General features: G+C 38.7%; 2 protein-coding genes and 1 long non-coding RNA gene across 9 annotated transcripts; all 3 read left to right on the top strand.

Moving 5' to 3' along the window:
- Positions 1-22773: 22773 nt before the first annotated feature.
- Positions 22774-35014, top strand: LOC124292789. Of its 2 annotated transcripts, XR_006902712.1 has the most exons (4): positions 22774-22784; positions 33910-34258; positions 34503-34704; positions 34784-35014. It is a non-coding gene; the product is annotated as an uncharacterized LOC124292789 (long non-coding RNA). The 2 variants fall into 2 exon arrangements; XR_006902711.1 differs by lacking the exons at positions 22774-22784; positions 33910-34258 and having other exon boundaries at positions 34407-34704.
- An 11000-nt stretch (positions 35015-46014) lies between these two features.
- LOC124292781 lies at positions 46015-47780 on the top strand. Its single transcript, XM_046730666.1, has 2 exons — positions 46015-47361; positions 47481-47780. Exon 1 carries the CDS (start codon positions 46016-46018, stop codon positions 47255-47257), a length of 1242 nt encoding a protein of 413 aa, XP_046586622.1. The 5' UTR covers position 46015; the 3' UTR covers positions 47258-47361; positions 47481-47780.
- A 25754-nt stretch (positions 47781-73534) lies between these two features.
- Positions 73535-142371, top strand: LOC107216566 (carbohydrate sulfotransferase 11). 6 transcript variants are annotated; one of them, XR_006902700.1, is made up of 8 exons: positions 73542-73728; positions 75970-76111; positions 76185-76333; positions 76522-76693; positions 76782-76941; positions 77577-77776; positions 126923-127107; positions 128616-128684. XR_006902700.1 is itself a non-coding variant. In XM_046730695.1 (8 exons), the coding sequence occupies exons 1-7, from the start codon at positions 73706-73708 to the stop codon at positions 84108-84110; spliced, it is 894 nt and encodes a 297-aa protein (XP_046586651.1). In that variant the 5' UTR covers positions 73542-73705; the 3' UTR covers positions 84111-84158; positions 84684-85303. The 6 variants fall into 6 exon arrangements, 5 of the variants coding, with proteins under 5 accessions (XP_046586640.1, XP_046586636.1, XP_046586651.1 ...); XM_046730695.1 differs by lacking the exons at positions 126923-127107; positions 128616-128684 and adding exons at positions 84063-84158; positions 84684-85303; XM_046730684.1 differs by lacking the exons at positions 126923-127107; positions 128616-128684 and adding an exon at positions 142088-142371 and having other exon boundaries at positions 73535-73634; positions 76509-76693.
- Positions 142372-144179: the final 1808 nt, after the last annotated feature.

Here is a 144179-nt window from a genome sequence, read left to right as displayed (position 1 = left end):
ACCGAGTCAGCGGCGTTCGTCGGGGTGAAACGAAATTTTGTGATAAAATTGTTCTGGACTTGGAGGACTCTTTTACGATTTTTCAACCGAACCGACTGACCAAGGCCCTCCAAGAAGATGAAGATTTGTTCTAGAAGGTGACGACAGCCAGTAAGGAGATACGGTTGCATCTACGCTATCTTGGTGGACCGTACGGTAAACTTGAATTTGCATACGTATAATCTGAGTATCACATGCAAATATCCAGTGTCTTGTGGAAGTCTTACGTTCAATAAACAAAAAAAGATTGATATTATGAATATTTTTTCATTTATCGTTAAACCATCCTGTATACCTTTAATTCTACATACGTTTTGTACCTTGTAATTATAACTAGAATTAAGTCTAAAAATCTAAGAAAATGTTACTTTAAACACCACTAAGCAACAATAAAGGGTTTCAAGATGCGTTTGCGTCTTGTAACTGTAATGTTACTATGTGCTCAATGTGACGGTCTATCGCGAATAACTCTGATGGCTGGCGTGGTGGTTAGTTTAGGACAGGATTAGAGAGGAGAGGGAAGGGGGGATGAGCGGACGGAAGAAGGGGGGGGGGGGAGTTGAGGAAACCCCGCTAGGTGTGGGGCCTCGGAGGTGCTGGGAGAAGGATGGCACGACGGGGTGAAGGAACGAAAGAGGTGGTGCGGGGAAGGCCAGGAAGGGATTGAGAAGGGGGAATGGCAGGCGGTGGGCGTTGGCGGTGTCCCACGATTTCCGACGGAGGTCGCGGGAGTCCCGCGCAGAGGCTACGCGAGATGGGCTTCCGGACCACGCAAGCCTCTATAAGACTGCGTTTGTTTGGACTTCGGGCGCGTGGGCCCGGAGCAGGGGTGACGAGAAAGGGGGGGGGGGGGGGGGGGGTTGGTGGCGGTGAGGCGAAAAAAAAAGAACAGCGGCAGGGGGGGTAAAGAGAGCCGGGTTAGAGAGGGGCGGCGAGCCTAGAAGAGAGGAAGGTGGATAGAGAGAGGCAGAAGTGAGAGGAATGAAAAAGAAACAAAAAGGACTGTTGGTTTGTTTTCTTGCTTCTCTTTATTCTTGGCTGGAGTTGAAGGCGTGGCGCAGTCGGTGTGGTTGCCGAAGCGTGCTAGAGAGTTGTGATCATCTCCCGGCCGTCAACCTTAGGCTTATAGATCGGCGCGGAACATGAAGAGAGGCTGGCCGGCCAAATGGCTGCGCGGAGCGGCCGCGCGGGCATTTGTACCGTGTATACGGCTGTGCATGTTTTACATAAGAATATTTTTAAATTGGCCCGCGCCGGGTCCGTTCGCGCTTTTCGGGCCGGCTATGGCACGTGAGCGTCGGGCTGTGGGTTGCGGGTAACAATGTAAACTTGACGATGAATTGTGAACGGGTTCAGTCAAGACCAGAGTGCAAGGTCGACCGATAGCTGCAGTAGTATACATTCAGAGCCAAGAATCTGCGGTGTTGGGTTACTATCGCTCTGGGAATGCAAAACATAACTCGGTTTGAGTACAGCTCGGTCGAGGATGGAGAGCAAGGTTGAATGTTGCATAACCTGTGTATTGGAAAAACTTCTCTCTTGAGAGCTGAGGTGAAGGTGTAAAATTATTTCATGAATATTCTTCAAAAAACAGTTTTATTGAGTGCAATTTTTAGGTTACAGTTGAAAATTACTTCACAACGTTAGTACAATAATTTTATTCAACAGTATCGTAACCAGGATGATATATTCGCCAGGAATGCGGGACCGTTCTTGTAGACGCTTCTGCGCCGTAAGAAAAATCGTACAGCCTCGCCATCCGAACAGTATGATGATTTTGTAGCCAATTTTGGAGTAACAAAACGTTTTGTGCTGTACAGATTGCGTTGGGTATTGTATGCACATCACATCTTAGAGACACAGCTGAAGTTTTTTACAACGTTTGAAGCGACGGACAGTCAAAGTCCAGCATATCGATGATTTGAACTTTGGGGACAATTTTAAGCAACGAATCTCATTTTTCTTTCCCTTTCACTTACACGGTTTCAGCTTTGCACAGCCTGTCTTTTATGGTCCATTCAACTTCCTCCAACGGTATGGTTCTATCAGAGATGAGTAGGGAGATCTCCAACGCTCGGCTTTTCGTGATATCAGCTAGATTGGAGCGTCGACGTGACACCTAGACGGCCACGCACCGAAGGTGGCCCATTTCCGACCTGACACCTAGGCGGCCATGCACCGAAGGTGGCCCACAATCGTGTATATATAGATATACTCGGTCGCTCGAGCAAGTGGTTGCCAATCGCGTCCTTGTCCCCGCTCGCACAGATGTTTCCAGGAATGCATGAATTGGGATTTTTCTTGTTTCAATTATGAATGTCAGTGAATAAAAGTATCTCCAGATTTGATAAATTTTGGATTCAATTAGCGGACGCTAAACCAAAATAATTAACCATTCCCAGCCCGAATACTTATTTTTTTTTTTTTTTAATAAATATTATTTTTTTAGTGATATGAAAATATGTGACGCCTGGTGTTCTCGAATGTTTGTACACGCCGTCTATGTAAAAATATACGAAGCCAGCTCGATAACATTTATGCAAAATGTGCAATGGGCAAGTGGTTGGGGGAAATTATTTTTTTTTCGAACTGAATCTTCCAAAGAATCATCAGCGAATTCCGAGCAAGCTCCGTAAACATATCAAGCAAACGCGCGTACACGGACGTAGCTGTAGCGCAGCTGAGTGAATACCACATGAGGATGGAGTATTGCGGGACACGGGTTCGATCCCGGGTCGCTTTTTATTTTTTTATTTTGCTTTCTATTTATTTATTTATTTCTTTTAGAAGAGAACAAATAATTGAAACAATAAAATACCGAGAGTGAATCGATTTGTTCCTCGTTTTTGGCGCCTCTTTTTCTTACTTAATCCCCGCCCCTTTTTTATTACGGGTAACTCAGAAGAGAGAAAATAAATGAAAGTGAGAGTGGACCGACTTTTTTTTTCCTTACATTTTTTTTTATTTCATATTCTTACTTAATCCCGTTTTCTTTTTTGTGTTTTTGATAACCGAGAAGAGAAAAAAAGAATAAAAAAAAAACAATTCCGAGTGTGTAGATTTTTTTCCATTTTTTTTTTTCCGTTTCGTTATTTGGTAACCCGGATGAGAAAAAATCTGAATGTATCGTGCCTACACGGCAGAGTTACTTGTATTGGGATACGCTTATGTGATCACGTGTGACACACACCTTCAAATCTGTTCAGAACTCGAAAACAATGGCTACCTGACATGCGCAGTACGGTAAGTCGGAGAAACGCCGGGTCAACACGTGCTGGCACAACCAGTTGCTTGATACGCGTGAGCCAGACAGCACTCAGGCTCCTCTCCAATTTGGTGAGCCTATAATTCGAATCTCTGATTTGAACTGACGCTAAGTCGTATTCGTCACGATGGTTGTGTTGATACATAACTGAGACAACGCCACTGCGGCATAAGAGGGTCGACACTCGTCGTCACTCCATGACATAGCGCCTCTCGGCCATTCAAATAGCGCCTCTCGGCCATTAAAATAGCGCCTCTCGACCGTTCCATCTCTCTCTTGTATTCCCACTGCGGAATTGATTATCGCCTTGATAATTATCGTATAACTAGCTTCCACGCTAGCACCTTGTAAGGCGGTTGAGCTCACCCCTATTGTGTCTTCACTCGAAGCGTCACAATTCTCTCTCCAGATACATCCAGTGCACACATCCACTCATAAATCTAACATTCATTCACATACACTGTACACGATTTCGAGAAGGTTTTTACTCAGTTCCTGCTGAGGTTTTCCTCCTCTGGGGTAATAAATCATCCTTGATTGACTCCCAAACCGAGTGGATTTATTTAAAATACCTAACCTTGCCCATATCAATAATTGTTATAAGTATTAATTTCAAGATGAAAGGGAAGTACGGGAATTAATCCTGGTGGTCAATTTCCGACAAAACACTGAAGAAAAAAAATGGAGACCGGGTCGATTGTATAAAAACTCTCTTTCAGCTGTTTAATAATATCACCCCTATTCAGCCGTTTCCCCACCGAAAATCTTGAATCCAATCATTGTTTAATGAGATCATGCACAGTATTTCAAAACCTGTAGAAAAATCTGATTTTTGGAGAAATATTCAAAAATGACTGTACAAAAAGATCAGGCGGGTTCCCGAACATTTAAACAAGAAAATAATTATTCAAAATTAGACTTTTTCATGGCAGCAAATGGACCGTGACTTTCGAAAACAATTGAAGAGGTCGTAAATGCTGGGAAAAAAGTGAAATCACCTACGCATCCGATGAACATTATTCTTGTTATGAGTCTTATAAAAATGTTAGCTAGCCGCAACTTCTAGGACAACATCATGAATTAATTACCGTTACGACTCATGAATTCCAGTCTCGAGGTGAGGTTATGCACTTGATAGCTGGCAAATTGACGTTGCCAAATTAACAAGTAAACTAGTCAAATTTATACTAATAACAATATTTTTTTTCATGCAACAACTAATTACAATAAACTAATTTATCATCTATATTAATTTTTCAATCCAGACATTTTGAGGGGATTATCACATCAATCCGCGACGATAAAAATATACTACAGTTGTTCAATACACGCGTGGTCAGCATGATCTCATTAATGAAGGCGTAATGGGATTTGGGGAGGAAACAAAGTGAAGGTATGTGGAATTGTCGGATGAATGTCCGTAAGAGTTTGTTCTTTCCAAATATTGAAGCACTCATGAACAAATACTATTCAAATTTTTGTGACTGAATAACGTCTGGATTTCACAGAACGTCAATAAGAAAAGTGTTGAAAGAATTCTGTGAATCATACTTTTGTTGATTGTTTAGCCGAGTGCACTATAATTGGAATGAAATTAATAATATTCCAAACTATTCTTGAAACAGGATAATAAGCATGAACATTTAACTTGGTATTCAGCAAGAAAAATTGATGTACTCGTTTTCGGGGGGCACCACAAGAAGGCAATCAACACTACCCCCCGTTCCCGTATTTAAATTTTTGGGTTCAATATAGAAACATTATATATGTATAGAGCCAGTGATTCGCCAATTAAATCATTATAGCATGTAAACTAGCTAGCTATTAGGGCTATATGCCATTTTCCGATATTCAACCAAAAAATTTATATACGGGTTGAAGCGCAGCTCGCAGAGCCTCTGTTAATTGCCAGGTACGACTTCAAAAAAAGGAAATATATGAAGCGCAGCTCATAGAGCAACTGGCAATCGCCAGGTAAGACTTCAATAAGAGAATACATAAGCGCAACTCACTGAGCCTCCCCGGGTACGTCTTCACAACAGAAAGTGTCGTGAAGCGCAGCTATGGAGCCTCCGGTTGACGTCAGGGTACATCTTCGCATTAAGAGCTTTCGATTCAATTTAAATACCTTTAATTTTTTGTAACTTACTGTTCGGCTTGTGTATAGTACGAGCTGATCCGGACTGTCGTACTGCCCGATTGTTGAATGTAGTCTGAGCGAAAACCTTCACTTTGACCATAAAGCGTAGAAGCTCTATGCGATGCTGAAGGCATTCATCACCTTCGTGAAACCAGTCAGGATACAATCTGGCAGTATCTGTAATAATATCATCTATAAGATTGATCAAAAGGCCTTCGCAAGCCCAGTGCGTCTTCCACAATCGATAAAAAGCTTCGAGTTGCGATCTGACGATGCTTTCGAACTTGTCTGTGGGCCGGCTCAGATATGACACCGATGGCGCATCAGCGTCAGCATGTTCATATTCCCGAAGTTCAGTATACACCTCATTCGAGCGATGACGCTTCCATCGGAGTTTTAACGGTTTCAAAACGACATCTATCGCACGGAAATTTGCGCAGGTTGCGCTGAGCTACGTAACCAGCAAAATAATTGATTGCACAAAGTTCGTAGCTCGGTAACTTCGTTTCTTTCGACGTCTCCGCGTTCGCCATTTCTGTTTCCTGCTTTTGCCTCAGAGCTTCCACAGCATTTTCAACTTCTGCCGTATCCTCGTCGAATTCGTGTTCGCTGGGATCCGCAGGCATACTCTCTGGCGTATCGAAAGCCCGAGCTACCATCGTGCAGGGTTCTATTAAACATTGTACATTTCCTCTGCTGCCGCTGCCGATGTATCCGGTAGAAAGGATGTGTCTGAGAGACAAGCGAACCATCCGAGCCGTGGGATTTGGGTTGTGACCACCTCGCTGGCGAAATTTCGAGAAGAGGTGTTCGACGGAATCTTGGTTGCACAGTCCGGCTGCCAACTCGAATCCGGGATATTTCTCTTTTATCGTCGTATACGTAAGTAGAATAGCTCTTACTGTCAGAGGCAGACCTCTCAGACAAGGCACCTTTTTCATTACCGGTGGTTGCGAAGTATTTTCAGCCGTCCCCTTTCTCCTTGGGTCAGCAATCGTCCATTCCGAAGAAAACTTCACGAACTCTGTCAGCGTTTCCTCGATCTCGGGTTTCTTGTCGGCAAGCGGACGCTTATCAGGATTTTGGCACAAAAGCTCATAGGCATTGCACGAATCGATGACTTTATTCATACGCTCAGCAATAGCTGCGCTAGCCTGCCACGTTTCCGTGTTGAGCCCGTGCGGATCCTTGCCTGCAGTTGTTATTGCCGCTGCAAAACGGCGGCTCAAAATTTGAGAAGCACGCTTAACGTTCATCGCCTGAAAGGACGATGGAAACAAGTGCGCCTCGGAGATGTGAGAGAGTAGATTCGAGGTAGTACTGCAGTTATCGTATCTCCAAGTTTTTACAAAATCTTCGTACGAAGCGATAATCTGACCCCTCCAGTACAGTATTTTGTGTGTTCGCAACGTGCTCAAAAGACGTTTTATCAAATGAGGAAAGTCGAATGAAGCAAAGTAATTTCGGCCACCGCTCATTAAGCACGGACTCTCCTCTGACACTTTCAAACAAGAATTGAACAATTTTTGGTTCGAGAGACCCGGATCATATGTCACGAGGTGAACTACGACTCCAGCTTCATGCAATCGACGGAGGCATTCATCGACTAAGGTATGAATCTCCTCGGCCTTCATGCCAGTCCCGGGAAGAAAATACGCGAGTTGTTGCTGCCATGATTGATTTGCGTTCAAACTGTCGAGGCAAAAAACGAAGACGTAGCGCGCGCGTTCATCCCTTCGACCGAGTGGGCCGTGATCAACCAGACCTTCGATGCAATCGAATTTCTTCGAATATTCTTTAAATTGTTTGATTGTCATCTCGTCCCATTTTAGAGCGCATACCCTATTTTCGATAGGCAACTCTTCAATTTTGACTTTCAACTTCTGGAATATGAAATCGCAGAAGCCGGGTCTTATGTCAACCTCCGAGATCCAATTGCGCACGGTACTTTCCGCCGGAAACATGCATCCTGCATCTCTCAAACGCGTATACGCAGACGCTGAGTAGTAAAAAAGCTGCTTTGCAAGATCTTTTTCTTCCTCCGAGTAAGGAGCATTTTTCCGGTGCAATTGGAGCTTCATCATCGTTCTTGCTGCCGGCCATAAACTCTTTTGCTGATCAAGAAAACTATCGAGGGACAATTTTTTTCTCTCCACACGTGCACCTGTCCTCAAAGCTCGTTTCAGCTTCTGACGGAGTTGACGAATCGTTTTCGTCTTCGATGCATTTTCCCGTATCAAAGCGGAATTTTGTTTACGCAGATGACGCAACACTTTTGCATGAAGTGACAGATCACCCACACATGACATGTGTCCCTCAGGCGTCTGACATGCAGGGTTACTGTCATCGGGTTGCGGTTCTACGCTCATCCACGTGCAATTTTCGTCATCCGAATCAGCAAAGCTCACCACTGTCTTCCTATACTTACGCGCATGCTCCGAAACGTGCAAATCTTCTTCACCTACGCCCGTGGCACACACGCCGATGCCGACGAGTGAACCGTATCAAAGGCGGACTCACCTGTGCTTTGTACCTCTACAGATTCACAAGGAATAACAAGCACCGTTTCCGTCAAACCCGAGGAAACGGTACCCGCCGATATGACAGAGTGTTCCGCCGCAAACGCGGAAATGAACGGCACCGGTTCATCGGCAGAATCGTTGAGAATCAACGACTCGAACTCGACCGGGTGCGGCGTTGCGAGAGAAATTGCATTACTTACCACTGTACGGACTGCGCAATCATCCACTGGACCTTCCACATATGTGGATGAAGTTCGGACTTCCGGGTGGGCCTTCGAATCGTTAACACTCTCGAGAAACATAAGAGGAATCGCCTGTTGCGAAAGTCTGTTGCCAATGAAGTACATCGGGCTGAAATGCTTCCGGCATAACCCCCACGTCCGTAATGTTTCCGGTGATAAAGTCAGCAAGTACTTATTGCCTGCGATTTCGGAAAAAATGTACCTGCATTAACAAGTGACTCATCTGCGCCAAACCGCGCCGTGTGAATATATTGACTTTGAAACTCGAGAGAAGAATTTTTTTTTCCTACCAAAAGTGAGTTTTGGTGATAATTTTGAGTACTTTGCGATAAGGTGAAAATCAGTAAAAAAAAAAACATTCTGCAGATGCGAAGAACATTTTTTGTTGTCATCATAAAGTGAAAAAGTTTGAAATCAATCGTTTAAAAAAATGTTGTTCAGAAAACCTCCAGAAAACTTTATTTTTTCTACTATGAAATTAATGTAAATATATTTGGAAGCAAGTGCAATGATTTTTTTTTAATTGTATCTTTTCGAAAATTTCTGTTTTCGAGAACTCATATAGGTTCAATTTCTCATCGTTTAATACCCCGCATACTTCTTAGATGCAACACGGAATATTTCTGCGAACATATATCAAAAATTCACCCTTCACAATTTTACCAAAATTATAAAAATTGAATTTAAAATGGAGTGAAAATTCTGAACAATTTCATACATGTTCAGAGAAACGAACGAATTCATTCTATAATATAAGAAAGGAACATGAACGGAAATTTGTTCAACAATTTTTTCCCACCATAATTTTTTTACAAGTTTTTTGCATTATCAAGAGACACGGCAGACGTTTCTCGGCAGACGTCTGCCACAGGGCAGACGTTTCTCATGATGCATGAAAGCACTCATTTTTCATTTAGGAAATGAAATTTAAAAAAAAAAAATTTGTATGCTGGATAGAATCGAAAAAAAATAAAAAAAAATTTAAAAAAAAATTAAGAAATAAATATACCAAGCATTCTTCAGTACATCCTTTTTCGCATAGCGTTAGTTATTTTGGATTTCACTGTTCTCCGAGATTCTTGCACTTTCCAATTCGAGAAAAAATGCAAATAATTACAATGCAACACTTACCGGTATTTTTTACCCACGCATCAAGGCGGCAATCTCCTGCCACAGGAAACCTGTATAGTTTTGTTCCCGTCAATTTCGAATTCTTACAACCACGGTAAGCGCAGAGATCGCGCGCACGTTGCGGTTTGTTTTTATCCATTTTTGTATGTTTTTCGACGCAGCAAAGCACATACAGAAGCCACTCCCTTATTACGAGATTACGATGTTGAGTATTCGTAACACGAGTTGCGACTGACGATCGAAAAATTGGTAGCTAGATTTGGGGGAAGCCGTGATCGCATACAAAGTAATACATTGTAAACTTAGTCGTTTCGGGATATATTTCGAGATATACATGCAAATTTTCTCACAAATAATTGAATCGAGAGTTGATCGGCGAAGTCGAAGTATAATGCAAAAAACAATAAACCGAGTCGATTGCGATAAAAAAAAAATCAATGAGCTTTCAATTTTTGGATCCAACATTTTCGGTGGGTAAACGACCAAAGGGGGGTATATTAGGGTGCTTTTTTTTCGACTATTTTTTTTTCGGTCCCATCAGGAAATTTTTTTGGAAAGACAAAAAAAATATTCCCTGAAAGTTTGAGCCCTTAATATTAATATTAAGTCCTAGACCAAGGCGTGTAAAGATTTCCCATTGAAAATACACGGAAACTCGGATTTTTTATCTTTAAATTTCTATAGCTCAGCGGCATTTCATGGCATTGCTTTGACCATAGACAAGTATTTCTCAGAGTTAAACGCTCTACAAAAGTGCCCATTGCGGAAAAGTCGTAACTCACACCAGCGAGGTAGTACGGGCCACTAAACCTGATTTTTCCATGAAATTCGCGTTTTATCGCATTTATCTCGTAAACGACAAGAGATACAGAAAATTATTATTAAAAAACAATACATGTGTTTTTAGTAATCTCTATTTTCCATTACTGTCAAAACTTTTCCTTATTAAAAAAACATACGCCCATTTTATATCAGTCTTGACGAGCATTTCTTAAGAATCTTGAGAGATGCGAGATCGGAACGACAAAATTATTTCAGTAGCAACAATGTATGGACCCCTCTCCTTTTCTGATGTAGGCAGCCAGTTAAGAGGCTTCACAGTGTTCAGTTTAGTGCCAGCTCTCGAGGTATCAAGATGGTAAGTGAATTAGATAATTATTTTACATGTATTGAAAAACCGGCAGGTTTGACGCTCGTCTATTTACTTAGATTAAGAAGAGAAAAAAAGGGAAGGACTAGGGATAGTAAAATCGATTCCGATTCTACCCGAGAATCGATTCTGTGGTCAAAAAACTCGATTCTTTAGATTCGATTCCCAGTTATCAGAATCGATCTAGAATCGATTCTTAGCGATCGATTCTATAATTTATTTTAAAACCGGAGTAATGACACTATAACATCAATATTGAATGAAAAATGGTCCAAAGTATATATCATTATGAAAATATTTTAAATTTAGCGCTCTCTGTGCGCTCGCATCGTTTTCTGACCCTCCTTATTTTTTTTCTTTTTTTTTTTTTGAACCAATCATCTTACAAATATGTATGTTTTTATGACATATATAGTTCATTTTCTTTTTATTTTCACATGGAGATAGCGCCTTTTATATTAAGATAGATATATGCAAATTAGTTGTAATATGTAAAATGTCGCCTAGTCCGGTATGGATTTATTTTACAAAAATTGATAAGGGGAATAACGTAAAGTGCAATGAATATAATAAAAATTTAACTTATAAAAATAGTACGTCGGCTCTAATTAAACATTTAAAAAAAGTTCATAACATTGAACTACCTAATTCGTCGAATGAATCAAAAAAAAGAAAAATCTTACTCAGAATCGATTCTTTAAAAGAATCGATTCTTGAAATTGATTAATCGATTCTGAGAATCGAAATCTCGGAAAAAAGAATCGGAATCGAGAATCGATTCTTCAGCTCATGTTTCCATCCCTAGGAAGGACCTGTAGTTGTATTTTATACTTTATTTCATTTTCCTTGAATTGGCAAACGTTTTTATTCTTGATTATATAGGAAGAAGATGTGTGGGGAATTCCCTTCTAATGCCCAAGAATATAGTACACATTTTCGATTATTTTTTCTTTTTTTTCTTTTGGGAAAACATTTTCCTCAATTTCCAAATATCCTTAATTTTTTCGTATTCAAATCGATTCTTAACAATTTTGCGCACAGGTGGGATTTTTTAAATATTTTTTTCCGTAATCCTGAAGATATTTCCTATCTGAGACCACTGTCAATAGGCAAGATTCCGGAAATCATAAAATTCCCTTTTTTTCTGATTAAGAAGAAAATCACTGACCAATAAGGCCACTAACAGCTCGAAATGAAAATCTGAAAAAATTAGAGACGGTTTTTTATATTCGAAGCCATTAACGTAAAAAATCCGTTTAACGACCATCCTAATAGATATATATTGTACATGGGGCATTCCACGTCAAATTTACAACCCATGTACCTCACCCTCTTCGATTTTGATCATTGTATGATGTTGCAACCACGATTTCAACCGACTTAAAACAGTGTTGGAACTTTTTGCAGATTTCTTTAGCCACCACTGAAATAGAAAAAAATTGAAAAACCAATTCTGAAAACGCTTCTTTTAAAATTCTGAAAAAATTTACACTGATTTTATCATTAAAAATATGATTTATAAGCACGACACGATAATGGGATCGTATTTTAAATCATAAAATCAGTGTGAATTTGTTCAGATTTTTAAAAATGTCGTTCTCGAAATTGGTTTTCTGTTTTTTTTTAAATTTCACCAGTGGCTGAAAAAATCTGAAAAAAATTCCGAGACCCTTGTGGGTCGATTGCAAGATCCTACTAACAAATTATCAAAATGAGAGGAGGTGAGGTACACTGGTTGCAATTTGATGTGGAATGCCCCATAGATATTAGATTGGTCGTTAAATTGCTTTTTTGCAATTTCAATGTTAGATTGTCGTAGATCGGCTTTAAATATATAAAAAAAAAATTTTAATCTCTTTCAGATTTTTATTTTAAGCGAAGAGAATCACGGGCCAGCAGGGTCACTGAGGGCTCAGAATAAAAATTTTTAAAAATTAGAGATTTAAAAAAAATATATTTCAAGCTGATCTACGACCATCCAACATTGAAATTCCAAAAAAGCCATCTAACGACCACCCTCGTGTACCTAGTAAAACGAAAGTAATTTTCAGACGAACGGTAAAATCGCTAACCCGCGTACGCAAAATCGTAAGAGTTGAGAAAGAATATCCTGTATCAACATTTCAATATGCGTTGTCGATTAGCATTTTAATCGTTCATAAGACGAAACAATGGCAGTCGTAATAAACTGAATGCTGCAAACAGAATTATCTCATATTCCTTGTCTTATGTACAGACGAATCCTGTTGACAACTTGGCGACTGAGATAGAGGCGTTAACCCGGATCGTCAACCAGGACGAAATGTGAGTACGCGCACAAATCGCTTTGGAAATCCCAAATCAGCGTTTGTTGGTAACCGTTCAACAATCATGTCATCAAATATTCACATCGGAATCTAATAAATTGTAGGAGATGCAATTTTTAAAAAAAAAAAAAAAACATTTCCTAAACAACACTTTCGACAATTTGTTACATACCAATTTCAATTTTTCTAACACGCCGATTGAAGCATTTCGAACAATCCATCGTTTCGGATTGTAGATACGACTTTTGTTTCCATAAATAAAAAAATGTTAAGGCCTCTATGCAGAGTCCCCCTTCCTCAATAACAATTGACCCGACATGTTCGCATCCCGACTTATTCCGGTCTTATTCCCTACACCCCATCTGTACAAAGAATATTTTATTCATTGCAGGATGGATGAAAGTACAACGCGTCAACTTGGTGTTGCCTCGGACAGCGCGGAGATCCCAAAAACTCCGAATCGTAAGTACTTGTGTGATGCATGCGGTGCGCTTTTTTATTCACCATTTCAATATCGGCGTTTCAAACATACAGTGGAGCCTTACACATAGCTTACACAGAGAATGCTGGGGAAGGTTGTAAGTTTTCCATTCGGTATTGCGAAAGAGTAAGGGGTATAGCAAGCCCTACTCGCGGATGGGTACTTTATGCAATTTGCATATTTAGATTGTTTTCTTAATAAAAAGAATACACTTATTTTGTTACCAACTTTAGTAAATCTTCGGCCAAATGTGTAGATTCAGTAAAAGAATCGTCAGAATGCAGTCGTATAGGGTTGTGGACTCTAAAAAAAACATTGTACAGTCGCATGATTTGATTTAGAATTTACTTTCCAAGTCCAGAACTCTAGGCGGGCCCGATCTGGTGATTTTTTATGGACTTTTACGGAAAAGTGGTCTGTCTGGAGAAAACAATTTTAAAAAAATTGTTTCGTGGAAAATAGAGTTTACAGGGCCGTCAAAATTATGATGCAAATGTTATTAAAAAGAAGATCGAAATCTACAACTTTTACTTTCAATTTTTTTTTTTACAAATACTTCAAAGAAAGTTAAAAAGAAATCGGGTGAAGTCGTATACGACCTTAAATGGTTTTTTTTTTTAATTTTCCACGCGGACCAGCGTAGATGATTGTAGTGGACTGCAATAGGTTACTCTCAATTGTGTTGTTCTGCTTTTGCAGCTACCCCGAACGAGAATAAGAAGAGAAAAAAAAATTTGCGATGGTGGGATAAAAAAAAGTCCAAGAAACAAAAAGAAAAAAAGTCCGCACCTGCGTCGGATACTGCGCAGCTCCACAAAGTGGCCAGATCCACCCCGAACCAGCGGGACAAGCGAGTCTCTCGGAATCCGCGGTTCCGAAAGACTCGCACTGACGGTCCGCCGAAGCAGACGTCTTCGGACCCGCGGACGACGGAGGAACGCGCATTAACGGTAGTCGTGAACACCATACTCAATCGAATGTAATGAAAATTTGATGCGGTAAAAATAAAAACAATACAAAAAAGACTAATAATAATAATGATGATATTCCTGATAATAATAAGAATAATAATAATATTGTGTAATGACAACATTTATTCTATTTTCTGACGTACGTTCGTTGATTGTTTGGCCAAGTGCACTAACGTCTTCCTAGTGATTGTTCTGTTTGAAATGACAGCACAAGGAGTGGACATGGTGCATTCGACTCCATGTTGACCATTATCCCAGCACAACCAGCTTTCGTGCGACATTCTTTACATTGGTCACCCTTTCGAATAGAGCATACGCATTTTATTCGTGGTGCCTACTAAAGAATCCATAAAAAATTCAAGGATATTTTCAGAACATTTTCAGGGTATTCAATGATATTTAGGAAAAGTAGAAATCAACTGCAATGACAATTAATGATACGTGGGTGATTCTACTGATTCCAGACACAAGTCAGGGTCCTCGATATTTGATTCAAACTTTTATGGTAATACATTATAAACTTCGTCATTTCGGGATATATTTCGAGATATACATGCAAAATTTCTCATAAATATTTGAATCGAGAGTCGACCGGCGAAGTCGAAGTATACTGCAAAAAACAATAAACCGGGAATATATATATATATATATATATATATATATATATATATATATATATATATATATATTAGGGTGCTTTTTTTTTGGACTATTTTTTTTTTTTCGGTCCCATCGTGAAATTTTGTTGGAAATACAACAAAAAAAATTCCCTGAAAGATTGAGCCCTTAATATTAATATTAAGTGCTCGCCCAAGGCATGTAAAGATTTCCCGCTTAAAATACACGTAAACTTTAATTTTTTTCTTTAAAACATCTACAGTTCAGAGGCATTCTATGGTGTAGTCTAGGACGTCAGTAGGTTTTCTTCGGAATGAAATGCTCTACAAAAGTGCTCATTGCGGTGAAGTCGTAACTCACACCGGCGAAGTCGTACGGGCCACCCAAACCCAATTTTTCCATGAAATTCTTGTCTTTTTGCCCGTATCTTGTAAATAACAAGAGCTACAAAAAAAAAATATTCAACAAATTTGTAGGAAATTTAATTTCCTACAAAAAAGTTCCAGAAAACCAAATTGCTAACATCGATATTTATTGAGATATTGGGCTTTTAAGGTGAGGAAGTATGGAATTTTCATGAATTATTGAGTTAAATTGTCGAATTATTGATTGTCGAATATTTTTTTGTTTTGTAGCTCTTGTCATTACAAGTCGTATAAGTCTTGTCATTACAAGAGCTACAAAACAAAAAAATATTCGACAATCAATAATTCGACAATTTAACTCAATAATTCATGAAAATTCCATACTTCCTCACCTTAAAAGCCCAATATCTCAATAAATATCGATGTTAGCAATTTGGTTTTCTGGAACTTTTTTGTAGGAAATTAAATTTCCTACAAATTTGTTGAATATTTTTTTTTGTAGCTCTTGTTATTTACGAGATACGGGCAAAAAGACAAGAATTTCATGAAAAAATTGGGTTCGGGTGGCCCGTACGACTTCGCCGGTGTGAGTTACGACTTCACCGCAATGAGCACTTTTGTAGAGCATTTCATTCCGAAGAAAACCTACTGACGTCCTAGACTACACCATAGAATGCCTCTGAACTGTAGATGTTTTAAAGAAAAAAATTAAAGTTTACGTGTATTTTAAGCGGGAAATCTTTACATGCCTTGGGCGAGCACTTAATATTAATATTAAGGGCTCAATCTTTCAGGGAATTTTTTTTGTTGTATTTCCAACAAAATTTCACGATGGGACCGAAAAAAAAAAAATAGTCCAAAAAAAAAGCACCCTAATATATATATATATATATATATATATATATATACATATATATATTGTAACGCTAAATTCTGTTACCCTCGGATGAGGACTTACCGTTGACACTTGGCGCGATTCTCTACTTATCCGCAATATCAAACTACAACAAAATAATTACGTTGGGCGCCAGACGCGTTAGCGTCCATTTTCAAATAATAATGCAAATCAATGAAATTAACACAAAACCGTACAAAAGGGATAAATAGAGAACCCGTTGTATGGCTGGCTACGCACAGGTACGATCGCGTACATCCCGGTAGAGTGGCGGAATTCAAGGCAGCTAACAGTAATTCCAGAATTGAAGAAAATAACAAAATAAAGAATAAACTCCAGTCAAAAGGGAAAATGAACAGGTCAATCGATCATATATTGTCGAGAAGGTTACATGAGTGAGACAGGCAAATAAGATGGTATCGATAGCGGTAGTTAATAAAATAAATAATCGTTGTTCACAAAAAGTTCGGTATAATAGCAGTAAACGGTAGCTTTAGAACGAGAGACGGTAGTTAACAGAGAAAAATGCACGTAGGTCGAGAGATGTGATATAATGCAAGAGTTAACTTAAAACTACACGTCACTGGGCGACGTGATCTTACCCAAGTTGCAAATGACGCTACGAGAATTATTATTCTGTCAATTAGAACGAGAGGACTTTACTGCGATCGGTAGAATACAACGTAACGATAGTCGGTAGATGATACGACAAATTTACCATAAATTATAACCAGTATGAGAGATTGACATTCAGTAACAATTTACCAAGTCGGCAAACGATCGACTAGGTAGCCTTCGGTAGGATTATTCATAAACGGTAGATTCGATAATTTATAATTATTACGTACTCGAGGAATTAAATAATGAATTCCTAAACATAACTTTTGATAGAATACCAAAATACAAAATTATGAGAGAGTGAGAATTTCGGAGAGTTTACAAAATAGAGAAATATACTAAAATACACCGCAATACAAAAGAATGATTCACAGAACTTAATTTAACAAAATAAAGAGAAATAAATAACAGGCAAAAATAATATGAAATTGCCAATAGCAATAAAGAAAAAGTACGGTAATATCTAGGGCTGATTCTACGCTCGCTTGTACTCCAAGGAACTCGATATACGATACAATAGGCACAAAAATAAATAAAAATATAATAGGCGATAACAGAAATAAAATATAAAGCACACTACTATTACAAAAAGAGTATGGAATAAAATATGAAGCCAATAGGGCTCAAAATACGGTAGAAAATGTAGAAGCAGGCTAATAGAGATTTACAAATGACCAGAAAAATCATAAATACAGAAGAAATAATTATTTGGCAGTTACGAGGTCGCTCAGATACGAAAATAATAAATTACTGAAATCATGCAGTCACACGGCGGCTTACTGCAACTTTAAGTCGTGGACCATGATTCACACAAAACGGCATCACACGATGCAACCAAGAAACAATAAATATAATATTAATGACCGAAATCATGCAGCCACACGGCGGCTTACTGCAATTTGAAACCGTGGACCATGATTCACACAAAGTCGGTAAATACTATACGAAAGAATAGAAATTATGAGCAACTTCGTAACGGTACAACTCAAAGGCAGAAGCCTTACCTTGGCGGTTGACTTCAGGCACACAAACTGACTCTAATTTAAATTATACTTTGTATCAGCAAAACTGAGAAGGAAGGGAAAAAGAATGAAAAGAGTTTAGAAGGATAAAGGTTTTCGGTAGAATAAACGATAGGACGGTAGCGGTAGAATAAACGATAGAACGGTAGCGGTAGAAGGAAAGGTATCGGTAGCTTAAATCGGTAGAATGATCGGGAGAATAATCGGAAAAACGAAGCTGTCCCTCAGCAGGTCAAGCGTAGAATAGCAGGTCGTAGTTCAGCTCGCCGATTTCGCGGTTGTCGTGAGATGATTCTTCTTCTTTGATTGGTGGGTTGACCCCCACCGCAAATAGACCATCCCCCTGTGGCGAATATTGGTTACTGCGTGATCATACGTTTTCCAAAATTACCGCTAGATGTGGCGTAATGTGCTGCTCGCGATTTCGTCGTTGACACCAACTCGTACGATTTTGTAGCTGCTTCGGTTTACGGTCCAGGCTGCCTATCATCGGGGACTTCTTTGGCAGAGGCATACACAGAGTGCCTCTCGGCCAAAGTTACCGGGTGGAGAGTGACGCCTCATTGTTCACCTCCACCGGCTTTTGTACAGGCAGTAGCTAGCTGCCTGTACCTGAGGTCGTGCAGTCAGACGGTTGGCCAAACCGTGGACCACGACCCACACAATTAGTCCCTGCCGATAGGAAAGCAGCGTCGATCCTCAGAATGATGGCTTTATCAACCTGGACGTAGTGGTTTGGGGTCGGTCCGGCACCAGGCCGGTAAGTCGGAGGATGGCAGGCTACGGTCTGCCCTTCACGCCATCCTTACGGCATCCGATAGAGCTGGCAGCTGGTTCCTCTTCGAGAAACGGTGCCCTCGGCCGCTGGGAGGATTTTTATCTCCCTGTTCACCGGTAGTCGAGGCGATACGGAAGGTTCGGGTGGATGCTACCCCAGGTGTATATAAAGGTGCACCAAGGTAGCCAGTGTAGTCTGATGAGACCGTCAGTAGGCGAAGTCGTCGAGAGCTGCAAACGGTAGCTAGTGGTCCCTTGTTGATCGGGATCGTTGTCGTCCAAGTACCTTATTAGCTTGCGCCGAAGCGCGAAATAAAGAATTTACATAAAAAAAGAATTAGTTAAAAGTAGTTATTGCCTATTTTGTATCGAGTTCGGTTAGAGTACCCTGCTGAGGACGCGTAAACTAAAAATAATAGCAGTTGTGTGCCCTTGTGACGGGCGACTCTGAAACGCCACGTTACAATATATATATATATATATATATATATATATATATATATATATATATATATATATATTGTAACGTGGCAGTTCGGTTAGGCCTGCCCGTTACAAGAGACTCCCTGAACCCTGGGCGAGATCCCGGAATCAGGGTTTAGAAAATCGAGTCGCGGAATAATCTTAGAGAGCGCCAGAACTGGAGTCACGCACCCGAGCTTCGACAAGGACGAAATAGAGCATTGCGACCAAGATATTTCAGGCTTTTGTTTTTCTTATTTTTTTTTGAGTGCACCGGCTACCCTACAGCGACCGACTCCGACGCTGAACATCTTTCGAGGCAAGGCGAAACCACGGAGATCTCGCGGGAAGGACACCGAGGTTGCGGAGGGGGAGGCAACGCAGATCCCTGCAGCGCGGGAATCCAAGGCGGACGCGATTCCCGCTGGCGGCCGGCGCGCCGCAGCCTCCCCGCTCACCCCGCTTACGCCCAACCAAGGCAACCGCGAGGTACCAGCTAGCGACGAGGGAGCACCACCCCGCCCAACCCCAGGACTACGTAGAGCTGCGCGGGAGACAACATCGCGATCTAGCCTTAAGTTCTGCGCCGCGTAGAGACGACAGGTGCGCGGCAAGTTGCGCAATCCCCTAAATCGATGACCGATCGATTGTTGCGCATTCTTAGGGTGATGACGTCACGAAAAATTAGCGCGACGAGATCGGCGTTGCGACCATCCGAGATCACTCGAGTTCTGGCGTTCATAGCGAGTGGGCGAGGTAATAGAGTGCGCATCAGTGCCTTTTTTTTGTTTATTGCGACGGATTTGCGAGGGATGACAGCCCGGAATCACGAGGGAGTGGGCCCGTTCGTCCATTGGATGTGGAGCGGTAAGCGCTGCTGATATTCTTGCGATCGAATTTCGAGAGTAATTGAGTAAAGGCTTATCAGATAAAGGATAGCCGTTTTGGAATTTGCGTGTCGAAAAATACTCGAAGTTCGTTTGCCGATTCTTTTGCTTGGTGACTGTAGCCTGAGTTGCGCGCAAGGGAGTAGCGTTAATTTCGGGGGATCCAGGAAATCGAGTCGAGCCACGGGTTGAGCCGAGACGTTATTGTCTCGAGTTTGAGTGTAACCGAAGTCCGTTACACGGGGTCATTTTACTTCGTCCGGTACACCCTCCATTCTCGTGTAGGTCGCGAGCCGTCTCACGGGGAGCATTCGAATTCGCGACTGCGTCCCGCCGTCGCAGAGAAAGTGAAGCTCGGGTGCGCGCTGATAAAAATATGCATTCTTAGAGGAGGGTCGTGGGTGTCGCAACGAGCCTCGCCTCAGTTTAGTTTTTTTTTGTTTTGCATAATCAGTTAGTATTAAGTTGGCGATCAGCGCCATTTTGTAAAGGACGTTCGCGAGCAGCGCATCGAGTCCGATTTTGTTTTGGTTTTTATGAAGTAGGGTATTGTTAAGACGGCGACTAGCGCACGTAGGCCGTAGAGGTCTCCTAGATTTATTCACCTTTTTTTTTAACTTGGTTTGTTTCTCCCTTTCTTATTGCGTTTGGATTAAATTTAAAATTGCATTTGGAATCGCGAAGGACGACTTGCGCAGTCGTATTATTATTATTTTTGATGTTTATTTTTATTTTTTTTTTTTTGTAGTATCGCTGACGAGAAATATACCATTGTAATTTTATAGTAATTTGGCCACATCACGCGTTGGCTTAATTGTGTTGCAATTCTCTCTACCCAAAAATTACCCCTCCCCTCTCCGCGGTACTGAGCTACCGAGCATATGGTCGCGGTATATCGTATTACTGATTTCGAGGCGTGTTAATCACGCCAGGCGCCCAACAAAAATTTCGCGATATTGTTTTAGATCCAGGGTACATCGTGGACGCCAAATTATTGTGCACGCGGTAAGTTCTCGGTCATTTTCTCCGAGTGACCGAGGAGCGGGAAAAATCCACGTCACAATATATATATATTGATATATATATACAATATATATGTATCTGACATATATATTGATATATATATATATGATATATATGATATATATATATCTGATATATATATATATATGTCAGAAACACACGAATAATGTGTGTTAAAAATAAAATAGAGAGAGCAAGAGTGTGCTCTCAAGACACAATAAATATCTCACTGATGGCCGCAGTGACACAGCGTACAGAATTTATTGGATGACTTGATATATAGATTAAAAGATGCAGAATAAACGTTATAAAGAGATCTCTCGATAGTGGTGCTAGCGGAGTGTATCGCGCAGAGCCTTTTCAAAATATGTTCCTTCTGACTCGATGACCCAAGAGAGAGTGCCAGGAATGCATTCCCCAAAAGCTTGAGACCTCTTCGCACTTCTTTATTCTTTATGTCCTAGGCCTCTACGCGATACAACCCACTCGTGGTATCTGCACCACGCACCCCCAACGGGCTAAGTATTTCTTAAACATCCTGACGACATCTGGTCACTCGATGTTCGACATTCGACCCTCCATAAACGTCATAAAAAAAGGTCGAGTGCGTCGTCCGGACTTCGTCTTCGACTGCGATGCGACATATATATATTCTCTTCTAAGAGCACGCGAGGATTGATCAGCCGACACACGATTGCGAGAGAGATGGCTGAAATTTTTCTCATCCGGGTTACCAAATAACGAAACGGAAAAAAAAAATGGAAAAAAATCTACACACTCTCGGAATTGTTTTTTTTTTATTCTTTTTTTCTCTTCTCGGTTATCAAAAACACAAAAAAGAAAACGGGATTAAGTAAGAATATGAAATAAAAAAAAATGTAAGGAAAAAAAAAAGTCGGTCCACTCTCACTTTCATTTATTTTCTCTCTTCTGAGTTACCCGTAATAAAAAAGGGGCGGGGATTAAGTAAGAAAAAGAGGCGCCAAAAACGGGGAACAAATCGATTCACTCTCGGTATTTTATTGTTTTAATTATTTGTTCTCTTCTAAAAGAAATAAATAAATAAATAAAAAACAAAATAAAAAAATAAAAAGCGACCCGGGATCGAACCCGTGTCCCGCAATACTCCATCCTCATGTGGTATTCACTCAGCTGCGCTACAGCTACGTCCGTGTACGCGCGTTTGCTTGATATGTTTACGGAGCTTGCTCGGAATACGCTGATGATTCTTTGGAAGATTCAGTTCGAGAAAAAAATAATTTCCCCCAACCACTTGCCCATTGCACATTTTGCATAAATGTTATCGAGCTGGCTTCGTATATTTTTACATAGACGGCGTGTACAAATATTCGAGAACACCAGGCGTCACATATTTTCATATCAATAAAAAAATAATATTTATTAAAGAAAAAAAAATAAGTATTCGGGCTGGGAATGGTTAATTATTTTGGTTTAGCGTCCGCTAATTGAATCCAAAATTTATCAAATCTGGAGATACTTTTATTCACTGACATTCATAATTGAAACAAGAAAAATCCCAATTCATGCATTCCTGGAAACATCTGTGCGAGCGGGGACAAGGACGCGATTGGCAACCACTTGCTCGAGCGACCGAGTATATCTATATATACACGATTGTGGGCCACCTTCGGTGCATGGCCGCCTAGGTGTCAGGTCGGAAATGGGCCACCTTCGGTGCGTGGCCGTCTAGGTGTCACGTCGACGCTCCAATCTAGCTGGTATCACGAAAAGCCGAGCGTTGGAGATCTCCCTACTCATCTCTGGTTCCATAGCTCCAAGATAAACCGTGAACATCGCGTTTTAACCAAGAATTTTGGCTTTTGTATTTGACGTCCAGGCAATCCCATTCGTAAGGTGGCTTGAAGATAAACATTGATGGAGATGCTTCCGAGGGGATTGAAATTATAACCAATTCTTTTAATGTCAAGATATTGTTGAAAGGTCTACGAAGGCCTTGTATGTCAACGATAAGCTCCATCTTAGAACTGTGCCAGATGATTTGAATGGGTCAGCTTTTATATCAACGTTTTGACCCCACCACTGAGCGGGTTGTATTCGACAATACGATCGTGAACAATCAAGCAGTACGCCGATGTTTCAGCGGGAAAGTTGGCTTCAGCTCCAAATTCAAGACGGATGTGGACGGGTCCGTACTTCAAATATTCATTTTGTCTTGAACAGTCGATAGCGAATAAAGAGACGTCTCGAAGGAATTCACTCTTTGTCAACAACGGCTCGGGGTTCTTGTCGTAGTAGGTAGTTCGGAAGTTTGCGTACATCTAGTACAGGAGCGCGTACCGATTATGACTCATGTTGAGGTTCAGGTTACCGTACGGATAAGATTAAGAGTTTAGAAATAGCTTGACGTCCGTGATATTGCAATGATCGAAATGACTTGCGTTCTTGCCGATCTTGTTCTTTCTACTTGTTTCGAAACCCAAAATGACGTAACTTGGTTTTTCAAGCTGAGTGGAAGTTTTCACAGTCCAAACGTGTTTTGATGTTGTGGGAAGTAAGATATATTCGTACAATTTCCAACTGCGGAAGCTCATCGAAATAGGCAGATCTTTCTGAATGAAATTCAGTAGGTCGACTTTTTTCAGATCCGCGAGTTTCGAATACGGTAATAACCATTCCACTGCATTGATCGTGATTTTGAATTCCTGCTCCTGAGTCCGCATGATTGCTTTGACGTCAGTTTTAGGTCTCGTTAAATCAACTCATGTTTAGCGTTGACAACGATCTTGCGGTAGTCTTCGGCGAAACCTAATATCATGCTGAGCGGTATCAGTACGTCAAAATTGCCCTCGGCATCAGTTGATTTTTTCTTCTCTTCTACATCAAGCCATCTAGCGTTCTCCATCAGCCAGGTCTAACCAGGGTGCAGGAAAGCGTAACCCTTCATGAGACTTTTCAAGCCAACGTGCTTGCTTCTATCAATCTCAACTGCAATAATTTCGTGGCGAATTTCTTCAAACAGATGACAGATCGCGTTGTTTATGAGCTGTGTGTTCACAGTAGCTGTATCATCAAGTTTGAGGAGTCGTCCATAGATATGTACCAAACTTTTGTGGGTAATATGCATGAATCCTGATGCTGAACGGTGATTCGAATTTCATCGCTGTTGTTCAAAGTTGACGAGGCGTAAGCTTTCTGAGCGTGAATCTCGTAATGCGCAACGGATTCGTCAAAGACGACTGGTGTTTGAATGTTGAAGATTTCTTCCTCCGTGGTACGTAGCAGACGATAAAACAGCAAAATCGGATTTTAAGTTGTCGGGAATTCTTCTTCCAAAAGGTGTCAGTTTCAGACCCAGAGCTATCAGGAACTCCACGTTTTGAGGTGTTCACCGTTCGAGAATCGATCGACGACTGACTTGATTGGGGCATGCCGACTTACTGATATATCTACTCTTTGACAGTCTGTTATATACAATTCCCATCGTTTAATGCGATTTGATATGCAGTCTCACAGTAATAACTTCTCCACGAATATTAACCAGGTCTTCCTCTTGATCCACTAACCGCAGATGAACGTGACCTATGGTCCGTAGCTGCCGGTAGGTATGGTGATTCTTTCATGAGCTACGTAAATTTCATTGTGACCAACAACAACGTTGGGAATTGAATTAAAGGTTAACAATTCTACCAAGCCAAGAGCATAACTTTTATCGCGAGCAAGTTCGATGGGAAATATTGTGCCTCTAGAATCGAAGAGGTTCCCGAAATCGTTAACGTTAACGGATTATCCATGACTGCAAGTGAAAGACTGACTTTGATGAATCATGCTTCATATTTATATAGCTCACCACTCCGAAATTTCAGCCACAAGTGTCCGCATTCAAATGTATCATAATCCTGGTTCCTTTCATGATTCCATTTAACACTAACAACGCCGAGGTAATCCATGAGGTCCCAGAGTGATTGAAGGTTGCCGAAACTGTCAAAGTAATCGATATTATTGTCGCGTTTCTTGTATGCAACCCAGTATATCACCGGACCGTCTTTGCCGTCAAGGTTAATTATAGCTGACTCGTTTTTCCGTGGACCGTTTTTGAGCATTTCGTTTCGCATGAAAACACCGCGGACATGCGGAACCTTGAAGATTTTTGCATATTTCAACAAGTCCCAGTCAACGCTTGACGTGGTAGCATCGCATCTAGTTTTTTGAAAGATAGAGACCAAGACCTGTTTTGTACAGTGTCATATGAAGCCCTTTACCCAACGCGAGAGCTTCCATAGTTTTGTTGTGTCGTTTGCTCTCTTCCAGTTCTCGTTCAGCAGCACTTGCATCGTTCACAGTTTTTGCTATACTGGCCGCACCCCCAGCTAATGCGCCTGTAGCACTGAGTCGAGCAAAAATAGGAATCAGAAACGGTAAAACACCACCGACTTTTGAAGGTACCGGTAGGACGCGAGGTGTTCGTACTTTACATTTACCACCCGCTTTTATAACGGCGTTCTCAGCTTCCTTCAGTGCAGGTTCGATAGGTACTCATGCATCGTTGCTTGGAACCATAGAACGTTTTGCAGCATTTATAATTTTACCCAAGGTCACATTTTGTTATTTTTGAATTCCAATTCCAAGTTTTGATTTTACTTTCATTGTATTAGCTATTGCCCAAGCCGCTAGTTTTTCACCCAAATTGGCGTCCCTTGCAAAAACCCGTTTCCAAGCTTTCTCAGCCAACACCCTATCAGCCTCGTTTCTCACCTCAAGATTTTCACGATTCTGCAAGTAAGCAATGTCGTGGTCCTTGCAAGCTGCGTCCAGAAGATTGATTCCCGCATAACCCTGCGCGAGTCTCTTTGTTAATTTTGTACCAGGCCCACAGTACTGATAACCAGGTACATGCAATTCGACTGGAAAGCTGTTGATGATTTTATACACCAGACCCTTGCCACAATTTTGTCGCCTGCTGCCTCAATTATCTCTGTACGCGATTATATTCGTGCGCTGACTGAAGAAAAGTGCTTCAAAACGTGATATTTGTGGCACATCCGATCAGTCATGTCCGAAATGCGGTTTGAGAAACAACCTACTGAGCTTCCCGTAATGAATTTTGACAAACTTTCGGAGCAAAATGTCAAAAGGCATAAACGGCACGGTGAATTAATCCCGAATAGTATAGGTGCAGTATTCTGTGGACCGTCGAATTGTGGTCAAACTAATGCGTTGTTCACACTCATAACCAATCCCAACAAACGCAGATTTGGAAATATCAACATCTACTCAAAATCTTTCAACCAACCGAAACACCAATTGTTAAAGCAATTGTTGGTCACTGTTGAGAATACGGAATATTTTGCGTTTACCGAGCGTGAACAAGTAATTACACAGGAAGAAGCACAGCCCAACTCAAGAATCATATTTGACGATGTAGCGTGCGAGAAGCAGGATAATATTAGAGCCTACTTTTGCATGGGTAGACATCACGACGTTGACTGTTTCTATCTCTGTCAGACGTACGCGCGGATTCCCAAACATCTCGTGCGCGACAACGTAAACTTACTCTTCTTATTCAAACAAGACGACATGAACCTGAGACACGTATACAACAAACATGTAAACACCGATCTGTTTTACACTGAGTTTAAAATTGGGTGCTCTACATGCTGTGACGGTGGGAAGTACGGGTTTCTGGTGATCAACAAAGAAAGTGAGCTCAACGAAGAACGATAAAGGAGGGGATTCGATTCTTTTGTTAGCCTGGAAAAGGAATAAAATCTAACGTTTTCGAGCGAGAGACGCAGTAGCGTTGCAGACTCAGTTGCGTCAACATGCAGAGCTCTGAAATTTCCAAGCAAAAAGATGTCCTACATCAGATCGCTCAAGCAAGTGCTGCGATCCGTCGAAAACACAGATTGCTCAAGGGCAAGGAATCTACGACTCAGAAATTGAGTGACGTTTTCAAACCAGTAGTGACTCCGTTGCAAGAACTGGTGAATGTTACAAAAGATACCAAACCTGCCGAACAAGAGGTGGAAGAAATTAAAGAAGAAATGAAGCAGATGAAATATGAAACGGAAAACGAAACCGTCTCGGAAATGGACGATTCCTTTGCTTCGGCAGGATATGAAACAATCGTAGAAACACCGGTCGAGAAAATCGAGGATGAGTATTTTGAACTGATGAGAGATGCGAAAACGAAAAGTGAATTGGACAACGTGTACGGTGTACGCAACCTCTCAAACGGACTAATGATTGGTGATTCGTTGATATATTTTGAGAGTGACTTCATCCGTATTGGCAATATGCTTCACTTAAAAACGAAGAGCTCGCTGGAACTTTTGTTCAAAAGAAGCCTGACGGTTCATATGTCAGCGCCGGAGATCGGGAAAATTTTAATAACATAATCCTTGCAACGAACGCGCATAAAAAGTATTACTCTTCCGATCGAGCTGTTCTAAACGATAACAGTTACAAATTTAGAAATGTCAATGCGGAATTGATGGATTATTCCTCATCACCTCGGCGAATGGATAAAGGTCGACTTCTGGAAGCTATGATCACTCGACATGGTGATGAAACGGAATAACTTTTTTGGGATGACCCAAACGAGTTAATGGAGCGTCTTCGTTCACACCTGGCATCTCAGGCAGCGGGAAATCTGAGTCACAATAACGAAATAATCTCTATTATCGAAGAACTATGCGAAGCAGGAATCATTCATTAAGCAGCTTCCATCGTTTTTGCATTCATCACCGAGATGAGCGTCGACGTGTTTGGACGGCATCTGAAAAAAAATACAGCTGCGAGCACTCGCAGTCCTCCGGGTGCCGGATTTCAAATAACAGTGGACGGGCATCACAATATACAGAACAAGAGACTGTGCAATGTCGCAGATGCCGCAAAGCCGAACAATGCTGTAACTTTAAAAATCTCAAGACGAAAATTCAACGTGCTGCAAAAACCAATCGACAACCTCGATCAAATGATCAAAGCTTTAAAGCTGACCACGGAGAAAGCCTTGGATACCTTTTACACTGACTCTAAAACAGGCAGAGACCTGTCGGTTCGAAACGCTGAATTCATTTCTAAATTGGACACCAGTCTAAGAGCGTTGGAATATGAACGAAGAAAAGCAAACACTAGTGAAGGAACTGCATAAGCCTGGATGCCGGAATTACCCGCGTCGACGTGTAGACGTGCGCGGCATCGACGAGAACTGGCAGGCGGATCTTGTTGATATGACGTCATACGCTGGACAAAACAAAGGCTACAAGTACATGCTTAGAGTTATTGATATCTTTTTGAAGTCCACATGGGCTGTGCCGATTAAGAGCAAGTGTGGAGATGATGTTACAAAGGCAATGAAATCTTTGCTTGTCCAAGGACGGATACCAAAAAATTACACGTCGCCGGAGAATCGGAAGTTTACAACTCGAAATTTGAATCTCTTATGTCACGCTACGGAATCAAACTTTACTCCACGTACAGTAATTTGAAGGCTCCGATTTGCGAACGCTTCAATCGTACGCTGAAAGGTGAAATGTGGAAACGGTTCAGTATGCAAAGAAGCTACAAGTGGCTCGACGTCTTACCCGATTTGATATCGACCTACGACATCATGAAACATCGAACCATACAAATGAAACCGTCGGATGTCACCGTTCTAAACGAAAGTTTGTTATCACATCAGGTGTACGGGGGGCTTCGAGCGCTACCTACCAAATCGGCAAAGTTCAAATCCGGCGACAAGGTTCGAATCAGCAAATTCAAAAATATCTTCGAGAAAGTTAACACTCCCAATCGGATCACTGAAATATTCCCGATAAGTCAAGTGGAAAATACACATCCTGTGACGTACAAGCTCAAAGACTACCGAGATCAACCCATCGCTGGTGGTTTCTACGAACAAGAGCTCCTCAAGGTTGAACATCCGGATATCTATCTGGTAAAGAAGGTGCTCAAGAAGCGTGGAAGAAAAATAAATGTTGAATGGTTCGGTTTTGACGATACACACAACAATTGGAAAAACAAATCGGACATGTAACATTGAATCAATGAATTTTTGTCGAAACGTATGTGCCTCTTTATTTTATACCCGATACGTAACACGTATGCATCTTCGTTTTTTAGATAATCGACAGAAATACGCATCATTGTACAATTTTTGTTTTCCGAAGCGTTCTTATTTACTATCCTGCATAATAATATTCTATACATCATGGTACAGTTGTAAAAATTAAGTCCTACATCATGTTATTTTATACATCATGGTACAGTTATAATTTAAGTCCTACATACATTACGATACGTTAATTACAAAGCGAAGGTAAACGCTTGTAGCCCCACGGAAGCATATCGGTTGTGTTTTGAAACACGATCCTCTTGTCGTCATTCGAGCTCAGTACCACTTTTTGCTGTTTTACGGTGTATACCTCGTGCTTTCGACTCAATATGAAATGCTAATTTGTAGACAAATTTTCACGTTTCAGAGTTATTTTTCTCAACGCTGATCCTTTGACACCTTTGGCACGTTTATTGTCTTTCTCATCTCCGAAGACTCGGAATGCGTACAATTTAGCTCTTAATCCTACAAATTCCAACATTATTTTTCCGTTATTCTCATCTTTTATCAAGCCGAGAACTTTTTGTCCGCTAGAGGCATTTTATAAACGTTGTCAAGCGGATAATCAGACGTATCGAATTCATGCAAGTCCTCCTTCGTATGTTCTTATATGTCGGGGACGGTAAAATTTTAAATCAAACTGTCGGTATCCGTAGACATTGATTTTGCTCGGTTGCCAAATTTCCGTTCAATATAATTATAATGAAAATCGTAGATATGTGTTTCAGCCAGATCCATGATGGAGAAACCTGCATACAATGGTTTATTCAACTTGACTTTCGTCTTACTCATTTCGACGATAATTATGTCTTTATCGAAAACAATGCAGCTGTGAAAATTAGGTTTGGCTATAGTAGCTCTAGCACCGTATCTTCCATTCCATTTCGTGATCAGCCTGACATCTCTATACTCCCCAACATTTTCCATTGTTTTGCCAAGAACTGCGTTGTTCATCAGTTTGTAAAATTTTTTCTCGAATTCATCGTTCGATTTTTTGCGTAAATCGGTATTCAAATCTATGTATTTTTCAGCCATGGGGTTTGTCTGAATTTGAGAACTTTGTGAATTTCGGGCAACCTTAGACCTAATTGTAAGCATTGTTTCAAAACGCTACAGTGATCAACGTAGATTTTCTTGAACAGTAGCGTGGGCGTCAATTCCGGTTGCTTACTATTCGAGATCGGAGGTATGTAATGCTCCGGACAGAATGGTGAATATTTATGAGTTTCATGCAGTTCCTCAGGATATTCCAAATCTACCTCCAGTATATAACCAAACTCCGCATCGTCCGAGATGGTAAAAACGTCGCATTGTCCGAAGTCTGATACCCATTTGAAGGAACTGTATGTCAGAGCAAAGCTCTTAGCCGCACCGTACAAATTATCAACGTCAAAGTACATGAGATAGGACTCTCCGACCTCAGGATCGAATGCCTCCCCCATGTACCTGTTGTGAGCCTTTGCGTATCTGTTCGAGCACTGTAAAACACCACCTCGAATACCTTTTTTGATGAACATAACCATATCTATGTCGGTGAGAAGCTCGAGCTCGATGTCGGTACACTTCAACATCGCATCAAACAACAGACCGGGCGCAGTGTAGTAATGTAACGGGTCCAGTTTGTACGTTGCCCAACAGCTCTTTCAAAAATTTTGAAAAACTTTAGCTAGTAAAAACACGTCCGTCTGTAAATACGAGTCCGAATACTCTTCCAAAGTTTGAACGTTAAAAGTTTGCAAAACTTCATATGCATGTGCATACTCGTCGTCTGATATATCGCGATCATTTAATTTTGGGTAAAATTGTTGTTTGGATGGTAGACGTCTGTCCTCGAGCTTCTCCCAACTGTCTATATATTAGTACGGGAACACTTCGTCTCTGGTCAATAACTGAAATTTTACTGAGCTACGATAAAATTTACGTGTTATCGATTTTTGATCATCACAGAGATATGTCGCTAATTTCTCAAGACTACTGGACATGAAACGGTACGAATCTATGAATCTAAACTTTATATCTGTCCCCTTGACATATTTTGTAAAAGAGATGTACTTTTCTTTGTTCACGGGTAGAAGCTCAATTGTGCCCTCGAACGATGTAGCTAACGCTTTGATCAGAAAATGCGAATCGTAAACCGACAGATTGTGGAATATCACTGGGATAGTGTGCGAATTTTGGTAATTTAGATTGCAACCTCGATGAGCAGCACCACCGTACTTTCCTGTGAAATGGCAGTGATCACGATGTTTTACGTCTGTGAGTGTGAACGATTTTCCACGAATGTGACACACTATTGTTGAATGAAATTCGTTGATTTGATTGAAACTGAGCGGTTCCATCGGTACAACAGTTTTGAAATAAGCTTCTAACGAATGTGCCAATTCCTCTAACTCATTCACAAACCATTCAATGCAAGTCTCTTCATAATTAATTTTAAATTTTGAAATTGAATCGTCAAACGCACAATGTAGATAGTAAGCTATACTATACGGAAGATCCTTCTGATAAATTGTTCTATTTTCCCCAAAACTTTCAAGAGCGGGCTGTAGTAAACATTCTAGATCCGCGTAAACGCAAAACGGAACGGATTTTTTATGTTCGAAATTTTTAAATTTTAGAATCTTGTCCTCTTCCGCTGGCGAGATAACTCTAGTTTTGTTTAAATTTATGCAATCTACATTATGCTCGAACAAACACTTTTCAGATTGAAAGTGTGATAAACACCTATCGCACAACCACATCTGATGTGAGCGTTCGGAAATTTGGGAAGTTTTTAATCTAGACAAATTTCGAATCCATGCGAAATGGTGTGTTGAATTCTTTTTATAATTTTCCATACCATCGTTATCATCATCATCATCATCATCACCGTCAACAATTTCAGACTCTAAGACTGAAAGATGAATTGTAGGTTTGTCAGACTCGTTTTGACTCAGGTGAATCAGTACTATTTCACTTTTCTTCCGATCACCTTGGTCTGTACCATAAACGTTAATGGACAGTCCATTAGGTTTCTTAAATTTTGAAATGGTGTTTTTGTCTTGATTTATAGGAAACTTCATACCATCATACCGTAGCACTAAGCTGAAATGCGGATATGAAGTAATTTCACCGGGATTGTTGTTGTTGGCTGGAAAGAGGGCTGCGGTGATCGACCATAGAAAGCAGTACGAGTGGCCGCTGCGGATGTTGACGACAGCCTTCTTATCCTGAATATCTTTGGGTAGTGGTGTGTATGTGCACACACCGACTCGTATTGGCTCGTACTTGTTAATGTTGACGGCCAGATTTAGAATTTCAAGTAAGGACCAGCCTGAATCCTTTTCCTGGAAATCTTCTACCTTTCTCGACAAACGCTTCATCGCGTTTTCGATGAACCATTCGTTTGTATCCGTTGTCTGGAGGATGATTACATTTTTCGTATTAAAAAATTTGATCTCTTCTACCGTGTGATCATCTTTTTTAACTCGAAATTTACAAGTCAGGATAACGTTTGCTTCCAAGCTCCTGTCTTTCTCCAAAACGTTTTTCAGTCTTGTCACAGCTAGTACGCTTGCCTTCTCTAGAAATCTCTTCACATCTTTATGCTTCAAATCGACCATGAATCCAGTTCGAATTCTCCCCTCGAAAGCTGATTCCAAGTCTTTCCAGTGAACTCGATCGGTTTTTCTTACTTTCCGCGTACCTCCACCTGTTTTCTGAAGACGTTCGAATTTTTCCGCGAGCGCTTTCAAGAGTGCGATCGATGTGATAATTTTCACCTTTCCTTTAATCGATGAAGCCTTCCGCAAAATTTTGTTCAGAAGCCGAATATTTTTACTTTCGAATTTTATCCATTTCTGAATCTCTGCTGTTGACGATTTTTCAGTTGAAATCTTGAACGCCGATTCCATAATCTCGATCAATCTCAAACACCTCTTGGATTCCATCTTGAGCTTTTTCCTCACGTACTCTTGACAAGTTCAGACTGCATGATCGTTTGCAGTGATGAGCGTCCTTTTTATGGGGCAGCCGTACGTATGTTTGTGTATGCGCGCGCACCTTTGAGCATTCTTAGAGCGATAGTAACCCAACACCGCAGATCGACCTTGCACTCTGATCTTGACTGAGCCCATTTAAAATTCATCGTAAAGTTAACTTTACAATTACAAGCCACAAAGAATAACACCTGGTTGATATCAAACGGGCATCCGAGTCAGTGAAAAACAATTCTCAGAACCATTAATTTTGGAATGTTGCGTGGTTGATAACGTGGGAAAGGAATGTGAAGTGGTTGATGTTACACATCAGCGATATCCGAGCGGATGAAAAACAATTCTCAGAACCATCAATTTTGGAATGTCGTCATCTGCGATATCCGAGCTGATGAAAAACAATTATTCGAACCATTAATTTCGGATTATCGCGTGGTTGATAACGTGGGTAAAGAATGTGAGGTGGTTGATGTTATACATCAGCATCTATACCATGGGAAAAGAATGTGGGGTGGTTGACGTTACACATCAGTAGTCCTATCGTGGAAATAGAATGCGGGACGGTAAAAAAGTTCACGCCCCCCTCTACACTCTCTACCGTTGGCAGGCGAGCACTACATAGAGACTTTGACTTTCGGTCGGAGAAACAGCACGATTTTGACCTTGGATCGATACAACTGTCGGTAAGGTTGCACGGTTTTGATCTTAAGTCGGTACGGCATACTGTGACGTTATCGCGGAAAAGGGTTTGAGCCTGGGGAGAGTGTCGGTAAGTGTCGGTAACAGGAAACTGCGTGTAGAACCCCCCTTGCCATGCTACTGAGATATTAGTCGGTCATTGGGACGGCAAGCTTCTTCCTGAAATGGCTGGCCCAGGAAATGTTGAAAGATTGCCAGTCATTGTATAGGGAATCGGTTCAGGACAGCCTGTAGGGCGATTCTGTAACTCGTTATGCTGTCGTTATGGACTCATAACGACAAGTTTCGTTATGCTACCGACCGCGTCGCTATTATAACGACAAATGCGATTCTGTACACTATTCTTAGCGAGTTTTGTCGTTATTAGTAACGAAAAGTGTCGTTATGACGTCGTTACGGTGCGAGCGGATAGCGAGGCTCAGAGACCCCCTCGGTACGCTATAACGACCATTATAACGACACTTTGCACACGAGCTAGAGGAGTGGTGTGCGTTTCCCATATTTTTCTGGACTCCGAGAACGTGCTTCGAAAAGTGCTACGAAAGTGAAAAATAATTACGCCGTTTGAAATAACAAGTAAACAAGTTGAATTTTGCAGTAATTAGGAATTATCAATGCAGATTGACTTCAGAAAAAATTGTAGAATAGATTTCATTATTTTCTAAAAAAGAATAACATAACCTATAAATTGTGGTATTGCTCCGAAGAACCCACAAATTTGCTTCCACAAATATAATTATTCATTAATTTCATTAATAATTCATTTCTACTATTAAGTCTATTATTTACGCTGTTTCTTTGATTATCTTCAATCTCAAAGGATCATGGCTATCGAATACCTTGCTTGGGATGTATTGGTTCTTGAGGAAAGATTACGTCGACTCGAACGTCGTGTGGAAAGAAGGCGACTGAGAGATGCTCAGAATCCTTTTCAGCTACCACGAGAAGAGTTTCTCAGCCTTTTTCGCCTGCCTCAAGAAGCTGTGATGAATCTTGGTTAACACCTCAGCAAAGCAGCATAGGTTCAGTTTGAGTTTTATATAAATAATATGCATATTATATTTAGTCTACTTTTTTCTAAATCAATATATTTTCCATCAGGTGATGCTGGATATCCGTTGGAGCCTTGGCTGTTAACACCTCTGGCCAATTTTCCTGAAGATACGCGACAACATCAATATACACAACAACTATGTAAGGCTAGAAGCGTCGTCGAGCGGTTTTTTGGAGTTTTTAAATCTGTATGGAGATGCTTGTCATACCAGCGAGTCTTGATGTACGAACCAGCGTTCGCAGCGAAAATTGTTAATGCGTGTGCAGTACTGCACAACATGAGAGTGCAACTACGATCAAACAATGAAGATGACGAACAACTAGCACCGATAGCTCATCCCGTAGAGAATGATGTTGATCCGATGGATCAAGATGAAGAATACAACAGACGAGGACCACGCGCTTTGGCTCAACGAATTCAACAACAAATTATGAGAGAAAGATTTCCCAACTTCCATGATGCGGAAGAATAGAATATAGAATATAGAATGATGTTTATGGTTAAATTGCCAACAAGTATAATGTTTAAAGGTGATGAGAGAAATTAACGACAACAGAGTCAGGGCGGTGTTACGCTCCGACGTACCGCCTTGGCGTACCTTTTTCAAAATTCCATGTCATTTCATTTCTTTAATATCTTCAATGCACAGATATTATTTCATCAAAATCTCATAGGCTCATAGGAGTAAGGCTCCGGTCAAGCATCTCTTGACGCCAGGTTCGATTCCTGGCTCCGTCGTTAATTTTTCAAAATCACCAATTTTTCGAATTTACATTCCTTCAACTATAATGTCTACAATTGTTTGTACATAAAGAAATATTCAATTGTGTTTTTAAAGTATAACTTTATTTTATAAAAAATATTCACCTTTTTTAACCCGAACAAAAAATAAAAACGTGAAAAATCTTTATTCTAAACTAGACTTCAATTTTTTTTTCAAGTGGTATTGTTTTTAAATAGCTTTGCCTCCATGAAATTAACAAACTCAAAGACTTCTTGAAGTATTGAAAATATTACAGCTACAGTTATGATTTTTAGTAAAAAATGGGAGTAGTTATATAATTTTACTCTTCAGAATATTGGTTCTACGTGAAGAACCCAATGGTGGTCCATGCAAAAAGAATAGTGAGGAAAACGTAGAAGCAGTAAACGCTGCATGGGGATTCACGACACGTGGTCAAAGGGCTCCTTTTAAGAGTATGAGTGCAAATAAATTTTTTTACTTGTATTAAAATTTATTAAAAGTATCAAACGGTGTTAAGATATAATAACAATAATGATATTTATATTTACAATGTTCACTATACGATGGATTTGAACTGACTGTGACTGAGTGATTGTGCGCGCCTCGATTTAAACCTTCATGCGCGCCACCGCGGCACGAATTTCAACTATTTTAAGGCGAGTTTCGATAAAATTGTAGTTACTTACTAAGGATTTGTCACAATACGTCACTTCCTGTCGGTATCCATAACGACGATTCGTTATCCCATTCTGTAACGTCGAAGTGTCGCTTTCCGTAGTTACGGAATCGCACCGTCGTTATGAGATTGTCGTTACACGCGGCGAAATTCGTTATCGTTACGATAGCGTTCCGAATCGTTATTCTTATAACGAGTTACAGAATCGCCCTACTGGACAGCTGCTTATTGTGCGAAAACTTTCCAACGCGAGTGAAGAAAAGTGTGGCGACAGATGTAATCGAGACCCTATCTATCCGAATCTTTCCCAAAGAGTTAAGCTATGTGCTTTGATACGACAAGTGCGAACACAGGTAAAAAATTATTAGGAACTTTTGTTTTTCAATAACGGGTGATCGTAAACGATCGAAAAAATATAATTCATTAATTACAAATTTTTTACAGTTACATTGAATATCATACAGTTTTCTTATTATATTTTATGTAATTTAAACATGTTTTCAAACAACTTTTCGCATTGATGCGTTGAAGTAACAGTTTATACTTTGTTTGAAAAATTGTATTTCACAATTCTTGAATTAATTCTGGAGAACCAATTTTTTATAGAATTTTTATATCTTGCGTTTTCTTCATATTATTTTATTCACAGGACGTTTGAATGGAGCGTGTGTGTTGATCGAAAAAAAATTGCAACGAAAACTACTCCACTTGGCCTGTCAACATCATATCAACGAGTTGATTCTCCGAACTGTCTTCGAGACTTGTTGGCCGACGACAACAGGTCGGAATGTACCAGTATTCAAACGCTCTTAACAAGAATGGTCGAAAATTGATCAGGAAAAATATGAGACAGGCCTGGACGACGAGTCTATTAGTGAAATTCTTAACGAAAGTAAAGAAGAAATTCTATCTTTCATGCGAGATCAATCCGAGGTATGACAAGTTTGACAAGATATGAAATATTCTGTGCAATTTCTGTGAACGGTTGCGTGCATATATGATTTTTTTTTCTTTGAGAATAGTCGAATAGTCAAATCAAAGAAGAGTTATTTGTATATAGCTTGTTTGTTTCATTTCGGCTTGAAAATGTTTATTTTTCATGACTTTAGGTATCGCAGCCTAGGGACGATGCAAAGAATTTTTGAAGTTATGCTGCATATTCTTGGGCTCCGAACCACCTCGAGGAATTAGTTTCATAGCTCCAGGAGCTGTACACCATGCGCGATGACTTGCAAAAGCATTGTACTGCTTAAAAATGTACATGTTTCGAAAATAATTAACATTGGGAATATGCGAAATAAATGGCCTGAAATACATTTGCGTTTTTATCGTTACACTGAACGTCATATCGTGGTTCAGTGTTCCACTCGCGATACAAGTTCCTAACCACGACCTGGAGCCGACGGAAAGTTTGATCGTATATCGGCGTATGAATGCCGATATCTTAAACGCATCTGTGTCAAAATTCGGCAACCACTTATGATATTTGTCGGTGATACTTGAACCTTTGGCTTTTTTCGATGACACTGTATCGATCCGAACAAAATCGAAGATGGTAAAAGCTATAAAGCAACAAGAAGGTTAAACTATCACAGTAAATCGAGTTGCAATAAATAAGGCGAATTTCGAGACATTAGCGTACAAAGATATAAGTGATTTCATGACTAAAAAATCATTAAATTTATTTCAAATTTTGGACTTGCCATCTGATTTTCTCGAAAAATCTCCCGAAGTATGGGTAGCTGATCCTTCTCTTGCGAAGTGCGTGCAGACATTTACAAATTGAAAAGTAGTCAACGATATTGCAAAGCGCGGCGTAGCATTGATTGAAGAATATAATTCGTCCTTAACAAAAAATAAAAAGCAAGAACAATACGTTCTTCAAGTCGTTGGGCATCATCATAATCTTTATCCAACCACTAAAAAAAGACCACAGTAATTATTTATGAAGAGAAAATGATCAACCTTGTATACTCGAAAATAACCGAAACAAAGAAAAAAATATAGAATACCTAAAAATATTTTTTTAATTATTTAAACAAATACATAATTTTATACAAAATAACATGTTAGATGAAAAAGTCCCGTGACATTTGCGATAAGTCTGATAATTTTGCCAGAAAAGTGAAAAATGTTGAAATTTATTCCGAGTTCAACTTTGACCTTGAATAACTTTTGAACGAAGACACTTATCACAAAATGACAAGAGACCTTTTATGTAGAGCATTAAATTTCCTATGAGAACATCAATTGGTCATTGTTGTAAGATTTCGGATTCGTAACTTAGCAATTACAGACAGAACGAACAGGTTGCTTCCCGTGTTATTTAAACGGGAAATCGAAAATGCAATTTTGCGACCTTGAAGAATTTTTTACGGTTCTACAAAAGTTACGTGTATTTGGAGGTCTCAAACTTGAGTTTTAGCTGGTGGGAGAATGGAAAAAAAGTTTTTTTTCCAGTCACTCTAATACACACTTTATAGATGAAGCAAAAAAATTAATCTGATCGTTCGAATGAATTAAAATCAATGACGACCTGATTCAACAAAAGTTCACTATTTATTAATTCACCATTATTTGCAAACATTTTGTGCTTGAAATCAGTCTCCGAGTCGTTCGTTCTATTTGATAGCAACTTTAGTCTTAGTTTTTTGCAAACTACACGATAGTCTACTCGAACTGCGCGAATTTTACGGCATCCTGTAGATTCCTTTTCTCTTTTCAGCTAATTCGATATATATTCTATGCAAATCGATCAATGATATTGAAGAGATTGACCGTAACAAAATGACACTGAAGAAATTATTGAAAGGATACAAAACAATGCAGAAGGAAAAGTCAACCGAAGCTGACGCAGGACCAATTAAAAAAAATACAAATAATTAAACGAAGTTGACGTTATGCACAGAACCAATGATATGATCACATAAAACTGGAACAGAAAAATTACATACACATCACTCTATCTAATAAAAACGTTTCGAACAAATGAACAGGTATAAAAAGATTATAATAACAATAGTATAAAAAAGATTATAATAACAATAGTATACGCATGAAGTTGGCGGTGGGGTGAGATGCAGAAAACAAAACAAAAACCAACTAGCAAACAAAACTTACTTTGACAGCTGTCATCGGCTGTTTATGACAGTCTTTGACAAATATCTTTATAGATATCTGTTTCTGACACGCAAAAAATGAACATGCAAACGAAAATTATCGAGATGATTCCCGACGGGAATTGTCTTTTTCGCGCGCTGGCGTATTGTGTATACGGCACTCAAGATAGACACGCAGAGGCGAGACTGAGTATCGTTTCAAATATAGTGGATAATTGGTCTACATTTGCGGGTTTTATTACAGGTAATGAGTCAAACGGCGCTGTGATTAGGTCACCTGGTGATCACAAATCACATATGAATAAAAATGGAAGTTACGGGGGAGAAGCAGAATTATCTGCAGCTGCTGACATTTTTAAGATATGTTTAATCGTGTATCGCGAAGAACAAATTCATCCACACCGAAGCGGATCCCAAAATGAAACACAATTCTCGCTACTCTTCACCGGCGACGGTGACAGTGGACACTTTGATATCTTGCAGAACCAAAATAAAATTCGGGTAGAGACTAATAAGTATCAAAAGTAACAAGCAAATGATAGTTAACCTAAATATATCACCAAACAGTCAAAAGGACAGCCAGGATTTACGATGACAATGGAGAAAGGAGGAGTTTCAAGCAGCAGACAAGGCGATAAAGATGGTGGATGGTCGGAAGTATCACAAGAGAAAGAGGAAAATGAAATTGTAAGTGCGAAGAACCAAATAAGCCATAGAATAATATCCAACAAATATTCGTGTAACCAGGCAAGAGGACGACCAGGATCGATGTTGACCACAAGAGAAAGAGGTGTTTTGCGGAGTGAACAGCAACGCAAATATAATGAAAAAAATAATATAAAGAAGGTGGTTTTGGAGAATAACCGGCAGAGCGGTAGTAAAAATAATTCAACGAAGGTTGTCGAAGAATTAGAAGAATCGATTGTGATTATTGATTTGGAAAATAAATCAAGAAGACGACCAACCAATGTGACGGACATAGAAGAGCGAAAAATTAGACGACGAGAACAGCAGCGAAAATATATGCTCCGCCTTGATGACAACAAATGTAAGCTCTTTGAAAAGTTTGTTAATTAATGAGAAATAATTTAATTTTAATTCCGTAAAAAATCAAGCCTATCTTAAAATCATTCTCTCTTAATTACAGAGCAACGCTCGGGGCTATTGTTAGGTACAACACAGAAAATAAAGTTGACCGAAACCCGATTCCGACTAATCGTTAGGTAGAACGCAGAAAATCAAACTGACCGAAACCCGATTTCGACTAATAAAGCGTTACCCCGCCTCGAACCTACAAAATGGAGACCAGCTGCACAAAATGATGATTGCAGGAAAGCAAATATTGAAACACAATTTCATGTAATCTTTGTGTTATTCCAATATAGAAAATCTATTTTACTTTTTTTTATCTTTTACTTAATTAGATTCATTCCTCCATAAAGCAAGTATAGGTTAACCTACGCATGTCAAGGAAGTACAAAAATCTTTAAAAACTTGATCAGCCGTAGCTTCTGCATTAATAACCAAGATGGGATCTGATAAAGAAGAAAAGGTTTGTTTTATCAATCAATCCTCATGAACCTCATGAATAGTTCTGAGGAGCTCTAAACAAATGTTCGATTCTTCCTCACGAGAACGGGAATTGACTCGGGCGAAAGGAGTTTCTGGGGAAACTCGCAAATAAACAATTGAATCTACTCTGAGCTCAGACGAGCGAAGGCGAAGGTCGAAATTTTTCATCAATCAATGAGATTCGAAGTCAACTTCGAACTAAATTTAAAGTGAAAAATGTTAAATGAATTTATTTGAAAAAAAAGGATTGATATGAATTATTTGTACTTATAAACCAGACGCAGTAAACTATATATCTCTATACGTAGATGAACGTAAAAAAAATCTGAAAATAATAACTATAACAAAATAAGTCGCGGAATGCAATTGGGGTTGCATGGCTTCGGGAGTTTTGTACATGTGAGTGGATTCGTTTACGAAAATAATCTAAGCAGACCCGCATAGGGAGCCAATAGCAATGTCGGGTTGATCGGAAACAACCGATCAACAGTTGCAGACCTGTCATCAAATCGACATTAATGAATTCACCTGTCTAATAGACAATGCATAAGGAAATAGTGAGGCGCGTAGCGCCGAGGTGGGGTTGGCGCGCGGAGCGCGCAGGGGCGAAGCCCCTCGTCTTCATGAAAAAATGAATCGGCCTACCGAATGGAACTTTATAAACTTGATGAAAATCTATAGGAATTAATTTGATTGAATCAAATTCAAAATACAATTTCATACTATAGTTTAACGTGATCGTACGAAACATTTTTCAGTTATGCCAGTTAACATTTACAGTGAAATATAAAATTAATTACTTCTTGAAGAGCGTTGTTTGAAAAATATTTTATTATACTGTAACAACGAGGGGAAATTAAGAAAGATCTAAGAGAATCAAAGAGTTCTCTGTGCGATTTAAGCGAACGCCGAGCCAAAGAAATCTCACGATCAAGGAATATTTTAGAAAGAAAATAGATGTATTTAGACACAAGCTCTCTTTTTAAAGTCTAGAGACTGACTGTTTTTACAATAATGTCGGTTGACGCAGCAACCTTATTCTTTTTAAAGACATAAGAGGTTTATAAACGTCTTTTATCTATGATGACTACTAGATCATTTAAAAGGGGACAAAACGGGTGATTTCACCCTTTGTAACAATACTAATAAGATCTTCACTTGTGTATAGTGAAAAACATACACAGTTAGCTAGATTCAATTTTTATTCGTATGCGTATTTTCAGCCATTTCATTTTATGATTTTTAGGAAATTATAAAAATAGATAATACATAAAAATTTGATCAGATATATGAACAAATAATCATCCAAACTTCTTCCAATATCGTCATAATTATGAAACCAGTGCCAACTCATTGGCCTTGCAATTTTCAGTAATACACCTATATACATACCTATATGTTTTGAGTCAAAGTGGGGATATCGTTCAATTTTTTATCGATGAAAAATGAAATAAAAATTCAGAGTCCTACATTACTATACGTAGAAATAATCCGTTTCATGAATTTCCGCGTAAGAAATGAAAAGTAGTGTATATACGCCGGTTCTGGATCATACAATGTCGCGCTCCCCCCTAGCTGCCCCTCGACCCGCGGCGTTCGTTCTCTCTCTCTCTCTCTCTCCCTCTCCCTCTCTCCCTCTCTCCCTCTCTTATCCTATTAACGCCAACTCCATCCGTGGCCACATGGACTATCTCCGCTACCATTTCGCCGCCTCCCCATACCACGTCGTCGCCGTTAGCGAGTCCTGGCTTCACACTGAAGTCTCCGACTCTTCAGTCGCTTTACCCGGTTTCTCCATCCTCCGAAATGATCGTGCTGGTAAAGTGGGCGGTGGGGTTGCTCTGTACCTCCGTGACCCACTGCGTGGACGTATCCTCGCGGCATCTCCGGCTCCATACTCTGCTCTCCCTGAGTACCTCGTGGCCGAAGTCAAGGCTCCTGGCCTGTCCCCACTTCTGGTCTCGGTAGTTTATCGCCCGCCAAAGACGGCCAACCTGGCCCTATTCGAATCGGATTTTGACCTCTACTCACCCGGTTACGCTCTCTCTATTGTCCTGGGCGATTTTAACGCGAATCAGCTCGCTGACTCCTACGAGGCCGATAACATTCGCTCATTTTGTCAGTCACACGCGCTTCACTTGGTGCCCTTCATGGCCACTCATCACACATCCACCGCTGACTCTCTTCTGGATCTCTGTCTCGTTAGTGACCCTGACGCTGTCGCTGACTTTGGACAATCGGAGACCCCCTTCATTGCTGGGCACGACCTAATTTACGTGACCCTTGCAATGCCCGCTCCCTCGAACCAGCGGCTTATCACCTCACGCTCCTATCGTAACTTCTCAACTGATGAGTTTGCCCGCTCTCTTGACTCTATGAATTGGGACTGCTTCTTTCCACCTGCCTCCGCTGATGAGCTGCTACAGCGTCTCCAGGGTAATCTCACCACCGCCTTGGACCTACTGGCACCCACCCGCACATTTCTCTCCAAGCGTCGCGCCCCGCCCTGGATCACCCCTGACCTGCGGGCCCTTGAGCAAGAGAGAGATGCTCTCTACCGACGGTACAAGCGCACTCGCAACGGGACCGATCTTCTCTCCTACCGCGGCTCCCGCGATGCCCTCCACAGGCGCATCTCTGCGGCCCGCACCGCTTTCTATGCCGACCGGTTGTCTAATGCCTCCGGCTCCCGGGCCCTCTGGAATGAGCTTCGATCCCTCGGGCTAGCCTCCTCCCAGATTAGCGACTGTGCAGGGTTCACTCTAGATGAACTAAATATTCATTTCGCGGCGGTATCCTGCCGTCCTGGAGCATCTCAGGAGGTCGAGGAGTTCTTTCGCGGCCTACCCCCGCCTACTTATGATGACACTTTATTCTACTTTGCCGACGCGTCTCCGGCTGCCCTTCACAGTGCGATCTTTCACTTCTCGTCTCAATCCCGGGGGGTTGATGACCTCTCACTCCGCAACATTAAGGACGCCCTTCCGGCCATTTTTCCATTCCTGCTGCTTCTCGTCAACCAGTCCCTCAACTCCGGTGTTTTCCCGGCGTCTTGGAAGAAGGCCCGTATCATCCCGTTGGCCAAGGTCAAGTCTCCCACCTCTCTCCAGCAGATGCGTCCCATCGCGAATTTATGCCTTTTGTCTAAGGTGCTTGAACGCGTCGTGCTCCTTCAGATGCTGACTTATCTGGAGAGCCGCTCTCTGCTCGACTCTCGACAGTCCGGCTTCCACCCGGGCCTTAGCACGCAAACTGCCCTTCTCAAGCTCGCGGACGATGTGCGTCGCGGCGTCAACGACCGCCTGGTCACTATCGTCGTACTGTTCGATTTCAGCAAGGCGTTCGACTCCATCCCTCACGCCTTGCTTCTCGCCAAGCTCCTGGCGCTCGGTTTCTCACAGCACGCCTTGACCTGGACATCCAGTTACGTCCGAGGCCGCTCGCAGGCAGTGGTTGGCCCTTCTGGGGAACTTTCCTCCTGGGCATCCCTTGATCAAGGAGTCCCCCAGGGCTCCGTTCTGGGTCCACTGCTCTTTGTTGCTTTCATCAACGACATCGCACGCGCTCTTCGTCACACCGAACACCTGTTATACGCCGACGACTTACAAGTTTACCTTCAGTGCCCTGCAGCTGAGGTTCCGGAGGCCATTGCGCGCTTAAATCTCGACGTTGCAGCGATCCAGGAGTGGTCTCGTGCTAACTCCCTCTCTCTCAACGCCTCCAAGACCCAGGCCATCATTCTCGGTAGCTCCTCGTTGGTCACTAGACTTAACGCTACGCCTCTTCCGCCAGTGGTAGTCAATGGAGTTCCTGTCCCCTTCTTCCGCACCGTGCGGAACTTGGGGCTAATTTTCGACAGCTCGCTCTCCTGGACTCCCCACGTTGATGCTGTGTCTGGGCGAGTGCACTTCGCTCTCCGCCAGCTTTCTGTCTCCCGTAAATTGCTCACTTTCTCCTTGCGCTACTACCTCGTAACGGCCCTGATCTTCCCGTTCCTGGATTACTGCTCAGTAGTCTTTAATGATATTCCTGGCGTACTTAACACCCGCCTGCAACGTCTACTCAACTGTTGTACCCGCTTTGTTTGCGGGGCTGCTAGAGATGAGCACATCACTCCTCACCGTCGAGCTCTTGGTTGGCTCTCTGTGCGTGATCGCAGACTCTACTTTCTTGGTAGCCTGCTCTTTGGCGTCCTACACATCGGCGCGCCAGACTATTTGCGTGCCCTCTTTGTCACTCGCCCTGCCAGCGCACCTGGATCCAGCAGGCTCGTGAGGGGTAGCCACATTGTCCCTCGTTTCGTCACCGAGACCTACCGCAGGTCCTTCGCGGTTTCCGGTATCCTCTTCTGGGAGTCTCTCCCTCAGGAACTGCGTGAGTCTTCCTCAGTCACCGTTTTCCGCTCCCGCCTTCGACAGTATCTGTTCGATACGGAATTTGACAGGACGTAGTCCCCCCCCCAACCTTATCTCGCCTGACATCATCTCCGTCCCTGGCAAAGCTGGTTCTGGTTTCCTCGTCTCGTCCTCCTGTAGCTTAAGTTAGATGAGGTTTCCTAGATTTAAGCACTCTGTATCTTTTTCTTTCCACATCTAATTCTGTAACTATCTCTGTATCTTTTCTGTTCACACTCTGTCTTTGTCTAGTCTACCTGCATGTTTTCACTGTAAATGCAGGTAGTCCTGTTCTTGTCCAACATTGTCATGGACAAATAAACAAATCTCTCTCTCTCTCTCTCTCTCTCTCTCTCTCTCTCTCTCTCTCTCTCTCTCTCTGGGAACTGTCAACGTCAACTGTCACGTAAATTTCGCCTCCTGAGTCAAACTCTCTCTGTCACCTTTAAATCAAATTTTCAATTATTCACCTATGGACAAGTTGTAGTGAAATCGCCTCCGTTCCCTTCAATACTGTCAGTGTCCAGTTCTAGTGTGCATACATTGCATTTATTGCCGACTTTTACAATTTTCAAATTCTAGCTGGTGTACATGTGCAAACGTAGTGTGTCAGTGCGTGGTTGTGTCTGTGCTATTGTGATCTTTGATCTCTGAGGATTAACACACTCTATTATCGCCATAGCGTATTTGTTTACTTTCTTTCTAACCCGTTCCTCACGTCGTCACGTGTAAATCCGCCTGACTCTGTCCACTCTATACACATCAGCCTTATCATGTCCGACGACAATACCGAGACTTCTGCACAGGCAGCAACAAGATTATGCAAAGGATGCAAAAAGGATGTCAAATCACCTATCTGTTGCTACAAATGCCTTGGTTATTTCCATCCCAGTTGCGCCCAAGCGACGAAAGTTACAAAGGCCAATGGTAGACCGGCTGCAAGATGCAAGTTTTGCACGGCCCAAGCTGCTGCCACATACTCAACACCGGCTGCTCCCTTCTCCGTCGATACCGCTGGAACTGTTACTCCTCTGCCTGAGGTTGGCACACCTGCATCGCTTCTAGTTCCTCCCACAGGTTCGCCTTCGCTCGAAACGCTCCTTGCAGCTATTGAAGCCTCTTCGAAGCAGTCGTTAGCTATCAATGCAAAACTTGACAAATTGGTAACCTTGCCTGATAAGGTTGGTGAACTTTCTACTAAAGTGAAAGGTTTAGAGGAAAATTCGCACTCCCGTGCTCGAGAGTCCGCAGAGCTCTTGGCTAAAATCGATGGTCTGACCTTGCTGCCAGCTAAATTAGAATCGTTGACATCCAAGTTTGATCAGCTCTCAATATCCACAACGGAGATGTTCAGCAGCCTCACGGCAAAAGTAGAGGATCTCACCAACAAAAATGCACTTCTCAGTACTCGTATCGACAACCTCGAGGATACCAGTAAATCACAGGCGGCTGAGATCACCCGTCTTGTGACATCAAATACCGAGTTAAAATTGTGCAACACAAATCTGACGGACAGGCTGGCGTCTCTGGAGCGAAACTCTTTAAACAGCGACTTAATTATCTCTGCAGTTCCCGAGCTAGAAGGCGAGGATCTCTTGGCTACATTTGGCGCCCTTACAACCCAACTCTCTGTTGACGTGCCGCCTACCGATGTTCTGGAGATTGGGCGCATCAAAAGCACATTGGATTCCAACAAGCCTCGATTGATTCTATGCAAACTCAGATCCGTCCAATGTCGGAATCGCCTACTTGCCGCCAAAAGAGCTAAAGGCCCCATTTATGCAAATCAGCTTGGCTTGCCGCACGATCAGCCCCGGACTCCTATTTTCATCAACGAGCATCTGCCCCCTACTCTTTCCAAATTTCTAGGAAAGGTGAGAGCCTATGCCAAGGAGAGAGGCTATCGCTTCATCTGGACCCGAAATGGATTAGTATACGTCAAGCGGGATGCGTCCTCTGATCACATCCTGATAAAATCTGAGGCCGATCTTCAACTACTCTCGCATCGTACTTGACTAATGTCGAAGCCATCTGAATCTACCCTCGTTGGACTGGATTGCGGCTCCACCTCTTCTATTCCTGATGCCACTCTCGACTGCAGTTTCTTTAATATCCCGACGTACGTCGCTCTTTGAGGCTTGCAACTACAGACTACCCAGCATCATTTCATATCCCCGCTCATCGCACGACTTGCTACCGAAATTCATTTCTCCTGTCGGCTATATATTTCTGGCACAGCCTACCTCTATCACTCCGGCAATCCTCCTCTCTGGCGGTCTTCAAGGCTAAACTCTTCGATCGGCTTTTCGCATTGGAGTTAGCAGCCGTCAACCTAGCACCGTCGCCGAGGCTTTGATTACTTAGTTTTCGTTCACCCCCTTTTAGGTTAAGTCTATTCCCTACCTCATTATCGTAATTGTAAGTGTTATTTTGTTATCTTGTTACATTACCCCTAATAATTCTCAGAAATGTACTTCTCTATTTTCTTTTCCTATTTATAACTGTATAGTATTACATCTATTTAGTATTATAAGTTTGCTGTTACTCTTCCTGTTTATGTTTATACTATTAAGATATTCTATTTTATTTTATTTTATTTTATATTTTATTTTATATTCTATTTTCTCTGTCTCTGTTCAACTTGCCCATTGGCTCCTACGGGCCACGGCATAAAATCAAAATAAATCTCTCTCTCTCTCTCTCTCTCTCTCTCTCTCTCTCTCTCTCTCTCTCTCTCTCTCTCTCTCTCTCTCTCTCTCTCTCTCTCTCCCTCCCTCCCTCCCTCCCTCCCTACCTCCCTCCCTCCCTCCCTACCTCCCTCCCTCCCTCCCTCCCTCCCTCCCTCCCTCCCTCCCTCCCTCCCTCCCTCCCTCCCTCCCTCCCTCCCTCCCTCCCTCCCTCTCTCCCTCTCTCTCTCTCTCTCTCTCTCTCGGATTGGTGAGTACCTATCTAGTCCACTTTCTGTTACCCTCCTGTTCTGGCCATTTTCTGCTGTTTCCTGCCCGTTTTCGGGCTCTTCTTCCAGGTTTTTTTCCTCCCCTGTCGCTCTCGCAAAAATTTGACCTATAAATCGTTGTTGCTCTCTCTTTTGAGCTACGGGACGAGGCAATAAACTGAAGACTGGTATTCTATAACCTATAATTCTTGACTGGAACGACTTGTCAGTTGACGGACGATTTTGCTGTTTACAACTCCTACGCTACCTTTCCTCTTCCCATTGGACGACCGCTAGGGAATTTCTCTGAAATATTACACCGAAGCTGAAATTAATCTTCAAGTACCTGTTGACGTGAATGCTTGGTTCCTGTGTGCTTCAGCGTGTGCGTGTCTATCGTGAGTGCGATTTATGCGGTGTATTAGTATCTACACGACCTTCTACCACGTCTCTGTGACATTTCTCTCAGCTGGTATTTTTGTTACTCTCATTACACCAAATCGGTTGCATGTCTGATACTTGCTTTAAGTGCAAACGGCTTGTAGCCGGTGAAAAACTCAGGTGTGTCGACTGCTCAAAAAGTTTTCATCCAGGGTGTTACACATACTATACGAGTAGTAGAAACTCTAGTCCTTGTTGCTATAAAAATCTTGGTAACACGCCATCGAGTAGTTCTCAAAATATCAGAGAGCAGTTCACTTGTATTGTTGATACACCTGTCATGTCTCAATCGGGCAAAACTCTAGACTCGATAGCAGCCCTTCTAAATAAAAATGTTGAAACACTTAATGCTTTCATTAACTGTCAGAATACATTTAATTCTAATATGGCATCTAAACTTAATACCATTGAAAATATTGTCAAAACAGTGAGTGATCAAGGTGATAGCATAGCACAATTAGAGGCCAGCAACATGTTACTAACTAGGGAAATTGATTCTTTACGAGATTCATTAGCCAATACACCTGTCAACTCCTCTGCCCAGATCACCATTGCTGGTATACCATTTACAGTTACTGATAATCCGTTAGAAGTTGTTACTAAGGTTCTGACTGTACTCGGTGTCCCTGAACTTGCTTCTGACATACTCGACATTCGCATAATCACCCGCAGATCTCCGTCGAGCCAAAATCCTGAGCAGGATAACACTAGAGAGGCATCAAAATCATTTATCGTTTTCTTTAAATCCTCTAAGACTAGCAGCCATATTATAAGGAAGAAGCGTTCGCACGGCACATTAGCGGTTAGAGATGTTTTTGCGTGTGATAAACTCGGTAATATTTTTGTCAACGAGTTTCTTCACCCTAACACGTATAATTTGTTGCGCAAAACTAAGAAGATCGCGTCTGACAAAAATTGCAAATATGTATGGTCTAGGGAGGGGGTCAAATCTATGCACGTAAGCAAGACGGATCTCAGCTTATTCGTATTACCTCGGAGGCTGATCTTGACAAGTTAGGTTGATTAAATCATGTACAGAACTGTCGAAAAGCAGTGACATTGCACGATAGTTCTATGTACTTTAAAATCTGTCAATTTAATGCAAACTTGTTATTGGTCCATATAGATTACATCAAATCATATCTTAGCGAATATTTTTATTATTTTATTTCCATATCTGAAGCATGGCTCAAGCCTGAAATTTCTTATGATCTTGTCAAGATTCCGAACTATTTTATTATTCGTCATGATAGAATAGGAAAGGGATGTGAAGGTGTTGCGTGTTATATTCATGAGTTACTGAAAGCCAATCTATCATTAAATTACCTGAAGTAATAGTATTGCGTAGTGCTAGTTTATTTTTGTTTTATTTTATCTTGCTTATTTGATTGTGTTTTTCATTTAATCTACTCACTTTACTTTAATCTATCAAAATTTTATCATTTTATATATTTCTATTACATTTTATTTTATTTTATTTTATCTTATTTTACTTAATTTTATTTTGCTTTTATACTTATATACTTTTATAATACTTTTCGTACACTGTAGTTTTTCTCTTGCCCCAAAGTTTTCGGGCAAAGTGCTCGGGCATAATAAAACATCTCTCTCTCTCTCTCTCTCTCTCTCTCTCTCTCTCTCTCTCTCTCTCTCTCTCTCTCTCTCTCTCTCTCTCTATCTCTCTCTCTCTCTCCCTCTCTCCCTCTCTCCCTCTCTCCCTCTCTCCCTCTCTCCCTCTCTCCCTCTCTCCCTCTCTCCCTCTCTCCCTCTCTCCCTCTCTCCCTCTCTCCCTCTCTCCCTCTCTCCCTCTCTCCCTCTCTCCCTCTCTCCCTCTCTCCTCTCTCTCTCTCTCTCTCTCTCTCTCTCTCTCTCTCTCTCTCTCCCCCCCCCTAGCTTCCCCCTCGACCCTCGGCCCACACAGACGCACACACACACACACACAAATGCGAAAATAAATTAATTATTAATTGTTACAAAATAAAAATGAAATCAATGAAATGAATAAAATAAATAAAATAAATAATGTGAATAGAATTAATGAAATGAATAAAATGAATGGAATAAATAGAATAAATAAAATAAATAAAATAAATGAAATAAATGAAATAAATAAAATGAATAAAATAATTAAAATAAATAAAAGAAATGAAATAAATTGAATAAATTAAATAAATTGAATAAATTTGTTCACTATTTGTTGTTAGCTTTTTTGACCGAGCCGCGTGGAAGGAGTTGATCGCTGTGGTGTCAAAGATGAGAATTTGATGTTGTTGTATATACACCTTATTTATTTATTGTCTATTTACATATATATATATATACAAGGTAGTCAGTTATTTGGTTGCCACGTGAGGGAAGGGATTGTCGTGGTCTTATTGCACCGCGGTGGAGGCTGCAGCGATGATGTGCGGCGACGAATCGGTGCGGTGCTCGGTGGCGGCGTGTAATGGCTCTCTGGTGAGCTAGGCGGCGTTGGAGGACGGCGATTCTCTGGTCCGGTCGGTGGTAGTGACGGTTCCCACTCGCTATCAGATGGTGTTGTCTGAGTGGCCGTTGACACGTAGGTGGGTGGTGATTCTACAAATGGAGAGACCGCTGCCGGGATGCTGCGGTTGTAGCTCGGAGAGGTGACCCTGGCTCGTCGGACGTCCCACAGCGACAGCAAAATGCTTGGTGGCCTTGTCAGAGGCCTTGATAGAAGATCAACCGGTTGTAGCACCCACGGAACTGGGGGATTGAGGGAGCTTGCCCTTTTGGTTGGACTGACTGGTGCCAGGTGAAAGGACTCTGTTGAATCCGCGCTGTGAATTAGCGGCATTCTTTTTCACGTTTTACAGTCTTTAATCCTAATCTCTGCGTGGACATTTTAGTCACGTTTTAAGGTCATAAACTATTCAACTGCTGGAAGTTCCCATCCCTTATTGACGAATTGCGTCGACTGATTTGCAAAAAAGGATACTCCTTACGCCGGTCTGCCACATCTGGCAGCCAGTCTTCCAATCTCGACAAATTCTCTACTTTCTACTCGTAAATACCTTTGCCTACCTACCAATCTTCTAATCTTCACTTTTCGTTCCTTGTTTTTTTATGACGTGTATCCTAAAACGCCCGCACGTGTATCGCACATTGGGAATGTACGTTTCTGTTTCTGGCTCACGTGCTCACTCCCACTCCCAAGCAAAATTCATCCCTTCTCTGAAGGGACAATCCTATCCCTTCCAGTAGTTTTTTGGCCATCGGAACTTAGTTAATTTTTAAAACCTACCTTTAAGATCAGATTCGTTTCGACCAACGCGAAGAGAAGACCAACTTACTCTACTGCTACAACTTCTTCTCACTACCCCGCGTGAATCTCATACAACCGAACTCAACAGTGTATTCAATCTACTTCAAGTCTGTTGATAAATATATTTGTTGACTAAAACCTTATAACATTGAATCATCTTTGAGTCAAAGCCAATTGTCTCAAGGAAGCCAGTGCATCGAAAATCTTTCCCGATTGGTTTGATGAGGATTTACAACCCTCGTTGGTAAAAAACCTCTTACCGCCATCGATGCCGAGCGCAAACGGACTCAGTCATGCAGTGGTCCGTAAAGCCTGCTTACTGTTTAGTAACTGTAGCGTACTGGTGACGTAGCGTAACAGTGGATGTCGTAGAGTCTAATTCAATTCCGGCAAGACCGAAGTTGTCCTGCCGATCGGTGAGATCGGTGGTCTCATATCTCAGCCTCGGTTCCACTTCAGCAGCGGGAGACCACGTGAGCTGATTGTGGGACGCGCTCGGCTGCGTGGGTGGCGTGAGCGGCGCGTGTGACGTAGTGCTTTCTTCTGTGGCGGGCGACTGGAAAGCGTGTAACGTTTGTTGCGATGCGTGAATTGTGCGGCGCGCGACCGACAAGTTGGTTTCAGAAGGTTGTTGTGAACAAAATTAGATAAGTAAAATGAATGAAAAAGATGAAATAAATGAAATAAATTGAATAAATGAAATAAATGAAATGAATGAAATAAATGAAATGAATAAGATGGATAAGATAAGGAAGATGATTAAAATAAATAAAATGAATGAGATAAATATAATTAATGAAATGAATAAAATGAATAAAATAAATGGATAAATGGTTAGAAAGAGAGAGAGAGAGGAAGGGAGGGAATGATGCTGAATACTGAAAAATTGAAACAAATCGAAAAACTTCGTTAACATACTAATCAAATGTGATAATCATTACGGAAATTAAATCGGCATTCGCAGTATCGTAAGAGGATTGGTGCAGCGCTATATATATTCTATAAAGTACACACAAAAGTAGAAACTCGTTGAAGTGTTCGGGTTTTCGAATGAACACCTTTTTTCACCACTCACTTTGTCAAACACCTGTTTCTGCACGAGAGATTTTTCAAAATGCTAAAGAAGTTTCAAACAGATATTCGGATTTATATGAAAGGATACACGCTCACCCTCCACCGAGCAAAAAGCAATCAGCCAATCGTTCATGGGATGTACGCCTCGTGACATACAGGCAAAAATGTAACGCGACAACAGTATGAGCTGGGAAAATTTTCTCAAGAGATCGTTACCTGCTTTTTTGATGATCAATTTTTCCCGTCACGTGCTCCACGCTGATATGGTTGGGGACGTGCAGGCTCGGACTTGTTCGCTATAAAGAGTCATAAGCCCCAAAACTGTATGTGCACAAAGCATCCGGTCAAGAGTCGACGAGACAAGATTTTTCTCACGCCAAACACTGCTCGCTACCTGCTTTTCGTTGACCGATTTCTCCCATCACATGCCCCACGCTGAGAAGGGTTGGGGTGTGCAGGCTCAGACTTGTTTGTCGTGAAATTTTTTTATTCTTTGATGGATGCGGTGGTCCACCACCGCAGCCCTCCACCCAGTCACCACTGCGCGCTGCCCACTACCTGCTTTGTCGTGGACCGATTTTTTTCCCCATCACATGACCCAATGGTGCTTGTGGGTGTGCAGGTTTTTGATTTTTGCATAGCCACATGAACAGCCATATTGATCAATTTCACAACCTCTCCCCACTCACAATCCTGGATCGGTAAACACAGCGGCTTGCAACCCGACGCATGCACATTTTTTACACGGAAACTGTGAATCGTCTAAGAATTACAATAAAATATTCAATTACACAAAATATCTCCACATTCTCTTCCCTTATGCATACAGGTGTAACATATCATCATCAATAATAATAATAATAACAATAACAATAATAACAATAATGAAATCTCCGTACATGCATAGATAACGATCTGGCAAAAACATCGAGTCAATCAAACGATACTAGACGAGCACAAGATCAAAATCAAGACGTGAAAATGCAAACAACAAACGGTATTACGAATAGCACAAATGATTTAGTAAATCAAAATACCATTAAAAATTTCTCAGAAGAATCCCCAAACAAAAAGATCTCGACACAACATCGAACCAAAATTTACCAACGTTATGTAAACAAGATAAACGACGCTATACTTAAAAAAATTCACAGCTAAGCCTGAAAATACTCTATAACTAACTTACAAGTTATTTGGAGAGGAAATGAGTTTTAATTCACAGACAGAATCAAATATGATATATAACTGGCTGATAAATAACCCTTGTTTTTATTTGAAAACAATTAAAAAAAGAGGCATGAGGAAAGATGTTTGGTAATTCACGCCGGGTGATCCCTATCCTTAAAGGGGCAGCGTTGCCCCCACCACCCATCGATCAGCCATCTGATGCCGAAGAAGTCTATGAAATCGTCACCCTGCCATCGGTAGTCGTCAGCTAGCCCTCGAACATATGCAATTACGCTTCAAATTTCCGCCCCACCTTGTCGGTGTTTCTTAAAATCCTTTCTACTGACGCACCCTAGGGACTCTAGAGTCCTCAGCAGATACTGTAGACATGGATAAACAACCAAATTTGAATTAAAATGCTACGGAAACACTTCGAATAAAAAGAGCGAAAACCATGTACCGCAGAATACTATCATGAACAATGAGCAATGAATCAAAATGAAGAATTCCCAAAACTTGAATACTTTTTCTTTGCACACATAAACACAAATAATTGAACGATTCAAAAACTCTTAAACATGTTACGATAAAAACATTTATAATGAGCAAGACGGTGAAACTTGGTACTTACAGAAATCTTCTCTAATTTGAGAACCATTTTTTTCTTTTCTAACTATGTACTTTTATAACTCGTCAACTCAGTGAAGTTTGGAAAATGGATACAATTTTTCACGCAGCGACGCGATCTCAATTTCTTTGCCTCGGCTTTACGGACACTTTCTGTACGCAGAGATCGTCCTCCTTGCCTATATCATCTACAGCTCTAACCCGACCTAACCCAGCGGAGTAAAAGCTAACCTGACCTAAGACGGTAGGACTTGACCTAATGTAACCTTACTTGACCCCAGACACTACAACCCAACCTAATATAACCTATCCTAATCCAAGACTGTCCAACCTAACCTAAGTTGATAAAATACTTTCTTAAATGATTTATTCGATCAAGCTTGATCGCTAGCTTCGATAGTTCAATAATTCTTGAGCAATTCGCAGTTGGCGCGACGGCCTCGAGGTTTCTAGAACCTGACCTACGTCAAGGCTACTTCAACTTAACATAACCTAACTTGACCCAAGACACTACAACCCAACCTAATATAACCTATTCCAACTCGAGACTGTACAACCTAGCCAACCTAATATAACTTGATCTTTTGCAGGTTTCCCGGTAACATGAAAAGGCTTCCGTTTCCTCTATAGACGAGGAAGCTCTTCGTAACATTCGCTCATTTTACTTGTTCTGCCGTCTACTGGTTCTCATTTTGTTACACGTACTACTTCTCATGCAATATAGGTAATGTAACCGGGCTTATTCATGTTTGAAAATACAAATCCAGTAGATTCTAGCAGAGCTGTCGAGAGTGCGGTATGCATCACAACATTTTCCAATCCGCATTGTTGTAGTACGATGACATTGTGTAAAGCAATAATTCGATTTCTGACATGTCTTTCAAGACAGATTAATTTAGAATTAAAGTATGTAAAAATATTCATATTCCTGACCGTTATAAACACTAACACGATTCACAATTCCATCAGTTTTACGCAATTCATCAACCCTATTGGATACGCAATTTTTATTAAAATCGCTAGCATCAACTTTTCCTCGCAAAATCACACTGCTGCCAATAAATAAGGAAAAATATATCTCATTCACGAATGCGTTAATGGAACAATAATGTGCTTGAGATTCATCGATTCGTTTGATTTTTATGGCTAGCAGCATCCTTTCCATAAACCTTCCACATATTTGAATGATGCAGATAAACACACAACGCGTAAATTCTGCAATAACCAGACTCAGTTCAGTTTGATGACTGGCAACGATGTTTTTCCCATGGATACGTTGATTGTTGGGAGAAGCTCGATGAAACTCAGCAACCTGCAACGAAGCATTTCTACTCACACCTATGTAATGCAAATATTTCAAACGGTGGTTACGAGCATGATAAAAATTTTTGGGAAGAATTCCATTTAGCACCAATGGAGGACTATAGAGATTGATAAATGCAAAACGGTGATCTGACCAGATGTCTCAAAACATATGATTTAGATCCGTTGCACTACTGCACAGTGCCGGGACTTGCTTTCGACGCTGTGCTCAAATACACGGGTGTAAATTTACAATATTCTAATCGATACGCTCGGGCCAATAACAGGTTTACGGGGAAAGATTTTGATCCTAGTAACGTGGAATCGTATCTCATGTATTTTGACGTAAGCAATTTATACGGTTCGTTCGAGTGGTGGTATAATCCTATCGAAATAACAACTCACTCAGACGATCCACCGATCGGTTACATTCTGAACCGATGAATATCCGAATATCCTATAGAGCTTCACAAGGATCATAAAGATTTTTATTCTTTTGTCTCGAGCATTTCACACCTCGGGTTCTGATGAAGGATGGGAACAATGGAAAAATTATGACCGAATTCATCGGGGATACATGTAAAACTGAGCACATTTACCATCAAAGTGAGCAAGTGTGTCAAGGATGCCGGAAGTGCAACGTTGAACACCATCACGTTTAACGATTATAAGCATTGCATGGGGAGGCTTACAAAGAGTTGGTCCATATCACAATGCCTAATACGTAGTAAAAAACATGAAGTTAGTCTCATTGTACTGAAAAATTGACGTTGAGTTGGCAAGACTGTAATATGCAACTGGTACCAGGACAGACCGACGCAATACCTTGAGGGGTTTACCACCACCCCCACAATAAACTAACCATAGGATAGAACTGATGGCATAGAACTGCTGTAAGGACAACCCATCATCAAACAGAGATAGTTCTTCAACAATAGAATAGATCCGTGCGAAACTATACACATTTACCACCACGGATGAAAACGAAACGAAATATATCAACATTATCGAAGTGAGCAAACGTGTCAAGGCATGCGAAAACTGCAACGATAAATAACATCACGTTTAATGATTATAAGAACCGTCTGAGGGGCTTACCAAGAGTTGACCCACCCTACAGTGTTTAATACGTAGTAAAAAACGCGAAGTTAGCCCTAATATACTGAAAAATTGACCATGAGTTGACAAGACGGCAATATGCAAGTGATACCTGGACAAACAGACACCATACCTTGGTGGGTTTACCGCCACCCCCACAATAAACCAACCGTAAAATAGAACTGTGGACATAGAACCGCTGTAAGGATAACCATTAATCAAACAGAGATATTTCCTCATCAATACGATAGATCCATATGAAATTGCACGCATTTAACATCACGGATTAGGATGAAACGAAAATATGGCAACGGTGTGAAGTGAGTAAGCGTGCCAAGGATGTAAAAATTCAACGATAAATAGCATCACGTTTAATGATTATAAAAACCGTCTGAGGGGCTTACTAAGAGTTAACCCACCCCACAGTGTTTAATACATAGTAAAAATCACAAAGTTAGCCCCAATGTACTGAAAAATTGACGCTGAGTTGACAAGACGGCAATACCTTGATGGGTTTACCGCCACTCCCACAATAAACTACCCATAGAATAAAATTGTGGGCATAGAACTGTTGTAAGGACAACCCTTCATCATCAGACAGAGACATTTTTTCAGCAATACGATAGATCCATGTGAAACTGCACACATTAACACCTTGGGCGAAGACAAAAACGAAACATATCAACATTATCAAAGTGGGCAAGCGTGTCAAGGATGTAAAATTTAGCGATAAATAACATCACGTTTAATGATTATAAGAACCGTCGGAGGGGCTTTCCAAGAGTTGACCCACCCCACAGTGTTTAATACGTAGTAAAAAAAAAAAAAAAAAATACAAAGTTAGTTCCATTGTACGGAAAAAATTGAAGCTGAGCTGGTAAAACGATAATATGCAACCGATACCTGGGCAAACAGGCATCAGACCTTGGAGGGAGTGCTGCAACCCGGCAATAAACTAGCCGTAGGATAGAACTGAGGGCATAGAACCGTTGTAAATATATGCGTTTGACACATGTCCAAGAACTTAGCATGGCCATTTGAGATTAGAGAAAAAATAAGTTTTGTGCTAAAATGTGCTAGGTTTGTGCTGCGATGTGCCACGAATCGCAGGTCCCAATCATCAAAAACCGGGCTCTAATCGTCAAAAAATCATTTTTTCAACCAGCATGACCATTTGGTTTTTTCGAAAAAGCAAGGGTTGTGCCGGAATGTGCTAGGCTTGTGCTGCGATGTGCCGCAAACAGTAGTCGATTATCTCCAAAAACGTAGATGATATTGCCAAAAAACACTATTATTTGAAATTTTTTCCTCAAACTTCGATAATTTTTTTTCTAAATGCGATGTTCCGATTCTACGAGCTGTGCTGACATTTGCTAGGTTTGTGCTGCAATGTGCCGCGAATCGCAGGTCTCAATCATCAAAAACCGGGCTCTAACCGTCAAAAAACCTTTTTTTCAACCAGCATGACCATTTTTTTTTTCGAAAAAGCAAGGGTTGTGCCGGAATGTGCTAGGCTTGTGCTGCGATGTGCCGCAAACAGTAGTCGATTATCTCCAAAAACGTAGCTGATATTGCCAAAAAACTATATTATCTAAATTTTTTTCGTCGAGCTTCGGTCATTTTTTTTCTAAACGCGATATCCCGATTCCTCGAGCTGTGTAGACATCGCTAGGTTTGTGTGATACGTTGTTTCAGAAATCGCCTTTTATGTAATTATTTTTAAATATAGGTGTATGGATTGTGCGATTTTTGACAACAGAAATGTCCGATCACTTCCAGTTTAATTGATATAACTATTGTTTTCCTTTAGGTAGATCGCGCTGGGTACAATATTCTACGGTGCTTTGACATTTTTCAAACGAGGATTGTATTTTGCGTGTCACAATATGTAATCACGATGAGGACTATTTACTTACAAATACATGAACCAGAGCCGCGTTGGCCGTAAGCAGAACATAACTTATGTTGCCCGGATTTCACCACGTGAAGGTGCGGTTGGCTTTTGTGGGTTCAACTAAAATCCATCCCACTTTGAGATCCACATTTACACACCATTTACACTTTATGTACAAGCACCCAGACTTTTTATTTACATCCGCATTCAATCATCGATTCATACCATATTAACAAGCACTGACGCATTTAATTTTCTTTTCTGAGGCATCGCTATCAAATCGTGTATACACATAGGTGAATCTCTACCGATACCGTACCGCTGACTATTTGCGCTGTTTTGTTGCGCGCATTATCATTATATCGGATCGAATGACTGCCGGTCCAGCAATATCCAATATAATGTCCAACAGAAATTATACACTTAGGCCCCTGGTACTCAACAACGCCAGCTAATTTATATCGAGTGCCGTCTGTTACTATTAAGTCTCGAGGAACATTTGACAGTTTCTCTCTCTTATTTCTACCGGTATCCACATCAAGGAATAAATGTGAACCGTATTCGACAATTTGTGTACTTGTACCACAACATTTGCGCGGAACATACCGTCCTAACGATACCGCTTGATGAAGAGCTATTATTCCTTCTGATGTCATGGGGTTGTAGTTAACATCTAAAAAAACTCGACGATGTACTGTTTCGATACCGCATTGTGAACGCTTACATCGCAGTGTGTAACTGGGTATACCAACGAATAAATCTTCGACAAGAACAGTAAGATTAGAGTCTGCTCTGATTTTAATGATTTCGCCTTTTCGTTCTTTTTTTATTCTTGGTAAAGTTAGTAGCGCATTGGCACGTTCTTTGAAAACCTGTGACACTAGACCTTTTTGTATCAGTAGCTCGATACACTTGTATATACCTGCGTCGCTATTAACAATAGTTGCTTTGTAACGTGGATTATTACAAACAGCCATCGCTAATATTTGACAAACGCTATCAAATCCACATGTGTTTTCCACGACTAATATAGTTGATCTATCCTTCAAATTCTCACAACAATTACCATTAGGTAGCAGTGGCAGTGAAGTATATGCCGCGATATTATTAGAGTCAAAATTCGGACATGCTTTGGTGTATTCAGGTTTTTTTTTCGTTTTATTCTTATTCCTTCAGTTGTGCTGCTCTTTGAGCTCTATCACCGCTGCGTTCGCTGAGTCCAAGACTTCATCGCTTCTTACGGATAATCGGCCCGGCTTTTGATCAGAGCCATGATCAATATTCCTAAGTGGATTATCTAATGGTTACTCTCGGCAATGAGTATCGACATGAATTTTCGTAACTGTATTCGTTTCGGATGGAGTTGGACGGCGTTTTCGGGGTTCTTGCTTGATGACTACTTGATCACTAGGATCATGACAATCGTCGAAAAGATGCTGTGCGGGATAGTCACTGATTACTTGCGAGCAATTCTCAATATGATCTGGTAAAGTTTGAACGCGAAGGATAGCCGACTGCTCAGGAGCTGTCCATGACGAATCGATGTGTTGAATACCTAACTCTTCGTTAAGTTTGACATCTATCCACGGTTGCGTACAAATCTCGGTGGAATATCTGGGACTACTTGTGTTTTCACCAATCGTAATTGAGTTTTCAGGACGGTCATTTTTTTTGTTCAACTTTCTATCATTCTTTTGATATACTTCTTCATTTTCTTCATGCCTGAACTTATTCAAAAGACTTCTTCGTTTCTCATTATTGAAATCGATATTATTGGTTTCTGTCCATCGTTCCAGTTCGACAAGTGCATCATTTTCCGATTGTCCTGCTGAAGCCAACTTGATTTTTTCTGGAAATGATAAAATATGGGTTGCAACGAATCTGTCCGCACGTAAGGGTTGTCGTTCGTTGATCAGCGTACGATTTTTCAAGTCGTTGAACTCTGATTCGATAGCAGCCGACGTAGCATTTCTAGATCCGCTTTGACAGGCTTTTCGCATACATTCAGAGAACAGAGGAAAGTATGGCAGTAAATTTTTGAGATGTTTCGCGAACATTGGATTATAGAAAGCGTCGATATCTTCACTTTCACCTTTCAATTCGGTTCTTATTTGTACAACACATTCTTCATAGATGTTTTTTGTCCATTCCCATGTACTCGTTAGTACATTCTCTGCGGAATTTAATAATTCATCGTACTTAGAATCGGAACTATGTTCTTTTTTGGAATCTTCGAACTCATCGTCAATTTCGTCTTCTTCTTCGGGTTTAATCAAGTCGATATGAGGGATACCTTTTATCAGTGCCGTGATATGAATACGTGCCCTATCAGATAAGCTTCCACTGTCCGCGCTTCGGCTGAGGACGAGTAAGAAAATTTGTTTAGCGACTGCTTCGAGTGCTGGTATGGTTTCCTGCTGTCGAAGCACAGCCATTGCCCGGATACACATCGATTTTTCACCGTACGGTGTTCCGTCATAGCACTTCCATTTCGAAATCATATTAATAAAATGGCAAATATCAAGGCGCAGAATGCATACGGGCGGTGTCAGAATTGCCTCCGTCAAATATTCGAAACAGAATGATAGGTACTTTTTCAAACTCGATTGTTGTACAAAAGCTCTGGCAATTCCACCTAAAAGGGCTTTGTCAAAATCTGTAACTACTTCTTGTGGTAGAGGAAACGACGAAGTTTCTTTCGCACCTGTGCGCAAGAGTTCCAAAAGCCACTTTGCAATTGCATCAGTATGATGTTCAGCAGATAACATCTGAAAAACCGGTATAGTTTTGTTGTTTGCCTGAGTAACTGCTTGATATAGATATATATGAGGGCTGTAGCCAGAAGGCCATCGTATTTTGCCGACCACAGACCCAGTTCCATCAATATAAAGGGTTTTGTGAAATTTTTGGTACACCACAAGTTGTTCCTTGGACCAATAATGCACAAAAAATTCGAAAAAACCAATTGAATGAATCGATGTTTCGTATATAGACTCACATTTCATATCCTGAAAACTTTCGAAAACATCGTGGGTTCTAATCAAACCAAGGATCTTGTCTCGCATCTCTGTTGCGGCTTTACCAAGAACCTGGCCACGAGGAATGTGTGCCGGTTCATCATCCCCTATACTATCTATTAACCGGTCACCTTCTTTTCGCCTCCAATTGCACGGAAGCATATTTCCCTCTACCATTTCTTTTGCAACTTTTATTCTTCGAGCTCCTTTCAACTGTCTTTTTGTAGTGTGATTTACGGACCGGTCGAATCCGTAAATGAAGCACTCCATAATAGTTGATTCATTCTCACTTGGAGCGTTAATAATCCGTCCAAGAAATCGAGCTTTACAATCAGGACAATCTCCAGTAATTGAGACATAGAAACCACTTTCTGAAACTTCATTTGTTTTGAACTTCAATGCGCATGGTATTTTCGTTTCCTCAAATATTGCATCATACAAGGTGTGCGTCCAGGCATTCCGTTTGAGTTTCTGTAATTCACGTTTACCGCGAGACTGATAGTCATATTTTGTTGTTTCAGGTGCCATCTCTGACCAAACGTTTGTTAGATCAAGTTTGAATTCTGAAACAACATCCAGTGTAAAGTTCAGGGAATCATTTATAATGGTCGGATGGTTATGTTTGATATTCCGGGACTGTAGAATCTGTGTCAGTATATGATCGGAAGTGATCGGACATTTCTGTTGTCAAAAATCGCACAATCCATACACCTATATTTAAAAATAATTACATAAAAGGCGATTTCTGAAACAACGTATCACACAAACCTAGCGATGTCTACACAGCTCGAGGAATCGGGATATCGCGTTTAGAAAAAAAATGACCGAAGCTCGACGAAAAAAATTTAGATAATATAGTTTTTTGGCAATATCAGCTACGTTTTTGGAGATAATCGACTACTGTTTGCGGCACATCGCAGCACAAGCCTAGCACATTCCGGCACAACCCTTGCTTTTTCGAAAAAAAAAATGGTCATGCTGGTTGAAAAAAAGGTTTTTTGACGGTTAGAGCCCGGTTTTTGATGATTGAGACCTGCGATTCGCGGCACATTGCAGCACAAACCTAGCAAATGTCAGCACAGCTCGTAGAATCGGAACATCGCATTTAGAAAAAAAATTATCGAAGTTTGAGGAAAAAATTTCAAATAATAGTGTTTTTTGGCAATATCATCTACGTTTTTGGAGATAATCGACTACTGTTTGCGGCACATCGCAGCACAAGCCTAGCACATTCCGGCACAACCCTTGCTTTTTCGAAAAAACCAAATGGTCATGCTGGTTGAAAAAATGATTTTTTGACGATTAGAGCCCGGTTTTTGATGATTGGGACCTGCGATTCGTGGCACATCGCAGCACAAACCTAGCACATTTTAGCACAAAACTTATTTTTTCTCTAATCTCAAATGGCCATGCTAAGTTCTTGGACATGTGTCAAACGCATATATTTACAACGGTTCTATGCCCTCAGTTCTATCCTACGGCTAGTTTATTGCCGGGTTGCAGCACTCCCTCCAAGGTCTGATGCCTGTTTGCCCAGGTATCGGTTGCATATTATCGTTTTACCAGCTCAGCTTCAATTTTTTCCGTACAATGGAACTAACTTTGTATTTTTTTTTTTTTTTTTTACTACGTATTAAACACTGTGGGGTGGGTCAACTCTTGGAAAGCCCCTCCGACGGTTCTTATAATCATTAAACGTGATGTTATTTATCGCTAAATTTTACATCCTTGACACGCTTGCCCACTTTGATAATGTTGATATGTTTCGTTTTTGTCTTCGCCCAAGGTGTTAATGTGTGCAGTTTCACATGGATCTATCGTATTGCTGAAAAAATGTCTCTGTCTGATGATGAAGGGTTGTCCTTACAACAGTTCTATGCCCACAATTTTATTCTATGGGTAGTTTATTGTGGGAGTGGCGGTAAACCCATCAAGGTATTGCCGTCTTGTCAACTCAGCGTCAATTTTTCAGTACATTGGGGCTAACTTTGTGATTTTTACTATGTATTAAACACTGTGGGGTGGGTTAACTCTTAGTAAGCCCCTCAGACGGTTTTTATAATCATTAAACGTGATGCTATTTATCGTTGAATTTTTACATCCTTGGCACGCTTACTCACTTCACACCGTTGCCATATTTTCGTTTCATCCTAATCCGTGATGTTAAATGCGTGCAATTTCATATGGATCTATCGTATTGATGAGGAAATATCTCTGTTTGATTAATGGTTATCCTTACAGCGGTTCTATGTCCACAGTTCTATTTTACGGTTGGTTTATTGTGGGGGTGGCGGTAAACCCACCAAGGTATGGTGTCTGTTTGTCCAGGTATCACTTGCATATTGCCGTCTTGTCAACTCATGGTCAATTTTTCAGTATATTAGGGCTAACTTCGCGTTTTTTACTACGTATTAAACACTGTAGGGTGGGTCAACTCTTGGTAAGCCCCTCAGACGGTTCTTATAATCATTAAACGTGATGTTATTTATCGTTGCAGTTTTCGCATGCCTTGACACGTTTGCTCACTTCGATAATGTTGATATATTTCGTTTCGTTTTCATCCGTGGTGGTAAATGTGTATAGTTTCGCACGGATCTATTCTATTGTTGAAGAACTATCTCTGTTTGATGATGGGTTGTCCTTACAGCAGTTCTATGCCATCAGTTCTATCCTATGGTTAGTTTATTGTGGGGGTGGTGGTAAACCCCTCAAGGTATTGCGTCGGTCTGTCCTGGTACCAGTTGCATATTACAGTCTTGCCAACTCAACGTCAATTTTTCAGTACAATGAGACTAACTTCATGTTTTTTACTACGTATTAGGCATTGTGATATGGACCAACTCTTTGTAAGCCTCCCCATGCAATGCTTATAATCGTTAAACGTGATGGTGTTCAACGTTGCACTTCCGGCATCCTTGACACACTTGCTCACTTTGATGGTAAATGTGCTCAGTTTTACATGTATCCCCGATGAATTCGGTCATAATTTTTCCATTGTTCCCATCCTTCATCAGAACCCGAGGTGTGAAATGCTCGAGACAAAAGAATAAAAATCTTTATGATCCTTGTGAAGCTCTATAGGATATTCGGATATTCATCGGTTCAGAATGTAACCGATCGGTGGATCGTCTGAGTGAGTTGTTATTTCGATAGGATTATACCACCACTCGAACGAACCGTATAAATTGCTTACGTCAAAATACATGAGATACGATTCCACGTTACTAGGATCAAAATCTTTCCCCGTAAACCTGTTATTGGCCCGAGCGTATCGATTAGAATATTGTAAATTTACACCCGTGTATTTGAGCACAGCGTCGAAAGCAAGTCCCGGCACTGTGCAGTAGTGCAACGGATCTAAATCATATGTTTTGAGACATCTGGTCAGATCACCGTTTTGCATTTATCAATCTCTATAGTCCTCCATTGGTGCTAAATGGAATTCTTCCCAAAAATTTTTATCATGCTCGTAACCACCGTTTGAAATATTTGCATTACATAGGTGTGAGTAGAAATGCTTCGTTGCAGGTTGCTGAGTTTCATCGAGCTTCTCCCAACAATCAACGTATCCATGGGAAAAACATCGTTGCCAGTCATCAAACTGAACTGAGTCTGGTTATTGCAGAATTTACGCGTTGTGTGTTTATCTGCATCATTCAAATATGTGGAAGGTTTATGGAAAGGATGCTGCTAGCCATAAAAATCAAACGAATCGATGAATCTCAAGCACATTATTGTTCCATTAACGCATTCGTGAATGAGATATATTTTTCCTTATTTATTGGCAGCAGTGTGATTTTGCGAGGAAAAGTTGATGCTAGCGATTTTAATAAAAATTGCGTATCCAATAGGGTTGATGAATTGCGTAAAACTGATGGAATTGTGAATCGTGTTAGTGTTTATAACGGTCAGGAATATGAATATTTTTACATACTTTAATTCTAAATTAATCTGTCTTGAAAGACATGTCAGAAATCGAATTATTGCTTTACACAATGTCATCGTACTACAACAATGCGGATTGGAAAATGTTGTGATGCATACCGCACTCTCGACAGCTCTGCTAGAATCTACTGGATTTGTATTTTCAAACATGAATAAGCCCGGTTACATTACCTATATTGCATGAGAAGTAGTACGTGTAACAAAATGAGAACCAGTAGACGGCAGAACAAGTAAAATGAGCGAATGTTACGAAGAGCTTCCTCGTCTATAGAGGAAACGGAAGCCTTTTCATGTTACCGGGAAACCTGCAAAAGATCAAGTTATATTAGGTTGGCTAGGTTGTACAGTCTCGAGTTGGAATAGGTTATATTAGGTTGGGTTGTAGTGTCTTGGGTCAAGTTAGGTTATGTTAAGTTGAAGTAGCCTTGACGTAGGTCAGGTTCTAGAAACCTCGAGGCCGTCGCGCCAACTGCGAATTGCTCAAGAATTATTGAACTATCGAAGCTAGCGATCAAGCTTGATCGAATAAATCATTTAAGAAAGTATTTTATCAACTTAGGTTAGGTTGGACAGTCTTGGATTAGGATAGGTTATATTAGGTTGGGTTGTAGTGTCTGGGGTCAAGTAAGGTTACATTAGGTCAAGTCCTACCGTCTTAGGTCAGGTTAGCTTTTACTCCGCTGGGTTAGGTCGGGTTAGAGCTGTAGATGATATAGGCAAGGAGGACGATCTCTGCGTACAGAAAGTGTCCGTAAAGCCGAGGCAAAGAAATTGAGATCGCGTCGCTGCGTGAAAAATTGTATCCATTTTCCAAACTTCACTGAGTTGACGAGTTATAAAAGTACATAGTTAGAAAAGAAAAAAATGGTTCTCAAATTAGAGAAGATTTCTGTAAGTACCAAGTTTCACCGTCTTGCTCATTATAAATGTTTTTATCGTAACATGTTTAAGAGTTTTTGAATCGTTCAATTATTTGTGTTTATGTGTGCAAAGAAAAAGTATTCAAGTTTTGGGAATTCTTCATTTTGATTCATTGCTCATTGTTCATGATAGTATTCTGCGGTACATGGTTTTCGCTCTTTTTATTCGAAGTGTTTCCGTAGCATTTTAATTCAAATTTGGTTGTTTATCCATGTCTACAGTATCTGCTGAGGACTCTAGAGTCCCTAGGGTGCGTCAGTAGAAAGGATTTTAAGAAACACCGACAAGGTGGGGCGGAAATTTGAAGCGTAATTGCATATGTTCGAGGGCTAGCTGACGACTACCGATGGCAGGGTGACGATTTCATAGACTTCTTCGGCATCAGATGGCTGATCGATGGGTGGTGGGGGCAACGCTGCCCCTTTAAGGATAGGGATCACCCGGCGTGAATTACCAAACATCTTTCCTCATGCCTCTTTTTTTAATTGTTTTCAAATAAAAACAAGGGTTATTTATCAGCCAGTTATATATCATATTTGATTCTGTCTGTGAATTAAAACTCATTTCCTCTCCAAATAACTTGTAAGTTAGTTATAGAGTATTTTCAGGCTTAGCTGTGAATTTTTTTAAGTATAGCGTCGTTTATCTTGTTTACATAACGTTGGTAAATTTTGGTTCGATGTTGTGTCGAGATCTTTTTGTTTGGGGATTCTTCTGAGAAATTTTTAATGGTATTTTGATTTACTAAATCATTTGTGCTATTCGTAATACCGTTTGTTGTTTGCATTTTCACGTCTTGATTTTGATCTTGTGCTCGTCTAGTATCGTTTGATTGACTCGATGTTTTTGCCAGATCGTTATCTATGCATGTACGGAGATTTCATTATTGTTATTATTGTTATTGTTATTATTATTATTATTGATGATGATATGTTACACCTGTATGCATAAGGGAAGAGAATGTGGAGATATTTTGTGTAATTGAATATTTTATTGTAATTCTTAGACGATTCACAGTTTCCGTGTAAAAAATGTGCATGCGTCGGGTTGCAAGCCGCTGTGTTTACCGATCCAGGATTGTGAGTGGGGAGAGGTTGTGAAATTGATCAATATGGCTGTTCATGTGGCTATGCAAAAATCAAAAACCTGCACACCCACAAGCACCATTGGGTCATGTGATGGGGAAAAAAATCGGTCCACGACAAAGCAGGTAGTGGGCAGCGCGCAGTGGTGACTGGGTGGAGGGCTGCGGTGGTGGACCACCGCATCCATCAAAGAATAAAAAAATTTCACGACAAACAAGTCTGAGCCTGCACACCCCAACCCTTCTCAGCGTGGGGCATGTGATGGGAGAAATCGGTCAACGAAAAGCAGGTAGCGAGCAGTGTTTGGCGTGAGAAAAATCTTGTCTCGTCGACTCTTGACCGGATGCTTTGTGCACATACAGTTTTGGGGCTTATGACTCTTTATAGCGAACAAGTCCGAGCCTGCACGTCCCCAACCATATCAGCGTGGAGCACGTGACGGGAAAAATTGATCATCAAAAAAGCAGGTAACGATCTCTTGAGAAAATTTTCCCAGCTCATACTGTTGTCGCGTTACATTTTTGCCTGTATGTCACGAGGCGTACATCCCATGAACGATTGGCTGATTGCTTTTTGCTCGGTGGAGGGTGAGCGTGTATCCTTTCATATAAATCCGAATATCTGTTTGAAACTTCTTTAGCATTTTGAAAAATCTCTCGTGCAGAAACAGGTGTTTGACAAAGTGAGTGGTGAAAAAAGGTGTTCATTCGAAAACCCGAACACTTCAACGAGTTTCTACTTTTGTGTGTACTTTATAGAATATATATAGCGCTGCACCAATCCTCTTACGATACTGCGAATGCCGATTTAATTTCCGTAATGATTATCACATTTGATTAGTATGTTAACGAAGTTTTTCGATTTGTTTCAATTTTTCAGTATTCAGCATCATTCCCTCCCTTCCTCTCTCTCTCTCTTTCTAACCATTTATCCATTTATTTTATTCATTTTATTCATTTCATTAATTATATTTATTTCATTTTGTGACGGGTTTTGAGTCCGCACTAATAATGTGGAAGGGGGGAACAATTAGAGACGGGGCGAGATAGTCGGGGCTGATAGAATAGGTAAAACTTGGTGTGTATATTTGTGAGGGGGGGCGATACATGTATTGCGATCGGGGGGGGGTGAGTCGACTTAAAACTACGAAAGGTACAAAGGGGTTGTAGACATCAACGGGGGCTGATCACGCCTCAGCCCTTAGCGTCACTTAATCCTAACTTACAGATACGCGCGGGGGGGGGGGGGGGGTGTGTAGGAGGACGGGGAGTGTGAGGTCGGAAGGGTCGGCATTGCGGAGGGGGGGTGGTGTAGTGTGATGGGGAGTGTGGGGAAGAGAGGGTCGGTAGTGCGGGGGGGAGGTGGTGTAGGGTGATGGGGAGTGTGAGGTAGAAAGGGTTGGTATTGCGAGGGGAGCGGCAGATCGGCTGTAGATTGCAGGCTAACCTGGTGTCGTCGGCGTGTGTGGGTAACGGTGTGTGTAGCGGTGTGTAACTGTGTGTCTCTCTCGTTCTCTCTCTCTCTCTCTCTCGCTCGTCCTCTTGGCTTCTCGTGGGTTTCTCTTTCGGAGACTTGTTGCTCCTTTGTAGGCCGTGATCGTACTGCTCGCTGGCGCTCGGTTCCGCCGAGCGTCGGTGGGCTTCGGTTACCTTCGGGTGTTTCCCGACGGGACGGGACTCACCCGTTCGGCTCTTCCCCGCGGGTTTGGGGTTTGTTGTGACTTGCACTCTAGGTGCAACGTCACAATTTATTTTATTCATTTTAATCATCTTCCTTATCTTATCCATCTTATTTATTTCATTTATTTCATTTATTTCATTTATTCCATTCATTTCATTTATTTGAGTCATTTCATTTATTTTATTTATTTCATTCATTCCATTTATTTCATTTATTATATTCATTTTATTTTTTCCGTTTATTTTATTTGTTCTATTCATTTTATTTATTTTATTCATTTCATTTCTTTCATTTTTTTCATTAATTTCATTAATTTCATTTATTTCATTTATTCCATTGATCTCATTTATTTCATTTATTTTATTTATTTTATTCCTTTTATTTCTCTTATTTATTCTATTCATTCTATTCATTCCATTCATTTTATTCATTTTATTTATTTTGTTTACTTTATTCATTTTATTTATTTTATTCATTTCATCCATTGCAAAAAATGCTACATAGCCTAATCTTTATTTTCATTTTGCATGAATTAATAATTCATTTATTTTCGCATTTGTGTGTGTGCGTTTGTGTGTGCGTGTATGTGGGCCGAGGGTCGAGGGGGGAGCTAGGGGGGAGCGTGCTATCATGTGGTCCAGAACCGGCCTCCCGGGGGTGAGCGTGAGAGATAGAGATAGAGATAGAGAGAGAGAGAGAGAGAGAGAGAGAGAGAGAGAGAGAAAGAGAGAAAGAGAGAAAGAGAGAGAGAGAGAGAGAGAGAGAGAGAGAGAGAGAGAGAGAGAGAGAGAGAGAGAGAGAGAGCGAGAGAGAGAGAGAGAGAGAGAGAGAGAGAGAGAGAGAGAGAGAGAGAGAGAGGGAATGAGAGCCGCGGGGAAGCTAGGGGGGAGCGCGCCATTGTATGATCCAGAACCGGCGATATACACTACTCGCGCGATTGAGCTAATATTTGTGAATTTACTATACTTTTACTTGAGTTTGAAGTTCGTGACGGTGTTTGTTGTATGATTAAATTTCCGTTGGATGAAACAGTCAATGATGACAAGATGCAATTTACAGAGAATGATGCTTTTATCACGACGTTTCGGCAGGACTCCGCCTGCCAACATCAGGTTTCTTAAAAATTTTTGTAAAAACAAAAAATATAAATATAAATTTTACTATTAAAACTTTCGATTAAAATCATCATACATAAATGCCATATTACTAACGGATTGGTATCATAAACAAACTTGGTCTGCTAGATATATAAATTTTTACTCACACCATCCACTGCAATATAAAAAAAATGTTGCGATCGGTTTACTTGATAGAAGCATTACACTTTCCAATGGGAAGTTTAGAAAAAGAAATCTCAAACTAGTACGGGAAACATTGAAGAAAAATGGCTATCGTCACAAATTGATTAGACATTTACAGGAACAAAGAACATATAGACATTAGAATAGTTGTAATGATGGTATTTGTGAAAACAACAATGACAAATATCTAGGATCAATTCCCTTTATTGAAGGCCTGTCACAGAATATAAAAAACATACCGCGTAAAGAAAACATCAATGTGTCATATAAAATCACCAACACTCTAAATAATTTATTTACATGTTTGAAATCAAAAACACCGGCGCTTGAACAAACCAATATGATCTATAAGATCAATTGCACAGATTGCAAAAAATGTTACATAGCCCAATTTTGTCAACATTTAAAAAAAAGGATCGCTAATCATAAATATAATATCACGCATTGGTTGAAGGACACAAGTTCAATTATGAAAATGTCATAATATTAGACAAAGAGACAAACTGCCACAAAAGAATTGTAAAAGAAATGATACACATATCGATAAATAATACTGTAAACAAAAGAACTAATATTGATAATTTAAGTCACCTCTACGTAGACATTTTATAAATCGCAAAAAACATATGTGTTAAAGGTCATACAAACAAAGTGCCAGTACAACAACAACCATGTAGACAAATGTATGACATTAGATCATTGTTGTTATAATTAACATTAAGGGGGTTGAAATGACAGACGGATAGTCACTTCCTACTGAAACACCATGTAAGCAGCAACTGTTAAGCTAAGGAACGTCTAAAAATGTGAGTTTGTAATATTTTATTACCTTATGACAGCCTAATAATAATAATTAATAGTGGCATTTATGTATAATAATTTTAATCGAAAGTTTTAATTGTAAAATTTATATTAATATTTTTTGTTTTTATAAAAATTTTTAAGAAACCTGATGATGGCAGGCGGGGTCCTGCCGAAACGTCGTAATAAAACCATCATTCTCTGTGAATTGCATCTTGTCATCATTGACTCTTTCAACCAACGAAAATTTAATTATACTTTTACTGTATGGCATTTGGAATCTACTAAGCATGCCGCTAAAATTACCGGACATATGTACAAAAACTTCAATTAGAGTCTGTTAAAATTAAAAATATAATGTGACAAAATAAATCCATGTACATCTCTATTAATTTTGCTCTACAATTAGTCTGATTTTGAATTTCTTAAAACTAAATTCTAACATACTGAACGTACTGGATTTGAACAGTTTCTTAACAGATTTTGAAATTATTAAATTTTCTTTTGAATCGACACAACTTGTGCAGGTATTAATTTTACACGAAATCCCTAACAGTATCAGATGTAAGCAATGCCCAAAAAATTACCATGTAAATTTTGCAATTAATAATCAAATTTTAATTTTGTGACAATTACACTGTAAATTGACTGCCACGTTCTAAAAATTGATTCAATTTGGGTAGTAATTGGGTTGGTAAATTTATTAAAAATTAAATTGCAAGTGGGAATTTTGAAAATATGTTATTCGTAAACTATCATTGACTATATCATTTGTCATTCCCGTGTGGACCGTCCATTGCATTATAAATCGAATGAAGTTATGATTTTCGATAACGTAGTTTGGAGTACTTTTCGACAACGCGAGTTCAAAATGACTATCCGTTATTCGGCAAGCCTTCACTCAATTCCTCTCGAAATTCGATCGCCAGAATCTCCGCAGCGCTTACCATTTCACATCCACTACATGAACACACCAACCCCTTCATGATCTTTCGGCAACATCGTTGCAAGAGCGAAAAAAAGCAAACTCGCTATCAAAAATTTTCTCGAGCCAGGAGGACGGAATGTGTACAATGGTAAAAGCTTTGACTAAAAGATGGTCCTGTATAATACAATGAAACAGCTTGACTTTGTGACTTTGTATGCCATGCACTAAGAATGACTAAAAATAATCTATTTTCGATCAAATCAATTATTTTGTCCCGATTAATCAGTATAATTGATTACTTCTCGAACTTGATTAATCGACTGACTCGATTATTTTTCCTCACAATCGGTTTTTCTTGTTTACTCCCATGAACGACGCAATACAATATTAATTTATATCATTTATTATTATCGTCTTACATATTCAGTACTCATTTCATAAAATAAGTGAAAGATAAATGGACAGTTTTTCTTGAAATTGAAAATTATTTTGAATGAAACTGTAAATTATAAAAAAACTTTTCCGCTATTAAGACTACATACATATTTAAATGTACGAAATTTTGGTTTCAAAAGCACCGTTTCAAAAAAATACCAAATATTCGATCAATCGATTCATTTTTACCGAATCAATCGAGGTATCTTCGATGACGTTTTTGGACTCGTTTAATCGATGCATCCACTATTTTTAGCCGAGTGGTCATCGCTACTATGCACGGCTCAATAACCTTTCTCTTAATCTGACGATTCCCTCCCACTCTTCTCACTGCGAGTAACGGCAGTCAGTGTCTGGTTGCCTTGTCAACAACAGCTCCAAGTGGAATATTGTACAGATTCTTGAGTCGCGGAAAAATTTCTTACCATCGAAATCCGGTTTTAATTAGATGCATGGTTAGTACTTTGCCCTTGAAATTTCGAAAACGTCGACTTCCTTATGCGAATGGTTATAATCGCACTGAGAAATGAAGAAATGGTCTGTCATCAGGTGAATATAAGAAGTTCACGTTCTTATGGGTGTCTACAATGTGTACAGTGTCTACAAGAAATCCTGCAGCGCACGCAGCGCCCGACTACCTCAAGTATGCGTCAAAAGCAGGTTGACATCTTCTTCACATTTTTCAAATACGTGTACAATTACTGCTTTAATATTGCTTCACTTGAAAAATGTGAAAAAGATGTCAGCCTGCTTTTGACGCATATTTGAGGTAGTCGGGCGCTGCGTGTGCTGCAGAATTTCTTTTACCACATGTGTAGCTTGGAACTTGAAACTTAATCAATTTCTCAATTGTTTCGTATTTTTCTGAAACGGTGCGCGTGAAAACAAAATTTCGTAAATTTCAGTATATAGTCTTAATAGCGGAAAAGTTTTTTCACGATTTATAGTTTCATTTAAATATTTTTTTAATGGCAGGTGAAAGTATTCATTTATCTTCCACTCATCATATCAAATAGGTACTTTGTCGGTAAGGCAATGATAATAATTAATACTTTAATCACACAAATTCGACGGGAGTATGGAAGGACGTGACATCTCAAATTGTGCTAAAAGAACGTTGACATCTCAGATTGTGCCGGAAGAACGTGACATATAAAATTGTGAAAGAAGAACGTGACATCTTAATCGAGGTCAAATTTTTCATTGATACGGCACTGGAATTTTGGGTGCGTTATACGAAGAATTTTTTTCAAATAGATTTAGTAATTGTTTAAATCATTTTATCATTTATTTACCCTTCATAATGAGTTCGATTTTATGTGAAAGTTTCTGACCATTCTGTAAGCCCAATGTAGTGTTCTGTGCAAGTATCATTCCAATTCCGTAATGTATATAATTTTTGTCTTCATTTCATAAATTTAAAAATTCAATCTAATTAACATATGAAAATTAAAGAATACCCGTTTGTTCGATTTTATGTGAAATTTTCTGGTTCCACATTATGAAGGCTACATAAATGAGAAAATGATCCAATTATGGAATCTATTGGAACAAAATACTTCGTATAATTCATGCACCTGCAATTCCAGTAACGTTTCAATGAAAAATTTGACGTCGTTCGAAATGTGACGTTCTTCTTTAAAAATTTGAAATTTCACGTTCTTATGGCACAACTTGAGATGTCAAGTTCTTCTCACACAATCTGAGATGTCACGACCTTCTAGCACAATTTCAAATATCACATTCTTCCATACTGCCGTCGAATTGACACTATATCGCGTGAAACATGGAAGTTAAATATAAAAACCGATTACGAGGAAAAATAATGGAGTCGATCGATTAATCAAGGTTGAAAAATAATCGGTTAAACTCGATTAATAGGTGAAAAAAATTGATTTAAGCGGCTATAGATTATTCTTGGATATTCTTACAATTTCTCTCTGCTTTTGACTAAACTTATACACAATGCTATATATATAGATTTCGCATTACATTGTTATTATATTTTATCTTGTAATAGCATCAAAGATTGCGATCCACTCAATTCGTAATGATTATTTACAATTAGGAATGGATGGCTATATTCATAATTTGCTGAACTTCGTATCATTTAATTACATTCTTGATAAGTTGTACGGCAATAGATTTTCAAGTTTATATATAGCAGTTAAGATTGACAATGAGTGACAGGCATGTAAACTATGTAACGAAAAGTTATGCAATGGCATTCGAAAAAGTTTATTAAAATCAGATTGCTGGATTAAAAGTTGCAATTTTTAAATGTGTCTGGGTCTACGAGCTGCTCCATACCTCCAAATGAATCTAAATTATTTGCAGCCCTAGCATGCAAATAATTAAATCTGAAAATATACAACGATCTGGCACCGCATTATTTCCATTGATTTTCTTGAAATTCTGCCAAATATTTTTTGAACCTGTCCATTAAAAGTATAAGAAATTGTTACTAGGAAACAATTGGGCAATGAAAATCACCAGAATAACTTGTGCATAAAAGTTGATTGAAATAAGAAGCAACCATTGTGTGTTGTTCCTACAAAAATAGATGTATAGCATCATAACTTATTCATGTATTACTTGTAAACATAACTTAATGTCACTACAGAACTTATTGATAGTGACAAAATTTATACGGGATTCGTATTGAATTGAATTCAAAATTTAGTATTCTTGGTTAATTAAATTATTAATTATAAGCAAAACCAGGTGATAAAATTTATTACCTATATCAAAATTACTGAAATTCACGAATAGAACGCTGAAACGTTGCAGGCTGACGAGCTTGATAGGAGGACTGGCAGCTATCACTAGCATTGTTACAATTATTTTTCTCATCAAAAAAATCGAAGGAGACTATACAAGAGATGCAGTCAAGCCCCATCAAACAGACAGCCATGAGCTAAGATTGCTTTTGGTAAGATAAGTCAATTCAAAATGTGCAATAACGATATGAAATGTTCTATTTAACTGAGCTACTGTCGCTTCAGGATGAAGCCAACAGAGATAATAACCGCAGAATTTCTACGGTGGAAGAAACTTGCAAACGTCGCCATTTGGGTCGGTATCAGGATCGGAACTTCGAATCTTTCTACAAACATCCGCCAGCTCCACAGTATACAGTCTTCTTCATTGACATGTAAGTCTAATTGTAAGATATGAGTTTAGAATATACGGTTCACGGACGAATGCTGATTTTATTGGCGGTACAAGTCAGTATGAGACTTGAACGACACTCATCTACGCTCATAATGCGCTGCTGATACCGATCAAAACTACAAAAAAATCCAGATTTTCACGATTGATTTCTCAAGTGCATAAATCCAGGGTACACAACTTATCTTACTGCCCAGTATACAAGGCTGGAAGTACCACATGGTTTTACAATTTATGTTTGCTGAATGGAATCCCGGAAGAAGCACTAGCTAACAGCAGTGGACAGATTTCGATAATCGCACGAAGCGTCCTACCGGAAATGGAATTATCAGAGGCCGTAGAGGTGTGTTAAGTCAACAATTGGTTACACTTCTTTTTATGATGATTTCAGAAGTCAGCATTCGGGAGATTACATACATTTTTTTCCTCAGGTTTTGGAAAAAAGTCGCAAACTGCTTGTGGTTCGACACCCTTTTGAACGTTTGCTCAGCGCATATCGCGATAAACTGGAAAATTCTGTGGCGGGCAGGGAACATGGGACTCTTCACTTTTATAAGAAATACGGATCCAAGATTGTCGCAAAATTTCGAGGTGATGGGCGGTTTTCATTGTCTAATGCATTACGGCGGACCTGTCATGTTTATCTGATGAAATAACATTCATAAAAAACTTATTATACGCATTTTGTGTTATCTGTGCTTCCTTTCAAATTGGTTTGAGCGAAAATAGTTGAGTGATTTTAATCTATTACATGACAAACCTTGAGCTAGAAATTTTTTTCCTCAAATGAATTTCAAATCATTGAATATACGTACATCCAATATGATATTTTGAGTACCAGCAAGTGCTTGATCACTACATAAAAATCAGTATAGTATCAGTTCTTCGAAGTTTTATATTAGCACACGGTTCTTATTGACCTGATGGCAACTGACAGTACCTGTACAAAATTTGCAATCACAAATTCATGTACATACCGGAATAATGCATGCCGATCGGTATAATTTATTATACAATCGTGAACTGCTAATTCAAATATTTGAGTTGCAAGATTTCAAACATTTATACCAAAATTGAAATACAGCTGAATTCACATAACGTATATTCTGAGTGAACACGAAATTCAGTGAGAGAAAAGTAACATTCATTTAATTTGATTTGCCCGTGAATGAGGTTCCTGCAAAACGTTTAGCAATAACATTATATTGAAGAGAAATAAATTTCAGATGAGAGAATTGCACCTCCAAGATCTGATCAGGTAATCAGACCGAAGGACATTCCTCCTCCCGCAGGAATAGAGCCAACGTGGAGAGAGTTTGTCCAATATTTAATCCACACGGATTTGGCTAGTTATGGAGATGATCATTGGATGCCTTATTATCTATTTTGTACCCCGTGCTTGATCAGGTTTAACATCATCGCAAAGGTATTTATGCATCTTGTGCAGGGATTTTTCGGTATCACAGGTCACTAATCATACGTTAAAACAAAATGTTGACGTTTCGGCCCTGTGAAGGGGGCCCTCTTCACAACTGCAATTTAATTGCAAACAGTTATTCGTTACAAATCAAGTTAACGAAATAACATCAAGGAGAAGAGTAAGTTTGTAACAAGTTGTGAAGATACGTACATAAATACAAATGAAAACAAAACTTAAGCTTCGTGAAAGATCATCTTAAATCCAAGAGATTGCCAGGTTCTTCAACTATAGCGACATAACATCATTGGTCAAATGTTATCATATCTCTCTACACGTTATTCATGGATATTATTCTGAACACTTACCCTATAAAGGGCTTATGTTAAGACCAACAGAACGTGAAATTAAACACGAAGCCACACTGTCACACTAAAAACCGCAAGGACAGTGACGTTGACTTGTAAAAGAGAGTACGACAACACACCTGCCTAAAAGTCGACCAACTCGACAAACCAAAATCTGTTGTCAATCTCAATCTCACTTTCCACCAACAACTAACATATTTATATATTATTATTTGAATGCCTCTGAGTTAGATATTCTGTAATGAAATGGATTAAACACTGTTTTTTATTAATCAAGTTGTGGTAAGCATCACTTGAATTATCGGTGTCGAATCGAAGAATCACCGTGTTGTCGTCACCAGTAATACGAGTATTTCATATCTCCAATATGATTCTCTTTAGGCTGTTTGTTTTTGTGGGCCCACGAAAATATTCCGTTTATGTTCATTGGAAACCCTGATTTTTTAGCGGTCTACCAGTTTTGTCCCGTTATCTTATTATTTAAATGATAAGGAAATAAGGTAGTGGCCAATGACCGTTTCGTGTATTGAGAGTCTGCCAACCTTTATTATGGACGGTCAAAACTATACTGTCTCTGTGCCGCCGAGGTACATTGTTGTGTTAAATGTATGTAGTAATGTGTATTATCGTGTATGTATTTACTGCGTACTCGTAGCATATCCAACATTCAATATAACGTTCATTTCAATCCCTACAAAGTATTTTGTACACCAAGTTAAAATTTTTTATTCGGGTTTTCTGTGTTCCGGTAAAACGAATAACCTTGACAAATGATTGAAATTTCTGCAAACACATATAACATTAAATTTCTGCAAGAGCCGAACTATTGCCGGAGACAACCCCTTGACATAGAGGAATCTCAACAGAGGTCTAGCAACTGGAACAAAATCACCATTTTCGACTAACATACCGAGTAATTCTTTTGTTTTGTCCTTCTAATAAGTTAGCCTAGCATCAATGCATTGATTAATCAATCGCGATGGAGCGTCGTTAAATGCTAAAACCTCTTTTATAAAATTAATGTTTTTGTCATGAATTCTATTATTTGCCAATAGGATCCCCCTGTCAACTAAAATATATAGATTAGGTATTTTTTGTTTAAGCGTATGATGGGACTCAAAATTCATGTACCTACGAGACCAGGTTCGTTTTTCGTACCAACCGGTACGAAATGATTACACTGCTCAACAGTGGTATTGTTGTCTTTGATATTTGAGTTGCCTTAGGAAGATTTGTATGTCAACGACCCTAGGAGTACGCGAATTTTTTCGAAATTGGCTTTAGTTATTTATTTTACCGATATTTTCATATATGACTCGAAAAGGCAATATTTATGTGAAAAAGTCTATTTTTTTTTTTTTTTGGAGTATCTTAAGTTTATCAAAAAAATACTTTCGATAGTTTTCGTTATACTCACTAATTTCTTACTGATTACTTTGTTCCGACTAAAGTGAAAAAAGTTTAAAAAAAATATAATTCTTTCTTGTTCCCGCCATAAAAAAGAGGGCACCGCGAGTTTAGTCAAAAGGGAGGCTATTAGGGTATTCCAGAAATCAAAAATGTTGTTTTTAAAATGTACATCAAAATTTCGGTAGATTTAAAATGTACATCAAATAGAATATCTCAGCCAAATATGCGCTCTTAATATTGATTTTTTCCATTTTCCATTTAAATAACACGTAAAAACGCTTCTTTTATAAACTATCTAAATACAGCTTCTTATAGGACATTATGGTATATAAAAAAGTACTAACATAGAATTTTCCTAACTCCAACTGATTAAGAGAAATTATCCTATAATTATTGAGTCCTCTCGAATACAATACTACAATAACATAAAAATTAGAGCAAATCTAATATTATATGTATAATCATAATTATATTCGTAAATTCTACGTTCTCAAACACCAGAATTCACAAAAAGAATTAGAGAAGCAAAAAAAATTTTCTGTTCTGTAGAGCTGTATTATCAACCCATTTGTCTCATCAACATGTGCCTTATCACAGATACTTCGACGAAATTACTTTTACCTTTCACTTCCATTGCAGAAGTAAATTGTTATCTCGCGTGGAAAATAATGAAATTAGCAAGAAAATTGTTCAATGAACTTTTAGGTACTGTGAGTAGGATGTCACCCACGTATCTGTGATAAAACATTGGCTGAAAATTAAAAGTACTCAGGGATAATATTTCTAAATCTGACAAGATAGGCGACAATCAGGATCTCATGGGCGCACCAAAAGTTTGAGCATAAGTGGAGCAATGAAACTTAAATATCACTGCATCAAAGCATAAACGCAACGTATTGAGAAAATCATCTAACGGAATTCTTATGTTATCTCGCAGTTGATCTTAATTATTGATGGTCGCGTTTATTGCGAAATCAGTAGCCACATTTTTAATTAAAGAAACAACGTCAAGAGAAACAATATTACGTCCATCAGGGATCTCAACTTCAGCAATTTCTTTAACAAACTCGAAACTATCCTTAATGTTTGAGGCTGGTTTAAAGCAATAATATTTAAAGATGTTATTCAGAAACCTAGCTAACTGATACGTCAAACTATCAATAAAAGAAACAATGATGACCCTTTGGTACTTCCTTACGGATCCGACACGGATAATTTAATTGATGCCTACTACAACTTGATTCATAAAAAACGGCGTTTTAATCCTTTTAATGGAAACCTATCTACTTCAGAGGTTGAAAAATTTTAATATATATGTTGGTCGTTGCCGACATTGAGATTGAGACTGACACCAGATTTTGGTTTGTCGTCTTGGTCGACTTTTAGACAGGTGTCTTATTGGACTTTCTCTACCAGTCAACGTCATTGTCCATGCCATTTTTTGTGTGCTACTGTGGCTTCGTGTTTGATTACGCGTTCTGTGAGTTTGAACATAAGTCCTAAGCAATGAAGGTATCAAAGGGCCCATAAAATAATTGATTCTTGGTTTTTCCTTTCTTTTTGGGGTGTATGTTCAGAATAATACCCACAGACAACGGCCCCCTCTACACGGCCGAAATGTCAACATTATGTTTTAACCTTGATTAATGACGTATGATACCGAAAATTCTTCCACATTTTTTCGGTAAGGTCGAGAACTTAATGGCTTCTACATTTATTTATCTTATCTCTTAGAGAACATAATTCCGAGCACAACGGATTCTATACGAATCATTTGATTCTAACAGGATTGATTGAATTTTTCAACTCACGATTTATTGCAAACACTTACGGCAGTTACTGACTTGAGCAACTCCGTGGATATCATCCATGGCTAACGTTTCGTCTCTATTTTTCATACTTGATTAGAAAGTTACATACTGGATTGGCCTTCAGTAGGTGTCAAATGAAATATTAATCGAGCCACCCTCTAAAACAGTTCCAAATCCGTAAATAAAAATCCACTTAAGATTCCAGCTATATTCGTTAAGAGTATATTAAAATTTGTATTTTCCCAAGATTTACGTAATAATATCCCTCAAATCCTCTTTCTATGATAAATTAGTTTTTCCATCACCATAAGGACGAATCACAGGTCAATGTCGGGATCCTATTGCTAACCCACACAGCACGAAATATTTCAAAAACGTTTCAGAAATATCCCAATCGAGACATGTTATATTTCATTGCAATGTTACAGAAATAAGTCAGAAATATGTCCATATCCGCATATATAAGTACATTATGTAACTGTTATATGTCTAAGATATGTCAGAAACATTTCCGTAACATAGCAGAAATATTTCCATACATTTCAGAAACGTTCCAAAAATATTTCATTTGAAGCATTTCATGGTTCATTGCAACATTTCAGAAACATATCAGAAATATGTCTGAAATATTTCTGATATATTTTGTGCCATATGAGTGATATGTGATTTGTGCCGTGTGATATGTTGAATACGAAAACCTATTATTGAACGGCTCGATATTTAAATTACAGTCACCTATCTGTACTCCCAAACGTTGATTAAAATGCTTATTCAAATTCTGCTGTGATACTTCGTACTGTTATCACCTAGCTGGAATTCAAACGGGGATCATCGCATTACTACATGCACGTCCTAACCACTACGCTATACTACCACTTACAGAATCTTCCTAGGTTTGCCCGTATCATTTCTTCAAAGCAATAATGAAATTCAGCAATAATAACGAATTAACTGATTCTTCACAAAATTCAATTCTGTCGGCACGGTATGTTAAATGGATATTATAGTATAGAAATATGATTTAAAGTGAAGTTTTTTGAAGGAACAAAAATGTTGGGTGGCATCTTAAATACGGCTAAAATATTTCTGACATATTAGACACGGCATACTTAGACAATCAAAAGTTTAGTATATTTTTCTGTCAATGAAAGTGTTTTGTTTAAAATAACACATGACTGAAATTTTTCTGAAATATGCGAATTAGGATGCTTTTTTTGGGCTATTTTTTTCGGTCCCATAATGAGATTTTGTTGGAAATACAACAAAAAAAATTCCCTGAAAGTTTGAGCCCTTAATATTAATATTAAGTGCTCGCCCAAGGGATGTAAAGATTTCCCGCTTAAAATACACGTAAACTTTAATTTTTTTCTTCAAAACATCTACAGTTCAGAGGCATTTTATGGTATAGTCTAGGACATCAGTAGGTTTTCTTCGGAATGAAGTGCTCTACAAAAGTGCTCATTGCGGTGAAGTCGTAACTCACACCGGCGAGGTCGTACGGGCCACCCAAACCCAATTTTTTCATGAAATTCTTGTTTCTTTGCCCCCATCTCGTAAATGACCAGAGCTACAAAAAAAATATTGAACAGATTTGTAGAAAATTTGATTTCCTACAAAAAAGTTCTAGAGAACCAAATTGCTAACATCGATATTTATTGAGATATTGGGCTTTTAAGGTGAGGAAGTATGGAATTTTCATGAATTATTGAGTTAAATTGTCGAATTATTGATTTTTCATTTTCTAATGTTACACAAATTATCAATTATTTATTTCCTAAGTTGCAAATGATTAAAAAGTTGAATAACTGAAAATTTTGAGACTGAAATTCGAAAAAAACATTTGAAAAGGGATATTTTTAAAATTTTTCTTTTATTTCTTTATGAATTTTTTATTTAATTTTCCCCCTGATAATTTCAATTTATTTATTAATAACTTAATACCACTAAAACTCTAGTTAAAGATAAGATGTATATGAACAAGACGAAGAATATATGAAGTATATATTTTTACTACTTTGTATTATGATACTAATCACTGATTAGTAATCAGTTTTTGTTTACGTAAACTACTACGGAACTGTACGCTTTGACGTGACCTTGAATGAGTTCGACCAATTTCCCGTTTAACTGCAGCGTATTCTTTGTTTTCGCGTACTAGTTCCGCGAGAGTAAGAACAAAGCTCCGAGTGTACTGAGTGGCCTAACGTCGTGAAACGTATTCTGTGTTAAATTTGAGGTTACGTTGATTTCTAGCTCTACAAATATGTGTGAAAAAATTAGTAAAAATATTTACAATTATTTAATTGGATTTGAAACAACTGAAATAAATATCAACAAGTTACCTGCTTATCGTGAAGTGTTGAATTTATTTATAAGCATCAGTCTCTGAATATAAATATACGAAACAGTGTTACTAGTGTTATCAGTGATACAAATGCTCTTTGGGCAAAGCTAATGATACCAACTATTCGTCCTCAGCATGGTATTCAGAAGTTAAAAAAATTTTACACTGAATATTTATCAATTAAAAACATCGTATTAGAGAAAAAAAATCGAAAACACAACAAAAAAATGTTGAAAAGTTCAGTCAAAAGCTTGATAAATTGTTTGACATAGCAAATTCTACGGCGGTTAATAATTTACCGAATGAACTTAAACAATTTTTGGTTGAATGTCGAAATGGAAAAGTTAATATCCACTCGCCAGTTACTTCTTCCTTGCCACGAACAATTCATCACGATCAATCTGATGTGAAACAGGAGATAACTAATGAAGATAATGAGAACAACAAGAATGATAATGGTTAGTCTCAAATTTACAATATTTTTTTACAATTATAAATTCTAGAATTTAATCATCAACAATTTTCCAGTAATTAAGAGCATTTTGGTGTGATTCAGATAGATTTTTGTTTTGTTTATTTGTCAAATTTTCTTTGCACGAAAATCGTTCTCAACCTCATACTCACAAAATTAAGTTCAATAATATTTCTTATTAATTTGAATGTCTGTTTCAGATTGATAATACTTTCAATTACTTTCTTGTCATTAATTTATCATTTTCAATGAATTTGATATTAGCTAAATCCGTGTATAAATTTGGAGATTGAAAATTGATCTAATCGTAACAATAATTTTAACTTATAAGTAGAGAGTTTGCTTAATATTTTTTGGAGTCAGATATTTTTACAAAAAATAAAATATCCGTGCGATCAAAAAATTACTGCCTACCATATTTTCATTGAATTACATATGCTGGAAAAGAAATCAAAATTATATTTGAATTTGTTATATCCATTAATTTAACTCTAAAAATACTTTATTTCAGGCTGAAAACTATCTCAACACTCAGTGTCATCAAGTTTTTATAGTCTAACATCACATTCCAGTGGGTTGAAGCGAGCTTGTTCGGATTCTGAGAGTGAACTCCCTGTACATCCTAAAATGAAGAAAATCAACATTTTAACTCCAGAACTGGTATCAGCCCTAGATCGCACTCAAACTAGTGATAGGGGCTAAATATTGATAGATTTTTTATTAGATAGATATTTGCGATAATATTAACCCTTTCGGCCCGATCGGTGACTGTAGTCACCCAACGCCTGACGCTCGCTCTGTACGAGCGGTGACCATGGTAACCCAACATTTCACGCTCGTTATGTACGAACGGTGACCATGGTAACCCAACATTATGTTATAATTTTTTAAGCATTTTTTTCACGAGCGACTGCACTCGCTCTGCGTAAGATAGCGTGGTATTGTGCGTCTGACGGGCGCTTGCAGTTGTTCCGCAAGTACGGACGCCTGCCGCGACTGCTCGGTCAGCGGGGACGGCGCGACGTAGAATGCGTCCGTACCGAAAGGGTTAAAGCAATGTGTTTTGATACAACGGCTACAAATACTAGTAAATTATTATATTGTTGGAATAAATTTTTGACTTTATGTTATTATTTTCTATCTATTTTAATCAAAACATCAAATTTTTTAAGGTGAGAATAGCGGTGCTTGTACTTTACTAGAAAAAAAACTTGGTCATGATTTATTGTATCTTGCTTGTCGTCATCATACGTCGGAATTATAGCTACGAAATGTCGCAGAAGTTGCTTGGCCAGTCACAAGTAGCCCAAATGCACCTATTTTTAAAAGGCTTAGAGATAATTTGAATAAAATGGATACTTCCGTTTACGAAATCGGTACAAACGATGTACAAATTGCCGATATTTTGAACGACAAAAAAGAAGATATTCTTGATGTTATTGAAAATCAATTGAAGGTATGAATAATTTCGATTTTATACAAACAATTGAACATTTACCTTCAAACAGTTATAAACTAGTGGTTAACACCGTTTTGCGTAGATTAAGAACAGATACGAAGTAATAACTTTCTAATTTTCTACCTCATTCAATTTACATATTATAGATCTATTTTTGCTCTAATATTTTGTAAATTTTATTCCTTTTTTAACATTATTGAAAAATTTATTAACTAATAAGAGTATTCTGCATACATCTCTATTACTGCGCAAATAACATTGACTACCGAAAATAATTATGTACCATTTTCTCACTTTCGTATTTCTTTTTCTGTTTTTCAATTAGAATCATCAACCAAGGGACGACTTGTAACGGTCTTTTCGTTATCGCGGTTTGCTTAGACTAGAATTAACTCCAACTGAGGAGCCTCTCGCAATTAACAAAGATCAGCCGCTATCAATTTACTTTTTATTGTTTTTTATCTTTTTATTTAAAACGGAGTTTCGGATGTTCGGTATGACCTAATGACATGCATCTATAAATTGAAACCGAATAAAAGAAGCGTATAAATATGAAAGAAAATAATAAATAAATTGTATAAATAAAATGGGCACGGCGGACATCTAGGACAATAACAATTCCATAAACGGCATACTCGTAAAATTACAGATAAAATAGTACAGGTCAGAATATAAAACTTATCATAAGCGTGTCTTTGGGGATATTCTTCAAATCCCAGTTTCCATTTCCTCAGTTGCGCTCGCTAATTCCGTGCCCGGCCAATTGGACTCCCCTCGTCCGTCATATCTAGGTGGTTTTCTGTGATCAGGAATCCGTAAAAAGATGAGTCGCTGCTAAGAGTCCTTCGTTCTCGCAATAGAATCCTTCCGCGTTTTACTTCATTTTTCGTCAGTTGTATCAATTTGTTCGTTATGATTTCTTTATTTTAGAGCGCACTCTGATAGCGATCGACCGCTCATCCGTCGTCTATCTCTTACACTTCTCGATCGATTGCCTCTACATATGTCCTATAACCGCTTAGGTAAAAGCCCCCCCCCCCCCTACGGACCTACCTATTACTGAGTCTCGTAGTCACTGCTTTAGCGGCTAAATTCAACTGTTACAGACTATAAAGAATTTTTAGCGCTAAGCAGTATCTTTTTGGGTGGTAGTAACAGTCAAGATGTAAAATTTAAAACTCCTGGTGCTTGTCACCATGCAAGATGGCTCTCAAAAGCTCTTTATTGTTTGAAAATATATTTATTTCGCAAGCAGTTCAAAGTATCAGCAACGCTACTGGATATTCTGCGTAAAATATGTGTTTTTATTGTGTTATTTTACGTAAAAATGTGGTTCAGTGCTCCAAACGCGATAAAAGCACCAAATTCGGATTTACAATTAATAAAAGATCTCATCGAGTATCGAAAAATTCATCCAGACACTGCCAATGCAGCACTTGAGAAACTATCTAGACATTTATGGTATTCGCACGAACAGCTAGCTTGCTTGGCTCTCTTCAATGACACAGTGTTACCGAAAGAAAAATTAGAAATTGTTGAAAAAATGAACAGTAACGAAGTTTTCAAGAAACCAAATAAGCGTTGTTCAGTGCTTTATAATCTAATTTCTTCTCTTGCCGATAAAAATATCAGTGATTTTGTAACTCCAAATTTATCGTTCATTTTTAAACAGTTTAACCTTCCTTATGAATTTTTAAATACTGAACTACACACGGGAAAAGAATTCTGATTACCAAAAATGTCTTGGCAACTTTAAAAAGTTAAAAGTTGTGAATGATATTCCTGAACGAGGAGTCGCTCTTACTCAGAAATTTAATGAAGCTTTAACTCATAATGAAGATGAAAGGCAGAACATTTTTCAAACAGTACAACATCATCGTTCGCAGTATCCATTGTGTACAAAATCAACTTACTCGGAGAAAAAAATTTCCTGAACTGTTTTATTTGTATTTTTAGAAAATACATTTACTGTGATTCAATCTTTTGTTATTCCTTACATCTTTATAATTCATTAAAAGCACCATTAAATAAATTTCTATTTTTTTAAGATGAAAATTGTACTCGGGCATAAATATTTTTTAACAGCCATTCATTTTCACGCAAAAAAGTTTACAATACAAAATGAAAAATCAATAATTCGACAATTTAACTCAATAATTCATGAAAATTCCATACTTCCTCACCTTAAAAGCCCAATATCTCAATAAATATCGATGTTAGCAATTTGGTTCTTTGGAACTTTTTTGTAGGAAATTAAATTTTCTACAAAATTGTTCAATATTTTTTTTGTAGCTCTTGTCATTTACGAGATGGGGGCAAAGAAACAAGAATTTCATGAAAAAATTGGGTTTGGGTGGCCCGTACGACCTCGCCGGTGTGAGTTACGACTTCACCGCAATGAGCACTTTTGTAGAGCACTTCATTCCGAAGAAAACCTACTGATGTCCTAGACTATACCATAAAATGCCTCTGAACTGTAGATGTTTTGAAGAAAAAAATTAAAGTTTACGTGTATTTTAAGCGGGAAATCTTTACATCCCTTGGGCGAGCACTTAATATTAATATTAAGGGCTCAAACTTTCAGGGAATTTTTTTTGTTGTATTTCCAACAAAATCTCATAATGGGACCGCAAAAAAAAATAGTCCAAAAAAAGCACCCTAATGCGAATGTTATGTTCCAGTTGAGATATTTTCGAAACATTGCAAAAATATCAATTACAGTTGACATATTTTTGAAATGTTTCTTAAATATTGTAAATATTACATTGCAATTGAAATGTTCCAGAAACATTTGAGAAGTATATTCCTGAAATTGTGTAATGAATCTGAAACGTTGTGATATTGTTGAAATATTTTTTACATATTTCGTACTGTGTAGAAATTCGTTTGAATCGACTTACAAAGAAACATGTTACATTACCTTTTACTTCATGCGATCAAGAATCAAAACCATGTAAGTTTTGAAATGCGTCAAGTTGATGAATCACAAAAGGCGGTAAAATCCGTGCCAGTAACCTTATCGTAATGAAAATGTGTATGTGTCAAGTCGCATAATATTTCTGAAGAATTCAATGTGTAATTTATTACATAATTTATCTTGTAAATTTGATGAAAGATGTAAGAAGTCGCATAATAAATTAGAAAAGCATGAATCATCAGATGTTCTAGATCAAAATTCATGTAGTTCAGTATATAATTGACTGTATGATTTTTTATCTAGTATACGGAATAAGGGTTAGCTGGAAATACCATACAGATCGAGTGACGAGATTTTATTTATGTCAACTTGAAAATATATTTGGTCTCACTTAAACAGTTTAGTTATTTTTTCCGGCGCGTTTAGTTGAAGATCCAATAGTTTGTGCATTCGATTATTCATTTTGGGAGAACGCTGCACGTCGTCTAGTTTATTAAATGTATACATGACAAGAAATCACGCAAGCACGAAGGACCCCATGTGACAGAGTAAAGATTAATATAAGTTAGGTAGGTAAAAGTTAACAATAAGTTACGGTTAAGTCAAGCAAGGAGGTAAAGCAAATTAATTGTAACCTGCATATCATGAATTATAAATATAATATTTGTCGTATAATACTCCCATGTAGATTATGTTAGTATAAGAGATGGATTCAGTGAAATACGACTAGCAAGTATTTACTATCTGTTTTAAATTTCTGAAGATTGAATAGTTGCACGTTCAAGAATCTTCGTTCATATTATCATATGTCGAGTAAAACACATAAGGATGCTCCTTACAACCTTCACTGTCGGTTTAATACGTCCTACCAGACGTCTGGTAATTTTCACCAGGTCGAATGTAACTAGATTATCTGGTATATTTTACTCAACTGTTTACTGAGGTACACCAAAATCATCATTGAAACAACCATGCCTTTTTTTCATGTATCTCAGATGATTTGCACTTTCGTACTTTATCATGTGATTTCTTAGATATTTTATCCAATGTACAGAATAAATCGTTGTAATAAATTACACGCTGAATGCTTTCAAAACATTGTATGATTTAACAAAAGGAACATTTTCATTGGGGTCGAAAGGAGGAATGACTCCGATCACTAGAAACGTTCCATACCCGTAATAATACGGGATCCCACGACATTAAACCTATCAGGATACATCTCCCACAGTTCATACATACAAGTCGTCATGTCATTCGTAGGAGAACACAAAATGGCCCTGCTGCCATGTCTGGGACCGGTCAGCATTGAGTCCTTTTCCACACCACCGTCGAGGTAGAGTCGTAGGCGCATTTTTTTTTCTTTGTGTATCCCCTGTAGGTCAATCTACGAATATTCTGTGCGAAACTACTCAACTCTCCTTCGTTTTAAAGGGCCGGGTTGCGGATCATCTCCGGTAGACAAGTTGTCATCGATGAAAATCATAGGTTCTTCGTCTATGAGATATTCTGTGTCACCGCCGATATGAATCTCGTTTGTCTCGGCAGGTAACAGTGAAGGACACTCGTCCTCGGTATCTTCTTCATGCAGTAATGTTAAAACGTCTAGCACGTCCCTTCGAAACGAAGGAGAATTGAGTAGTTTTGCAAAGAATACTCGTGGATTAGGCCTGCAGGGGATACCGCGAAAAGAAAAAAACGCGCCTACGACTCTACATCAATGGTAGGGTAGAAAAGAGCTCAATTTTAATAATATATTGACTAAAACAGAAAATAATTCACTTCGAGCATCTTCTGTAAGTAGACACAAGCCAAGGTTAGTAAATCCTTTGAATATAATTGTTTTGATTCGATTCGATTTTTCGACTAATTTCATACTTCGCGTACCTAGAATGACCTTGTATTGTAGATCACTGAATTCGCCTCAACGTCAGTAATAATGTTGTAGAAAAAAAATACATTGTTACTCTTGAAAAAGTGGCGTTGACCTTGACGTAGTTTCAGTGCCTCCACCGAAAAAGAAATAAGATGATCCAGTATGATGGCGTTCTCGAACAACGTAATTTTCATCTGAAACTTTCTTGCGTATCATCAATAGTTTGAGTACTATTGCTTTGTCACACTTTGAATGCTCCACCCTGTATAGTATGACGTGCATTTTGGTAGGTCCAGAAAAACTGTTTCATGGCTTGGACCGGACCAGGATACAAACCCGGGTCCTTTCGCTTCCCGGGCGACTCCTGTAAGTCTAGTTGGATTTTACAAAAATTTGACAGACTTCGTTTAAGATATAAAATAGCGGGATAGTCCATTTGTAAATTACATGGCAGCCGCCGAAGATCGAATGGCTGAACCGTCCCCCACGGTGCGGTTGATTGCAATGGAATTAATAGTGTGAGGAAACTTGCAAAATATTTATTGTTGTGTGCAACAAGGACAAGGACACAACGATTAAGGATCGAAAATGAAATTTTGTTTGTTTTTACAAATGGCTTATATGATGCACTTAATATATGTGATTAGTCACTCTTGACATGTTGTTCCTTTTCAACAGTAGTCGGAATTCTGACGTTCCGCCGCCGCGCGCTCCCTTCAGTAGCCGTAGGTCCCACTCTGATAAGTGGCGCGCGAGGGGTGGGAAGCCGCGGCAGCACGCGCTAGCGCCGCCAATAAACGCCGCCGCGTTTTGATATACCAGTACGCGGGAATAGCTTACAACCTCCCGGCGTCCCCTGTGTACGCGCAGCGTCAGTCGTGGTTCTCAAATAATTTTATTTTGATCGCCGCCTTCTTCGTGTCACTCGTTAGCTATTCGGCTCCGGGCGGCACAGTGCCATCCCGGACACGAACAAAACTCGGAAGTAACTTTCGCAAAGAGGTCTAGCGTCCCCACAGCGACCCAAAGATCTCTCTGGTCATCGTCTAACACGGCAACGAGCCCACCTTGCGTTGCCCGTTGCACGTCGAGTTCATCCACGATGAAGGAAGCAAGGCTATCAACCTATGAATAAGTTGGAATTTTCATGTAAACAGCGTCTACGTGATCGCGGTGGATCCCGGGAAATTCCCTCTTCGCGCATTTTCTCTACGCGTTGTACACATGAATAAACTGAAACACTTTCCCGGGAAGAACTAACCTTGGCGTGAAATATAAACGAGCAATGGTAAAATGTTATTTATTCTTATTATTATAATTTTGTTTTCTGCCTGTCCACAACAATTTTAATATCTGAAAACGTGACGAATACTCTTGAACTTATAACGATAAAATATATCTACTAAATTATTTGAATCGTTTTGTGGATCGAAGCAAGTAATAAAGGTCGACGCGCACTGCACCGCAGCGAACGGCAGCGAACCGCACCGAATGGCAGCGAGCTTATCAAATTATTTGCGCACTTCGTCGCGCCGAACAGCGACGATCCCCGCTTAACAGGCAACCTCCTATACCCAGATATGTAGGGATGGCGCGCGGCGCGCGAAAAAATTTCAACCCCGTCATTTCAATAGGACCTAGCCAGATTAGTATGTGAAAACGACCTTAAAAGGGATTCACCCGGCGCTTGCACTGAAATTTTTGTCACTGAAAACAAAATTTACCAACGTTTAAAAGTCATAATTCAGATCTTACAGAAAAAAATCTTGTCCGTGTTTCTAAAACTAATTTCAAAACCGTCCAACATCAGCAACAGTGTCTGCACGGGTAGCTTTCGATCAAGACGCTGCGAAAATGGCTAAAGATCAACCGAAAATGTATGTGACTAAATTTGTAAAGCATGAAAACGTAATGAGAATATCGAAATTCGCTGCATATTGGCGCTGGATAATACGCGCCCAAATTGTCGCAGCGCGGCGTTGTGGCGTTCGCATAACCGCGATAATTATTATTATATAGGATTTAGCCATATTTTAGTACAGAAACACGTTTTACTTAATTTAACCCAGTTTTCTCACAATTTTACACTATTTCTTGGGGAAAAAAAAAATTACGTGATATTTGTCGAGACCCCCTCTCTCCCCCACGTGCGGTTGGGTGAGGTTCGGCTCGAGCCCTCCCCTCCCCCCAAACGCTTCACATAATTAATAGCCGCCCCCTAACATATACTTACCATATATACAATACGTGATGCGTGATTATCTAATGCTTAAACTAAACGAATTTCCTCAATATATTCCCTGACGACATTTGTCACTTGCTTGAGTAAATAATACTTTATAACGAAAGCTTACGTCGACTACAGCATTGTCTCGAATTCAAGTTCAGACTTTGTGACGGTCCTTCTTCCGTTACAATACAAATTAATAAATAAAAATAATAAATAATTTTGAATATCACCTTCACCACATCTCCGCGTCAATGTTTAATAAAAGAACAGGAAAAAAGAAAACAGAATGTCAAACAGCTGATAAAATCGTTTCAACTATTATTTCCTATTGTGTATTTGGTAAAATCGTGATTGTTTGTATAAAATGTATATAATATGTGTAAAAAAATGTATATATACTTGGAAGTTTCGCCCCCGTGCGCGCTTTGCGCGCTAAGCCCCATTTTTGGGTTTGGTTGGGAGGTCGGGGGGAAGGCGGTAAGAGGTCAGATTTTTGTGAGTATAGGGATGTATATGTATGAAGGATTAAGTATTGAATTCCTGATTTCTAAATGGATGTACACATTAGGGTGGGCCAAAAAAAAATGAGTATTTTTTTTTTTACTTTATACTCTGAAAATCGGTTGCTAGATACCTCTAAAGAATTCTCACCAAATATGAGCTCTTAATTTTGATAACAAGGTCCTCCGCTTTACAATTTTGCATTTTTTCCTGAGTATTAGAAACAAAAATTCATATCTCTTTGACAACTGTTCGTTAAAAAATATCTCTCCTCATATTCTTGTAGGAAATCGAACGCTCTACATAAAAGGTCTCCCACAATTTTTTCGTAAACCTTACCGTTTAAAAGATATCAAAGCTTAAAGTTTGATTATTTTAAGAGAAATTTCTGTTTTGCTTATGAATTTTTTAACTCGCTTACAAAAAATTTTGATGAATTGCGCAACTCATAGTTTTGTAGGAAATTAACTGCTCTACAAAAATGGTGTCTTATGATTTGTCGATTAAGTTAAGCGTTTCAAAGATATTCATCGTCAAACTTCAATGCATACTAATTTTAACAGTTTTTGATGAATAATTCGAAAAATTTCAATTTAATTCATAAGTTTCATGAAAATTTATTCCAATGTGAATTCCTAAGAAAAGAGAAAAATAGTATAAAAATATATATTAAAAATTAAAAATTAAAAAATATGTAATATATAGAACTAAAAACATAAAAGAAAAATAGTATAAAACATTTCACTTTTCTTAGGAACTCACATTGGAATAAATTTTCATGAAACTTATGAATTAAATTGAAATTTTTCGAATTATTCATCAAAAACTGTTAAAATTAGTATGCATTGAAGTTTGACGATGAATATCTTTGAAACGCTTAACTTAATCGACAAATCATAAGACACCATTTTTGTAGAGCAGTTAATTTCCTACAAAACTATGAGTTGCGCAATTCATCAAAATTTTTTGTAAGCGAGTTAAAAAATTCATAAGCAAAACAGAAATTTCTCTTAAAATAATCAAACTTTAAGCTTTGATATCTTTTAAACGGTAAGGTTTACGAAAAAATTGTAGGAGACCTTTTTTGTAGAGCGTTCGATTTCCTACAAAAAAATTAGAAAATATATTTTTTAACGAACAGTTGTCAAAGAGATATGAATTTTTGTTTCTAATACTCAGGAAAAAATGCAAAATTGTAAAGTGGAGGACCTTGTTATCAAAATTAAGAGCTCATATTTGGTGAGAATTCTTTAGACGTATCTAGCAACCGATTTTCAGAGTATAAAGTAAAAAAAAAAAATACTCATTTTTTTTGGCCCACCCTAGTACACATGTTACGGGTAAAGCCCGGAATCTGAATAAAGTTAGCATTATCCGGATAAAACTAGCCTTACCCACCGTTTTTGGATGAAGTTGGGTTAAATCGTTAAAAATCATTGATTTTGGACTTTATCCGGCTAAAGCTAATATTATCCAAGCACTGTTGGATAAAGCTGTGTCTGCTTCATCATCGAAAGGAAAACGTAAACAATATTCATCGAAACATCTCTATTTCTGAAGTTATTATGGACGGAAAATAATAAACAAAAATAATACACGTTATTAGTATTAGTCAGTATATGATTCATTTATTTCAAACACTTCTCGCGTTACGTCAAATTTATAGAATGAGAAGAATCATCCGAATATTATTCAAAATCATATATTTACACAGGAGAAACTATGATGGCACTTTGAATTGCAAAGCACTTCCGAAGATTTGCACTTGCACTTATTCGTTTGGCAATTGCTCTTGCAACTACACCTCTGATAACCCTGGCCTCCTGAATTGGACTGCTTATTTGCGAGTTGCCGCAAAGTTTTCTTCTCAGCTAACACTTTAAGAATGTCAACAAACTCAGCATTGCATGGTATGAATTGATTTCTCGAAAACTTTTCTTCGATAGTCACGTATTCATTTCCAAGCTTATATAAACCTTCATTATCCATGTCTACAATCGCCATAAGAATGTTTCGAAAATCTCTTCGGCCTCTATCAACGTCTGGAATTACCACCCTTACAGAGTCACCAATTTTGCACAGAGGAAAATTCGAGTTAGATCTAATTTTCATTTTGTTTGCTTATACTTCTAATTTCTCTTTCACATTAGACCTGTTTTTGTTTATATCGTTTATTTTTGTGCAAATAACGCAGATGCCATTAACCATCACGTTGTAGCCGCTGCACATTTTGCATTTCTGCTCATGACTATCTGCGGCTCGCTCTTCTCCCTCTCGAGAATTCCCTGCGTCTCGCTCTTTTCGTTTTTTGCACTTCTCGGCATCTCTCTCTTCTTCAGCATCTGTATCTGTGCAATTCTCTTTAAAATCTTCCATTACTCGTTCTAGTTCCCCTTCAGACTGAATGTTTTGGAATACTTCTTTGGGCAGTGAGGTCGTCGACAAACCAAGTTTGGCATCATTACCAAACATTGCCTTGTACGGAGATCATTTTATGCCATCATAATAAGCCCGGTTCTTTATAAACTGAACGAACCTTAGAGTTAGTGCATTACTTTTTCATTAAAAAATTTGCAACCCTGGATTGTAATATGACCGGTGCCCCGAAAATACAAAAAATCTCGAGCAAATGTCTCGCCACCTTTTCTGCTCTCTTAGACTGTAACGGTCGGAGTTGGACAAATTTTGTCAAGTGGTCTTGATAAACCATGATAAACTTGTACGGCCCATCTGCATTGGATTGCATATCAATCAAGTCAACTTGGCATCGGCTGTTCATTTCAGAAAAATCGATTGCTTTTACCACAAGCCCCTTTTTTGTTGACTTCTGTTTTTTCTGGCAAGATACGCACAATTTTAAAAATAACGAAACCACTTCTTGCGTAGCGTTTTTATATTTCTTATTCAATTCATTCATCATTCGATTTTTTCCACCATGTCCAATTGAAATATGAGTCTCGTATAAAATATCAAACATTTCTTCATTTTTAATGAAAAATCTGACATTAATTTCACCTGTAGAGCAAAAGAAAAATTATATCTCTGATCACAATCTTCGGTTCTGTTCTGAATATTATTATATATTGTATTTACCTTCTGACACAGGTACAATTAGTTTGTTAATACCACCTACAGAAAAAATATCAAACCGCTCCAAGTGGCGACGTTGTAATTATGTCAAACGAGTCGCTTGTTTTACGTCTCTTAAACAATTTAAATAAACGGTATACTGCAGGTCACTTATATAAAAACTATTGGAGCACTTCGAACTCACTAATTTTAAGAATTCGTCGGTAAATTGTTCGCGTTGTGGTTCTGTCATTGTTAACTGATTGTAAGTGATCATACGACAAGACTAAACTGAGTGCACTGAGAATAGAAAAGTTATAGCTCTAGGTACCAATACAGGTGAAAATCATGCTCATTTATACGTTCGGAATATAAATAGAGAGAGACGTATCGAAATATCAATTACTGTTTACATATTTCGTTCCATAATGAAGAAGACACAGCTTTATCTAGCGGTGTTTGGTTAATGCTAGCCTTAAGGCCAGGTTACTCCAAAAAACGTGATTTTTTTCAATACATTTTATTCATAGTACAAAACATGTTGAGTAATCAATTTTTTTTACATATGAGAGCACATATGTGAAATTACTTGAAAAAAACTTTTTTTCTTTTTTTTAAATGGCGGTTTTGAAAATGGCTGCTGAAACTCATCTGATTAGTAAATGGATGACATCATTTCTTGGAAACGAATTATCTGAAAGCAAAAAACAAAACGGTTTCATGTTCTGTATCAAATTGGCTATGGCCTCAAGCAGAATGAAACATTTTCAATGAAAAAAAAACAAAATGCCGGATTTTGGAATTTTTTTTACCCTTTTTTGCACTTTTAATTGTTTATAACTTTTTTAAATAATAATGAATATTTCTGGTTTTGCTCGAGGCCATAGCCAGACATCTAAAGAGTAAAATGCCGTTTGGTTCATATCGATAAGTGCAATAGTTTTGAAATGAGAGTGTCATCCATGCGAAAAAACGTGGTTCGGAGAAAAATCAGTTTAAAGTTTTTATTCGTGAAAAATCGTAAAAAAAGTGATTTTTATTCACATATCCATTCCAGCTTCATACACAGCTCCTTCCTAGTCTTCGTCAGCATCATTCCGAAGATGAAATAGAGGGGAACGAAACAATAAGACGATCCGAAGGCACGCATCAGCTGCCGCTACCGAAGGCGTTCGAGTGGCCGGATTTACCGCACCGCTCCCCACTCTTTTATACCTGCTTCTTGGTCTTGCTGACCTTCGGGACTAATTCTATACTATTTCTACGAGTATACAGTAGCAATTTATGAAAAAAAACAATTTCGATATTTTCATAATTGTTTGGAGTAACCTGGCCTTAACCGGATAAAGCCCAAAATGGACCATTCATAACAACTTTATCCAGTCGTTTTCGATAGAGCTAGCTTTATTCGGATAATGCTAGCTTTATCCGATTCTTGGCTTTACCCGTAACACATACATACAGAAGGTGAAGGGTCAAGTCTTCATAGGTTTTGCAGCATCCTATATGTAGGGTGAAGGGTTAAATCTTCACAGATATATACGTAAGGTGAAGGGTTGAATCTTCATAGCTATAAGGGCATGTACGAAGGGTTAAGGGTTAGGTCTGAACAGATATAATGGTATATTCGTGGGATAAAAGGTTGAATCTTCATAGCTATATAAGCATAAACGTTGCAAAAATCAAAGATCGATCAAAGGTCGAAAACCGAAGGTTGAAAATCAAAAGTCGAAAATCAAAAGTGAAAGATCGAAGATTGAAAATCAAAAGTCGAAAATCGAAGGAAAGGATGAAGGGTTAAATAGGGGGAGGGTGGGTGGCGGATGGAACGGCTGGGTTCTGGCAGGGCGGGAGGGCGGGTGAAGGAAATCTGTGAAGGTATGAGGGCATATACGCTGGATTCCTGACACGGCGGCGGCGGTGAGATATCTTTATGTTATGGAAGGATCTTGGATATATAGGTCTTGTATTAACAACAAATATTTGATAACAACGTTTTGACTCCCGGATTGGAGTCATCCTCAGGATAAATCTTTAATACATCTATCAAAAAACAAATTTGTACAAGTATTTCGCTGATGATAGCGAGAATGCATGATAAAAAAACTAACTTTAGCGAATTTCAATTTAGACTTATCCGTAATACGTAGAGTGGCTTTACATTAAAAAAACAGAAAAAAGAGAAACGGGATGGACGTGCCCATTACGTGCTACAAAACAGAAATAGAACGGGCCTTAATAATATATAATGAAAGTACGGATATCGAGTGAGGGAAACTAACCTTATATTGCATAATCAATTAATAAACAAAGTAAAAAAACGCCAATCCATGAAACAGTGCCTTATTATATTAGTTGTCACTTTTTCCTTATTTCCCATCGCTCCATTGAAGTGTTGTTTAATTAAAACGGTGAACCAGTCAAAATTCGGAGCACCCAAAATCTCTGTCCAAAGGTCGTTACAGAAAGAGAGTTTGAGAGATATTAGTAAATAGAATAGAAACCCATTTCTTGTAGAGAGTGAACATAGATAAGAAGGAAGAAAGTAAATAGAGACATAGAAAAAGTGTTAGACAAAGTAACCAGTCGGTAACATAACTACGAATTCATATCAGTGATTAATTTAATATTTGAGTTTCACTTAGGTTTTCTGTGTTTTGCCTGAGATTGACTGAATTAATATGATTAGCAAGATTGCACATTTCTAAAATTAAACGATTATAATAACGAAGTTCTTTATGCAGTATCAGAACATTATCAAAGTCAAACTGGTGATTTAAACACAATGCATGTTTTGTTAATGCAGTACGATGGTCATCACAATCTTAGAAATTGTTCTTATGTTCATTAATTCGTACATTTAAGCAACGAGTAGTTTATCCGATGTACGGCTTGTTGCAATTCTTGCAACAGTTTTTGTGTACCAAGTTTGATTGTTTCTCAAATGGTAATCTGTCTGTCCCTGTGTCAAAAAAAAGCATAAATCATTGATATTTTTACCCACAAATGCTACGTTGTATTTTCCAAACGTTCTATTTAATGATTCAATTAATCCATTTACATACGGAATGGAAATGAAGGTTGAATTGTTATTATCGACTGAAATCAATGAGGTGTTGTTTTGCTCTCGAATTTTTTTGTACCTTTGATTGATAGTCATATATAATAAACCCGATGGGTAACCATTCTTAATTAAATCATCTTTGATTATTTTAAGATTTTTTTCACGATAACAACCATTACTTAATTTTATACCCCTGTCAACTAAGTTAATTATTGTACCAATTTTATAAGATCTGGGATGATGTGAGTAATAATTCAAATATCTTCGAAACGAAGTAGGTTTTTGGTATCAATCAGTTTCAATGATACATGATTTTTACATCCAAAAAGTTGATTTCTTTACTAACTTCAGTTTCTATGATGAATTGCAATCTTGGATAAAAGCTATTGAAATTTTGTAATAATTGCGGAATGTAACATTTAGGAATAGCTGTTAATATGTCATCTACGTATCTGAAATGAAAGGGAAGCGAAAAAAGCAATTTTCTTATACAATGGATGTCAAGATGATCCATAACCATGTCTGCTAGTATTAGAGATAAGGGGGAACCCATTAGTAATCCAGAAAGGAAAATTATGTTGTCATTAAATTTGAAAATAGAGGCATCAAAGCAGATGCTTGAAGCTACTGAAAATTGTTCAAGTGGTACAAGGATATTCGAAGACAGTTTACGCCAACGATTTCTTATCGCATCAAAAGCCAAATTCAAGAAGACATTAGTATAAAGTCATAGTAGTGTATATATGACAGTTCTGGACCACACAACGGCGCGCGCACGCACGCACGCACGCACACACACACACACACACACACACACACACACACACACTACGACTGATTACGAGAAAGAAACTGGGACATCCGGTTATGTGTAGGGTTTCTCTTTCTCTCTTATTATCTCTATCTGAAGTTTGCGTTTAGAAGATGTTGTGTGGTACGTGCCATTATGCGAGGGTCCTCTCTTCTTCCGTCTAAATCGTATTATTTTTGTACCGTTACTACGTTCGTAATTGATTCTCATTGAATTTTTTTTCCCAATGAAATAGATAGAATAAATGAAATGAATAGAATAAATGGAATAAATTGAATTAATGGAATAAATAAAAAAAATTAAATAAATAGAATAAATGAAATGAATGATATAAATAAAATAAATGAAATAAATAAAATGAATATTATGAATGAAATGAATAAAATGAAAAAAACAAGTGAATAAATAGATAGAGAGAGAGAGAGAGAGAGAGAGAGAGAGAGAGAGAGAGAGAGAGAGAGAGAGAGAGAGAGAGAGAGAGAGAGAGAGAGAGAGAGAGAGAGAGAGAGAGAGAGAGAGAGAGAGAGAGAGAGAGAGAGAGAGAGAGAGATGCTGAATACTGAAAAATTTAACAAATCAAAAAACTTCGTTAACATACTAATCGAATGTGATGATCATTACGGAAATTAGCACTGTATATACTCTATAAAGTACACACAAAAGTAGAAACTCGTTGAAGTGTTCGGGTTTTCGAATGAACATCTTTTTTCACCACTCACTTTGTCAAACACCTGTTTCTGCACGAGAGATTTTTCAAAATGCTAGAGAAGTTTCAAACAGCTACTCGGATTTGTATTAAAGAATACACGCTCACCCTCCACCGAGCACAAAAACCTATCAGCCAATCGTTCATGGGATGTACGCTTCGTGACATACAGGCAAAAATGTTACGCGACAACAGTATAAGCTGGGAAAATTTTCTCAAGAGATCGTTACCTGCTTTTTTGATGATCAATTTTTCCCATCACGTGCTCCACGCTGATATGGTTGGGGGTGTGCAGGCTCGGACTTGTTCGCTATAAGGAGTCATAAACTCCAAAACTGTATGTGCACAAAGCATCCGGTCAAGAGTCGACGAGACAAGATTTTTCTCACGCCAAACACTGCTCGCTACCTGCTTTTCGTCGAACGATTTTTCCCATCACATGCCCCACGCTTATGAGGGTTGGGGTGTGCAGGTTTAGACTTGTTTGTCATAAAATTTCTTTATTCTTTGATGGCTGCGGTGGTCCATCACTGGCACCCTCCACCCAGTCACCACTGCGCGCCACTGCCCACCACTGCCCAGTACCTGCTTTTTCGTTGACCAATTTTTTTCCCTATCACATGACCCAACGGTGGTTCGGGGTGTGCAGGTTTTTGATTTTTGCTTAGCCACATGAACAGCCATATTGATCTATTTCACAACCTCTCCCCACTCACAATCCTGGATTGGTAAACATACCGGCTTGCAACCCGATGCATGCACATTTTTTACACAGAAACTGTAAATCGTCTAAGAATTAAAATAAAATATTTAATTATACAAAATATCTCCACATTCTCTTCCCTTATACATACAGGTGTAGCATATCATCATCAATAATAATAATAATGACAATAACAACAACAACAACAACAGCAATAATTGAATCTCCGTACATGCATAGATAACGATCTGCCAAAAACACCGAGTCAATTAAACGATACTGGACGAGCACAAGATCAAAATCAAGACGTGGAAATGCCAACAATAAACGGTATTACGAATAGCACAAATGTTAAAGTAAATCGAAATACCATTAAAAATTTCTCAGAAGAATCCCCAAACAAAAAGATCACGACACAACATCGAACTAAAATTTACCAACGTTATGTAAACAAGATAAACGACGCTATACTTAAAAAAATTCACAGCTAAACCTGAAAATAATCTATAACTAACTTACAAGTTATTTGGAGAGGAAATGAGTTTTAATTCATAGACACAATCAAATATGATATATAGCGGGTTGATACATAACCCTTGTTTTTATTTGAAAACATTTAAAAAAAGAAGCATAAGGGGATATGTTTAGTAATTCGGGTGGTAAACCGTCCACAATGACTCCGGCGCGTGCCACGCCGGGTGATCAAAATCCTCGAAGGGGCAGCGTTGCCCCCACCAACCATCGATCAGCCGTCTGATGCCGAAGAAGTCTATGAAATCGTCACCCTGCCATCGGCAGTTGTCAGCTAGCCCTCGAAAATATGCAATTTTGCTTCGAATTTCCGCCCCACCTTGGCGGCGTTTCTTAAAATCCTTTGTACTGACCCACCCTAGGGATTCTAGAGTCCTCAGCAGATACTGTAAACATGGATAAACAACCAAATTTGAATTAAAGTGCTTCACAAACACTTCGAATAAAACGAGCGAAAACCATGTGCCGCAGAACACTATCATGAACAATGAACAATAAATCAAAATGAAGAATTCCCAAAACTTGAATACTTTTTCTCTGCACATATAAACACAAATAATTTAACGATTCAAGAACTCTTAAACATGTTACGATAAAAACATTTATAATGAGCAAGATGATGAAACTTGGTACTTACAGAAATCTTCTCTGATTCGAGAACCATTTTTTTTTCTTTTCTAACTATGTACTTTTATAACTCGTCAACTCAGTGAAGTTTGAAAAATGGATACAATTTTTCACGCAGCGACGCGATCTCAATTTCTTTGCCTCGGCTTTACGGACACTTTCTGTACGCGGAGATCGTCCTCCCTGCCTATATCATCCACAGCTCTAACCCGACCTAACCCAGCGGAGTGAAAGCTAACCTGACCTGAGACGGTAGGACTTGACCTGACGTAACCTAACTTGACCCAAGACACTACAGCCCAACCTAATATAACCTATCCTAATCCAAGACTGCTCAACCTAACCTAAATTGATAAAATACCTTCTGAAATGATTTATTCGATCAAGCTTGATCGCTAGCTTCGATAGTTCAACGATTCTTGAGCAATTCGCGGTTGGCGCGACGGCCTCGAGGTTTCTAGAACCTGACCCACGTCAAGGCTACTTCAACTTAACATAACCTAACTTGACCCAAGACACTACAACCCAACCTAATATAACCTATTCCAACTCGAGACTGTACAACCTGGCCAACCTAATATGACTTGATCTTTTGCAGGTTTCCCGGTAACATGAAAAGACTTCCGTTTCCTCTATAGACGGGGAAGCTCTTGGTAACATTCGCTCATTTTACTTGTTCTGCCGTCTACTGGTTCTCATTTTGTTACACGTACTACTTCTCATGCAATATAGGTAATGTAACCGGGCTTATTCATGTTTGAAAATACAAATCCAGTAGATTCTAGCAGAGCTGTCGAGAGTGCGGTATGCATCACAACATTTTCCAATCCGCATTGTTGTAGTACGATGACATTGTGTAAAGCAATAATTCGATTTCTGACATGTCTTTCAAGACAGATTAATTTAGAATTAAAGTATGTAAAAATATTCATATTCCTGACCGTTATAAACACTAACACGATTCACAATTCCATCAGTTTTACACAATTCATCAACCCTATTGGATACGCAATTTTTATTAAAATCGCTAGCATCAACTTTTCCTCGCAAAATCACACTGCTGCCAATAAATAAGGAAAAATATATCTCATTCACGAATGCGTTAATGGAACAATAATGTGCTTGAGATTCATCGATTCGTTTGATTTTTATGGCTAGCAGCATCCTTTCCATAAACCTTCCACATATTTGAATGATGCAGATAAACACACAACGCGTAAATTCTGCAATAACCAGACTCAGTTCAGTTTGATGACTGGCAACGATGTTTTTCCCATGGATACGTTGATTGTTGGGAGAAGCTCGATGAAACTCAGCAACCTGCAACGAAGCATTTCTACTCACACCTATGTAATGCAAATATTTCAAACGGTGGTTACGAGCATGATAAAAATGTTTGGGAAGAATTCCATTTAGCACCAATGGAGGACTATAGAGATTGATAAATGCAAAACGGTGATCTGACCAGATGTCTCAAAACATATGATTTAGATCCGTTGCACTACTGCACAGTGCCGGGACTTGCTTTCGACGCTGTGCTCAAATACACGGGTGTAAATTTACAATATTCTAATCGATACGCTCGGGCCAATAACAGGTTTACGGGGAAAGATTTTGATCCTAGTAACGTGGAATCGTATCTCATGTATTTTGACGTAAGCAATTTATACGGTTCGTTCGAGTGGTGGTATAATCCTATCTAAATAACAACTCACTCAGACGATCCACCGATCGGTTACATTCTGAACCGATGAATATCCGAATATCCTATAGAGCTTCACAAGGATCATAAAGATTTTTATTCTTTTGTCTCGAGCATTTCACACCTCGGGTTCTGATGAAGGATGGGAACAATGGAAAAATTATGACCGAATTCATCGGGGATACATGTAAAACTGAGCACATTTACCATCAAAGTGAGCAAGTGTGTCAAGGATGCCGGAAGTGCAACGTTGAACACCATCACGTTTAACGATTATAAGCATTGCATGGGGAGGCTTACAAAGAGTCGGTCCATAACACAATGCCTAATACGTAGTAAAAAACATGAAGTTAGTCCCATTGTACTGAAAAATTGACGTTGAGTTGGCAAGACTGTAATATGCAACTGGTACCTGGACAAACAGACGCAATACCTTGAGGGGTTTACCACCACCCCCACAATAAACTGACCATAGGACAGAACTGAGGGCATAGAACTGCTGTAAGGACAACCCATCATCAAACAGAGATAGTTGTTCAACAAGATGATAGATCCGTGCGAAACTATACACATTTACCACTACGGTTGAAAACGAAACGATACATATCAACGTTATCAAAATGAGCAAACGTGTCAAGGGATACGAAAACTGCAACAATAAATAACATCACGTTTAATGATTATAAGAACCGTCTGAAGGGCTTACCAAGAGTTGATCAACCCCACAGTGTTGAATACGTAGTAAAAAACGCGAGGTTAGCCCCAATGTACTGAAAAATTGATCATGAGTTGACAAGACGGTAATATGCAACCGATACCTGGGCAAACAGGCCGCCAGAACTTGGAGGGTGTGCTGCAACCCCGCAATAAACTAGCCGTAGGCTGGCACTGAGGGCATGGAACCGTTGTAAATATATGCGTTTGACACCCAGGGCGATCCTTTATGAAGCAGAGACGTTTCGCCAGCAATACGATATTGAGCAGATCGAAGTTTCAAAATTCGAATACCATGTGAATTCATGTATTCATCAATTATTTATTCATTTATTATTAATATATTGAGCAGTTATTCATATTCATTTGTTTACCACGAGAAAATTTTTCAGAAAATGGAAAAAAGTTTCCAGAAAACGAAAAAAACTTTCCGAAAATGAAAAAAAGTTCACCAAAAAATGAAATGAACATTAATCGTATCGAAAAATTATAGATTATTATGTCTATGACTATTATTATCATCATTATTATTATTATTGTCATTGTCATTGTCGTTGTCATTGTCATTGTTATTGTTATTGTTATTGTTATTGTTATTGGTATTGTTATTATTATTATTATATTTTTTTATTTTTATTATTATTAATATTATTATTATGTTAGTAATATTATTATTTGAAGGCCTTCGGACACGGCAGGCGATGGTGGAGGTGCCCCCTGCTACCAGGGTCTAGCGTTATCGACCACGAGGCCGCCTGCAGCCCCTCTCTGCCGCAGTCGTGGAGGACCGCGATCCTCGCCTCTTCCAAGGTCGTCGCAGGAGCTGTCCTTGCTCGGGTAGTAATTACCCCTGGATTTGGAGTCCGCATGATTGTGGTACGCATTCGACGCCTTGGCGCGGAGCTTTGGTCGGTTCTACGGGCAGCTGTGTCGCCCCCGAAGCTGCCCGCGGAAGCCGTCGAATGCGTACCACAATCATGCGGACTCCAAATCCAGGGGTAATTACTACCCGAGCAAGGACAGCTCCTGCGACGACCTTGGAAGAGGCGAGGATCGCGGTCCTCCTCGACTGCGGCAGAGAGGGGCTGCAGGTGTTACGTGGGGGTGAGGGTGTACTGAGCGGTGGTAGTTAATGATTAACTGAATAATCAAGCTCCCACGTAACGACAATGAATAATTATTAAAACTAAGAGAAGACCTACCTTTCGATAAGCCGGTAATTTGTAGGATCGTGTTGCTATAGTCCTGTACAGGTCTGTGAGGTTTGTTTAAATTGTTGAGGCAATTTTATAATAAAGAAAGTGGGAAGAAGGTCGTTCAAAATAAATGTTTAATAACAATCAATGGTGATAATGATATATGAGCCGAAAATAACAATTTATAAAGTGTTCAAATTCATACAAATCGTGTGTTATAATATTCTAAAGGGATATTATTATTTGGTACCAGGAACATCTACTCTGAACGATGGTTAACTAGCTGGTCGTGATTATTGGATTGTATCTCTCTTTTTAGATTATCTTGAATCAATTATATATATATTATAGTTAAGTCTTATTCGTTAATTCTTGGAAACAATAAGTACGATTTAATTGGGGGTAGTGAAGCTAGCCACCAATTCTAGACTTGATTTTGAATGAAAATTACTGAAGTAGATTTTCATTATAAAGGTGAAACAAGAATTCGTTTAATTTCGAAGATTAACACTCGGATTGACTTAGCTTTAGGTGAATCGGTCGACGAGATTGAGAGCCGTCGGATCGTGTCGGTCTGCGTCGGTAGAATGCTGGACCAGGGGCCTCACCTCAAGTTTGGAAGAGTTGATCAATCGAACGGTGTTGAACGTCGGTCACTTAGTCTTTTAGATTTGGAATTATATTTAAGATTACCTGATTCGATTGAATCAGGGCCGAACTCAATTTAATTATGGAAAATGGAATATCATAAAAATGTCTATTCACAGAAAAGATGAGATTTAGTAAAGAACAGAAAAGATGGAAATGTAGAAGAAAGTGAGTCTCTTGCAGCTAACAGAATAACTGAATGCTCGAATTTAACGAATTAGCGCGAGACTTTAGGCCGGTCACAACTAAGATTTTCCGAACGCTACTATTGCTCGAGAGGGCTAATCCGGGTTTACGTCCACGCACTTCGCGACTTGACAGACGTAAGACATGGCTGCTTGGGCCAGAGGGTATTAATAGGGAAAAATCTGCAGTTGCAACAAGTTGCAACAGTAATTAGCCAATTAAGTGCGGGGGCGACCTCCCGGTGTCCAAATCTACACGGTCAGCGTTAGTTCGCGTCATTCGATGGTATTCCGACGATTCTCAATCTCGTCACTTATACGTACAAGATGTTAACAGAAGGTATCTTAAGATAATTCTCACGCATTCATCCACACATCTTAACAAATAAACTATTTTAATTTGGTGGTTCCAAAGGTAATGGTTTATCCCAATTGTTGATGATAATTTTGACTTAAAAAGAGAGATATTCCCGGGCTGAGCGCCGCTGTTACTAGGTCAGTAATTTTATAGCGCAATTCCTGGTGTCAGCAAATAAGATACAATGTCAGCGGATGCCGAGGACTGTACATGACCTTATTAGAATATGAGATTGTAATGAAATAATTAAAGAAATGAAATGAAATGGAATTTTGAAAAAGGTACGCCAAGGCGGTACGTCGGGGCGTAACACAGGCGGCCTCGTGGTCGATAACGCTAGACCCAGGTAGCAGAGGGCACCTCCACCATCGCCTGCCGTGTTCGAAGGCCTTCGAATAATAATAATAATAATATAATAATAATATTGATAATAATAAAAATAAAAAAATATGATAAAAATAATAACAATAATAATAACAATAACAATAACAATAACAATAACAATAACAATAACAATGACAATGACAATGACAATGACAATGACAATGACAATGGCAATGACAATAATAATAATAATGATGATAATAATAGTCATAGACATAATAATCTATAATCTTTCGATACGATTAATGTTCATTTCATTTTTTGGTGAACTTTTTTTCATTTTCGGAAAGTTTTTTTCGTTTTCTGGAAACTTTTTTCCATTTTCTGAAAAATTTTCTCGTGGTAAACAAACAAATATGAATAATTGCTCAACATATTAATAATAAATAAACAAATAATTGATGAATACATGAATTCACATGGTATTCGAATTTTGAAACTTCGATCTGCTCAATATCGTATTGCTGGCGAAACGTCTCTGCTTCATAAAGGATCGCCCTGGGTGTCAAACGCATATATTTACAACGGTTCTATGCCCTCAGTGCCAGCCTACGGCTAGTTTATTGCGGGGTTGCAGCACACCCTCCAAGTTCTGGGGGCCTGTTTGCCCAGGTATCGGTTGCATATGACCGTCTTGTCAACTCATGATCAATTTTTCAGTACATTGGGGCTAACCTCGCGTTTTTTACTACGTATTCAACACTGTAGGGTGGGTCAACTCTTGGTAAGCCCCTCAGACGGTTCTTATAATCATTAAACGTGATGTTATTTATCGTTGCAGTTTTCGCATGCCTTGACACGTTTGCTCACTTCGATAATGTTGATATATTTCGTTTCGTTTTCATCCGTGGTGGTAAATGTGTATAGTTTCGCACGGATCTATTCTATTGTTGAAGAACTATCTCTGGTTGATAATGGGTTGTCCTTACAGCAGTTCTATGCCCTCAGTTCTATCCTATGGTTAGTTTATTGTGGGGGTGGTGGTAAACCCCTCAAGGTATTGCGTCGGTCTGTCCTGGTACCAGTTGCATATTACAGTCTTGCCAACTCAACGTCAATTTTTCAGTACAATGGGACTAACTTCATGTTTTTTACTACGTATTAGGCATTGTGATATGGACCAACTCTGTGTAAGCCTCCCCATGAGATGCTTATAATCGTTAAACGTGATGGTGTTCAACGTTGCACTTCCGGCATCCTTGACACACTTGCTCACTTTGATGGTAAATGTGCTCAGTTTTACATGTATCCCCGATGAATTCGGTCATAATTTATCCATTGTTCCCATCCTTCATCAGAACCCGAGGTGTGAAATGCTCGAGACAAAAGAATAAAAATCTTTATGATCCTTGTGAAGCTCTATAGGATATTCGGATATTCATCGGTTCAGAATGTAACCGATCGGTGGATCGTCTGAGTGAGTTGTTATTTCGATAGGATTATACCACCACCCGAACGAACCGTATAAATTGCTTACGTCAAAATACATGAGATACGATTCCACGTTACTAGGATCAAAATATTTCCCCATAAACCTGTTATTGGCCCGAGCGTGTCGATCAGAATATTGTAAATTTACACCCGTGTATTTGAGCACAGCGTCGAAAGCAAGTCCCGGCACTGTGCAGTAGTGCAACGGATCTAAATCATATGTTTTGAGACATCTGGTCAGATCACCCTTTTGCATTTATCAATCTCTATAGTCATCCATTGGTGCTAAATGAAATTCTTCCCAAACATTTTTATCATGCTCGTAACCACCGTTTGAAATATTTGCATTACATAGGTGTGGGTAGAAATGCTTCGTTGCAGGTTGCTGAGTTTCATCGAGCTTCTCCCAACAATCAACGTATCCATGGGAAAAACATCGTTGCCAGTCATCAAACTGAACTGAGTCTGGTTATTGCAGAATTTACGCGTTGTGTGTTTATCTGCATCATTCAAATATGTGGAAGGTTTATGGAAAGGATGCTGCTAGCCATAAAAATCAAACGAATCGATGAATCTCAAGCACATTATTGTTCCATTAACGCATTCGTGAATGAGATATATTTTTCCTTATTTATTGGCAGCAGTGTGATTTTGCGAGGAAAAGTCGATGCTAGCGATTTTAATAAAAATTGCGTATCCAATAGGGTTGATGAATTGTGTAAAACTGATGGAATTGTGAATCGTGTTAGTGTTTATAACGGTCAGGAATATGAATATTTTTACATACTTTAATTCTAAATTAATCTGTCTTGAAAGACATGTCAGAAATCGAATTATTGCTTTACACAATGTCATCGTACTACAACAATGCGGATTGGAAAATGTTGTGATGCATACCGCACTCTCGACAGCTCTGCTAGAATCTACTGGATTTGTATTTTCAAACATGAATAAGCCCGGTTACATTACCTATATTGCATGAGAAGTAGTACGTGTAACAAAATGAGAACCAGTAGACGGCAGAACAAGTAAAATGAGCGAATGTTACGAAGAGCTTCCTGGTCTATAGAGGAAACGGAAGCCTTTTCATGTTACCGGGAAACCTGCAAAAGATCAAGTTATATTAGGTTGGCTAGGTTGTACAGTCTCGAGTTGGAATAGGTTATATTAGGTTGGGTTGTAGTGTCTTGGGTCAAGTTAGGTTATGTTAAGTTGAAGTAGCCTTGACGTGGGTCAGGTTCTAGAAACCTCGAGGCCGTCGCGCCAACTGCGAATTGCTCAAGAATTATTGAACTATCGAAGCTAGCGATCAAGCTTGATCGAATAAATCATTTAAGAAAGTATTTTATCAACTTAGGTTAGGTTGGACAGTCTTGGATTAGGATAGGTTATATTAGGTTGGGTTGTAGTGTCTGGGGTCAAGTAAGGTTACATTAGGTCAAGTCCTACCGTCTTAGGTCAGGTTAGCTTTTACTCCGCTGGGTTAGGTCGGGTTAGAGCTGTAGATGATATAGGCAAGGAGGACGATCTCTGCGTACAGAAAGTGTCCGTAAAGCCGAGGCAAAGAAATTGAGATCGCGTCGCTGCGTGAAAAATTGTATCCATTTTTCAAACTTCACTGAGTTGACGAGTTATAAAAGTACATAGTTAGAAAAGAAAAAAATGGTTCTCAAATTAGAGAAGATTTCTGTAAGTACCAAGTTTCATCGTCTTGCTCATTATAAATGTTTTTATCGTAACATGTTTAAGAGTTTTTGAATCGTTCAATTATTTGTGTTTATGTGTGCAAAGAAAAAGTATTCAAGTTTTGGGAATTCTTCATTTTGATTCATTGCTCATTGTTCATGATAGTATTCTGCGGCAAATGGTTTTCGCTCTTTTTATTCGAAGTGTTTCCGTATCATTTTAATTCAAATTTGGTTGTTTATCCATGTCTACAGTATCTGCTGAGGACTCTAGAGTCCCTAGGGTGCGTCAGTAGAAAGGATTTTAAGAAACACCGACAAGGTGGGGCGGAAATTTGAAGCGAAATTGCATATTTTCGAGGGCTAGCTGACGACTACCGATGGCAGGGTGACGATTTCATAGACTTCTTCGGCATCAGATGGCTGATCGATGGGTGGTGGGGGCAACGCTGCCCCTTTAAGGATAGGGATCACCCGGCGTGAATTACCAAACATCTTTCCTCATGCCTCTTTTTTTAATTGTTTTCAAATAAAAACAAGGGTTATTTATCAGCCAGTTATATATCATATTTGATTCTGTCTGTGAATTAAAACTCATTTCCTCTCCAAATAACTTGTAAGTCAGTTATAGAGTATTTTCAGGCTTAGCTGTGAATTTTTTTAAGTATAGCGTCGTTTATCTTGTTTACATAACGTTGGTAAATTTTGGTTCGATGTTGTGTCGTGATCTTCTTGTTTGGGGATTCTTCTAAAGGGGAAATTTCTAATGGTATTTTGATTTACTAAATCATTTGTGCTATTCGTAATACCGTTTGTTGTTTGCATTTTCACGTCTTGATTTTGATCTTGTGCTCGTCTAGTATCGTTTGATTGACTCGATGTTTTGGCCAGATCGTTATCTATGCATGTACGGAGATTTCATTATTGTTATTATTATTATTATTGTTATTTTTATTATTATTGATGATGATATGTTACACCTGTATGCATAAGGGAAGAGAATGTGGAGATATTTTGTATAATTGAATATTTTATTGTAATTCTTAGACGATTCACAGTTTCCGTGTAAAAAATGTGCATGCGTCGGGTTGCAAGCCGCTGTGTTTACCGATCCAGGATTGTGAGTGGGGAGAGGTTGTGAAATTGATCAATATGGCTGTTCATGTGGTTATGCAAAAATCGAAAACCTGCACACCCACAAGCACCATTGGGTCATGTGATGGGGAAAAAAATCGGTCCACGACAAAGCAGGTAGTGGGCAGCGCGCAGTGGTGACTGGGTGGAGGGCTGCGGTGGTGGACCACTGCATCCATCAAAGAATAAAAAAATTTCATGACAAACAAGTCTGAGCCTGCACACCCCAACCCTTCTCAGCGTGGGGCATGTGATGGGAGAAATCGGTCAACGAAAAGCAGGTAGCGAGCAGTGTTTGGCGTGAGAAAAATCTTGTCTCGTCGACTCTTGACCGGATGCTTTGTGCACATGCAGTTTTGGGGCTTATGACTCTTTATAGCGAACAAGTCCGAGCCTGCACGTCCCCAACCATATCAGCGTGGAGCACGTGATGGGAAAAATTGATCATTAAAAAAGCAGGTAACGATGTCTTGAGAAAATTTTCCCAGGTCATACTGTTGTCGCGTAACATTTTTGCCTGTATGTCACGAGGCGTACATCCCATGAACGATTGGCTGATTGCTTTTTGCTCGGTGGAGGGTGAGCGTGTATCCTTTGATACAAATCCGAATAGCTATTTGAAACTTCTCTAGCATTTTGAAAAATCTCTCGTGCAGAAACAGGTGTTTGACAAAGTGAGTGGTGAAAAAAGGTGTTCATTCGAAAACCCGAACACTTCAACGAGTTTCTACTTTTGTGTGTACTTTATAGAGTATATATAGTGCTATATATAGTGCTACGCCCTCTCCCTCTCCCTCCTCCTCTCCCTCTCCCTCTCCCTCTCCCTCTCCCTCTCCCTCTCCCTCTCCCTCTCCCTCTCCCTCTCCCTCTCCCTCTCCCTCTCCCTCTCCCTCTCCCTCTCTCTCTCTCTCTCTCTCTCTCTTTCTCTCTCTCTCTCTCTCTCCTTTTTCTCTCTTTCCCTCTATTTATGTGCTTATTTTATTGATTTTATTTATTTCATTAATTCTATTTATTTTATTTATTTTATTTGTTTTATTCATTTTAATCATTCTATTTACATTATTCATCCTATTTATTTTATTTTGTTCATTCATTCTATTTGTTTCATCTATTCCATTCATTCCATTTATATCATTCATTTTATTTATTCAGTTTATTTTAATAATTTTAATTATTTTATTTATGTTATTCATTTTATTCATTTGATGTATGTTATTTATTTTATATATGTTGGTCATTCGATTCATTTCATTTATTTCATCCATCTTATTTATTTCATCCATTCCATTTATTTTGTTTATATCATTTATTTCATTCATTTCATTCATTCTATTCATTCTATCTATTACATTTATTCATTTCATATACGTTGGTCATTCGATTCATTTCATTTGTTTAATTTTTCTTATTTGTTTCATTCATTACATTTATTCCATTTATTTTATTTATTTCAACGGTCCAGAACTGTCATATATATATATACTACTAGTGATACAATATCTAGAGAAACCAAAATGTAATCAGAAGGCAGTTTGAAACCACTGATGGCGGTAAGTAAATACAAACCATCTTTAACATATGAAGCTGGTCACGTCAAACCCAATTCAATCCATGAATTTAAGATTTTGGCTAATTTATTTGGGTGCTCCGAATTTCGACTGGTCCACCGTTTTAATTTAACAACACTTCAATGGAGCGATGGGAAATAAGGAAAAAGTGACAACTAATATAATAAGGCACTGTTTCATGGATTGACGTTTTTTTACTTAGTTTATTAATTGATTATGCAACATAAGGTTAGTTTTCCTAATTCGATATCCGTACTCTCATTATATATCATTAAGGCCCGTTCTATTTCTGTTTTGTAGCACGTAATGGGCACGTCCATCCCGTTTCTCTTTTTTCTGTTTTTTTAATGTAAAGCCACTCTACGTATTATGGATAAGACTAAATTGAAATTCGCTCAGGTTAATTTTTTTATCATACATTCTTGCCATCATCAGCAAAATACTTGTACAATTTTGTTTTTTGACAGATGTATTAGAAATTTGGCCTGAGAATGACTCCAATCCGGGAGTTGACATCAAATATTTGTTATTAATACAAGACCTACATATCCAAGATCCTTCTATAGCATTCAAACCACGAGGTCAAGATCACTTTCACGAGATATCTTTATAATATAGAGAGATATGTATAATGTAAACTTATCACTAGCGATTCGAGTATGATTTATTGATAGCTTTGTGTTTGTCCAGTTTCGTCCGTTAATTTATCCGATTGCCCTTACTGCCTTTTCGTCGTATATATATGTATATAAATTATTTTCTTGTGTGTCATTTAGTTGGTTATCCGACTGAACATCCAACAAAAACTTAGTTTTTCAAAAAGCTCAGTCCATTTTCAGATATATGTATATTATGTTATGACACGTGTCACCGGTTCGGTTATCGCCGAGGGAGTGAGAGCTAGCGGGAAATGGTGAGGACGGAACTCATGGGCATAACAACGGAGGTCAAGCCTTTACATTCACTGAGTTAGTCACATTATGTTTTAATTTTAGGCGGACTTATTCGAGTGTTACAGCTTTATGTTTCAGTTTCCATTTTTTTTTTTTTTATGTATTTAGCATGTCTACTTACGGAGATATAAACATTTAAACATCATGTGCGCGTATCAGAAGATCTTCGGCCATTGTGCAATGGTATTTAAATAAAAAGCAAAGGACAAAACTCGCAGTAGCAAAGTCAGAAGGCGCGGCGTCTGGCGCGGCATGTTGCCCGAATGCACTGTATCATGCATCGTATGTTACCTCGTCGCTCACTGACGTATACTCTCTCTTTCGCTCGCTCTGTACGATCTCATCCATGTCAGCGCCAGATCTAGAGGGGAGCAAGCCTGGGCACTTGCCCCGGGTGGCAACTTTATGGGGCGGCAAAAGGATAGAAAGCAAGCTGGCGAATTGCGAACACATTTGCCCCAGATATTTTACCTGATGACCAAATATTCAAAAAAATTAAAAATACTGACTGCAAATGTTCCTGGACGTTCTTTTGTGAAATTCTTCATCTTCCACCATTCATGTTCGCTGAACAGAAGGCCCGAAAAGTGAAGCTCTAGTATTTCATCTTACAAGAAAACTGCCTGAGGTATCCCCGCCCGAATTCGTCTATTCAATGATATGTTATTTTTCATCGAAATCTGAGCGACACGTGTTTCTTTTTATCGGTGAACAAAAATCGTTTAAAGAGATAGATTCAACCCTCAAAGTTGGGCATCCCCAGTGGTAGTTTCAGAGTTTCGCATACTTTGAATTAAGATATTTGAATGGAACCAATTGGAGAATAATTCTTATGGCGAATAATGAAAAATACATTTTGCCCGGTTACGACGGAGTTGAATAGTCGAAAATTGTAGGGTTTGAAAGTATAACAGGAAGATAGAATCCTACTCATGTAACTCAACGTAAGAGTCAAATACTATCATAAGATTAGTCATAGTCAAATTGTAGATTCTTGCGTCAACCTTTAGACGTAGTACACACGCTTATCGTCAATTTTGTATTCTGTATATCTAGTAAATCGTTCACTGTCTAATCATAAATAATTCTCTTGCTATTCTACCAATATCAAGTGCTATCGTGAATAATCTTCAACAACTAGCGTCGTTACACGTAAGACAAATATCTGAGAGTCGGGTCTAAGCTCTGTCCAATTCTTCTTTCCGTACTCTTGGAAATTTATATTCTACCGCCTCTGGGTCCCAAAATGTAACCCCCCCTGTGAGTAGAGTCTGATTGTTATTTATTATTATTATTCATTAGCCGACTGAGCCTAGTCGTTATTTCATTTTGTTAATTTCGATAATCAACTGGCGCCCTTTGAAATAAATTATTCTGAGCCTCGACATCACCTGACCCAGGTCGCGTCGAGTAACAGCGAATCAGAACTAAATGACGATTAAAATAAAATTTCTCAGACAATATTCGATAGTTGAAGCAAAACCAAAGCGAAAAAATCACTTCTGTCTCAATGGTAAGAAATATTTTGTAACTAAAAAACTATTTCTTGGATATCGGTGAAATTGATTGTATTTGAGACAGCAGAAAAAAGTAGAGAATACGTGTTTTTACATTTTTCGAAATAACGTCACTTAGGAGGTGAATTACCCTTATTTACGTGCAGAAAAATTCCGAATTTTGCTTCAATTCGACTTATTTAACATTACGAAGCTCTTTCTAAGAAACAATTTAGAAGCTTCTTCGTTTCAATAAATTTCAGTTGCATTTATAACAGAAACCACCCCCTCAAATTTCCGAACCGTTGCTGGCAGAGTTTTTTCTACGACCGTCATATCTTCTGGAGCTCGATATTTTAGTAGTTTGTGAAGTTACTGGAATCGATTCTGAGCTTAAAATTTTGGAATTCAACTTGGCTAATGCTGTAAATATTAAGGACTTTGGTGATTATTTTTTCCCAAAAGATTGAAAGAAATCGGAAAATTAACATGGACTGACTTGTATACCATTAAAGAAATAAAAATCTTCTTGTATCGCAGGAGCACCAAAACAATTACATTTTATTTCGACGAAGTTCTAATTTTATCTGTTTGTTGCGACGTATCATGCAAGATATACGATAAAAATAAATCAGTTTTTCTGGTTAACTGGCGCGTAAAAAACATTGAAGCTCAAAAAATTAAAGTAGCTTATCCCCGCCACTCTTGCGACTGTTTAAATTTTCACTAAAAGTTCTGATGGCCGGTTCAATAACTGCAAATACTGTGTACTGCTAACTTTCAATTTATATTCTTAAATTGGCAGTGGTGTCTTTGCAAAAGTTGTTTGGCCTTATATGTCATTAAGAATTTGAAATTACATCATTGCTTTTCTATAAAAAGGATGAAGATCAATCCTTTGAACGTCATACAGTTACTTGTGACAACATTTCAAGCAATGAATATTGCTCAAACGCCCATAAGTAATGAGGAAAAAACACTTTGAAACTTTATTGTTGATAGAATGGAAGAATACACTGGCGTTGAGATAGAGGAAGAAAGTTCCCTGTACTTTGCAGAACCGTAAAAAAATTTAGAAATGAAAATAGTAGAGCATAAAGAATAGACATTTGTAATTTATGCACCAAAAAACAATTAAAAATGACGAAAGTTTGAGAGAACAAGCTGAACAATTTATACAAGTTGTGAAAAAAAATATAATAATATACATTTTATCGAATGTGTATAATTCAGATCAAAATGGTTTCCGATTGGAGATGCATTCTGAAAGAACTTGAGCAGTCGAAGGAGAATAGAAGGTGGAATGTCTAGTGCAGTCAGTTACTTCTACTACACACAGTTACACAATTCAGCTAACTATATCAGTTCAAGGAATACTTCTTTCCCCACTTTTTTGGTCTTAAAAGAACCAAGTGGTATGTTCGATCCAATTGTGCAACGAACATTGTTTAGACCAGATAATGTGTACATAGAAGTACTGAAGTCCGGTAAACTTACTTCAGGTATAAACGGGTTAAAAATTCCATGATTATTCACTTTTGGAAATTAAAAAGTAGTGTGTACAGTAGTATTATATTATTATATTTACAGAACATTTTAAAACTTGATTGCAACAAGTTTTTTTTCCCCAACGTTGGTTCAAAAACTGTACTGTTGATTGATTCATGGAGTGGCCACTGCCCTGCAGCTGTAGGTGAGGCCACGCTTTCGAATAGAGACGTTACATTGAAAATTATCCCTAAAGGAACAACCGCAAAGATTCAACCCCTGCGTTTTAGGGTGTGGAAAAATGTCGTCAGACATTTCTCTGACAGTGTTTTATTGATGAATTATGATATAAATTTGCATTCAAGAAATAATATTATAAAATTGCAATCCCTGACTCACAATTAATTATAATCTTCACGACATGTCAACTTTTTTAAGTGTTCTTTTTACAGTGAATATTTTATGCATAAAAGGTATTTTAAATCATGCGGGTGAATGGATGAATGAATGAATGATTTTTAATAATTTATGTTTACAATTTTATTTATACAATTATGCACCCCTAATTTATTTATTTATTTGGTAATAAAACAAATGTGTCTTTTTTCTCATTTACACGTACTCATGATTTATAATAAACGACTAGGGGCCTCGCCCCTGCGCGCTTCGCGCGTCAACCCCATGTCGGCGCTACGCGCCTCGGGCACTCGGCGCTGCGCGCCTCCTTATTTCCTTACGCATTGTCTAGTAGACAGGCGAATTCCTTCATGTTGATTTGATGACAGGTCTGCACTTGCTATCCACTTCAATTCCTTCTGTGCTTACTTTTCTTTTTTTCATCAATCTAAGCTTCCATTCGTTGGTTGAAAATTGGTGTTCCTTCTCTATTGATATCGATCTATCTCCTTGACTTGCTGAATTATTTTTGCTACCGCTCTGCCGATTATTCTCCAAAATCACCTTTTTTATATTATTTTTTTCTCTATATTTGCGTTGCTGTTCATTCTGCAAAACACCTCTTTTTCTTGTGGTCAACATCGATCCTGTTCGTCCTCTTACCTGGTTATACGAATATTTGATGGATATTATTCTATGGCTTATTTGGTTCTTCGCACTTACAATTTTATTTTCCTCTTTCTTTTGTGACACTTCCGACCATCCACCATCTTCATCGCCTTGTCTGCTGCTTGAAACTCCTCCTTTCTCCATTGTCATCGTAAATCCTGGCTGTCCTTTTGACTGTTTGGTGATATATTTAGATTTACTATTATTTGATTGTTACTTTTCATACTTATTACTCACTATCTGAATTTTATTTTGATTCTGCAAGACATCAAAGTGTCCACTGTCTCCGTCGCCTGTGAAGAGTAGCGAGAATTGTGTTTCATTTTGTGATCCGATCCGGTGTGGATGAATTTTTTCTTCGCGATACACGATTAAACATATCTTAAAAATGTCCGCAGCTGCAGCTAATTCTGCTTCTCCCCCGTGTATTCCATTTTTATTCATATGTGATTTGTAATCACCAGGTGACCTAATCACAGCACCGTTTGACTCATTACCTGTAATAAAACCCGCAAATGTAGACCAATTATCCACTATATTTGAAACGATACTCAGTCTCACCTCTGCGTGTCGATCTTGAGTGCCGTATACACAATACGCCAACGCGCGAAAAAGACAATTCCCGTCGGGAATCATCTTGATAATTTTCGTTCGCATGTTCATTTTTTGCGCGTCAGAAACAGATACCTATAAAGATATTTGTCAAAGACTGTCATAAACAGCCGATGACAGCTGTCAAAGGGTTTGCTAGATGCTTTTTGTTTTGTTTTCGGGATCTCACCCCACCGTCAACTACTATTGTTATTATAATCTTTTTTATACTATTGTTATTATAGTCTTTTTTTTTACTATTGTTATCATAATCTTTTTCTACCTGTTGATTTGTTTGAAACTTTTTTATTAGATAGAGAGATTTACTCTTGAGATTACAAACATCAATTATTCTTTTAATATCTAAAAGCAAATCGCCACAGTACAATAATGTGCAGTTGACGGTCGACGGATAACGAAAAAATTAAAAGACCTGAAAAAGAGAAAGAGAATTAGACTCTAGACTTGGAGCCAAACCGACGTATTCGTATTAATAAAATAAAATACGTCCCGATTTTCCTTATTCGTTGTATTCATTTCATAAATCTAACAATATCATATTTCTGTAATTTTGTGCCATCTACTATGTGATGATTTCAAAATTGCAAGGTCAGAATGAATAATATCATATGAAGCTCCGCTGCACATAATGACTGCATCTATTGGACTGACCGCCCGAAATTCAAATCGAAGTTCAAGGCACGTTCCCAAACAGCAGTCGTGCTCAACTTACAGAAAGATCCCCTCCCCCTTCCCCCCTCTAGTACCGTGCGTACAATAGGAAATAGGTGAGCAGCAATGCGCTCCCTGGTCTCCTCTGATATGCGCAAAACTAAGAAAATGATCCTACTGCGCTACGTTTCAAAAATGGCAACCCTGCATTCTCAAGAGTGACACAGACATCGTTTACGTTGGTTAGAGTTCTCTTTAAACAACCTCTAAAATGACTCCGAGATTAATAAACGGAAAATTAGTTAACAGAAAAATTGATGAGAAAATAAATCGGGCCTTGGTAAGTATGCCGGGCACAAAGAAGAAGGAAAATCGCGCGACACGTGATGAATTAATTTAATCCGAAATTCCTGATGAGCATAGTATATTCTCTTTGAGAGAGTTGGCTAAAAATCTGAAATGTACTAACTGCTAAAGTCTTTTAGATATGGAAAAATTAAGTGATTTCCAAAGAGAAGGGCTTCACTCAAAGTTTTGAATGAAATGTGATAACTCTACGGAATGTAGTTCAGTAAATACAGGAGTGATAAAAAACCAAGCGTCTGACATTAACGCATCTGTGATTCTGGGTAAGTGCTTGAAGTTTATTTAGATTAATGTGTGGACAACTCATTAAAACGAAATCATTAATTCTGTACTCAATTGTATCGGGAGTTAATTGTTTCATTGTATGAAATCACTGAAGCCCGCCAAGCTTTATAGGTTATGTTATTTGTTATGTTCCAGGTGCGATACATGCAGGCGTCAGAAATACTAGTCTGAATAAAATTCTCGCATGTGCGAATTTACCTCGTATAAATGTTCATTTATATAAGAAGTATGAGAGCATTATTGGAAAAGCAATAGAAGCCGTAGCCAGGGATAGTTGTAAACGAGCTACGTCAGAAGAGAAAGAATTGGTCATCAACAATGTTGAAAAGTTGTGTAATACACGGTAAGCATTATCATTAGTTTATTGAAAACACATGTAACAACCAATTAATGAATTGAATTGTAAATAATTTACACCGAACTTTTTTCTTTTAATATTTTTATATTTCTATTACTTTTGTATTCCGTTACACATAATCAGGCTATTTATAACTATTATTTCGCAAAATTCTACGATATTGTATTTAGCAATTGTACATGCTGTATAATTTGTCGGTAAAGTTTTTTTTCCTCTCACAGGCCTGTGGATATTGTTCGAGATATTTTCCCTCAGTTAGATATTATTAACGTATGTATCTTCAAATACTGTCGATTCGTCATTCGATCAAGCTTTAGGCGAAATAATTGATTTATTTATTATTTATTATTATAGTTTCATTTGATATGGGCTGGTCGAAACGTGGGAATGGGCGTAGCTACGACGCGGCGACGGCTTGAATGGCTATAGCACAGTGATTGGTTTTTTGTCTGGAAAAATTTTAGATTACGCCAAAAGAAACAGAAAATGCAAGAAGTGTGATTTGGATCTCGTACTATCGAGTTTGTTAATCGAGGTTATTGGAAGCGAGAAAAAAGATCAAAACTGAGCCAATCAAAGGAAAAAAAATTAAGGCGCGTTGAATTAAAAAAAAAAGAGAGAACTTTTAAGAAAAACTACTGAAAGAGTCGAAGGCATTACTTATCAAAGTAACTGCGGAATTAATGAATTGAACATTAGCTCAGATAAACGCTCTGATAATAATGTAACGTTCTTTGACGTTACGGAAAATGAATATGGATCCGCGAGTTTAATTATCAAGTCAAAAATCAAGAGCGTGAATAAAATGTTGTGAAAATGCTTTAATTGCGTAATATGTGTTTCTCGTTTAAAGTCTGAAACAAGACTGTTTTTACAATAATGTTGGTTGACGCAGCAACCTTATTCTTTTGAAAGACATAAGAGGTTTATAAACGTCTTTCATCTATGATGACTACTAGATCATTAAAGAGGGGGCAAAACGGGTGATTTCACCCTTTGTAACAATAATAATAACATTTCGGAAGATGATGCAAACATTGTTTATTTTGATATCGAAACTACTGGATTTGCAGCAGACGCTCATATTTTGCAAATTGCTGCTGTGTGTGATGATCAAACTTTCAATGTTTATGTACATACAACGAAAAATATTTCTGCGTCAGCAAGTGCAGTTACTCAACTTCGTCATAAACATACGGATTTATTTCATCGCGAAGAAAAAGTTGAGACTGTTAAAATTCTTTATGCATTGAAATCTTTTGAAAAATTTCAATTTGATTTACTTGACCGAAAACAAAAATGTTTGTTAGTTGGGCATAATGCCCCGTTCAATGCTCCTCGGCTTTTACAAGCTTTAGGAAATGCTAATGTACTTGGAATATTGAATTTGATTTCGGGCTTTACAGATACTTTGGCGTTATTCGGAAAAACATTTGTTGACAGAAAAGGTCCCAGTCATTTTAAACTAGAAACTTTAAGTAAAGATTTCTTTCAAACGTGTGATGATCAGCAGTCGTTTCACAATGCTGCTTATGACGTCTCAGTAGGTATTACAAACATTGATCAAAACGTTAAACTTAGAAAGTAATTTACTTTTTTCCTACAAAACCAGTGACTTTTATTTACAGGAAATATCTAAGTCAGATAAAACTAAGTGCAACTTGCGACTGTTGACTGAATTATTCAATATTATTTCCATGAATATGTGCGAGAAAGTAGCTGCAAATGATATTTCGTGTGACAGCTTAATGAAAATATATAAAGATGGAGGCGAAAAAGCTATTGGGTAATTTTTTACAGCAGAATTAGATTATAATGAGGTACAAATAACAAAAAAAAAAGATATTATTACAAAAGTATTAGGCTCCCTCAAAAATAAAACCTCTAGCTAAATTTGAAAGGTGCAAACTAAAATAAATAAATAAGAGAATGACGTTGAATACTAATAAATATTTAATTTGTTATAATTATCGAGATTTCATTTACTATAACCCATACTTTTCCAACATCCGAAAGCTACACGCACTTCTTGAAATCAGGCGACAGTATTTCAAACTCCTCGCCTACTCTGACGCGCGACGTTGTCAAATCGCGTATATGTTATGCGAAAAAAATTGGAAACGGTCACAAGTAGCTCAATTCAAATATATTCTACGAAGAAACGAATACCGCTTGCTGTACTTTTCTTTACAGGGAAATATTTGTCATATTTTCAGTTAATGATTCACAGTTTTTTACGACAATCGTAAGAAAAATACCAATGCTATATCGTAAAACATGCGTGTTCACATACGTCGATGTGGGGCTCGTATGTTGAAAGTTCAATTTTCAACAGTTAATATCTACAAATTTAGTGCCACAAAAGGTATTGAAACTTTTTGTACGTATAAAGGACATCAATGAATATATACATTCAAATTTTCAAGAAGATAGTAAGAAAATGTGTTTCCTTGGGAATGTCTTTAAACCGCCGCGAGAGCGGTGGGAACCATTTTTAATTTTTTGAGCCCCAAATTTTTTTACGCGCCAGTCGACCAAAAAAACTGTTTGTTTTCATCGTATGTCCCGCATGATACGTCGCAACAGGCAGATGAAATCAGAACTTCGCCGCAATAAAATGTAATTGCTTTGGTGTCTCTGCGTCACAAGATAACTTTTATTCCTTCAATGGTATATAAGCCATTCCACGTTACTGTTCCGATTTCTTTCAATCTTTTGGAAAAAAATGATAACCGAAGTCCTAAATATTTACATCGATCATTAGCCATATTGAATTCCAAAATAATAAGGTCAGAATCGATTACAGTAACCTCACAAATTCCTAACATATCAGGCTCCGGAAGATTTTCACTATCCTGATAGAAACTCTAGCAGAAATCGTTCGACATTTTAAGGGGGAAGTTTTTGTTATAAATGCGACTGAAATTTATTGAAACGCAGAGGTGCCTATATCGTTGCTTAGAAAGAGCTATGTAATGTTGAATAAGATGAATTCAAGCAAAATAGTACAATTTTTATGGGAATTGGGCTGCGCGTGTATAAGCGTAATTCAACCCATAAGTGACGTTATTTGGAAAAACGTAAAAACACGTATCCCCTACTTTGTTTTGTTGTTTTGAATACAATTAATTTTATCGAAATCCGGAAAATAAATTTTTAGTTGTTACGTCCGGCCTACCACCTCTCTATTTTCCTACTCGCTAACTCTCCTACAGTTCTTACATTAATATCATGGTATCTGTTCTGTCCTCTCATCTCTACCCAGCCTCACGCTACTCACTATCGCTCTCACACATCTCATTTTATTCCCTTCTGTCTGCAGCCTTACACCTTTTCTGCAACTGTACGTTTTGTCTCTGGAGACACTCCTGTTTTCTCAACTATGTCACATCTAGATCTCTCATAACGTGTGTCCACGAGGAAAGTGCGCACCTAATGCGCGTGCGTCAAGTCGTTCGAATTTTATTGGCCGACTGTTACCGCCTGACTGAGCCGCGAACGCAATATCAATCTCGACTGTCAGAAAATGTCCCTAGGAGTCCACCGTTAGCTGTGGGCAACTGCTGTCGGTGTTGTTACGAAAAACAGATCGTCATTTCGGAACTGATCCGAAGTAAAATAAATCAGATACACGTTAATCGTGTCGATCAGGTCGTCGTATTCCTTCGACGGTCAATTTATTACTGTAATCCGAAAATCGTTATTAAAAAAATACTTTACCAAAACTTCGCGCTTCCCTTGCGAACTTGGGAGAGGTTATGTCCGCCACTCGCGAATTGATGCTACACGAGTGTAAACGAAAATTACGTGAACCAAATACTTAACGGTGAAGACTCATTCATGATTATCTGAAAAAGTCTAAATTGGAATTCGACGAGATACATCGGCTCACAGCATCGGTTTCATGAAGTAAGAAAGGTGGAGGGCCATCTCTGCAACAAGCGAAATCAGTGAAAAAAAAACAGCAAATCGTACTTTTCGCTTAGAACTCGATCTGAATTCCGTCAGGTAAGTGAAAATAGGTCTGCTTTGATACGCAAATATTGTATTCGAGGGATTTTAATAAATAGACGGTGCAGAGTTACAGTTTATTATTCGTTGTAGCGAAACGTAGCGACAAATTATTGTCTGATGTTGAATTCGACCAATATAATGTTATTGCCATCTTTTTAGGTACGTTGAACAGTGATTGTTTGCTTCTCCCGGAAGTCGAAGAGCTGTGTCTCGATAGTGCTTTACCTCCGAGTTCTCCATCCGACATTTGTCAAGTTTTTCCTGCTTACAGGTTTAGAAGACACCCCGGAAAAACAGTAATAAAGTTATCTTGTTCAAAGGGAGTTTAAAAGAACAAAGTTGCAATAAAAAGAGCACTGGTTCTGGTTCTTTGAAGATGCTGAATTCAGGTATCCGAGAACAAAGGATTTCCTATTATTATTAGAAGATGATTCGTGCAATGCCTTCATACCATTATTTCTGTAAGAAAATAGTACTGTAACTTGTATTTATGGTACTGAGAAATATTAACATTGCATAAAATACAGTGATAATTCATAAATAAATGGCGCCGTTGAAATATTATTTAAATGTAGTATTTCTGAAGTCAGTCGAGTCTGTTCTATGGTTACTAAATTCTACTGTCAGTATTTGCGGAAAATTCCAAACGAATTTCTCGTAAACTTTACAATTAGAAATAATTTAAAAAATTAAACTTCCTGTTTTCAAATGTCTGACTAATTTTTAGGGTCCGACGATGCTTGCAATGGTTCCAAATAGGCATTTAGTAATTCTGGTCAGACCCTATTGTACATGGATCAGTTCCATCATTGCCTACGTAGAGGAGATTAACGGTTCCCCATCTTAAGGTACTTTTAAAGACGCGTGAAAACTCCGATGCGGCCACCTTCCAGCGCGGTAATGCAGAGCAAAGTAACAAGGTGCCTCCGCACACCGCTAGGTCAATAGTAGAAACCTGCATAGAAGGTGCCCGCTGCATTGTGAAAATTCGTGAATCTTTCACAACAATGCTCATCAGCATGGCAATGTATGCAATCGATTGCATAAAATCATGATCCGAATACGGAAATTATTTACGTACATAAATGTACGTTAATTCTGCATTCGGTGAATGTCAAGTTGACGAGAAACAAAACTTTGATTTCATTAGTAAAATATCAACTTTTTGTAGAAGAAACGTTCGTCACACAACTGACGAAACTTCCGTCCCTCACTCTTGGACAGAACGGTGATTACTGATGAAAAACTTATTTCACACTCTATTACTTATGACGAGGCATAGAATCTATGCATCAATACAAAAACTGAAAAGTATGTAACGGAATTTTCTTATCACGGTTTGTTCCGACAAAGATTCAAATGTAACTGAAGAGCCTCTCGCAAATACCAGAATTATCCGTTATCATTTTTTGTTTGTTATCTTTTTGCCTTACAGGACACAGATAAAACGAGACTTTCCTGATGTTTCAAATGATTGGTACTGAATTTAGGAGATTCGGTATGAACCAATTACATGGCTATATAACCGTAAACCGAATACTAGAAACATATAAATATAAAAAAAACCGGTGTAAAGAAATTGTATAACTAAAATTGGTACGACGGAAATCTATGACGATAATAATTCAATCAAATGTATATCAAGAAAATTACTGAAATAACATGTCAAATTATAACTTATCGTAAACGTTTCTTTCTGCATGTTTTTCATATTCCGGTTTCCCTTTCCTTTGTTGAACTCGCTAATTCTTGGCTTGGCCAATAGAATTCCCATCGTCCGTCATGTTCTGGAGCGGTTTCTTTGTCGCTGATCCTTCAAAATTTGGTCGCTGATAGTTTCTTTGTAATCACAAGTTCAATCAATAAGCGTGAACTTTATTTTGTTAAATTGTTGTTCATTTCAGGATTTTTGTTATTGAAGAGCGCGCTCGAATAACTCTTGATCGTTCAATCGTCGTCCAAGGAATCTCTGGAGGTCTGGGGCATCTATCATCCCAATAACCGCCCAGGTCAAGGCTTCCCTTACGGGCTTACCTATTAATGAGTCAAGTTGTCTTTGTTTTTGGCGGGCGTATTCAAACTGTTACAAGTAGTACGGATTACCCATACAACTGACCAAACTTTCGTCTCTCTCTCTTAGACAGAACGGTGATTACTGGTGAAAAACTCATTTCACACTCTATTACTCAAGACAAGGCATAGAATCTATAAATCAATACTGAGATTGAAAAGTGGTATGGATCCCCCACACAACCGACGAGTAACTTTCGTCTCTCGCTCTTGGGTAGAGCGGTGCTTACTAGTGGAAAAGTTATTTCACCCTCTAATCTATTATCTACGACTAAGCATAAAATCAATGAATCAATACTGAGATTGAAAAGTGGCATGGATCTCCCACAGAACTGACGAGTAATTTTCGTCTTTTGCTTTTGGGCAGAGCGTTGCTTACTGGTGAAAAACTTATTTCATACACTATTACTTATGACAAGGCATAGAATGTATAAATCAGTACAGAAATTGAAATGTAGTATGGATTTCCCATAAACGTTTCAAGATGTTCGGCATATTACCGATTTCCACGTGAAGTTCAATATTAAAGTACAACTCGAATTCGAGTGATGTCCAGTGATTTAGAACTAATTTCTTAAGTGAATAGTCCCTCGCTGCTGATGTTCGATCTTGCGTTTGGTTCGTCCATATTTGAAAAACTAGCCGCCCATGCACATGTCACCAACAGGTCTTTTTTTTTTTTCTGTGACCGGAAATGTGATAACAGCCGCGTTTCCCGTCATAACCGCCAAAAATGATCACCCGCGATTTATCGGAAAACCTAACCCCGTTTATCGATCGCTGCACCTGTAATCCGAGATTGAGCGATAATTTAAACAATAAACAAAAACAATTAAAAAGGTTTTGTCATTGTACAAAAATTGTATCATGGTTGAAAAGTAAAATCAAAACAAAAACATTAATTTTTTCAAAGATCTTATGAACCTATATAACTTATAATTTTTTTTCTAAAAGCTGTTACCGATCCCCAAAACATTAAAAATTTAGATCAATCGGTTTAGTCAGTTTTGAGAAAAAACAATTTTTCTGTTTTTTAGACTTTGGCTTTTTCTCGAAAACCAATTGAGTTAGAGATCTGAAACTTTCTGGATCTCATTATTTTTTTAGTACCTAAACATCCCCTAAGTATTATCAAGTTATCTTTCGGGGGAAAATTCAGTATGCTTATACCTCTATGGCCCTCAAGGAAACGGGAAACCTTGACCCAAATTTAAAGAAAATGTCCTATCCGTCACGGCAACTCAGTGAAGAGGTCAAACTAGATGTTGGCTTGAAAGCGATTGAAGATAGAAAAAATGTGTTCCTGAGATAGCGCAAGAAATGGAGATCTGCAAGTCCTCGATAAAGAAAGTTCCTTGATCAACTAAGTACCGCCTTTATAAATTTGAAGAACACCGACAGCTTCTGCCATTAGATATTGAAGCGCGTTTGAATTTCAGTAATGGGATGATAGAACGACTGAACGCAGATGAGGGACTGTTCCGTTGGATCTGTTACTAAGATGAGTGCACGGGTTGTGCTCGTTAGTGCGCCAAATCGGCAGAACCTTCGATTCTGGTCTAGGGATAATCCTCGTCTGCTTGCAGACTCAGCAACCCAATATTAGCAGAAGCCGCATGTATGGCTTGGCGGGATTGGAGACCAAAGGATTGGACTCGTCTTTATCCACGGCAATTTAAATGCAAAAAAGTACTTGCGCGTGCTGCAAAAACAGATTATTCCAGCCCTGAGAGCTATCGAAAGGGATGTCAATAGGAATCATTAATTTGAAACGATTTATTTCCTATTTGTATTTAGTGTAACACGGCTATTTATTTTCATCAAAATAGTACTTGTGACTTTCATTATTGATTGATTGAATAAGTATTTAGTATTTATTGTACTTCATGCCGATCTAGGGTACCTGTTCTTTTTCCAATAAGATGGAGCACCAGCGCATTTCAATCTCGCTGTCCGGCAATACCTTGATCAACAGTTTCCTGGTTGTTGGATCGATAGAGGTGGTCCGATTCCATGGCCTCCACGCTCACTCGACCTGGCACCGCTGGACTACGGACTATGGCCTTATTTGAAGAACAACTTGTACATTGGAGACAGGATTGAAAACCTCCCCACGCTGCGCGCTAGAGTACTCGAGATCATTAATAATATGAGTCGAGTGATGATATCGAACATCATCGGCGGTTTGGCAAACCGCCTGCATGAATGCGTTGCAGCTGGCTGTGGGCATTTCGAACACAACCATCGTCATCACCAGCCACCTGCCCCGTAGATCTTAGGTCGTGATTGCCTCAAATGGAAATGCTCTTTTAAGGGGCTATTAAAGAAGCACCGTACACCTCGAAAACGCGGACAGGCAAAACTCTTACACCGCTGAAAAGATCACAACAAAACTTGGGAAACTAATAGCTTATTTTGGCAAAAATTCCTTCAAAATTTTGAAAAAAAAATTGACAGATCGGTTACCATTCACACAAATTGAGAATATTTTCACAGTTGCACTGAATGGATCGAACTATTCGGTATGATGCCACTCGGCGCTGATGTAACACACATTTTGAGCTCAGTCCCGTAGGATTCGATGGTGGAATGAAAAAATGGGAGCTGATTTGGTTAGCGATTACGAAAAAACCGCCATCTCATTGTTGCTGCGTCGCGTTCTGTAGCTCATACCGATTGCCTGTAGTTTTATAAAACTTGGAAAATACCCGAACTAAACGAGAATCGTAATTGATATGAAAAGGAGTCATTTGCCTTGCGTTGCTCTTATTCATTCCATGAAAACGGGAAAAGAAATAATACGAATAATTACTCGCAGGTCTCAAGACGCCATAACCTCGCCACATCGACAACCTGAAATATAAATGTTCATAGGAGCGACCGATTCATTTTTGGGATATAAATTCCGACTAGCTTATATTTCTACTTATTTTATTTGTGAATTTAAACTTTTCTGAAATGGATTCGAACAATCGACAAGGAATCGTAGTCCATTCAGCCCCTTTCGACTGTTAGCTAGCAGAAAGGATGTATAACCTGACTTGGCTGATAGCTAGCGAAACATAATTATCGCGTCGCGGGCGGCATAACCTGACCTCTCCGACTCAACCACAGATTTCAATACGAGTGGAACGAATAAAATCTTCTTCGACATGAAATATCGCCAAGCTCGTTAATCATACTCGTCTCATTCATTGCTTCTGATTTTTCAAAAAAAGAAAAAATTGATTTGAATCATGGGTGGCAGATGAAGAAAGTAAGAGCTGGTTTGGGGCACTCAAGATATACGTAAGTAATGTTTGTGGGCCAACGAGAAAGGGGAACTGAGTGAGTCCCAGTTACCTTTGTTTAACACGCGTTATTAAACAAGGGTAACATTTATACACTACTTTTTTTATCTTCATCCATTTCTATATGACACTTTCGGCTGATTCTTACCATAAAGATATTAAGATAGAGGCGGTGAGGCAGCGGTCAAAACGTCCAGGAAAGAGAAAGAGATGACAAGTCCCACAGCCGGGTCTGTCCCTGTTGCGCTATTGTCGTTAAAGAGAGATAGGAACGGCTGTCTGATCTTTCTTCCTTCTCTATTCAGCGGACGTTTCCACTTACAGAAGGGCCTACCTATGCCTCGCCGCCAATATTTTCGTATCTTTATGATTCTTACATCTCTACGGGGCACCACTTACGGCACTCTATCTAGTCCCGATTGGTCAGATAAATTTTGTGCCAAACTGAACACTATCGTGACTTTGCATTTTTCTCAAAGCATTATTTCCAGATATTGTATATGGTCTAAGATTTCAGTGCAGAATTCACCTGTTTATTCTTTCCTAGGCTATGAATCATTCGGAAATTGCCGCAAATTATACATCAATTTCGAAATCTGCATGAAATGTTGCCAATGCTATACGTATGTACAAATATACGTGTGGTTCTTATTTTCAATTTAGTGATACATTTTTATACTTTGAGTATTTTATATTAATTTGACCTCCCTGTTATGATCGAAACCGCTCTGCTCTTATCTCGTAGTTATTTTTATACTATATATATCCAGATATTTATAATACAGAATCTGATGTTCTTTCAGATTCTGCAAGAAACGCAATACCATACAGTTTATGAAAAACCAAGTTGACCTTCACTGCAGCTGAACCCGCTTACTTTGCTTAGTTTCGGAGATATTAGCCTGGGACGATTTAAAATCACCCTGCTTACCCACCCGACAATTGTCGCGACTGCTACCACACCTCACCTTTGATGTTTGGTCAAATATGAAATGTTATACCTAATCATATTTTATTACGATCGTCTCATTTCACGTCAGTAAATTTTTGATTTTTTCATCCCGAACTAAATATATTTTTTACTCGTCATGAGAAGCCAATTGGTTTGACTGTTGTCATGTTTAGCTTCACGACTATGGCAGCACCGCAACTACGAAGTTCCAGCGGCATGAGTTCGTGGCTGGCGGCGCACGTATTCATTGAACTCTGCTGCGTTGAGTGTCTTGTTTAGTGTGTTACGCGATTATTTTTGAGTGTTTCGCGATTGTCGTTGTTCATTTTAACTTTTCAAATTCACTCTTTTATTTTCAGTATATCTAGTTGTAAATTGCATGCGTAGAATTAGTGTACGAATATATATACACTATTACAAGTCACTGTGGTTTTAACGACTGAAAAAACAAAATGTAAAATAGCGTGAGCGTGAACTTTGAATAAACTGACTATTTGACTTTTTTTTTGTTCTTAAACCCACAGTGTTCGCATTTTTTTACGCGTGGTTTTATGTAATATTGTCTCAGATTTAGAGAAGAAATATCAAAAAAATATTTCGGAATCCTGTTATTTTTCACTTTTTAACTTGACTCATGATTCATAGTGAAAATACGAATTTAAAATTTTGGAAGTAAGTCTTTTTGAAATATTCAGAAACTATTTATTTTATTATTCAGTCAGATGAAAACTTGAAAAAACGACAAAAATTAGAAAAACGCAAGAATGGGTGGTTTTTCTCTGTTACGTAGGTAGCAAAAGTTCTGAAATTTTCGCAGTTTATTCATTTTAATGTGTTTAACAAGATATAAAAAAAAATTTGAGACCGAAATTTTTAGGCCCAGAACCTATGCCACTGTTTGTGGATTGTCTGAGGTATGGGTGGACGCCACTGTTGGCTAAGTACATGTTTAATCACTGGGACTATAACTTCTTAGTTACAAGAAAGGGTAATACACCACGCGGTACAATATTTCCAGCGCTTTCGACGAGAACGTCGTGACAGAAGCTGTATAGCCTGTGCAAACACGTGCCGCGTGGTGCGATCAACCGTCAGAGTTTGTTATTAGTGCAACGCGGGTAATATAATTATTGGAAAATTATGGAACAATAAGTTTTTACGAAGTACGGATTTATAAGTTGACCTCGCTACTATTTCTATTCGGTTCGTTGGGATTGTTTACGACCGTGATTGTAGCTGTCTTCAACATAAAATCAAGTAATAATAATCAAACGTGCCGGAACATGCAACGAAGCAGAGAGTGGAATCAACGCTTTGCATAAGTGGTGGATTTTCATTTAACAGTGGCAGAATTTAGTGTTATTTCGTAATCTTTTTTTTCGTAACTGTTTTCGTAACCAATTATCGTTATTTCTATTCAAACAATGATTGCTGAACTTTGGGCTGAGCTGTGATTGCTTGATACATCAACCACTTGTAAAGAGGGTGGTTCCTGTGGTAGGTTGACACTATTGATTTATAGTTCTTGATACTTTTGTGAATGTGTAACTGGAATAATTTCCCATAAACGTGAACTTAAGACCCACGATTCACGAAAAGGCAACCACAAACAGTGTACCAAAAATTGGTGTAGGTATGGTGGCAAAGTTTTTCAATATAAACTAAAATTCCACTAGAGCTGAAACACGTGGAGTAAAGCTAGTAGGTAACACTGGCCAACAGTGGTTTTGTTGCTATTGATATTTGAGTCGTCTTAGAAAGATTCGATGTCAACGACCTTAGGAGTAAGCGTAGTTTTTCGAAATTGGCTCTAGTTATTTATTTTATCGACATTTTCATATATGACTCAAAAAAGCAATGTTTAGGTGAAAAATTCGATTTCTTTTTTTTAATATCTAAAGTTTATCAAAAAAATACTATCAATAACCTTAGTTATGCTTACTTTATTCGGGCAGAAGTATAAAAAATATAAGAAATATAATACTTTGTTGTTCTCGCCATGAAAAAGAGGGCACAACAAGTTTCTTCGAAAGGGGGGGTATTGGGGTGTTCCGAAAAAAAAAAAATTAAAAAATTTCTCTCAAACACGCATCAAACTTTCGGTAGAGCATCTTATATAGAATATCTCAGCCAAATACGAGCTTTTAATATTGATTTTTTTCCATTTTCCATTTAAATAACAGGTAAAAAAATTTAGGAAAAAATATATCTCATAAACGTCTGACACATAAACCATCTAAACGTACATCTAATAAACTATCTGTATTAACAGATTCTTATAGGAAATTTCACGCTCTATAAAAAACTACTGATATAGAACTTTAACCGTTCAAGAGAAATTCGCCTTTAAACATTGAGTCATCTCGAATACAATACTATAATAACATAAAAACCAGAGCCAATCTAATATAATCATAATTATATTCGTAAGTTTTACGTTCTCAAACATCAGGATTCACAGAAAAAATCAGAGCAACAAAAAAAAGTATTTATTTTGTAGAGCTGTGTAATTCATATCATGTTGGTTGAGTTAGTACATCATATTGGTCTAAATTTATGAAATTTGTTCGAGAAATTGTGGATTCTTTTTCATATATATGTGTGATTCATTAAAATTTTCATTATTTTACATGGTGTTCTAGAAAATGCCTTCTAACGCCACGATAAACGTCAACCGTAGTCTGCTTCATTGATTGTGTTTTCTACACATTTTTTTATACCCAGAAGAGTCTACGGAAATTATTTAGTTATCAATATCGATGAGCATCCACATTTTCCAGTATATACTGTAACGCTAAATTCTGTTACCCTCAAGATGAGGACTTACCGTTGACACTTTGGCGCGATTCTCCACTTATTCTGAATACTAAACTATAACAAAATCAATTACGTTGGGCGCCAGACGCGTTATCGTCGATTTTCAAACAATAGTACGAATCAAAAATAATACGAAACCGTACGGAAAATAATTAGAGAACCCTTTGTATGGCTGGCTAGGCTCAGGTACTCACTCGAACTGGTAGAGTGACGGTATTCAAGGCACAGCTAACGATAATTGAAGAATTAAAGAAAATAATGAAATAAAGAATAAACTCAAGTTAGGAAAAATGAACAGGTCAATCCATCAAATATTGTCGAGTAGGTTACGGGGTTAAGACAGACAAATGAAATGGTATCGATACCGGTAGTTAATAAAACAGGCAATAGTTGTTCACAGAAATTTCGGTAGAATAGAATTAAACGGTAGCTTTGAAACGAGAGACGGTAGTTAACAGTGAAAAATGAGCGTAGGTCGGGAGGAGCGATGTAATGCAAGAATTTACGTAAAACTACACGTCACTGATCGGGCGACGTGATCTTACCTAAGTTGCAAATGACGCTACGCAAATTATTATTCTGGTAATTAATAAAACGAGAGTGAGAACTTTATTGCAATCGGTAGAAAATAAAGTAACGATAGCTCGGGAGATATTAACGGGAGAATACGACGAATTTACCACAGATTCCAACCAGTAAGAAAGATTGACATTCATGATTAATTTACAAAAATCGGTAGCGTAAACGATCGACTAGATTTACGGTCAAGTACGATAAATAACTTTCGGGAGAGTTATTCATAAACGATAGAATCAATAATTTACAATAGTTACGGACCCGAAGAATTATACAATGAATTCTCAAACATAACTTCCGAGAGAATACAAAATTACGAGAGAATACAAAATCATGAGAGAGTGAGAAATTCGGAAAATTCGCAAAATAAAGAAATACACTAAATACACCTCAGTACAAAAGAATCAAGAATACTACGCAGAACTTAAATTAACACGGAAATGCAATACTGCAGAAAGATACAGAGAAAAGAATAATAAGCAAAAATAATATAGGATGCCAATAGCAATAGAAAAAGGTGCGGTATTATTTAGAGGCTGATTCTACGTTCGGTTATACTCCAAAGAACTCGATACACGATACAATAGGCAGGAAATGAATAAAAATATAATAAGTAGAATAGAAGGAGGTCGGAGTTCGGCTCGCTGATCTCGCCGCTGTCGTGAGGTGATTCTTCTTCCCTTTGATTGGTTGGTTGACCCCCGCCGCAAATAGGCCATCCCCCTGTGGCGAATATCGGTTACGGCGTGGTCATGCGTTGTCGAAGATTACCGCTAGATGTGGCATAATGTGCTGCTCGTGATTTCGTCGCTGACACCAACTCGTACGATTTATTAGTTGCTTGAGTTTACTCTCCAGGTTGCATATCATTGGGGACTCTTTTGACGGAGGCATAGCAGGGTGCCTCTCGGTCAAGGTTACCGAGTGGAGAGTGACGCCTCATTGTTCACATCCACCGGTTTCGTTGTATAGGCAGTGGCCGGCTACCCATAATATCGAGGAAATCATGCAGTCACATGGTGGCTCACCGCAACTCTAAACCGTGGACCATGACTCACATGATTAGTCCTTGCTGATAGGAAGGCTGTGTCGATCCTCAGAACGAGGGCTTTATCAATCTGGACGTAGTGGTTTGGGGTCGGTCCGGCACCGGGTCGGTCCGGCATCAGGCCGGTAAGTCGGAAGATTGCAAGCTACCGTCTGCCCTGTATGCCATCCTTACGGCATCCGATAAGGCGGGCGGCTGGTTTCTCTTTGAGGAGTAGTGCCCTCAGCTGTCAGGAGGACTTTTACCTCCCTGTTCACCGGCAGTCGAGGCGATACGAGAGGTTCGGGTGAACGCCACCCGAGGTGTTTAAAAGTGTACCAAGGTAGCCAGTGTGGTCTTATTGGACCGTCGGTAGGCGAAGTCATCGAGAGCTGGAAACGGTAGATATCGGTAGCTGTTGATCTCTCGGTGACCGAGATCGTTGTCGTCCAAGTACCTTATCAGCGTGCGCCGGAGCGCGAAATACAGAATTTACAAAGAAAGAATTAGTTAAGAGTATATATTGCCTATTTTGTATCGAGTTCGGTTGGAGTATCCCGCTGAGGACACGTTTCCTAGAGATTTCCTTAGGATGTGTGCGCTTGTGACGGGCGGCTCTAAAACGCCACGATACAATACACAACCTGACATTATTATACCTTCTATATAATTAGGTTTGCACGAGAAAGTACGTCGCTGAGCTGAGCATGCACTGTGAAACAAACATCAGTCCAGGGCACGAAGTGCGTAACAAGTCGTAAGTCGTAACATCGATGGCGAACAAAGGGCAAGATTCAATAAAATCCGCAGAATGTCACGAGTGTGCGGTATGAGCTCGTATTTATATACGAAGCAATACGTTTTGACATAAAATATATGTTAAGTATCTTTAATTAAGTATCTTGGTTGACAGATGGATGCAAGTATACTATTGCCTCTCTCACGTGGGTTTATCAACGAAGCGTAGATCTGGCATCTACATAAATGAACTGATACTGGCAAAAAGCAATGGACAAGGGTTGGAATATGCAAGAAACTGAGCTTTCATTAAACAACGCAATTCGAAAACAATCCATCAGCTGCGTGGCACATGATGCAAAGTATGTTCGCCATTCTGTACAACAAATGAGTTGCTGTACAAGCATTTGCTGGCCTTGGTACTTCCTTTTTCAGCTTTGTTACCCCAGAAAGTTGATTGTATTGTAATTTAAGCTAGCTAGTACCAGGTCTATGCTGGTTCGGTTTCTGTTCAATCGCTTATCATTAAAGAGGTTGGATATTTTTGTGGTACACAATGCAAGTTATAAGGTCCACGGACAACCACTCGAACACTATTCTTCGAGACATAACTTTGAGTGAAAGCATGTATGAAATGTATAGTACTCTGTTTTACATGATCTATTTTTTTATTCATCCTGATTATTGACACATTCTTTCTATATTTTAGACACAGAAAGCTTTGACTAAAGCAGAATTGGTGTGACATGTGCATGGGCGGCTAATTTTTCAAATATGGACGAACCAAACGCAAGATCGAACATCAGCAGCGAGGGACTATTCACTTAAGAAATTAGTTCTAAATCACTGGACATCACTCGAATTCGAGTTGTACTTTAATATTGAACTTCACGTGGAAATCGGTAATATGCCGAACATCTTGAAACGTTTATGGGAAATCCATACTACATTTCAATTTCTGTACTGATTTATACATTCTATGCCTTGTCATAAGTAATAGTGTATGAAATAAGTTTTTCACCAGTAAGCAACGCTCTGCCCAAAAGCAAAAGACGAAAATTACTCGTCAGTTCTGTGGGAGATCCATGCCACTTTTCAATCTCAGTATTGATTCATTGATTTTATGCTTAGTCGTAGATAATAGATTAGAGGGTGAAATAACTTTTCCACTAGTAAGCACCGCTCTACCCAAGAGCGAGAGACGAAAGTTACTCGTCGGTTGTGTGGGGGATCCATACCACTTTTCAATCTCAGTATTGATTTATAGATTCTATGCCTTGTCTTGAGTAATAGAGTGTGAAATGAGTTTTTCACCAGTAATCACCGTTCTGTCTAAGAGAGAGAGACGAAAGTTTGGTCAGTTGTATGGGTAATCCGTACTACTTGTAACAGTTTGAATACGCCCGCCAAAAACAAAGACAACTTGACTCATTAATAGGTAAGCCCGTAAGGGAAGCCTTGACCTGGGCGGTTATTGGGATGATAGATGCCCCAGACCTCCAGAGATTCCTTGGACGACGATTGAACGATCAAGAGTTATTCGAGCGCGCTCTTCAATAACAAAAATCCTGAAATGAACAACAATTTAACAAAATAAAGTTCACGCTTATTGATTGAACTTGTGATTACAAAGAAACTATCAGCGACCAAATTTTGAAGGATCAGCGACAAAGAAACCGCTCCAGAACATGACGGACGATGGGAATTCTATTGGCCAAGCCAAGAATTAGCGAGTTCAACAAAGGAAAGGGAAACCGGAATATGAAAAACATGCAGAAAGAAACGTTTACGATAAGTTATAATTTGACATGTTATTTCAGTAATTTTCTTGATATACATTTGATTGAATTATTATCGTCATAGATTTCCGTCGTACCAATTTTAGTTATACAATTTCTTTATACCGGTTTTTTTTATATTTATATGTTTCTAGTATTCGGTTTACGGTTATATAGCCATGTAATTGGTTCATACCGAATCTCCTAAATTCAGTACCAATCATTTGAAACATCAGGAAAGTCTCGTTTTATCTGTGTCCTGTAAGGCAAAAAGATAACAAACAAAAAATGATAACGGATAATTCTGGTATTTGCGAGAGGCTCTTCAGTTACATTTGAATCTTTGTCGGAACAAACCGTGATAAGAAAATTCCGTTACATACTTTTCAGTTTTTGTATTGATGCATAGATTCTATGCCTCGTCATAAGTAATAGAGTGTGAAATAAGTTTTTCATCAGTAATCACCGTTCTGTCCAAGAGTGAGGGACGGAAGTTTCGTCAGTTGTGTGACGAACGTTTCTTCTACAAAAAGTTGATATTTTACTAATGAAATCAAAGTTTTGTTTCTCGTCAACTTGACATTCACCGAATGCAGAATTAACGTACATTTATGTACGTAAATAATTTCCGTATTCGGATCATGATTTTATGCAATCGATTGCATACATTGCCATGCTGATGAGCATTGTTGTGAAAGATTCACGAATTTTCACAATGCAGCGGGCACCTTCTATGCAGGTTTCTACTATTGACCTAGCGGTGTGCGGAGGCACCTTGTTACTTTGCTCTGCATTACCGCGCTGGAAGGTGGCCGCATCGGAGTTTTCACGCGTCTTTAAAAGTACCTTAAGATGGGGAACCGTTAATCTCCTCTACGTAGGCAATGATGGAACTGATCCATGTACAATAGGGTCTGACCAGAATTACTAAATGCCTATTTGGAACCATTGCAAGCATCGTCGGACCCTAAAAATTAGTCAGACATTTGAAAACAGGAAGTTTAATTTTTTAAATTATTTCTAATTGTAAAGTTTACGAGAAATTCGTTTGGAATTTTCCGCAAATACTGACAGTAGAATTTAGTAACCATAGAACAGACTCGACTGACTTCAGAAATACTACATTTAAATAATATTTCAACGGCGCCATTTATTTATGAATTATCACTGTATTTTATGCAATGTTAATATTTCTCAGTACCATAAATACAAGTTACAGTACTATTTTCTTACAGAAATAATGGTATGAAGGCATTGCACGAATCATCTTCTAATAATAATAGGAAATCCTTTGTTCTCGGATACCTGAATTCAGCATCTTCAAAGAACCAGAACCAGTGCTCTTTTTATTGCAACTTTGTTCTTTTAAACTCCCTTTGAACAAGATAACTTTATTACTGTTTTTCCGGGGTGTCTTCTAAACCTGTAAGCAGGAAAAACTTGACAAATGTCGGATGGAGAACTCGGAGGTAAAGCACTATCGAGACACAGCTCTTCGACTTCCGGGAGAAGCAAACAATCACTGTTCAACGTACCTAAAAAGATGGCAATAACATTATATTGGTCGAATTCAACATCAGACAATAATTTGTCGCTACGTTTCGCTACAACGAATAATAAACTGTAACTCTGCACCGTCTATTTATTAAAATCCCTCGAATACAATATTTGCGTATCAAAGCAGACCTATTTTCACTTACCTGACGGAATTCAGATCGAGTTCTAAGCGAAAAGTACGATTTGCTGTTTTTTTTTCACTGATTTCGCTTGTTGCAGAGATGGCCCTCCACCTTTCTTACTTCATGAAACCGATGCTGTGAGCCGATGTATCTCGTCGAATTCCAATTTAGACTTTTTCAGATAATCATGAATGAGTCTTCACCGTTAAGTATTTGGTTCACGTAATTTTCGTTTACACTCGTGTAGCATCAATTCGCGAGTGGCGGACATAACCTCTCCCAAGTTCGCAAGGGAAGCGCGAAGTTTTGGTAAAGTATTTTTTTAATAACGATTTTCGGATTACAGTAATAAATTGACCGTCGAAGGAATACGACGACCTGATCGACACGATTAACGTGTATCTGATTTATTTTACTTCGGATCAGTTCCGAAATGACGATCTGTTTTTCGTAACAACACCGACAGCAGTTGCCCACAGCTAACGGTGGACTCCTAGGGACATTTTCTGACAGTCGAGATTGATATTGCGTTCGCGGCTCAGTCAGGCGGTAACAGTCGGCCAATAAAATTCGAACGACTTGACGCACGCGCATTAGGTGCGCACTTCCCTCGTGGACACACCGTATATCTTCCGCACAGCCCACTCCATTCCTACCGCCATCTCAATTTCTACGTAGTAAACACGTAACTGATATATCAAACTACCAAAGTTCATTCAACACTCATCTCAACTTCAGGTTGTCCTATTACGTAAAAGTGAAGCCGAACCTGTTTATTCCTACTGCTCGGAAGTAAATTCCTTTCACGGGCGTAACATAGTTATTCAATTTTTTCAAATTTAAACCCCTATAAGTTTTGACTATTTAAGCTTATCGTAATCGGGAAAAATGAATTCTTCGTTGTTTACCAGAAGAATTATTTTCCATTTGGTTGCATTCAAATATCTGAATTGGAAGTATGCGAAATTCCGAAACTACCACTGGGGATGCCTAACTTTGGGAGTTGATTTCATCCCTTTAAACCGTTTATCCTCCAACAAAAACTAAATACGTGTCACTTAGATTTCGATGAAAAACAACATATCCTTAAATGGACGAAGTAGGGCGGGGACACCTCAAGCAGTTTCCTTGTTTGTTCCATTATAGGTCGTCGGTCTTTTTGATTTCCTAAACATATTATCATGTGACTTATCTGTGCAATAAATGATTTGTTTGTTTCTTCAACTTTACACGGCCATTGCTTTCTTGAAATACCTTAATGAATTTCCCGTTTCTCAAAGAAGAAAATTCAATTCACAATTAGGTTAAGTCAGTGGTAGGGGGCGGCAGCTTCAGGTATTGCCCTCCCGCCCCTGAAAACTTTCCAAATTTGGCGCTGGTTGATGTTGCTTCGCGTAGCAAATTTACTAATATCTCGGCAACTATTCGTCATAAAGAAACAGTTCAAAAAACCGATTTCGCTTAGAATTGTATAATCCTTTTAACCAGAGAAACCATTTTTCTCAATCAACTCAAAATAATGTTACCTTTAAATCATTATATTCTCAACTAGTCCAGTCATTTGGTAGTTTAAGCAAGAAAGTTTAGAAAAAGTTTGAAAATTGGTAGTCTTACAGATTTCTAGACATTCTTTCCGAATTTCACTTGGCTCCTCATATCGGCATGGGCAACAGCACTATTTTGGTGAAACCGGTACCAAAAATGGTATTCTCACAGAAATAATTATTTTCAAACTCATTCCATTGAAAATTTGTAACAGGATATATCTGATTTTTTCTTCAGACAAATAGTTTTGACGTACGAGCAGCGTGGATTTAACCGTGACACGTACACCAAATGACTAGAGCTATGTCGCTGTACTCATGAACGTGTCTATATTCTCGATGTTCGTATATGAGAAAGATATAATACGGTGTAAACATAAGGCAGAAGAACTCCGAAGTCGATCTGTCTCATTTTAGAACCGACTTCAGTTGACGCTTCTGAATGCTTCATCTATGTTTCAACCGGTTCACAGTAGTAATAAAAAATGCATCGATAAAGCCATATTTGTAATACAACAGACTTTTTAGAATCGACATTAGTGAACTAATCCAAAATATTTTGGTATCAGCTTAACACAATTATTCAAAACTGCAGAGAGTAAAAATTCAACTGCTGAAAGTCATCACAGAAAACAATATTTTGAGCACGGGTTGCAGGTCGAGACCTTGTGGAGGGACCAGATATTCGCAATACATGAACTTGGAATGGAGAACCAATTGACGCCCAAATGGAGACACAGTAATGCCGGTAGTTCCAGTGCCGCTGAAATTTACTTCACCCAACTCACACCTAATTTGGTACGGCAGCTTTATGAAAAATTCAAGCTGGATTTCGAACTCTTTGACTACTCACCCATGGATTATTACGAATACGCTACAGGCGATGCACCCTAACCTGGCTGTGTGCAACACAAAGAATATATTTGCGTCCTACTTTTCCCGTGAGTGGAAGCCAACTTCTCAATGCATCTTTAATGATATTTACAATATTCGACATTTGGATATAATAACTAATCTTAAGTAATGATTTTAGAAAAGATCAGAGTAATTTAAATACGTCGTAGGCGCACGAAGTCGATATAATACGAGAGTACTGGGATACAATGACGGCACACCGACAGGGTCAGCTCCGATTCCTGCTTTGCCGACAGTCAGTATGTTACCCCGCGATGGTGAGCCTTCAATAAGGTAGTGTTACCAACAAGAGCGTTATCATGGATGGCGCCACCTGTATTTTTGCTCGATTTTGCCGACAGACAGTTCGATAATGAGATTTTTGTGACATCAGATAAGCAACAATTTTTGAATTTTTGCTGCCGGATGAGACATTTTACCGACGGAAGTTTTAAAATATAAGTACATTATATACTGTACACTAAGTGTAGAAAATCATACAATACATATAATATATTCATGATAGACACGTGAACATTCGCATGTATGCATCCCTACTCCAACTATAGATTTGTAAGTGTAGAATGTGTAATAAGCAAAGAGAGCCAGCGAGTTATTTAAGCACCAGAACAAGAAGAACCGTCAAACGAAGCGCCTCGCGTACTATAGATTTTGCCTCGAGTTTTATGAATAAATACATTATTGTTAAGTCTAACAACTGATTTATTGACCTATCAAGTGAGATTTTCCCTCGTTTCTTTTCAGGACATGATACTGATAAAAGCATTAACATGGCACCACCAGTCGCTGTTTTACCGATAAGATCTGTTGTGTGTCCAATATTTACAGCACGATGGTGTTAGTGAGTAACACCTGGCTGGAAGAGTCTTACCGATAGTCTAATCTATGTCATCAAGATTCGCGGTAGCGAATCGCCGCCAAGTGCCCGCAAGTCAACGAGCGCTAGCCGAGAATCTTTACCCGGACCAACTAAAGCCCAAAATCAGGGTGTCATATCTCCGGAACATGTGAATGATTTCTAACAAAACTCACAGGTCCTAAAGATCTTATCCATCTGACCTTGCACTATAAATTTTATTGAAACCTGCCCACCAGTTTTAAAGTTATTAACAGTCAAAGTTGATGTGAAATGAAAAATCTTCTTTTTCTTCTTCTTCTTCTTCTTCACCGCCCCTAGGCTTGGGTCCTCAATAAGTGACGAACGGCTAAACAGATTGAGTTTAAATTTGAACGAGGAGTCACTGCTATTGAAATCTCGCCCCCTATTGACTTAGAAGTAAATCTGAACATGCACTCGTACGCAAAAAATTGTTGAAATATTGGGCACGGAACGCTGCTCGGGACACCATTATGTATCGAACCGCTATGCATATTGAACTTTGAATTTGAAAGAATAGTGAAAGCCATTAAAATCTTAAAGCCTATTGATTTTGTTGTGAATCAGAACACGTAATCAGACGTTATTACCGTCCTTCAGAAGACTTATTAAGAGTGAACCATCGTGGCCGCCATCTTTGTAGCCGACAGCCGAGTTGATTGGTGAACAACGTAGGATCTTCCGCGATCAGAAGCGTACACATATGCAAAATCATTCATGGTGCCTTCGGGGTCTCAAATTTCTGAAATAATTATTTGACGAGAACATGTGCAGATCATTAATTCTTGGGTATCAAAGACTGATTCAATTGTAACGATGTATAGTCTTTTTGCTTTTATTTCTGTATTGTGTTCCGGAACAGAAAACTACTTCATTTCTAATCAACCCATGTAACAGCTTGTTCAATTCAAAAGAATAAATCAATAACAAACTTGTTTATGATACATAGTAATAATT

This window comes from Neodiprion lecontei, chromosome 1 (genome assembly GCF_021901455.1).
Source record: "Neodiprion lecontei isolate iyNeoLeco1 chromosome 1, iyNeoLeco1.1, whole genome shotgun sequence".
Lineage (NCBI taxonomy): Eukaryota > Metazoa > Arthropoda > Insecta > Hymenoptera > Diprionidae > Neodiprion > Neodiprion lecontei.
This window is presented reverse-complemented; position numbering and strand designations above follow the sequence as displayed.

What these genes read in the sequence shown, in the direction of transcription:
- LOC124292781 (XM_046730666.1), top strand. Translation starts at nt 46,016, where the DNA reads ATGTCCGACGACAATACCGAGACTTCTGCACAGGCAGCAACAAGATTA.
- LOC107216566 (XM_046730680.1), top strand. Translation starts at nt 73,706, where the DNA reads ATGAAGAAATGGTCTGTCATCAG. An exon ending in ATGAGCTAAGATTGCTTTTG is followed by an intron (nt 76,112 to 76,184) that starts GTAAGATAAGTC and finishes CTGTCGCTTCAG; the next exon opens with GATGAAGCCAACAGAGATAA. An exon ending in ACAGTCTTCTTCATTGACAT is followed by an intron (nt 76,334 to 76,521) that starts GTAAGTCTAATT and finishes GCATAAATCCAG; the next exon opens with GGTACACAACTTATCTTACT.